The following is a 144,179-nucleotide window of genomic DNA, read 5'->3' as shown; positions in this document are numbered from 1 at the left end:
GTTTTTGTGTTCTTTGTTGAAGATTTCACTGTTTAAATGGCTGAAGTAGTGTCACTCCTAAGTACAGGAAGGGTCTCGTAGGTCTTATGGAGAAAATATGTGTGTTAGATAAGCTTTGTTCAGGCAGAGCTGTAGGCTGTCAGCCAGGAGTTCAAGGTTAGTGAACCGATTAAATAAGTGGTCTTTACACACAAACATATATAAAACAAGATCATGTACCCATCAGTTGATGAAAATATTGCAGTCAGAGGTTCATAGGAATCCAAGCCTGTATTTCCTCTAGGAGCAATGGTTAAATATTCTCTAATGCACTGTTTGTGGGGGACTTTAAAGAACTTAACTCCAGAGAATAATGAGAGCCAACTTTATATCCATTTCAATAAATTTTACATGATACACAGATGTATACAAATATATAGAAAAATCTGAAAGGTCATGCAGACATACAAATGGTGATTATCTCAGGATAATGAATAGAAGTACAGTCATTGCCATTTTATTTTTGGCAACATGTGTTTTCTAGTTTTTTTTATAACGTATTCATTGAATTATAAATATTAGAATGGATTGGGTGCTTCCTCACACAGAAAATATATTCAACATCTTCAAGTACTTGATCATTTTCTTTCTTTTTTTTTTTTTTTTTTTTTTAAGATTTATTTGAGTGAGATAACACAAGCACACAAGCAGGGGTAGAGGGAGAAGCAGACTTCCCGCTGAGCAAGGAGCCCAACGTGGGGCTTGATGCCAGGACCCTGGGACCAGGACCTGAGCCAAAGGCAGACGCTTAATGAATGAGCCACCTAGGTGCCCTGATCATTTTCAAAGTATAACAAAGCAAGAAAAAATAAGGGGATGAGAAGTTTATTTTTTTTAAGCCAAAATATGAATTTCAAGGTTAGAAGGCTGCTTTCAACCTTTCATCCATTCTGATGCTACTTGCCTTTACCCTCAATCCAGATTTTCATTGAATGAGCATATCTGGAAGTTTTTCATTAGCCACTTAAAGCTAATTAAAAATAAATGGCTCAGTCAGTTGTGCGACTGACCGACTCTCGATTTTGGCTCAGGTCTTGATCTCAGGGGTATGAGGAAGAGCTCCAAGTAGGGCTTCCTGCTCAGCAGAGCGTATGTTTGAAATTCTCTCTCATTCTCTCCATCTTGCACTTCTTCACTGCTCTCCCTCTTTAAAATAAATAAATCTTAAAAAGAAAAGGCCAATTAAAACTGAACTTGTGATTAAAAACCCAAATCTTCCTTCCATGGCGGGGATGGATAAACCAGCTGTGTTACAGCTAGATATACGGAATAGAATATTATTCAAAGATAAAAAGAAATGAGCTACCAAGCCATGACGTGACATGGAGGAAATGCAGATGCACACGGCTAAGTGAAAGAAGCCAGTCAGGGCTATATACTGCGTGATTCTAACTCTAGGACATTCTGGAAAAGACGAAACTATGGAGACCGTGAGAGATCAGTGGTTGCTAGGGGCTTGGAGGGAGGGAGGAAGGGAGAATTTTTAGAGCAGTGAAAATATTCTGTATGATACTTTAATGGCAGATCGACGTCATTACATAAAACCCACAGACTATACAACACCAAGTGAACCCAAATCTAAACTATGGATTTTAGTTAATAATGTAGCTCTAGCGGCTCATCAGTTGTAACAAATGTCGCTCACTACACAGGATGCTAATAATAGGGGACTGGGAGAGGGGAGGATGATGGGAATGCTCTGTACTTTCCACTCAGTTTTTCCATAAACATAAAAACCTGCTTTAAAAAAACAAAGTCTATTAAAAACCACACCAAACACTCATTTAGTTTATTTTGGAAAATATAAGGGAATGTGTTGGCTTGAATTGGGCAAAGAGAGAGCTATGATCTTTTTTCTTAGAGAGAGAGTGTGCGTGTGTGAGCTGAGGAAAGGGGCAGGGAGAGAGAAAATCCCAAGCAGACCCCACACCCAGCATAGAGCCCCACATGGGGCTCAATCCCAGGCACCTGAGATCATGACCTCAGCTGAAAACAAGAGTCAATGCTTAACTGACTGAACCACCCGGGTGCCCTTAGAGTTAACGATCTTTTAACACCATTAGAAGCCTTGGCTACTAAGTTTCCCCATTAAGGACAACATAAACTCTGTAATATTCTTCCTCCATCTCTATGGTCCATTTTTTCAAATTGGATAAGAAAAACAACAACTTAGGGGAGCCTGGATGGCTCAGTGGGTTAAGCCTCTGCCTTCGGCTCCGGTCATGATCTCAGATTCCTGGGATCGAGCCCCGCATTGGGTTCTCTGCTCAGCAGTGAGCCTGCTTCCCCCTCTCTCTGCCTGCCTCTCTGCCTACTTGTGATCTCTCTCTCCCTCCCTGTCAAATAAATAAATAAATAAAATTTTAAAAAAAAGATTTAAGAGAAACAACAACTTAATTGGTTGTTAATTGGATTCTACACTTAATGAGATTTAAAATATTTCGTATTTTTCCCTTTTCTTAAAATCAATATGCCTTCATTTGCCTTTAAATAGTCTTACTATCTTATTTGTTATTTCTTTTCTTTCTTTCTTTTTTTAAGGATTTTATTTATGTATTTGACAGAGAGACACAGTGAGAGAGGGTATACAAGCAGGGGGAGTGGGAGAGGGAGAAGCAGGTTTCCCACTGAACAAGGAGCCTGACGCAGGCCTCAATCCCAGGACCCCGGATCATGACCTGAGCTGAAGGCAGATGTTTAACGACTGAACCATCCAGGCGCCCCTGTGATTTTTTCCCTAAGCCAAGATCTCACTGTGGCTGCTTTGTATCCTTTTCTCCATTTTCCCCGTTTATCCATTATAGTTTACAGATATTTTAATCATGTAAATCTACACATGATGGGACTTTTTTAAAAGTATCAAATACTTTAACAGTAATGCAGAGCAAAACCAGGAAAAAACTCAGACTCTCAGGGGAAAAAACTGCCCATTTTCATTTTTTTATGTTACTCTTTATGTAATGTAATCATTGCAGAAATCCAATATTGTATCTTCCTTACAATAATTTATGTGTATTTTCATGTTTTTATATAGTTTTGACAGTTATAATTTTAGAGAAAAGATATTTCAAGTTAAAATAATGCAATTATTACTCATTTATTTACCTTTTTTTTTTTAAGATTTTATCCATTCATTTGACAGACAGAGATCACAAGTAGGCAGAGAGAGAGAGAGGAGGAAGCAGGCTCCCTGCTGAGCAGAGAGCCCGATGTGGGGCTCGATCCCAGGACCTTGAGATCACGACCCGAGCCGAAGGCAGAGGCTTTAACCCACTGAGCCACCCAGGCGCCCCTATTTACCTTTTTTTTTGAGAGAGAGCAAGCACACATGTATCGAGTAAGGGGAGTGGAGAGGGAGAATCTTAAGCAGTCTCCATACCTAGCACAGAGCCTCACGGCCTTGAGACCACAATTTAGGTTGAAATCTAGAGTTGGACACCTAACTGACTGAGCCACCCAGGTGCCCCTAACACAATTATTATTATTATACGTGGTTTGTTTTCATTTTTAATTTTATAAACACAATGTATGTAAAAGTCTTCATGTATGTAACTTTTCACTTTTTAAAAAAAGATGTTACTTTAGGGGTGCCTGGGTGGCTTGTCATTAAGGGTCTGTCTTCAGCTCAGGTCATGATCCTGGAGTTCTGAGATCAAGCCACGCATCGGGCTCCCTCCCCTGTGGGAAGCCTGCTTCTCCCTCTCCCACTCCCCCTGCTTGTATTCTCTTTCTCATTGTCTCTCTGTCAAATAAACAAAATCCTTAAAAAAAAAAAAAAAGTTACTTTAGAATAAATTTCTGGGTAAAGGATCCCTGATCTTTTAAATTTTGCTGCTATTATAGACCAGAAATTCATTTATGCCCAGAACTATGTGTTACCTTGAGGCAGATTTTGGACTTTATGTCTCTCATTAAATGAAATTATAGAATACTTCATATCAAAATAATACCTAGATATAGCAGTGACTCAAGAGTAAAAACTAAAACCAAAAAAGGAATAAAAGTAAACATAGAAAAATACAGTTCTAATCTTGAATAGGAAGATGCTATTAAGCCAAAGGCAAATAAGTTTAACAAGTGGGGCTCCTGGGTGGCTCAGTGGGTTGGGGCTCTGCCTTTGGCTCGGGTCATGATCTCAGGGTTCTGGAATCGAGCCCCGCATCGGGCTCTTTGCTCTGCAGGGAGCCTGCTTCCCCTTCTCGCTCTGCCTGCCTCTCTGCCTACTTGTGATCACTCTCTGTCAAATAAATAAATAAAATATTTAAAAGAAAAAAAAAGAAGTTTAACAAGTGACAACTAAAATTCTCTGCAGAGTCGAGGACAAAATGCAAGCTGAGAAAATATATTTGCAACACACATGACAGTCGGTTGCCCAATAAGCTTAGTGCAGTGTTCGTAAATCATTAAGGGGGAATTCTCCCATAGGAAATTGGGCAAAGTGAGGAGCACAAAGGCAAAAGAAATGCAGATAAAATTAAATCTCTTTACAACTTGCAGCCCGTTGACAGACACTTGAGACAGGCAGACCGTGAGGACCCACAAGGAGTTCACAACTACCTTAATGTCAATGCTTTCGAGAGGCAAAAAGCCACCTTAGCTTGACAGTTAATAGCCAGACCTCCTGTAGTCTTAACATAGGAAAATCCTTTTGGGAAATTCTTTTATCTCTACCCCCCCACAACTTGAAAGTATATAATCAATTGCTCCTCACAATCCCAGCGTACCATTTTCTGCCCACAGGTCCTGCTCCCATGCTTTAATAAGAATATCTTTTTGTCTCAAAAATATGTCAAGAATTGTTTCTTGACCCTTTGCTCCTGGCCCGCATCACATCAAAAAGACCAGAAAAGCAGGGGTTGTTCAATATCTTCAGACCAATCAATGTGATACACCACATTAATAAAAGAAAGGATAAGAAACATAGGATCCTCTCAATAGATGAAAAAAAAAAAAGCATTTGACAAAATATAGCACCCTTTCTTGATAAAAATCCTCAACAGGGGCACCTGGGTGGCTCAGTGGGTTAAGCCTCTGTCTTCGGCTCAGGTCATGATCTCAGGGTCCTGGGATGGAGTCCCTCATCGGGCTCTCTGCTCAGCAGGGAGCCTGCTACCTCCTCTCTCTCTGCCTACTTGTGATGTCTGTCTAAGCCATATGCGAAAGACCCACAGTTAATGTCATCCTCAATGGGGAAAAACAGAGCTTTGTCTCTACAGTCAAGAACAAGACAGGGATGTCCACTCTCACCAATGCTATTTAACATAGTACTGGAAGTCTTAGCCTCAACAAAGCAAAAAGAAAGAAAATACATTCATATCAGCAAGGAAGTCAAACTCTGTTTGCAGATCACATGATACTCTGTGTAGAAAACCCAAAAGACTCCACAAAAAAATTGCTAGAATACATGAATTCAGCAAAGCTGAAGGATATAAAAATCAATATGCAGAATCTGTCCCATTTCTATACACCAGTAATGAAGCAGCAGAAAATTAAATCAAGGAATTGATCCCATTTACAACTGTGCCCCAAACAGTAAGATACCGGGGCGCCTGGGTGGCTCAGTGGGTTGGGCCGCTGCCTTCAGCTCAGGTCATGATCTCAGGGTCCCGGGATCGAGCCCCGCATCGGGCTCTCTGCTCAGTGGGGAGCCTGCTTCCTCTCTCTCTCTGCCTGTCTCTCTGCCTACTTGTGATCTCTCTGTCAAATCAATAAATAAAATCTTTAAAAAAAAAAAAAAAAACAGTAAGATACCTAGGAATAAACCTAACCAAAGAGTTAAAAGATCTACACTCTGAAACTATAGAATTCTCATGAAATTGAAGAGGACACGGGAAATAGGAAAAAATTCATGGATTGGAAAAACAGACATTGTTAAAATGTCTATACTACCCAGAACAATCTACAATTTAATGCAATCCCTACCAAAACACCACCAGCATTTTTCACAGAACTGGAACAAACAATCCTAAAATATGTATGGAACCAATTCTACTCCCCAAATCATTATTACACTCTATGTTAACTAACTAGAATTTAAATAAATTTTGGGGAAAAAAGCAGAAAAGATATAAACATAGCCAATAAACATGAAAATGTACTCCATTTCTTTCATCACAAAAGCAATGCCCATTAAGTTAATGAGATTATTTATAGTTATCTGATTGACAGTGATAAGGTTTGGCCATACTTAGACTCCTGGGTAAATGGCAGTGTAAAATGGAACTTTTTAGAACGCCCATCTTCTTTGATGAAAATTGTAGCTTGGATTTCCCAAAAAGCAGAGCCTGAGGCAAAGGTTTACATACCCCCAGGCTTATCCCAGGAGACCAGAGAGGAGCAGAGTACACACAGCAGGAGGGAGACCCCTCTGGGGGGGGTTCACTGTACCTATTTGCTCCCTCTTACAGGGCTGGCTCCCAGGAAGCACACACAGGAAGGCTGCTGGGGACAGCCCACTGAGAGAGGAGAGAAGCATGGAACCCCATCTCTGCACTCCCTGCTCAAAGCTTCTCCCTGTGGGCTTTCTTCTCCCACACTTGTACATCACGCAGACATCTTGCGGAGTCAAAGGAGAGCGGATTAAAGAAATTATGGAAAAACTGCGACAAATATTTTTAAACTATAGAAATTATAGTTGGCATGGCCATCCTGGGACTTTCCCATGTGAGTAATACAGAATAAAACAAATAAGCAACTATGTGATATTCTAAATTCCTAATTTTCAGTGTTCAGTGGAAGTATAATTGGCATACAACGTTATATTAGTTTCAGGTGTGCAACACAGGGACTCGCTAATTCTTTACATTCCACAATGCTCATCCCACTAACTGTCGTCACCATGCGACGTTAGTATAATACCACTGACCATCTTCCTGTCTTGTACCTTTCATTTCCGTGACTTATTCATTTTATAACCCAAAATTTGTACCTCTTAATCCCCTTCAACTAGGTCACTCATCCCGTCACCCATTTTCCCTCTGGCAACGACCAGCTTATTCTCTGCATTTCAGAGGGCTTGCTTCCGCCGGGGGCTGTACCGACAGTGCTGTTACGAACCCCGGCACGCAACGAGAGCTTTTTTTAATGACTTACCAGGAGAGCCAGCCGGACCTGCCTGCATCCGGGTCTTCCCAGCCGACTCGCACACCTGAGCCCGCAGCCAAGTGGCAGACATCTCTGGCGTTTTCTTCGTGCCCTGTAGGTCCACTCTGACTTCCCGCGCGCCTGTCCTGGACAGGTCCTCAGAGCTCAGGCTCCCCAGGGTCACCACTCACTCAATCACCTGCCTTCTGCCCCAGGACCCTCTCATGGGCCACACGAGCTGGCGTGGCTTGGCAGTGCAAGTGTTAAGGTCCTGAGCCAACCCTCAAACAATAGGTCTAGCAGGTGGATAATGCCCAGTCTCCCATCTCTCTGGTAGTCAATTCTGGAAGGCGTTCAGCTTCCTGGAGATCCAGGAGACCTGATGGACGGGAATAGCACACCGTGACGTTGGAGTGTCCTCCTTCCCTGCGCCCTCACTCCTGCAGCCTGGGATCGCCTCCGGATAAGCCACTGCTCCCAAGTCTTCGCTTCAGGCTTTGCTTTCAGGGGAACTTGAATGATCGCAAGGGGTGGTCATTGCCTTCAAGGATTTGGCTTGTAATTTTCCTTTCTGCAGCCTGCCCAGGGTGCCAGCCATTGGTGGACTAAAAAGACCAGAGTCTTGTAGAAGGGGAGAGGCAGAAGGAACCCGTGAGAGGTGTCCCTGACCTGGTCATGGAGCCCCCTGGGGAGGCTACTTTATCCTCACAGAATCCTTTCTTCTATACCAGCAATTCTCAAAGTGTGGTCCCCGGAAGGCACCGCAGCAGCAACGGCCCCAGAGCAGGTTAGAAGTGCAGAGCCTCAGACCCTCCCCCCGGAAACTACTGGATCAGGAACTCTGGCAGTGGGCCAGCAAAACGTGTTTTAACAAGCCCTCCAGGTGATGCTGATGCGGAAGTTTGAAAACAGATGCTTTCCATTTACCACTGATCTGAATAAAAATAGCATTTCCTTGCATGTGGGCGGGGAGGCGGTGGTCCTCCCTCCTCTGCCCTTATTTTATGTGGACTCCCCTTCCCCCACAAATATAGGGTTATTTTCTTCCTCTAGTAGCAAAGCACTTGCTACCTAGATATAAGACTGAAGTCAAAACCTCAATGAACACAAATTTTTCCTTTTAGTTATTATTCAGTCAGAATTGACCTGCTGCTAATAAACTCGTGAGTTTTGCTTTTTCACACATTTCCTGACTCCTTGTATGATTTAGTTATTCCACGCACTTGTGAATTACGGGTTAGGGAAGTTACAAAATAACAGTGTGAAATTAATGATCGTCACCAAATTGTATCAGTTGTGGTAACAGATTCAGCAGTGAGTTTTGGAAGATTTTCCTTAAAGGTGTATTGGATTCTGTAGGGAAGGGGGAAAAAACAACAACAACAACCCTCTTCTTCTACACTCTTAGTTCAATGACTGGGCCCTGCAGATTAAACTGACAAAGCTAGATCAACAGGAGAAAAGATTTATTTTGGACGCACATGGGGAGCCTCAGAGAAAACAAGTGAAAACCCTCAAAGGTGGTGAGGCCTGGGGCCTTTATACCATTTTAACAAAGGTCAATAAATTGTGCTGACCTGACAAGATGAACAAGATGATTTTGGCTTCTCGGAGAGGTCAATGGTGCCAGGCTAAATATATGGGGAAACTAATGGAAGAGAAAGCTGTTTAGTAAGATTTGTTGCGCAGGCTCAAGTCAGTGCTGTTTCCAGCGACAAGAGTCATCTCCTCTTGCTGGTACAGAAGAGCGGGGGACACGATTGCAAAGGGAAATTATATGTCCTGTTCTTGGGCAGAAAGGGAGAGGGCCGAGAGTTCAGAAGAGGATGCTTCCATATAGTGCAAAATTCAAGCAGAGTGTTTGGATTCATTTTAGTTCAAGGAAAGTTTGGTCTCCTTGAGATTCTATCTCCCTCCCCCTCTGCCCCTCCCCCCACTCACGTGGGTGCTGTCTGTCTCTCTCAAATAAAACAATAAAAATCTTTAAAAAAAAATCTACAACCAGGGGCACCTGGGTGGCTCAGTGGGTCAAGCCTCTGCCTTCAGCTTGGGTCATGATCTCAGGGTCCTGGGATCGAGCCCCACGCTGGGCTCTCTGCTCAGCAGGGAGTCTGCTTCCCCTTCTCTCTCTGCCTGCCTCTCTGCCTACTTGTGATCTCTGTTGGTCTAATAAATAAAATCTAAAAAAAAAAAAAAATCTACAACAGGTGGCTAAGTGTGTGTGCTTGTCTGTGTGGGAGGTGAGAAAGTGGTTCAGAGGAGGAAGTGTTAATGTGTGTGGATGGGCAAGAGGCCTAGAAGGGTTCACAGAGGCAACAATGTTGCATAACAACCCACCCCCAAACTCTAGGACTTATAACAACAAATATTTATTTATTTATTTATTTTGAAGTAGCCTCCATGGCCAGCATGGGGCTTGAACTCATGACTCTGAGATGGAGAGTTACATACTCCACCGACTGAGCCAGCCAGGCGCCCCGGAATACAGTATTGTTAACCCTAGTCACCGTGGGGTACGTTACATCCCCAAACTTACTTATTTTATAACTGGAGGTTGGGACCTTCTGACTCCCTGCACCTGTTTCCCCCACCCCCTCCCCCCCACCTCTGGCAACCACCAAGCTGTTCTTTGAATCTGAGCTTGGTTTTTGTTTTTATGGTTTGTTGTTTTTTTTTTTTAGCTTGGTTTTTGTTGTTTGTTCATTTCTCAGTTCCACACATAAGTGAGATGGTAATGTATTTGCCTTTCTCTGTTTCCTGACTGACTTCTCCTTCACCGTGCTTCACCTCGGCCATCTCATGCCTGCCCTGGGCCTTTCGAACCGGCCATTTGCTGTGCCCAAAATGCTCTCCCCTTGAGTTTTTGCAGAACTGGGTCCTTGTCATTAAGAGCTCAGTTTGAATGTGCCTTCCCAGGGCAAGCCTCCTTGGTCACCCAACGACAAGCACTGCCCAGTTCCCATCTTTTGTCTTCATGCCCTTAACTAGCGACCCTCACCATCCACAATCTTTGTGCACGTTTATACGTTCATTGCTATGTCCACACATCAGAATATAGAGATGTTGTCTATGTCCCTGCTTATGGGGCAGTGCCCATCTCATAGGAGCTGCTCAGTAAATAGTTTTCTAATAACTAACAATTTGAATGGGCTCGCATTTCAATAAAACTATATTTTCTTTTTTTTTTTTAAGATGTTATTTATTTTGAGAGAGAGAGAAAAAGTGAGAGCAGGGGGAGGGGCAAAGGGAAAGAGAGAGAGAGACTCTCAGACAGACTCTGTGCTGAGCATGGAGCCCAAAGTGGGACTCAATCTCACCACCCTGAGATCATGACCTGAGTTAAACCAAGAATCTGTTGCTCAACCAACTGAGCCACCCAGGTACTCCCTTTTCTTATCTTTTTGAATTACGCTTCTAATTTGCTATTTCTTTTTTGGCTTCTTGCACAAAATTATTACGCACAGAGAATCACTTGTGCCAGACTGTGGAGAATCATGTTCCATACCCTCATCATTCATTCTTTACATACTATATATATATATATAAATTGTTTTTTCAGTTCCAAGCAAAATTCCAAGAGCATTTTTTAGGGAGCTTCGAAAACTGATTCAACATTTTATATGGAAGATACAGGAAGAGGAAGAATATTGTAGGAAGAGCTAAAAATAATTTTGAAAGAGAATAGTAACCAGAGATATATATAAAACAGTGTGTACCTGTGTAGTCTTGGCCACATCTTAAGAGGGATTGGGACTGCTTAAATAAATTATGAAAAATGAACCCAATGAAATATCATGTGGTCATTAAGAAGAAATAAATAGCTATATGCCAGTATGGAAAGATCTCGATGCCAATTGAATGAATGATACATGAAGAATGAATTTGGGGCAGACTAAGCATTTGAGACATCAGATGACATGGTTGCCCTTCCCCACCTTTTTGCTGAGAACAGAGACACAGGGTCCTAAAGGCTTGACTCAGGGTCTCTGCTCCCACTGGGGACCTATGAGACAGACCACGTCTTTATACCAAGAACAGCTGGAAGGCATTGAGTGATTTCGAGCAAATGTGAGAGTTGAACAAGATTAGGTTTGCATTTTGCAAAGATTACTCTGGCTGCCATGTGGACAATAGATTAGAGAGGATTACAGAGGGATGAGCAATGATGCAAGGAGACCAGTTGGCTCATCCGCCGGACAGATAGCGGAGGTTTACAATATGGAGGTACTGATAACGTTGGAGAGAAATGGATGGATTTGAAAAGCACACAGGGGGTAAAATGGATAGATATGGGGGATGTGGGAGGAGGAGAGTCAAGAGTGACTTCCAGGGGCTGTCAGAACTCATTCCTGCCTTCAAGGAATTGGCAGTAGTTAAACAATACTATAGTAACGGCTGAAATTAGTCTCCTTAGAGGCTTTCCTAGTGGGTGAGTGATGATATCTCCCTCATTCCCAGCCCCCTTGCATCCCCCGTGTTGTCGTCTCTGGTTCTGCAGCAGCACTTAGCTGGGGGCCCAGCACGTGCTGATCGATGCTGCTTTGTCGAGTGAGGGGGAGTGCGGGTTACCATGGCGTGCACTGAGTATTTAAAACCCTGTAGCAGGGGATTCAACATAGGAGGAGCCAAATCAATGACTCTTTTTTGAAAGGGCACAAGAAAAAGCATGAGCAGTTACTAGAATGTGACATGTGGTATTGAAACTGGTGAACTGATTAAGAGATGATTTTTTTTTTAAGCCTAAAGAGCATAGTGAGCATCAACACAAGGACTAAAGTTTACCGTCTCTGTTCTGTCATACCTACTGTGACTCTGCTGGAGACACCTTCCTTCCTGGGGCCCCAAATAACTTGAAAAGCTCCCATTTACTTTTTTGAGATGAGGCTTAACCTTCTCTGCCTCTGGAAAGCTGCTAACAATCTATCCAAACCAAGAGGATTTCAGTGATGGCGTTTACACTGGGCTGTACCTGTTTGTGTCCAGCTATCCCGCACTAAGGGAAGGGATCCTGTCACATGTGCACTTTTTTTTTTTTTTAAGATTTTATTTATTGATTTGACAGAGAGAGATCACAAGTAGACAGAGAGGCAGGCAGAGAGAGAGAGAGAGAAGCAGGCTCCCTGCCGAGCAAGAGAGCCCGATGTGGGACTCGATCCCAGGACCCCGAGATCACGACCTGAGCCGAAGGCAGCGGCTTAACCCACTGAGCCACCCAGGCGCCCCCTTTTTTTTTTTTTTTTTAAGTAGGCTCCACATCCAGCATGGAGCCTGTTGTGGGGCTTAAACTCATGACCCTGAGATCAAGACCTGAGCTAAGATCAAGAGTCAGATGCTTAACTGATAGAACCACCCAGGTGCCCCAATGCACTTTGCATCCCAGCTTCCATTAGCATACTTTTTTTTTTTTTAAAGATTTTATTTATTTGAGAGAGAGACAATGTGAGAGAGGTGGGGGAGAGAGAGAGAGAGCACGAGGGGGAAAGGGTCAGAGGGAGAAAGAGACTTCCTGCTGAACAGGGAGCCCGATGTGGGACTCGATCCCGGGACTCCAGGGTCATGACCTGAGCCAAAGGCAGACACTTAACCAACTGGGCCACTCAGGCACCCCTAGAGTGCCTCTCTTATAGTAGTAGTATTTCAGTCAAAAATCCTTTTGGGTCAAAGTGATCATGAGGATGAAAGAGAAAAAGGAAGGAGGGGAAGTAAAAAAGAAGAACAAAAATGTTCCAACAGTTATTGTTGAATAAGAGATTGAAAAATGTAATAAGTAGGGGCACCTGGGTGGCTCAGTCGTTAAGCATCTGCCTTCAGCTTGGGTCATGGTCCCAGGGTCCTGGAATCGAGACCCGCATTGGGCTCCCTGCTCAGCGGGAAGTCTGCTTCGCCCTCTCCCCCTGCTTTTGTTCCCTCTCTCACTGTGTCTCTCTCTGTTAAATAAATAAAACCTTAAAAAAAAAAGAAAAATGTAGTGAGTAAAAATGTATCAAGCTTCATGAAGCACATTTAGTTCAATTCAAGCTAGAGGCAGCATGCTTTCAGGGAAAAAACTCATGTGCCAGACCTCGAAGGCAGCAGTGCTCATGTTGACCCTCCACGTCGCTCACCCTGCTGGGTTTTGGTTTCTCACCTGTTAAGTGAGGAGGGCTGGGCCACCTCCATAAGGTCCTTTCCATTTCTGAAGAGTCAGGACCACAAGCTGGATTTGGCAGGTGTAAGTTCAAATTCTAGTCACCCATCAAACATCACAGTCAGAGGCTGTGCTCAGCGGGAGGTCAGATGATGACTCAGAGCGGTTCGTCCTTTGTGCTCACATGGTTACTTCCCTAATGTTTCCAAGTCAGAATTGTATGCCCTTTTATACAGTAAAGTCACTCTCTTCCCTACCCCTCCATTCCTGCACCTCCTACCTCTCGAAGGCAATCAATCTGCTTCACAGTTTCCGGGTTAATTCCTTACGTTTCCTTTTTCAAGATAAGCCCATCCGCATTGTTGCCTTATTTTCCTCCTTAAACAGAAGGTAGCGCACATACCCCACGTGATCTTTTGCGATTTGCTCCTTTTGATTAACAGTATCTCCGAGAAATCACAGAGTATCAGTTCACAGAGATCTTCCATATTCTTCTTCTTATTTTTTAAAGAGTTTACTCATTTATTTGAGAGAGAGAGAAACAGAGCACATGTGTGCACAATCCTGGGGTCATGACCCCAGCCGAAGGCAGACATTCAACAACTGAGCCACCCAGACGCCTCAGGATATATATTTTTTTTAATGAAAAGAGACTTTTTTTTACTTTCATGGAATGTTTGATATTGTAGACTTATACATTCCTTTGTAATGTGAAACCATCAGATGCTTCTCTGCTTGTCGAAGTCAAAAATTGAACCTAGTGTAGATTTTTTTCCTTTTTTTTTCCCCTCTGGGGAGAGTCATTTAGTGGTGATGTTGTTCTCTTAGTTACAGGGAGTGGAAAATATAAGTGAATAAAATATGTGTTCATCTCTTGATGTACTTGTTTGAATAAATAACAAAGCTGTCTGAATACCACATCTTAAGTGAGATAAGAGATTGAGATTATGCTTTATAAATGGTAAAACTCTGAACAAATAATCATCATCTCTACAGCTCAGAGACCACAAGAATACATCAAAAAGGGCATGATGGGGCACCTGGGTGCTTCAGTTGGTTAAACATCTAACTCTTGATTTTTGCTCAGGTCAAGATTTCAGGGTCGTAAATTCAAGCCCTGTGTTGGGTTGGGAGCACCTGTCTGGCTCAGTCAGTGAAGCCTGTGACTCTTGGACTTGGGGTTGTGAGTTTGAACCCCATGTTGGGTGGAGAGATTACTTAAAAATAAAATCCATAAAACAATCAATCAGTAAGTACCTGCTTAGGTATTATTTGCAGTGGGAAGGGGACATCTAAATAAATATTATGTCCTAAATCTAAACCCCAGAGTACAAGGTAAGTTCTGTGTTTCAAAAGTCCAAAGCTTAGTTCAGTGCACTAGGTTTTGTTTGTTTTCCTTTCTTCCTTCTATTCATGTATATCCCAATGCTTGGATTAGTGTCATCAAAAGATCTGGTTTATATCTCTCTATGCCTCTAATGATGTGAAGAATAATTCCCTTTCTCAAGATCACCATGTCTATTTCTATTTTCAGACTTGACCGTAATTGGATTATTGGTTTTGTTTCTGGACCTGGTAAGAGACCACAGCAACTCCTTTTTAAGTGGCCCATTTCCCCCTTAATAATCATTTCTTAATAGAGAGCTATATTAATTCAGAATTATTGTGCTTACTTTCCTCATATGATTGTATCATTTAAACATTAATTTTCCCACAGAAATTTCACAGATGATTATATTTTATTGTTCAGAATCCTGATTATGTTACCTACTCTTTTAATGAAACACTGTGTGTTTCTCTGCAGGCCCTAATCTTATTTTTTAAAATATGATTTATGTTAATTTTGTTACCATTCTAGAAACAGATACACATTACAGGGAAATTAGAAACCAAATTGGCGCAACAGGCTCTCAAGTTCATGATGCATTAAATTTGGAGCAATTTATTACGAGTGGGAAAAGTTCAAGTGGCAGCAAGGACAATATAACTGAGAGCCTGGGGAGAGAGATGATTGTATCTTTAAGATCTAGAGCCAAGAAAACTCATCTATTCCCTGCCTGAGTAGGATCGAGTTCATGGGCTTCATTTTCAATAGTGCAACCTACAGATTATTCAGAAATTGATTCTAAAATTTTTGCTTTGGAAAATAATGTGGCATATGCGTCATGGTATCTGCCACTATGGGGTTGGCAGCCATATTCGGAACAGCCTGGAGCACTCCAAAAGCTGCAGAAATGCTATCTTCTCTGACGAATTTCTGGGGAAATGATTATGAGGCGAGACAATGAGTTGCATAGTGAAGAGAAAAGGTAGAGTTCCATAGAGATGTTCTCATTCAGTCAGTGGATATCTGGGATTATTTTATTCATCTATTCATTCACTCTACAAATAACCATGAATAGTTATTAAATGTCAAGAAATGTTCTAGGCACTGGAAATACAACAAACAGAAGGACAGGGTTCCTAGTGGGAAAGATGGACCAATATTAGTGAATAAGGGAAAAAAATCCTATTTAATTTAAATAATAATATAGTAAAAAGTCATATATAATTTAAATAATGATATAGTTGTAGGATTATACAATCATATAAATACTAAGCAAGGAATTAAAAGGGCGCCTGCATGGCTCAGTCAGTTGAGCATCTACCTTCGGCTCAGGTCATGATCCCAGAGCTGTGGGATCGAGCCCCGCATCAGAATTCCTGCTAAGCTGAGAGTGTGTGTCTCCCTTTGCCCTTCACCCTGCTTGTGCTCTCTCTCTCTCTCTCAAATAAATAAAATCTTAAAAAAAAAAAAAAAAACTTAAACTAAGGTTGTGTGTGAGAGATGGATGGGATGGCCTGTTTGGACTAGCTGGCCAGGGAGTGCTCTCTGAGGCAAAGAGTTAGAATCTGGGCTATGACAGATGAGGAGGAAACAGCCATGTGAGATCCAAGGGGACACAACCCTTGGAGAGAGCTCAACGCCAATGTCCCAAGGCAAGAACAAACTTAGTAGTTGAAAGAACCCAAAGAAGGCAGTGTGGCTGGATGATGGGGTCGAAGGCGCGCTAAACATAAGATGGGGTCACCGAGTGGGAAGGGGCCAGAAGACGAGGATTCTGTGGATGTTCACTTATACCCCCATTGTTTGCACTGCCCAGTCCCTACCCTGTTACCATCCATCCCCATTTCTTCCCTAACTACAGTTTTGTTTGGGGTTGCTTTGTATCCAGAGAAAAGTCTTTCATTCCCCAGAGTCCCTTGCATCGAGGGGTGGTCATGTTACATGGTTCTCTTAATAGTGTGTATCTAGAATTCTGACGAAAAGAGCTTCCCCTCCAGAATAAAAACAGAAGTGTGTCAAAGATGGCTTTTCATTCTTCCCCATTCTTCCTGCTTGAAACATTAATGCAATGCCCATGGGTGTAGTAGCTGTTTTGAAACCGTTTGGATGAAAACCACACATAAGAATTGAGATAAGAGAAAGGCAGGAGTCTGAGAGACTGAAGATGGTGTCATGGACCTACAGCACCTCCCAGTTCTGCAGACCTCTGCACAGCTTGTTGGATGCAATGAACAGAACTTGGTGAATTTTAGGTGCTGGCATCTGGGCATTCTCTTACTTGTAACCAAACACAATCCTAAATCATATGACACAGAATAGGAAAAAACCCAATAGCCTAGGGAACTAGGAAAAGTATTGGTGAAAATAAATCCAGCAATAATGGTAACTCCAAAAGAAGGAAAACTAATCTGGCACAATGCCTATATGTCATCCTGAAGTTTGGTCTCAAATATTACAGAAGCCAAAACCAAGAGGAAATCTCTCAGTACAACTACTACTAGTACTATTGTTAATACTAGTAATGGTAATGGAGTGAAGGTATACACTAAGGCAAAGCTCACATTTCTTGTGTTTACCATGAGTCAGATTCTAAGCATTTGATATACATTTATTATTTTTTTAAGATTTTATTTATTTGACAAGGAGAGAGAGAGATCACAAGTAGGCAGAGAGGCAGGCAGAGAAAGAGGGGAAGCCGGCTCCCTGCTGAGCAGAGAGCCCAATGCGGGGCTCGATCCCAGGACCCTGAGATCATGACCTGAGCCGAAGTTTGAGGCTTAACCCACTGAGCCACCCAGGCACCCCTCTAAGTATTTGATGTACATTTAACAATTTAAGCCTCAGAAGAGCCTTGAATTACTTCACAGATGAAAATATTGAGATACAGAGAACTTAAGTGGCTTGCTTTGGGTCAAAGAGCCAGGATTTCAGTCCAGGTTGTCTGACCACAAGGCCTGCAGTAGCAACCAAATTTTAGCAAATTCTCATAATGTCCAATGTATTTTCTTTTTTTATCTTTGGCAAAGAGTCTGCTCGAATCTTTTGCCTTTCTTACAAAATTGGGTGGGATGAGCCGAAGGCTGACTGGAGTAAGAACCAGTGGCTGGTTCTCCCAGGTCACAATTTTCCAGCTTGGAAGGACTCTAAATAGCCCTTGATAGCTTGATTTATAACCTATTCAGATATACTGTTATGGGCCTCCATTTGTACTCCTTCTCTGAGTAATAAAAATGTTAGGAGGTGGGTCTTTCTATACAGAATTAAAATACATGAAAACAATAGTACAAACATTGGAATGTGGATAAGTATGATTGAAATGCAGTGAAACAACTAACACACATTGGTTTTTAAGAAGTTGAGGATGTTTGCTATAATATTTAGGGAATCCATTACAAGTATAGGAAGATAATGTATAATTAAAAAGCAAATAGGGGGAATAATAAAAGTACTCGATCACCCAAAAGTAGACAAGAAAGTCAAGAAAGAGTAATACAGTCCAGGTAGGAAAAATAGAGAGCAAATAGTAAGATGTTAGATATTGGTACACTAAATGATTAAATTAAATGTGAATGGAATAAATACTTCAATGAAAAGCCAAAGATTGTCAGTCTGGATAAAATAATTCCAGTGGTATGTTGCTTATAAGAGACATAGGTATGAGAATTAAAAAGGTTAAGTAGGAAAAGATATATCATCTAGGCATTAATAGAAAGCTGGTATATTGGGGCACCTGGGTGACTCAGTTAAGCATCTACCTTTGATTCAGGTCATGATTCCAGAGTCCTGGCATCGGGCTCCCTGATCAGTGGGGAGCCTGCTTCTCCCTCTCCCTCCGCTCCTCCCTTCTGCTTATGTTTGCTCTCTCTCTCTCTCTTGCTCTCTTTCAAATAAATAAATAAAATCTTAAAAAAAAATAAGCATCATTAGAAGGAAAGAAGATGTCTCCCTCTTAATCATAAAAGTTTTGTTCAGCCAGAAGATACATTTTTTAATTACATTCCTTGAATAACAGTCTTATAGAAGAAGCAAAAAATTAATCAAACTGAAAATAAAGGTAAAGCCCCTTTGAATCACAGTGGCAGGTGCTAATACACGCTTTCTCTCAGTAACTGACAAACAAAAATCAGTAGATCTACTGAACATTTGAATGACATGACTAACAAATTTGACATACTGATATAAATAAAAATCTATGCCCAATTATTGGGGCATATAAATATAAATTAATATATAAATTGAATAAAAATTCTTTTCAAGTAAGCACAAAACATTTACCAAAATTAACTATATGCTGCCCCCTAAGGCACATTTCATAGCACAGAAATCACACAAAATATTTTCTCTGACTACAGTGGAATTGAGCTAGAAGTCAATAATAAAAGGATAATGGAAAATATTCACATATTTAGCAACTAAGAAATATACTTCTAGTTATTTAAACACAATGTACTCTCAAATAATCTCAAAGAATTCAAAGATGATATCACATTGGAAATTGGAAATCATTTTCTTTTTCTAAATTCTTAAGATGAATGCTAAATAATTGAGTTTTGGCTTTTCTTCTTTTCTAACATATGCATTGAGGTCTATAATTTTCCCTATAAGCACATCTTTGAGCTACATCCCACAAATGTTTTGGATACCCAAATGGGGAAACAATGAATCTTGCCCTCTTTCCTTACCTTGTAAGAAAATCAGTCCAGGTGGATTGTAGATCTACATATGAAATATAAATAATAAAGATCTGACAGCATAAGTAAAGAGCTTCACAATCTTGGGATAAGTAAAGAATTCCTAAACAGAACCCTCAAAGCTTTAGCCACAAAGGAAGAGATTGACAAACTAGACTCCATTAGAATTAGGAATTTGCCAGAAGACACTACTAAGTGTGGCTCAATGGGTTAAAGCCTCTGCCTTCGGCTCAGGTCATGATCCCAGGGTCCTGGGATCGAGCCCTGCATTGGGCTCTCTGCCCAGCAGGGAGTCTGCTTCTCCCTCTCTCTCTGCCTGCCTCTCTGCCTACTTGTGATCTCTATCAAATAAATAAATAAAAGCTTTTTTTAAAAAAGACACTACTAAGAAAATTAAAAGGCAATGCAGGGAATTGGAGAAGGTATCTGAAATACATATACAAAAGAATTCATATCAGAATGAAGATTTCTGACACATCAGGAAAAAAAAAGGCAACATAGTCACAAAATCTGGTCAGTAAGCACATGAAAAAGGTCTCACCTCACAAGTAAGCAGGAATAGTGTAATAAAAATATAATAAAATATCACTACACCTACTAAAACGACTCAAAATTAAAGGGTCAACAATACAGTCTTAGAAAGCAGTGAGACTCCATATACTCTGCTGGTAGTGTTGGAACTTGGTAGCACCAATTCTGGAAAAATGTTTTACATTGTTTGCTAACGCTGAATATCTTCAGACTCTGTAATCTAGCAATTCCACCCAAGAGAAGTGTGCGCATGTGTATCAGAAGACAGGACTTCATAGCAGCAGGACTGTGTGGGTTAACTCCAGCAGACCTACAATTAGCCCGAGCTCTTTTGCTAAAGGTCCTGCATCACAGTGACCTCCAGCCAAGGCATGAAACCTACTGATTTGTAGTGTGGCTTTGTAATCACAGGTCTAAGTAGTTTGGGGATGGTTTGTACCACCTTCTCAACATGGCTTATTGATAACGATTCTCACCTATTTCCATGAGACTATCAGTTGCTGTTTATGGAGCAGGAATACGCCTAGTTGACCAACAAAACATAAAAAACGTGACTCCAATTCATGCTCCCCAATTCTAAAGGCTTCCATGCACACATTGGTTCCTGAATGGAGAAAATGAGTGTGTTCAGTATGGTCCTTACAGGGGAAGGACAATTCGGGCCTGGGTCTGGTCTCTCTGGCCCCCTTGCTATCATCTGTGATGCATATCCTTACTTTAATGCTTTGCTATAATAGATCCTTTTCCTGCAATAAACTGGAGACTTGTACATCCAGACCTTAAGTCCTGGGGGTCTTCTCTAGCAAACAAACCTTCCTTCATGGCCAGTGGCATTGCAAGGCCTTGTTTGTGATAACCCTAAACTGCAAAGGACCCAAATGTTCATGCACAGCAGGATGGATAGATAAATCGGGCCATATTCATGCAATTGAATACTGAGCAGCAATGAAAATGACTGTTAACTGCATATAGATCAGAGATGCCTCTTACAGACATAATGCTGAAAGCAGCTAGATTCAAGAGAATCTGCTGTATACATGTTCAAATGTGTGTTTACATTTGTATAAAACAGTGCAAAAATAGATAAAATGAACCCAGGATACATGCTGGTCACCTCTGGAGGGCAGGGATGGAGTCATGATTAGGAGAGGGGACTGTAGGCATGTTCTGTTTCATAACCTGGGCTGCTTCCATGGGTATGTTCAGTGTGCTGTAATTATCAAACTTGCATTTTCTGTGTGATCGAATTTTTTAAAAAGCTTATTAAAGGGGCAGCTGGGTGGCTCAGACAGTTAGTTAATCGGCCGGCTGCCTGCAGCTCGGGTCATGATCTTTGACTCCTGGGATCAAAGACCCATGTTGGGATCCCTGCTCCACGGAGAGCCTCCTTCTCCCTCTCCCTCTCCCTGCTTCTTCCCCTGCTTATGCCCTCTCTCCCTGTCGGATAAATAGATAAATAAACAAAATCTTTTAAATTAAAAATAAATAAATAAAAAGCTTATTAAAGACAAAACAAACATCAGTAAGTCCACAGTGTTATTTAAAAAGAGAGAAAGAGAGAAACACTTTTTTGGTGACCCTTGAAAGTAACTAGAACATCAACACCTTAATCTGAAAATTGTAAACTATAGAAGGAAACCTCCTTGTTTGTACAGACAAATGTTTGTATATATACAAATAATACATAATATACAAAAATTTTTGTATATTTCAGTGTTGTTCAACAACCCTACTTGATGAAGAAAAGGCTTTCTTTACAAATAATTCCTGATTAATAAATGTGAAATTAACAACAGAATTAGAAAATCATCAATGAATACAATGAGAATAATCAATCCAGGCAAAGATCTCTGTGTTAGTTAGTTATGGCTATATAACAGATCAGCCCAACATGTAGCAGCCTAAAACAAACATTATTTCACAATTTCTGGGGGTCAGGGATCCCTGCCTGGCTTAATTGGGTGCCCCTGGCTCTGGGTCTCCCACTCGGTTGCAGGTGGTCAGCTGGGCCACAGGCATCTCTGGTCTTGACAGGGGAAGGGTATGTTCCCAGGCTCACTCATGTGGCTATGGGCGGCAGGTCCCATACGTTCAGCTGGCTATTGGCCAGAGATACACCGGTGACTTGCACATGGACCTCTCCACAGGGCAGATCAGAAGATGGTAGCTGGCTTCCCTAAGAGCTAGCAAGGGAAGGCAAGAGAGGGAATCCAAGATACAACCCACATTTTTGTGACTTACTAGACAGAATCCAGTTGTTCTGTGACTTAATCTAGAAGTGACATCCCAGCATCTCTGCTACATTCTATTCATAGAAGCAAGTCAAGAGTCCTGCCTAGACTCAAGGGAAGGCAGTAGACAGGGTGTGACTACCGGGAGGTGGAGGTCACCGGGAGGTCACCGGGAGCCTCGAGGAGGATGCCGACCATCGTCCTCAGTGCTGGAAGCCATTAAATGAGATGTTGATGGGTCACCACCTAAATCCACGACTCAGTCCCATAATCACTAAAAAAGCAACAACCAGATTACTACTCACCTTCTGTTGTGATGCCATCTGAAGGACACAGCATCACCTAACAAAGTATTCTCTGAAAGATAATCAAACTTTTAGAAAACATCCAATTTGCAAGAAATATGGATAATGGAAGAAGTTAAATGACACCATGAGGATACAATCTAGTTTGTGTGAACATCTACAGGCCAGTAGACCTAGGTCCTTGGTGATTCAACTGCATGGAAAAAAACAGAAAAACCAAAAACCAAAACAAAACAAAGGAAGAATTGCTCTAGCTTAAAAGAACTTTATGAGACTGAACCATCAAATGCAGTCTTTAGACTTTGCTTGGATCCTGCTAGACAAAGGTAGGTTTTGAGACAATTAGGGGATTTTGAATGTGGAAAAATAAACGGTACTGAGGAATAGCTGTTGACTTTTCTTGCTATAATGATGACTTCATGGTTATGAAAGAAAATGTCCATATTTTTTCTGAGATGCTCACGAAAGCATATAAGGACGGTATCTTAGACAGGAAGCCTAAGAAATTGCTTTAAAATACCTCAGCAAGGGGACGCCTGGGTGGCTCAGTCAGTAAAGTAGCCGACTCTTGATTTCGGCTCAGGTCATGATCTAGCCCTGCATCAGGCTCCACACTCAGCAGGGAGTCTGCTTCAGGATTCTCTCTCCCTCTGCCCCTCTCTACCCTCCCCGCCCGCATAAATAAATAAATCTCTTTAAGAAATAAAATACTTCAGCAGGGGTGCCTGGCTGCCTCAGTTTGTAGAGGCTGAGACTCTTGATCTCAGGGCTGTAAGTCCAAGCCCCACACTGGGTGTAGAGATGACTTAAAAAAAAAAATTTTTTTTACAATACTGCAGCCAGGGCGCCTGGGTGGCTCAGTGGGTTAAAGCTTCTGCCTTCGGCTCAGGTCATGATCCCAGTGTCCTGGGATGGAGCCCCGCATCAGTCTCTCTGCTCAGCGGGGAGCCTGCTTCCTCCTCTCTCTCTCTCTGCCTGCCTCTCTGCCTACTTGTGATCTCTGTCTGTTAAATAAATAAACAAAATCTTAAAATAAATAAATGAATAAAATACTGCGGCTGATACAGCAGACCCAATAACAAAAAGAATAGATGAACTAAACGTGGGAAAATCTTAGTAAGTGTTGAAGTAAGTGATGAGTATGTGTAGGTTCATTACACAATTTTATTTATTTTTATGATGGTTTAAATATTTTCATAGTAAAAATGGGAAGAAAGAGGACTAGATGGTTTTATAGCTGAGTTCTAGCTAGATTTTAAAGAATAAATATTTTCAATATTTAAGTAGCTATAGTCTCCCACATAAGATGAACCCCCCCCATTCATTTTATGAAGGTCACACAACTTTAAAACTTAAAAAAAAAAAACCTATAAGATGCATGAAGAAAACTTTATAGCTGTGAGTACATAGCTGGGGGAATTTCTGCAGGCTTAGCACACTTGGGCACACACATGAAAAAAAAGAATACAAGGGAAAAGAAAGGAAAAAAAAGAAAAAACAATACTATGAGCACCCTAGAAACTTCCCTCATGCCCATTTCTAGACAGTTTCACCTGCTAAAGATATCCACAATGCTGAAGGCAAAATTTGATTTTTTTAAAAGATTTTATTTATTTGAGAGAGAGAATGAGACAGACAGACAGAGAGAGCATGAGTGGGGGAGGGTAAAAGGGAGAAGCAGGCTCCCTGCTGAGCAGGGAGCCCAACACTGGGCTCCATCTCAGGACCCCGAGATCATGACCTGAGCCAAAGGCAGATGCTTAACTGACTGAGCCACCTAGGCACCCCTCTTTTTAAAAATTTTTTAAAAAGATTTAATTTTTAGGTAATCTCTATATCCACTGTGGGGCCCAAACATACAACCCCAAAGTCAAGGGTTGCTTACTTCTCTGAATAAACCAGCCAGGTGCCCCAAACGCAAGCAAATTTTCTAAATAAAATATTGGGGACCCGATTCCAGAAATATATTTTAGTATCTACACAATCATACACATATATTATTGATCATTCACTTGCTCACCATTATATCTTGGACTCCCCCTGGGTTCTTGCTAGAGTACATACTTTCCTAGTGGTTTTTCCAGTAAGAGATTGTGGGTGGTAAACAAGTTGGCTTTTACATTTTAAAAAAATGTATTTATTTTAACCCTGCTCTTTGAAGAGCATCTGGCTGGCTGGTGAATTTCAGGCTGCCCGGTGTTTTCCTTCAGCATTTTGAGTGTATTGTTAACAGAATCTGTCGCTTCTGTCCACGCAATCCCTCAGCCTCTCTTTCGTAGGCTGTTTTTTCCTTTCTTCCTTACTGTGGTGCAGTTACACTATGGGGTTTCTGGATAGAAAGTTATTTTTATTTTCTTGCCAATCATTCAGTGAGGTTTTTCCATTCCAGTTTTCATTCATTTCATTTCTGGAAAATTATTGGTCCTTTCATTTTCAAACATCGCTGTTCACACCCTGGTTTCTTTTGCAACTTCCACTGAATATACTTCTAAACTTCTCATTCTACCCCCCACGATCCTTCCTTTCGAATTAATCCTCTCTCTTAATCCAGTACCCATTGAGATAATTTATTGATGACTTAATCCAGTACCCATTGAGATAATTATTTGATGGTTATTAGGATTATTTTTTACTTCCAATAATTTTATGTTTCACTTTCAAGATTACCAATTTTTTTTTCAAATCTTCTTGTTCTTGTTCTGTAAATGTTACTTCCTTCCTCAAGTCTTTCAGCAGTTAACATATTATTTTTAAGTTCTCAGATTGATCCCTACATCCTCAGGGATTCATTCTTTGATTTGTCGAATTTACCAACCTTTTTTAAAGATAATACACTTCTTCACGTGTGTAGAACATTTTAAAGAGCTGTTCTTGCTTGGTAGCTCTCCTTCAGAGGTGTCCTTAACTTTTCACATGATCTAGATCTGCCTCAGCCCTGGTCCCAATGAGCTTCACAGGTCCAAACCTGGTTGGTCTTATAGAAGCAGATCAATCTGAATCTTGTTCTCCATATTAATGGTTTAATTTTGGATTTTACATCAATATTGTATAGACTCGGTTCCTATGTCCCATCTGCTTCTTTACTTTTCACATATAAGTTCAAAAACAAAACCCATGTCCAAAGTATTTTAATAAACAACATATTTCATTTAAGAAGAAGCTGCATTTTTTGGGGGAAAATCAACCTGAGGGTAAATGACTAAAGACCTACAAACTACAGGAGGGTAAATGACACCAGGTGTCTGCTGGCTGTCCACAAATCTCTTCTCACTGTCATATTTTATGTCTATGAATGGATCTTTAGTACCGTGCTTCCACGACACGAGCCCCTTGTAGTATCTCCATTCCAGATCCCTTAAATCCATGAATTGTTTCTCTGCAAAGAATCACATTTTCAAAGAATTACACGAAGGTGTTATTTAACCTTCAGTTATTCAGAGATGCTTCTTGGACAGAATGAAATTTTGATGAACTTGAGTCTCTTCCTTTTGGTAGAAAGCTGTTTCTAGAGCTTTACAAATGAAGCAGGCACCTATGGTGTTCATCTGTCTAAAGCCCTCCTCCAAATGGGGAGTTGGGTGGGCCTGGCTAACTAGGCTGGAGCAGACACTAGCAGGTGGAGGAGTCTCATTCAGTGCCTGGATCCTAATAATGAACAAATGGAGAGATCTACAGAGCACCGAGATCAAGAGATCAAGAGAGAGGAGAAAAGGATGCTGATGAGTGTTTAAAACAAGGACAAAGATTTATCAGAAGTCCATAGGTTGTTAGTGTCATTTCTTCCAAGATGCTGGTTTAAGCCCTGGGTATAAAGGGCCGTGGCTAGCTACTCTTTCAGGACCTACCAACTTGGGACATCGCTAGTAATTATAATCCCTTCAAGAAGCCAATGAACCATGGAAAGTCAAGCCATGATACACCGCATATTCTCTTACTCAGCAGTCATTTTCCTTTCCCTTCCTTTCAGTTTCTTTAATGACTAACCAAAATGTAAACCACCCTCCCTCCCCAAAAAGAACAGCAACAAAAAAAGAGCAAGGCATGAGGTAGACACTTGAGTGTAAAACCAGAGGCCCAAGAGTCAAGGAGATGAGTTTGAGGAACAGAAGGTGAATAATGGATACAGCAAACAAGCAGGAGGGCTGGTTTAATTCTCTCTTATCATTCTCCCTGCATGGTGATACTCGAGCAGGTCTGTTATGGTCCAGATATGTTCCCTGCACCAATCAGGCTTCCAACCCTGTCCTGGAAGGGCCCGAGCTTTGGTATATGTTCTGTAAGTGCTTGAAGTAGGAGACTGGGGCCAGGGACTGTCCCCTGAGTTCCTACCTTCCCTAGTGGAACAGATACTTCAGCAAGCTGTTGGTGCTGTACACTGGTGGTCAACAGTGTCTCCCTAAGGGCAATTACTGAGTGTCAGGAGTTTGACAAGATTTTAGCAGGCTTGCCATTGGAAGATCTGGTTATAGAAGGAACAGAAGGATGTATTTGACAAGAGAAGCCCACAAAGTTGATGATTTTGATTACTACAGAGCTTTATGCTGTGATCTGTGGTACACACTACAGATAGTTGGCTCACTGCATACCCATTGCAATACTCTTCTGTCTTCCTCTACCATAGAGGATGAAAAGCTAAGATCTCTATTCACCACCCAGCAGTAAGGGGTGGCTCTTGGGCACAATTCTGACCAATGAGATGTAGGGAGAAGTCCCGGAGGAGGAGTGTTCTGAGGACGTTTGGCTTCCCTATTAAAAGAGGACACAAGTAGCCAATGTGGCCCTTCTTCTTAGCCCCCTTTTGCTGCCTGGAATGTGGCTGTAGTACCTGGAGGTGAAGGAGGCATCTGTTGAGCATGAAGACAAAAGCCATACACAAAAAGACGGTGGAGCCTGGGTCCTTGACAATATCAAAAGCATTGCTCCAACATTTGTCTGTCTACCTCCAGACTTCTAAGGACATAAGAAAAATAATCTTTATTTGGTTTCTCTGTCATTTTTGGTCAAACACATTCCTAACCTACATAGTCCTACAGTTTTTAGCCTGAGCAAGAGGAGCTGATGTGATAGAAGGACAAAATGGTAGCACTCATTCTCTTTTCCTTCCCCAGGGCTTGATGCTAGTAAGGATATGTTCTATAATAGTCTTTGGTATACCAAGACCCCTAAAGTCCTCGTGGCTGAGAATACTTTAGGTACTGGCTGACTGATAAAATGACAGTAATACCGGACAATATAGGAGAGGAAAAGATGAATTGTTGCAATACCAATTAAACCTAAGTAATTACTGGATGGTCTCCATATGGATGCCTACACCTGGCTTCACGCATATTCCTTGAATAGACAGGATGTGTACTTGAAATTCTGCCTATAGGATCTAAGGAAATGAGGTCATGAAGACAGAGAAGAAACCCCAACAGAGTCTGGAAGGCCACAAGAGAGACCTCTAGAAGTTAGGTTGCAAGGAGACAAGCCATACATTGGGGATAAAGGACAATTTGGCTCCTGTCGATGGCACTTTTTCAATAGGCTCTTTGACAGGACTAATTAATTCCTAATATTTTCCATACTTTTTCCTTTCTGGTCCCAGACTTTACCTCATGCACTTCTGTGGATTCGCTAGGCCATTCCTACAATTGCCCTGATTTCTACTCCTGCCTGGGCTCCAGAACACACAAAGTATGACTCTATCAAAGGGATCTGAAACCTGCATTAGACTCTGTCAAGACATCAGTGTGGGGAGTTACAGCAAAGACTGTTCTGGCATCTTGGACCAAATATGAGCAGAGTAATCAATCTATGCCTTTGAATTTGTTCCTCTGACTCTCCCACTACTTTTAGTATAAAAATGGTGCTGTCAAAATATTTGCTGTGCAAATGGTTTTATCTTGAGTCAAGAACCTACTTTAGGAAGGTTCAAATATTTCATATCATTGACTTAATCTATTTTTTATAGCTACCTAGAATGACAAATTATTACCTCCCTCAAATTAAGGAAAATGAAGACCTTATAAGACACCCCCTTCTCATTGAAACTCACCATCATATATTTTATATATTTTTAACTTTTTCTAAATAGTTTTTTTTTTAAAGAACATCTTCCTATTAAAGTGTCAGAAAGGAAGGGAGGAGTTTCCTCTTGTTGTTTGTAGAGATGTATCAATAATGAACGGGTATGAGTTCCTGAAAAAATATCTAAAAATACCCCCTCTCAATTGCACTAAAGCCAAGATACTTTAGAAAAATAAGCCATTATTCAGTAAACATTTGGCTAAGTTCATAATAGTTATGGGTGACTCAGAGTCCCAAGTTTAACTAGCTATTATTATAAAGGTGACTTTAAGTACCACACCCAAAATACTCCTTTGCGAGACTGGAATGTTCCAGTCTTTTTTCTCTACTTCCCATTGGCACTGTAGGCAGCAGGCACATCAGCCACGAGCCCCAGAACTGCAAGATTCCCATGGGTCACCATGTGACTATTTCAGCTCTCATAACCTAAGTAAATGTTGCAAGAAGATTTCCACGAATTTCCCCCCCACATAGCCTCCTCTGTTTAAATTACCTGGATCAACTAAGAAGTACTTAGCAATTCTGTCTGCAAAGACAAAATTTTCTGGCCTGATCCTGGAAATGCCCAGCATGCCTAATATGTTGGCACCCTGAGTCTTCTCCTTTGCGGGGACGGGGACCGGTGATGAGGATTTGGAGTGTTCGATGAGAATCTCATAGGGAAAAGTGTGTGCAGGAGGAGGAATCTCATGCCGGAAGAGCCTCTGCTGGGATCTGGTGAGTCTCTCCACCCGAGAGAGGGAAGGGGTCAACAAGCTTCGGTACAGGATTTCAGTCATAGAGTCTGGTTTCTCCTTCTCTCTTCTCACCACCTTGCACACGAAAAGAGGCTGGGGGTCTTCTTCCCTCACATCGTCGGTTCCACTAATTGACATGGCATTCAGGTTTTGGCTAAGCATTTTCTGTGCTTCGCTCAGTGAAATACCGTGAGTTTTTAGGAGATTTGATTTCTTGCTCTCCTTAGTAAAGTCCTCGACAAAAGCATACAATTCTGGCAGCTGCGGGAGGGAAAAAGGCGGGAAGTCAGGAGACAGGATGAAAATGTAATTGGTAGACTCACAAACCCTGGAACAAAAGGATACCAAGGAACCATGAAAACAGAAGCATCTGTCTTTGGAAGCTATCTCTGCCTAACGAACCCGAGCTAAGAGTGGCAATGTCAAATCTCATAGTCATTCCCAGAAAGGGGTATTATTAGACACAGCACTTAAACCATGAAATGGGCCCATTAGACTTGGATCGGAAAGTCTGTAAGATTTTTCCAATGTGAAGTATGATGAGCTGCCATGGAGAGAGAGAGAGAGAGCTGTGGAGGCTTATAGCCTTTGTTTGGAGTAAGGCTATGTTTTCTCTCTTTTTCTTTTTCTTTTCTTTTTTTTTTTTAAGGCTGCATTTCTTTTAAGGAAGAAAGAGAGCCAGATAATACAGATATCAAAGCTTCATCCCAGTGTCCGAAGGGCTCAGAATGTTCCAGAATGCAGTGCAAAGGAAGCTCTAAGAGTCCCTATTCATTGGGATAGTTTACCAAAGCAAAGAGTTAACTTGGCGGAGTGTTTGGGAATAGTTGTTGGCAGAGAAAACAATAAAGATTTCCTTAGAATACCTTCCTTATCCAAAATCCTATACTGAAGGAATAAAATCTCATTTTCTCCAGCATCGGGCCTACCAACTCCATTATTCCTAAGGAAGTTCTTAGGCCATTCAACTGGAAGGCCAGAAAGGCCAAAATGAGAACCCAAATTTGGGTCATCAGCCCAAGGCACTTTCCCTTCACTCCTAGGCCGTTCTGTGCCAGAGCAACAAATACCAAGAGGGCAGAGGGGGGGAGAACGGCTTAGCTCTCGCACGCACCTGCCCTGGAAATGCTGCATTTCACTGTGACCAAAGAGCATCAGTCAGTCCATGAAGGGGAATGTTCGTATTCCCTGGGCCCCCCAAGAACATCACCGGGTATTGCGGTAGCTCAAACCGTTACAATTTTTTTTTTTTCAAACTGTCACAATTTTTGAATATCGTTTGCCCTGTGGAATACTGCAGAATTGTAAGCACCTACCGAATATCCGGGAGACTCTGCCGCCGCCCCGCCTTCCTCCGGATTGGTGTCATTACTAAGAGACATCGTGAGAGGACTTTGTCCTCGGATTCCTGAGAAAGCAGTAGAAGAGGAGACAGTGAAAGATGAACAATCCAGCCAAGTACAAGGCAGGAGGGTGGGGCATGGGTAACGCTTTTTAAGTGCCCAGAACTTTGTAAGTGGGACACTTGTTAAAATTTTATACCATTTTAAGTTTTCTTTTGTTCTCTTCTTACCATAGGTCTATCAAATGACTACATGCCAACCAAATATTTTCTCTGAAACACCTCAAATTCGTATATGATATATATGCTCTGGCATTTAATACTAATTAAAAGAAACTGGGGTTCCTGGGTGGCTCAGTGGGTTAAGCCTCTGTCTTTGGCTCAGGTCATGATCTCAGGGTCCTGAGATCGAGCCCCAAATTGGGCTCTCTGCTCAGCTCTCTGCTCTCTCTCTCTGCCTGCCTCTCTGCCTACTTGTGATCTGTCTGTCAAATAAATAAATAAAATCTTTAAAAATAATTAAATAAATAAAATGAATGCTATTCATGGATGACAAGGAATGAAGTTCTGATATATGCTACAGCATGATAAACCTTGAAAAATTAGGCTAAGTGAAATAAGCAATTCACCAAAGACCACATATTGTATGATTGCATTGACATAAAATTTATAAAATAGGCAAATCCATAGAGACAAGAAGTACATTAACAGGAACTAGCCTAAGGCTGGGGGGCATGCAGGAATGGGGAACGACTGCTAATCAATCTGGGTTTTTCGGGGGGTGATAAAAATTCTAAATTTGATTGGGTGATGGTTACACAACTCTCTGAATATACTTGAAATTATTGAACTGTGCTCTTTGAAAGAATTTAATGGTGTGTGAATTGTTTGTTAATAAGGCTGTTAAAAATGATTTGGAGAGAAAATGATAGTTATGAAAGATAGACTAAGGAGATGCAAAATATTGAATTGGTTACTCCGTAAGAAAACCCCCCAAATCATAGAATAGAAAAATATTTAAAATTAAAATTCAGGAAGATTTTCCTGGAATTAAGGATTTGAATCTGTGTATTAAAATATCAGAATGGATGGGGCGCCTGGGTGGCTCAGTGGGTTAAGCCTCGGTCTTCGGCTCAGGTCATGATCTCAGGGTCCTGGGATTGAGCCCCGCATCCAGCTCTCTGTACAGTGGGGAGCCTGCTTCCCCCTCTCTCTCTGCCTGCCTCTGTCTACTTGTGATCTCTCTCTGTCAAATAAATAAATGAAATCTTTGAAAAAAATCAAAACAAAAAAATATATCAGAATGGCTAGCACTAAAACATATTCTAGTAAAGTAATTGAGTTTCAGGAAAAAAAGAAAAGAAGCCTTAGTTTTATCTATAGCAACAGACAAAAACACACCCAAAAAACCAAAGTTTGAGCCAAGGATTTTTCTATTTATCCAAGCTATGTTTGAAAGAATAAAAGCTTGGGGCTCCTGGGTGGCTCAGTGGGTTAAGCCTCCGCCTTCAGCTCAGGTCATGATCTCAAGGTCCTGGGATCGAGCCTCACATTGGGCTCTCTGCTCGGCGGGGAGCCTGCTTCCCCCTCTCTCTCTGCCTGCCTCTGCCTACTTGTGATCTCTGTCAAATAAATAAATAAAATCTTTAAAGAAAAAGAAAAAGAAAGAAAGAATAAAAGCTCAAGGAAAAATTTTGATCTTGCAAGAACTCAGGAAATATTGTTCCCATCAGTCCTTCTTGAGAGAACTATCAGTTGACTGATGGACTTCAAGCAGCCAAGAGAAGAATGGACTTCAGAAGTAAAGAATCTTCTAGAAGTAGGGCAAGGTTGCTTGTGAGGGAAAACTACAAATGCATATATTCTCTGAACCTAGGATTCCTACTCCTAAATTCTTACATTTGAAAAACATTTCCATAGATGCCAATGAAACATAACTGAGGTTATTCACGGCAACAACTTTGTTTGTAACAGCAACAGACTGAAAACAACTTCAGCGTCCTAAGAGAATGAGGGGTCAAACAAACCCAATGCCCACCCACAGTATAAAGGATAAGTTGTGCTTTTTCATTTTACAATGGGATACTCTTCAGCAAAAGAGTCTGTACTTTATGTTACAATGTATGTAACACTCAAATATAAGCAAACAATCTACAAGGTTAGGAGTCAGGATAGCGTTTACCTTGGGAGGGGTCCATACTGGAACATGAGAATTACACAGCTCTGGTAATATTTTGTTTACTTGATCTGAATGCTACTTGTGTGTGACTGATAGAAATCCACTGAGCTTTGCCTTTGTAATCCATGAACATTTTCACATGTGTCTCAGACATCAGGGCGCCTGGCTGGCTCAGTCAGAATACCATGTGACTCTTGATCTCAGGATCATGTGTTCAAGCCCCAGTTTGCACACAGAGATTATTTAAATAAATAAAAATTTAAAAAATATATATTAACAGAAACTTTACCTAAGATGGAGAAAAACAATTTCCAGGGAAATACTGAACAATACTGAATGATTAATGATAGTGGAAAGTGTAAAGACCTATTTAGCCAGAGAACTCCACCTTGGTTAAAAGCCATTTTGTTGTTGGTGCAGTAAAACTTAAACTGACCCTCCCCCCTCCCCCCAGAGGAACTTACTGAGAAGCAAGTCTGGGAAACCAGTAAAATATGGTCAGCTAGTTCCTAATAACAGAGCCCAGAATACAAGGACGAGTTGGGCCAGGTGGAGACATCCAACCAGTAAGAAACACACATACTTTTTCCCTAACCACCAAAGAATGTAAACCCCACCGTTTGGGCTCCAACCTTGAGCACTAATTCTGACCAGAGTAATAGGTTGGGTCAAACAGCTACTATAGGGTAAATTGTAATTCAATTGGCCACCTGCGTGTGACCTAACATGACTACAATCTCACTGGCCACTTATGTGTGGCCAGATTTTTGCTCTATAAAAGGTAGTCTGTAAGACGGGGAGGGGTCGCTCTCTTCGGAGGCGGCCCTAAACGGTCAGTCTGACTTCTAATGCTTAGCACAGAATAGAGCTTTGCATAACTTTAACTTTGTTTCAGTCTCATTCCCCTGGCCGATCGTCTAACTTCTAATACTTATCATAAAATAAAGCTTTAAATAACTTTCACTTTGTCTCAGTCTCGTTTCATTTAATAACGGACCTAACAGAAAGGATCTAGTATGCTAAATAGATGTCACAACATAGGACAAACACATATTGGAGGAGAAGTATACAACAAGTAAAATCTAGCTTAAGGATATTCTAAGACAAAACATGGAACCATGGTTGACAATCGTGTAACTGTTTCATTGAAATTTATGATTATTTTTCTACTTTTCCTTCAATTTTTAAATTACATTCTTATCTCCACATTTTTTGCAATTCTACTTTTGTTTGCGATTTGTCATAATAATTTTTAAATGCTTAGTTTATGGACAAATTACTCAAAAAAACAAGACAATTTTATAATCAAAATTCTCCATGCTCTCAGTAATTGTTGAATCACTATATTGTACACTCTACATTAACAATATGGGAATTATGATAGTGTTTCTTTTCTGTTTTAATTGGCTCTTTGGCGTAAATGCCAAGAGTGTTTGCGGAATGGAATATTAGAGAATTGATAGTGCAATTTTTGGAGGCCTTACTTAGGTAAGGCTAACTGTTTGTGTCAAAAATAGGTTCTTGTCTTGTTAAAGAAGTAATAAGACTTTAACTTACCAGTTAAACAACACTGCTATTTGAGGTTTCAAGGCTTCCTAGGGTTGAGCAACATTTTAAGATATGCTGTCTTTTTTTTACCCCCCAAGTTGGTAAGTATTGTTCTAGGAAAAAAACAAACAAACAAAAAAAACCAACAACAACAATATGGGAATTAAAAGAAAAAGCTTAATTTAAAAAAATCTTTAAAAAAATTCTCCATGCGCTGAGAGAAAATAAAATGTGGGTTCTGTGAAAAAGAAGGGATAAGACAATAGAATATATTGGGGAAAAAAAAGAACAAAGGCTTTAGGACTGCATAAAAGATGATAATTATAAAAAAAATAGTAAAGAACCAACATACATATACTTGCTCCTACTAAAGAAGAAAACAGAACAAAATATTAAAAGGTATAATTTTTTAACTTTGCTAAATGAAAGGCCCATAATAATTATCGTAACTGAAAAAGTAGTAAGAATGATAGACATGGAGCCACATAATGTCAAAGAAAGTAATAACTGCAAATAGATACAGTGTTTACAATGTGTCAGACACTGCTCTGAGTTCTTTAATGTATTAACTAACTTAATATTCATAAAAATGACTAGATGCTATTATCAGCCCCACCTTACAAACTGGGGATGGAGGTATAGGTAAGTCAAGAATACAGTTAAGACTCCAAAATGGCAAAGATAAAAACATTAAAATTATTTCATGTTGATGAGCTGTTTGGAAAAGAGGCAAGCTTATAGAACACCTGGAAGAATACAGCCTTCTTGGCAATATGGCAATATCTATTAACATTCAAAAACAATTTTTTATGACTCTATAGTTGAGTTTCTTGAAATTTTTCCTGTGAAAATTGTTGGCCAAGTTTATAAATTATGAACCAAGCTCTTCATGCAGCATTATTTATAATAACAAGAAATAAAAAGAATTAAGATAATGTGCAGAAGAAAATCAGAGGTAAGGCAGACAAATGCAGAGAAAGTGGGGCCCATCTCTCCTGAAACTATCACAATGATGTACCTCCTGCATTATAGTTATGTTTGCCCAAAATTTCCCCTTTGCTTATGATCATTTATATTTGGGTTTCTGTCCTCCCCAGCCCAATTCTGGTAAATATATTTGATGTATAAAGAGCTTTTTAAACCATTAAGAAAAAGATAAACAACTCATTAGGAAAAAAAATAATAGAAAGATAGTCAAAGGGCTTGAAGAGGAAATTCTCACAATTAAGAATGATGAATAAAGTCAGTAAACATAACAATATTCTCAATTAACAGGAAATTACATGCAAATACATATAAAATGAGATTTTAACATCATCAGGTTGGTAAATGTCAATATAATGATAATGTCCATTTACTGAGAGTAACTCTCATTCAATGTTAGTCCAAACTTTAGAGAAAAATCTGGCAATGTGCAGTGGAATATGTGGGCTCTTAGAACTAATGGTGCAACTTCTAGGGATATGTGCTAAAGAATAACCAGAAAATTGGACAAAGGATGCTTATTTTCAATGGCTCATAATATTTAAAAGCTGAAATAGGGAATTAAATCAGTAAGAGATTAACTTTTGAAAATCATTTAAACTACCATTTCGTGTAACCATTAAAAAGGAAAAGGAATTTTAAAAATATTTTTCTTGGAGGGAAAGATGGTGATGGAGCAGGAGGCCCTAGGTTTGCCTTGTCCCATGAATACAACTAGATTACTATCAAATCATCTTAAATACCCCAGAGATCGATTATAAGGCTGGCAGAGCAAACTCCACAACTAAATGTGGAGAAGGCCACACTGAAGAAGGTAGGAAGGGCAGACACACATGGCGCACTGATCATGGTGTGGACAGAGTAATGTATAAGATTGCTGAATCACTATATTGGACACCTGAAATTACTAAAAACTTTTTTTTTCTTTAAATGAAAACAAAAAGTAGTAGAACCATATGCGTACTATGATCTTGTTTCTGTCTAAAATATATATATATATATATCATAGAAACTTATATATTCATTGTAAAATCTCGAAGGGTATATCCCAACAGTGGTCGTCCCTAGGAGTTTGGGTTAGAGTGTGACTTTTACTGTTCCCATTTTAAATTTTTTCTTTTGGGGTGCCTGGGTGGCTCAGTGGGTTAAAGCCTCTGCCTTCGGCTCAGGTCATGATCCCAGAGTTCTGGGATCGAGCCCCAAATTGGGCTCTCTGCTCAGCGGGGAGCCTGCTTCCCCCTCTCTCACTCTGCCTGCCTCTCTGCCTACTTGTGATCTCTGTCTGTCAAATAAATAAATAAAATCTTAAAAAAAAAAAAAGAAAAAGGAAATTTTTCTTTCATGAGTTATTACAATAAAAAATGAAAGTGTTCACAGTTGGATGACAGGGAGTGGTGTAACAGATGACAGAGGGGTGTGTAGAAATGTACCTCTAAACACGTTCAACAGAGCGTTATATAGAAGACAGATGGGAAACAACTCGAATGTCCAACGCCGAGCTCATAACCTAACAAATCTGAGAAAAATCAAGTTGTATAGAAATATTTAATAATAGGGAAGTCATTAAACAAAAAGATTCTAAAAAGGATATTGTAATATGACCCTTTTCCATTAAAAAAATCGTATATGGTTCACATAAAAATCTTTAAAAAAATGTTTTTTAAGATTTATTTTAGGGGCATCTGGGTGGCTCAGTGAGTTAAGCCTCTGCCTTCGGCTCAGGTCATGATTTCAGGGTCCTGGGATCCAGGCCCGCATCTGGCTCTCTGCTCAGTGGGGAGCCTGCTTCCACCTCTCTCTCTGCTTGCTTCTCTGCCTGCTTGTGATCTCTCTCTCTCTGTGTCAAATAAATGAATAAAATCTTAAAAAAAAAAAAAAGATTTCTTTTAGAGAATGAGAGAGAGAGAGCACATGGCGGGGAGGGACAGAGGAAGAAGAAGAGAATTTTGAGCAAACGTCCCCAGCGGAAATCAAGAGTCAGGCGCTTATTAACTGCTTGAGCCACCCAGGAGCCCCATTCACCTAAAAATCTTAATGGTAGCTCTATCTGTGTGTAGGATTGATTTTGGGTAATTTGTATTCTTTCTTAGGATTCTTTGTGCTTCTGTGGGTTTTACAATAAGCATTTATTTTGCAATTAAAAGAACATTTGAAGATGTTGAGAAAAATAAAGAAATGGCTGGAGGCAGTTATCTGTGGAGAATGCCCATCATGGGGTGGGGGGTGAGGGGGGACTGCTCATAGGTCTGGCAGAGGGGTTAGGGTGGCTGACCAGGGGAGGGACCTCCTTGCAGTCCCTGACAGTTCAGCCCACAGCTGGAGGGACAGGGCTCTAACTCAAAAGCAAACAAAGGATCATGGTTACCTAGGGCTGCAGGTGGAGCTGGGAGTGAATGCAAAGGGGCACCAGGTTTCTTTCGAGGAGCATAGAAACGATCTGGTGGGCCCGTGCTTTCGGCTGCAGGTCGGAGTGGGGTGCTGTGGTGCCCGTGCTGGGTGAGCCCCACCCGCTCACAGCTGGCCCTCCCTGGGCACCTTGTGCCCACTCTGCACAGCCCTTCAGGAACTCCAGCCTGGGAGGATGGGTGCCTTCCTTGTATGGTCATTCTCATTCCGCTCTGGATCCACAAAAAATTCCTGAAGCCATGCATAACCCCCTGATCTCTCCCTTTGTTAGTTGCTTTTGGCGTAGAAAAGCTCTTTGAGAGTCCCATGATAAAAACAGGCAGAACAGAAGGCTACAGCCATAAAGGATCGCCAGCAAAAGGAGCAATGCATAGCTCTGATAAAAAGAAAGACAAGAGATGGTTCCAAAGGATCTCAGTGTTTTTAAAATGAACCTGATTAGGGGCGCCTGGGCGGCTCAGTCGCTTAAGTCTGCCTTCCTCTCAGGTCTGGATCCCAGGGTCCTGGGATGGAGACCCTCGGCAGGCTCCCCGCTCAGCTGGGAGTCTGCTTTTCCCTCTGCCCTTCAACCAGCTTGTTCTCTCTCTCTGTCATTCTCTCTCCCTCTCAAATAAAAAATAAATAAACAGGCAAACAAACAAACAAACAAATAAATAAAATCTTTCTAAATAAATAAGTAAATGCAAAGAGAAGTCCTAAAATCAGACTCCAGGGATGGTTGAACCACTCTGTAAATGTATTAAAAGTCGGTTGACTTGTGAGCTAAAAGGAGTAAATTTTATTGTAAGTAAATTATCCCCCAATAAAGCTGTTTTACAAAAGGAAACAAATGAAAAGACAGAGCTCCCCAAATGGGTCAATTATACCGTGATCTGCTTGGAGAGAAACTGTGTAAACAGAAGGGCAGTGGTCCGTGAGGTGCATATTAAAGGCAACCTTGGTGGTTAGAAATTTACAGCAGTATTTGGGCTCAGCCTCTGTGATGATGGAGCAGTTCAGTGCCCTAAGCTGTGTGCTAGAGGGAACAGAGGTTCCGGGGCATGCAGACTGGGGGTACTGGCTGTTGGTAATGACTGTGAACGATAGCCGAGTGTTTGGTGGACACTCCCTATGTGTGCCACACATGGTTCTAAGAGCGTAAATGAATTTTTCCATATAATCCTCTCAACAGCTGTGGGACAAAAGCACAATTATGATCTCCATTTTACAGATCTGGAAATTGAGGTATAGAGAGGAGGAGCACTTTGCCTGACATGACGGGGCTAAGTAGTAGTAAATCTGGGTTTAAACCAAGCAGCCCTACTTCAGAACTTCGGAATATTTATTTATTTATTTATTTAAAGCTTTATTTATTTATTTATTTGACAGAGAGAGATCACACACAGTAGGCAGAGAGGCAGACAGAGAGAGGAGGAAGCAGGTTCCCCGCTGAGCAGAGAGCCCGACGCAGGGCTCGATCCCAGGATCCCGGGATCATGACCTGAGCCGAGAACTTCGGAATATTTAAAAGAAATTTTTTAAAAATTATTTTTAAAATAAATTCTACTTCCCAATGTGGGGTCAAACTCATGACTCGGAGATCAAGAGTTGCATGCTCTACCCACTAAGCCAGCCAGGAGCCCCCAAGAACTCAGATTTTTTATTATGCTACTTATATTACGCTATCGTGCATACATATGATCTTGTCACACATGCAGTTTTTTTTTTTAAAGTTTATTTATTTATTTGACAGACAGAGATCACACGTAGTCAGAGAGGCAGGCAGAGACAGAGGAAGGGAAGCAGACTCCCTGCCGAGCAGAGAGCCCGACATGGGGCTCGATCCCAGGACCCTGAGATCATGACCTGAAGCTGAAGGCAGAGGCTTAACCTACTGAGCCACCCAGGCTCCCCTTTCAGTGTGTTTTTATTTGCATTTCCTTTTGCTCCTTCCCCCTTCCCCAGCTTCTTTCATTAACCCCTTCATCAGGAAACCTTATAATTAAATTTATTTTTCTCTGTATTTCTATATCATATATTGCCATATATGCACAGTCATAAATATCAAAGATTCATGTAATTGTTACAGAACTGAGATCACATTTTGCATCTTGTTCTTTCACTAATGATTTCTCATGAAAAGCCCACCAACTCATCTAGTAAGCCTCTGGACATTATGCTTGTTCCCTTACATTATTGCTACAAGAACATGTTCTCATTTCTGCTTCAACCCTAGAATTCAATGTGCAGCCTCCAGCCTGCCCCCAGCTCTGACAGGCATACCCCAGGGCCTCCTGCTAGGGAATGGAAAAGATGCCATGAGAAAATTGAGACTCCTTGCTCCAGGTCTGGCGTGGAGCTGACCTGCCTGGGGGGCATCTATTCCTTTTTCTCCAGGTGGGGGAGCCGCATTGAATTCAGGGAAGCTGGTACAGCTTTGTAGGAGGAAGACAACAGTGGCCGTGATGCTGCGGGGACAGAGTCTAAGGAATCAGGACTCCTCTCTGCCTTGTGCCATCCCTGCGGGCTGATTTTTAAATACAGTTGACCCTTGAACAACATAAGGATTAGGGGTGCCGACACACCCCAAGATGGAAAATCCGTGTGTAATTTGTGAGTCTTGAAAAATTTAACTACTAAGAGCCTACTGTTGATCAAAAGCCTTGTTGAAAATAGTCAATTAACACAGACTTTATATATGTATTATAGACAATACTTTTACAATAAAATAAGCTAGAGAAAAGAAAATCATAAGGAAGAGGAAAATACATTTACAGCACTGTATTGTATTTATCAAAAAACCCCTCATTTGCAACGACAAGGATGGAACTGGAGGGTATTATGGTAAGCGAAAAAAGTCAGTCAGAGAAAGACAAATACCATAGGATTTCGCTCACAGGTGGAATTTAAGAAACAAAACAGATGAACACAGGAGAAGGAAAGAAAAATAAAATAAGGTGAAAATGAGAGGAAGGCAAACCATAAGAGACGCTGAACTGTAGGAAACAAACAGGGTTGCTGAAGGGGAGGTGGGTGGGGGGATGGGGTAACTGGGTGAAGGGCATTAAGGAAGGCACTTGGTCTCATGAGCACTGGGTGTTACATGGGACTGAGGAATCACTAAATTCTACCCCTGAAACTACTAGTACACTCTATGTTAACTAAATTGAATTTAAATAAGAAAATTTGAAAAAAATCCGCATGTAAGGGATCCACACAATTCAAACCCATGGTGTTGATGGGTCAACTGTGTAGTGTATTACTAGAAAAGCTGAGGCTAAGGCCAACAGACCAGGGGACAACTGCCATTGAAAAGACAGTTACTCACAGTTCCCAAGAGGGAACTTGCCTGGGGGACCAGATGGAAAAGCACCGGGGCCCATCAGGAGGCAGGTCGGTGTGGGAAATGTGAGCCAGAGCCCCAGCTGGTTTCTGCAGGAAGGAACTGGTGGGATGGGACCGGGAGGTTTAGAAACCAGTCTGGATGATTTCAGCAGACTCTGGGCCATGGGGGCTGTCCCCTGGTGTCTGACACCTGGCCCTCAGAGGGTGAGAGCCTGATGGAGGAGGTGGTTGGGGTTGGGATCGGTTGGTTTGCATCTGAAAGGCACACTTACAGAGAGGTGGTTTACTGCCTCAAGGAATCAGCTCACCCTGGGAGGGCCAGTCCCTGCAGGGCCAGCAAGGCCTGGGATGGGAAAGTGTCAGAAGCCATGGTTGATACAGGGCTTCACTACAGTAGCATCTTTTGTCTTATGCAGCCTACAGGGGAGCTGTCTTGTCACGGAGACATGATTTGTTTCCCTCCTTAGTGTGAACAGAGGGACAAAATTAGGAACAACAATACCCACCTAGTAACTTGTAAGGATTATTCTATTATTTGTTTTCATTATCGGCTTCAGTAGTGAGGGTTGAGGAACTTGGATTTCCTTGAAAAACAGTTTTTTAAAAAAATTGTCTAAGTAGGCATTTAAACATTTGTCACTATCGAATACTTGGAGCCAGTCTCCAAGGATGTACTTTCCATCCCTGTCCTCAAGGACACACTACCCAGAGCCTACCCAAAGACTGCATGTGCACACCCTCTCTCTAGTTAAAAAATAAAAAAATAAAATCTTAAAAAATAAAAAATAAAAGTCTTAAAGTAAGAAATATTACTTTATCTTATTCACACAAATCTGGTTTTTTGCCCAGGGAGGCTGGTGGCGCCATCCTGCCACTAGGTGGCGCTCACTGGACGTTTGCATCCACTATTTATTCTCTTTCTCAATCTCTCTCGGTCCCTCCTTCCTTCTTGACTGAGTGTTTGGCTGTAAAACAGCATCAATCCAACAACACTTGGTGTTCATAAGGACTACTGGACTAGGCTTTAGGAATACAAAAGTAAATGTGTGCAAATAATATGGAAAATTTTCTAAAACCTTTACAAATAACTCATTGAACACGTGGTTCTCAAGCAGGCACAGTTCAGCCCCGGGGACAGATACACGGACAAGCCAAAGAAACATTTCTGCTCTTGCGGAGCTCACATGCCAGCAAGGGGAGGCACACAGAAAATCATCTAGCTAATAAATGAATTAATAAGTTTGAAAGTCAGAGGGCTCTAAAAGGAAATAAAATATGAAAGGGCCAAAGGGAGTGCTGGGGGGCCGGACGTAACTTTATTTTATTTTTTTTAAAGATTTTATTTATTTATTTGACAGAGAGAGATCACAAGTAGGCGGAGAGGCAGGCAGAGAGAGAGGAGGAAGGAGGCTCCCTGCTGAGCAGAGAGCCTGATGCGGGGCTCGATCCCAGGACCCTGAGATCATGACCCGAGCCAAAGGCAGCGGCTTAACCCACTGAGCCACCCAGGCACCCCTCGGACGTAACTTTAAATAGGGTGGTCAGGGTAGACCTCATTGGAAAGGTGACATCTGAGAAAGACTTGTAGGAGGTGTGAGCCCTGAGAATACCTGGGGGGAGAAGCTTCCAGGAGGAGACCAGCCAGGGCTAGGGCCATGTGCTTGGCTCACTGGAGGAAGAGCAGGCTTCAAGGGGAGTGGAACACAGGGAGTTGGGGGACAGAAGGCACCTGTCACCCTGGGGGCCTTGAAGGCAGACATGGACTTTCCTCAGAGGGCACTGGGGAGCCACTGCAGACTCTGTGACAGGTTCTGACTTATATTTGTAAAGGAACGCTCTGGCTGCTGTGTGGAGAACCAAATTGCTAAAATATGTTCCTGTATATGAAGCAGATATGTGAGCACAGGTGTCAATTCCTAGCAAATCACCTGGAAGGACATGTACCAATTTCAACAGAAGAGAGGTAATAAGAAGGGGACAGAAGGGGAGATTTACTCTCTACTCTTTATCAATAGTGTGCATTTTGCTTAAAGTTTTTATATGGTAAGCATATATTCCTTTCGTAATGTCAAAACAATTCTGTTAGGACGTGGCTGACTTCCTGTTTTGAGGAGAAAGAGGCACATATGGGAAAGAAAGATAACCTTATGTCTTCTTGTATCTCTATGTGCTCAGTCATGGGATAGGCCCTTCTGAGGATACTGGAAACAATATTTGAAACAGTTCTTAATTCTAAAGTATATATTTTTTAAGAGAGAGAGTGAGAAAGAGAGAGAAAGGGTGCATGAATCGGGGGAGAGGCAGAAGGGAGAGGGACAGGGAGAATCTGAAGCAGGCTCCACACCCAGCACGGAGCCTGATGTAGGACTCCATCTCATGACCCTGAGATCATGACCTGAGCCAAAACCAAGAGTTGGACGCCCGACTGACTGAGCCACCCAGGCACCCCAGGAATATTTTTTGATATAAAACTGAACACAGAGTTTTCTCTCTCCCTCTTGAACCCAATATGACAATAAAGGAGTTAGTTGTTGGAAGTATAAACCTACTACTACAACAAAACAGCAAAGAAAACACTTAAGAGGGGAGCCACGAAGTGGTCTTATAGAAGGAAGATTTGGTTTTGCAAACAGCAGCTGCCCATCACAGGCACCTCAAGGGGAAATGTGCACAGGGCACATCAGGGTGGCAGCAGAAGTTAGGTGTTTGGAGTTCCTTGAGTGCCGCACAGGTCTCCTCGTGGAGACGTGCCGTCCAGGCTCCCCAAGCCTCTTTGACCTTTCACCATACTCCAGCAGAATGACAAGGTCAGGAAAACCACCTTCAGCAAGCCTCTTTCCCTGAATTGAACACTTGAGCTCCAGGTTCACTTTCTCCAATGCACCCAGCCCTCAACTCCCTATAACATCCTTAAGTCTTCATATTAATAACCAGTCCTTACACCACACGCCTTGCTTGATAACTACTATATTGTATCAACTTCACGCTTTACGATCTCTGAAAAGCAGGATGTAGTTTGCAGTCAGTGGTGGTCTCCCAGTTAATGATGGTCCAGTGGCTGTCAAGACTATTCCTGTGCTTGCATGAAACTGGATGTGTTCAGCCTGATGAACCCTTGCTGGCATTGAATGGCTGCTGCTCATTCACCTAAATCAAATGCATTATGGTGGCACAGGCTGCATTTAGTTACTGTTTGAGGGCACCTGGGTGGCTCAGTGGGTTAAGCGTCTGCCTTTGGATCAGGTCATGAGCTCAGGGTCCTGGGATCGAGCCCCACATCAGGCTCCCTGCTCAGCAGGGGGTCTGCTTGTCCCTCTGCTCCTCCCCCTGCTCGGGCACGTGCTCTCTCTCTCTCAACTAACTAACTAAATAAATATTCTAAAAAAGAAATTACTGGGGCACCTGGGTGGCTCAGTTGGTTAGGCATCTGTCTGTCTTCGGCTCAGGTCATGGTCCCCGGGTCCTGGGATCGAGTCCCGCATCAGACTCCCTGCCTGGCGGGAAGTTTGCTTCACCCTCTGCCTGCTGCTTTGCCTAACTGTGCTCTCTGTCAAATAAATAAATAAAACCTTTTAAAAAAATTAAAAAAATAAAAATGTAATTACTGTTTGAAGTGTTTTTCTCGGTCTGCTCTGTCCAATATGGTAGCCACTAGCTATGAGTGGCCTTGGAGCCCTTGATACATGACTAGTCCAAATTGAGATATGCTGTGGTATGAAAAGAGAATCAAAATATCTCATTAAGGATTTGTATGTTCCTTTTATGGTAAAAGTATGCATTCCAGATACACTGGGTTAAATAGTTCAAAATTATTTTTGCCCATTTCTTTCACTTTTTCAAATGTGACTACTACAAAACTTAAAATAACATACGTGATTTGCATTCTACTCTTTTTGATAATGCTGTTCTATAAAATAACACTGATGTGACAATGATCACAGGCAGGCACCAAATAGAGCAGCAGGTGTATAATAAAAGTCAGTGCCTAAATAGTCTAAAAGAGCTCTTTTTCTGTAATAGAGAGTATATATACAATAGAAAATATAATAGTGAAGCATGTCAGCATTAATTTACTTAAAAGATTTCTTTTTTTTTTAAATTTCAGAGAGAGAGAAGGGTGGGTAGAGGGAGAGGAAGAGAGAGAAACTCCAGAAGACTCCTTGTTAAGCACAGAGCCCTACTCAGGGGGCCTTGATCCTAGAGATCCCGGAGATCATGACCTGAGCCAAAATCAAGAGTCCAAAGCTTCACTGACTGCACCATCCAGGGACCCCCAGAGCATGTCCACATTTAAATGGGAATGAGTGACCATGGGATTCCATGTGGCCAAAACCCAGCCTAGGAGATAGAAGGCCAGGAACAGCCCAAGGCTCTCTGGACCATCCCAGTGCCATCTCCTTCCCTCCCTGCACCCAGAGATACCCACCCTCCTGAGTTTTATGTTTAGCAATCTCTTCTTTTTTCTTTTCCTTCTTCTCTAGCCACTTTTCTCATCTATGTAGATCTCCCTAGAAGATTTCTCTTGCAACTTGCTTTCCTCTTTTTAAAACTTTAATTGCAGCAAAATACACGTAACACAAAATTTACCATCCCAGCCATTTCCAAGTGTAGAGTTCAATAGTGTTAAGTCTATATCCACTGTTGTCCGCAACTTTTTCACCTTTTGTGATGGAAAATGATCTCCGTTTTCAAAATGGAAGGATGACCGTGAGCGAGAAACCGCTGTTGCCCCGGTCAGATGCAAGCTCCAGTGGAAAACAGCCCCACACACGCCCAGGGCCTCGTCTGACCTCTGCTTCTCTGAGTTTCAAGGGTCTCTTTTGGGGGAGTCAGAGGCACCACCGCTGTGACTGCGTCCTGGGTCGCACAGAGTCCACCCCTGCCGGGGCATCGGCTGGGATTCGGGGTGGGCCAGGGCAGAGCAGAAGGTCAGAAAGGGTAAGGAGCCGCTTCATATCTGTATTTTGTAGTTTTGGTTCACAAGGGCCAACCTCCAAATCTCAGGAGCAGGTCGACCCAGAGCTTTCCTTTGGGGTGCAGTAAATGCCCACTGTTCTCTTTTCTCTCTGGCTTTTTACTTGACTGTCTTTTTCATCTAGTTTTTGAGGTGAAGAGCACTTTATCTTCCAACCCTTCTGTTTTGTGACTGTGCGCTTGGGTTTGTAAGAGCTGCTTTTGTTCTGAGTGCTCCTTTCCATGTCCTCCTTTCTTGCTTCAGGATGTAGCATCTTATCCCTCTGAAGACACTACAGTTAGTGGGTTTTTTTTTCCTTAAGATTCATTTATTTATTTTAGAGAGAGAACACGAACTGTCTTTTCCCAACACAGTCTTTCTCTTTCCTGCTTTGGCCCTAACTTCCGTGACAGGGGCAGTCCTCACGTGTCTGCTGAGCTGTGCTTGTCGCTCACAAATATGAATGGGGCACTAAAAAGCTAGCAGGAAACTCTATACACACTGATGAGGCTTTAGGCTTTGGGTGGACCATTTTTGGACAGGATCCCGGAATGTGAGCGTCTTCAGGCCTTTCTGGGGTGGTAAGCTTCCTCATCCCCTGGTCTGGAGGGTGTTAAGTATCTCACAGTGACAGGGTAAAAGCAGAGCAGGTGTAGGGCTAGGGGCCCCTGTATCAGGCACCTACTATACACACATTCGCAGAGTCCCTTGTTTTGTTTGGGTGACTGCTGGTTGTTTTCTGGTAGGATACGAACACCCTCTACTGGGCCTGGCTCTCCCAGTCTGCAGACCTTGCGTTAACCTCTCGCTAGAGAAATTCTTTGGGTTACAGGCAGAGGCCTGAAGCGGGGGACAGCTTCTGGGGGTCCACCTTCTCATACCATGCTCAATAACCATCCTCTCACCCACCGTTCCCATCGCTCTTGGTTCCGGGAAAAGCTGGTATCTTCTGCAGTGGAGCCTTTTGAGAATTCGAGGGCATAAGGGGGCCATCTGGTTCTCAGTTTCCTCCCGTTTGCCAAGCCTTTAGTAACCCCTCATCCGTTTACCTTCCAACTTCCCCAAAATGTTCCTGATGTTAGCACCTCTCCAGATCTTACCTTTGTGTGTTGTCTTTTTAACAGACATCCTTGTGTTGCAATTTTATTCTAAAGTTGAGGTTTGAACTTATGTGGTTTCTTTTCTTTTCCCTTCTTTTTGTTTTTAGATTTTATTTATTTGAGAGAGAGCGTGAGCGTGAGAGAGAACCACACATGAGTGGGGCAGAGGGAGAGGGGGCTCCATCCCAGGACTCTGGGATCATGAGCTGACTTGGCGATTTCAGTCCATCATCTTGACATACATCAATGGTCTCCCGCTATTCCCATTTCTTTACGGGGCAGGATGGACATGCGGTGACCACAACTTGTGTGCTGTGTCCACAGTATCTGTCCAATCAGCATCATATCCAAGAAGTAGCTCCTTGGGAGTGGGACCGTGTGTGGGCAGGCAGAGACCGGTCCTTCATTTCTGGAGCAATAAGCCCTCCTCCACGGCTCCCTCCACTGCTGCTGCAGTAGGACACCTGGGCATCTATTTCCGTCTATAGCCCACCCCTCCCATGGCTTTTCACTGCAGGTTCAGTGACACAGAACAAAGCACCACTGTGGCTTCCTGCCTCGTGTCTACATACAGCACGTACAACAAGAGCTGTAGACCAGCTCACGTCTGCAACCGGAAATGCTTTTGTGGTAGAGTAGATTAGTAATCGTTGTGCAGTAAGATCTCCGACGGGGCACCTGGCTGGTTCAGTCAGCAGTCAGCTCTTGAGGTTGTTTGTGAGTTCGAGCCCCATGCTGGGTATGGAGATTACCTAAATAAATAAACTGACAAAATGAAATTTTAAAAAATCTCTAAAGGGGTGCCTGGGTAGCTTAGTTGGTTAAGCATCCGATTTTTGGTTTTGGCCCAGGTCATGATATCAGGGTCTTGAGATCCAGCCTGGCGTCGGGCTCCGTGCTCAGCTGAGTCTGCTTGAGATTTTTTCTCCCTTTCCTTCGGCCCCTGCCCTCACTCTCATACACATACATTCTCTCTCTCTCTCAAATAAATTAATTAAAAAAAGTCTCTATAAAAGGGGCACCTGGGTGGCTCAGTGGGTTAAGCCTCTGCCTTCGGCTCAGGTCATGATCCCAGGGTCCTGAGATCGAGTCCCGCATCGGGCTCTCTGCTTCGCAGGGAGCCTGCTTTCCCCTCTCCCTCTCTGCCTGCCTCTCTGCCTACTTGTGATCTCTGTCTGTCAAATAAATAAATAAAAATCTTTTTAAAAAAATCTCTATAAAATAAGATCTTTAATGAAACTGTTTGACCACCAGCTCATTTTGTTTCTCATGGAACATAATGTATGTGAGTAACTTTGTGGATTGGTTTATAATGGAATGGTAACATGTACCTATCTGCTTAACTAAGTAAAGCTTTTGAATAACAGGTTGGCCATTTTTGTCTTTACTCTGTGTTCGGCATTGAATCATTTTGTCCTGGAAAGCAATTTTTTGTACTTCTTCTGAAAAAGTGCCTTATCATCACCATCTTTTACTGTTGAAGAACTCAAAAACTTTGCTGGTCCCCTCTGACCAGGTTTTGTGACTTTACTGGGGAAGACCCAGGCAAGCAGAAGCTCCAATCTAATTAAATTCAGTTTCCAGATTTTCATTGTGGCATCTCCTATTAAGTTTCTAAGTAAGCTCTACATCCACTGTGGGGCTCAAACTCATGACGAGATGTATCTTTTATTAAGTTTTAATGTTCAACGGCTTTGTGTAAAATCACACCTGCAGATTTGCTTGACCCAATAAATCCTGACATTCTAAATCAATCTGGACTCATAGTTTCCTGGGATATTTGAAAGATTTTTCTGATCTGTAGGATATAAAATACTGTTTCCATCACTATTTCATGCTTCAGTGAACACTTTTGAGCCACTAATCCCTTTTTTTAAAAAAGTGAAATGGAATAAAATATAACCCAATAGCAATAATAAAGATAGCAAATTTGAGGGGCACCTGGGTGGCTTAGTCAGTTAATCACCTGCCTTCAGCTCAGGTCATGATCTCTGGTCTTGGGATCAAGCCCTGCATTGGGCTCCCTGCTCTGTGGGGAGCCTGCTTCTCCCTCTCCCACTCCCCCTGCTTGTGTTCCCTTTCTCTCTCTAATAAATAAATACAATCTTAAAAAAAAAAAATTGCAAATTTGATGCCAGCCAATGGTGTGAAAAATACATTAACCAGGATGAATCTTGTCAAATGAATGTTACTTAAGACAATCTGATTAACACTGTCCTTACGGACAATGTTCAACATTTAAATATGGAATTGTCATGGAGCACAAAATAGGGTTTTTGTGAAGTCACTAAGATCTCACATCTCCAATTCAAGATACACATGTGACTACTACTGTGTCATTGCATTTTCCTCTGAAAACTCCAGATGTCTGTGGCCCTCTGGAGAGATTATGGGGTTCCACACTTTGGAAATGCTGGTCTAAGTGAGAAGAGGACCACTTGGGAAGCAGGTGAAAGGCCACAGGGACCCAAGGATCCATCTGGACTTTACTAACTCTCGCATGATTTTCTCACCAAAATGTCCACTGGGCTTTCCTGGTGGATTTCCCTGGATTCCTCAGCCTTGGGATCTGACTGCCCATGTGATCACTTGCACAGCATGGTGGCTGGCACGGAGCAGGTACTCAGTTATCACAGGCCTTCTGCTGGGCTTGTCAGAGGAACTGCATATAACACAACTAATTATGGAATACAGCGTGCCATTATTGACTGTAACCAAACAGAACTGGAACTCTGGCTCCATCAGATTCAGCACCTCAGAGACAGAAAATGTCTGTGGCCCTGGCCAAGAGCAGATCAGTAGAGTGGCCTTGTTTACCAACATGTGGCAGGGGAGTAAGGTGAGGACAATGGCTCGGGGAGTACACTGTGGAAGGTGGCAGGCACCATCCCGCTGCGGCCCATGTGCCAAGAGAGCCTATCAGTCTTGGGCAGATTCCAGATGCAAAGACCAGAGTGCTTTCTGATATGTGGATTTTATGGCTGTACACAGCCAACTATTAAAAGTGACCTTTACTGGGACCGTTGGCTGGCTCAGTTGGAAGAGCGTGTGACTCCTGATCTCAGGGTTGTGAGTTCAAGCCCCACGTTGGATGTTAAAGACTAAAGTCAACTTAAAAAAATGACTTTATTATTTAAATTTTGGCAGGGAAAATGAATGAAACTCTCAATCCTTCCTTTGAAATGACTGCTTTCAAAATGCAATTTTCAAAAAGCTGAGTTTCTTAGGAATGTAATCTGATTATTTTGTTAAAAAAGATATCTTCTCTATTGCATCATTGTGTTGTACATCTGAAACTAGTATAACACTTCTGAGGGGCGCCTGGTCGGCTCAGTGGGTTTCGGCTCAGGTCATGATCTCAGCGTCATGAGATCAAGCCCCACGTCAGGCTTGGCCTTCAGCACGGAGTCTGCTTGTCCCTCTCCCTGTGCTTCTCCTACCACCCCCCTTCATAAATAAATAAAATCTTAAAAAAAAAAAAAGGAGGACTTCTGAATAATTCTTTGTTTTTTTAAAGAGCAGTTTCTGGTTTACAGAAAATTGTTTGAAAAGTATTCACCTTCCCCCCCCATCATAAACACAGCTTCCCCTACTAACATCTTGTATCAGTGCGATGCATTTATGAGAACTGATGGACCAGTATTATTATTATTTTTCAAATATTTACTTATTTGAGAGAGTGAGCACAAGCAGGGGAGGTAGGAGAGAGAGAGAATCTCTAGCAGATTCCTTGCTGAGCGTGGAGCGCGATGCAAGGTCTCATCTCATAACCCTGAGATCATGACCTGAGCTGTAATCAAGTCCGATGCCTGACTGACCAAGCCAGACCAATATTATTATTAAATCCTTAGTTTACCTTGGGGTTGACTTCGTGTTCTACATTTGTGGGTGTGGACAAACGTATCCACCGTTACACCTCATGGAACAGTTTCAGTGCTCGAGAAATCCTGTGCTCCAATGTCTTATTTTTTATAAGCCACTCTGGGTCAGCCCTTCCTGAAAGAATTCCGATCCAGACTTGCTCTCGCTCAAAAGCCTCAGTGGCCCACGCTGTGCAAGTGCATTCGCCTAGTGCTCAGGGCTTCTCAGCCCAGCCAGAAGCCGTGAGTGTTCCCAAGGCTTCCCTATCGGGCAGCTCTACTTCTGAGTGTCCGTGCCTGGATATCTGCTCCGCCTGGACAGAAGCCCCGGTGCCCTTCTCCTCACAGTGGCAGCCCACCTCTCTTCCCTCACGGAGTCCTCCCCTGCTTCTCTGAGCCTCCTCGACACTGTCCCTGCATCTCCTCAACGGCATCTATTGTTTTCCGTCTTGTTTATGGTTGTACTGGCTTTATCTTCCTCAGCTGAGCACAGTGGCTGAGACAATCAAGGTCCTTTTTGCTAGCCTTGAGCGCAGGACCCAGGACGCCCACATGTAAAATGGGCCTGGTGAGTACGGTGTCAACTCCCAAGAGCTGCGTGAGTTTTCAGCGCGCTGAGTCCTGCAGAGGGCCTGGAAGGCGGCCTGGCTCCCAGGACCTGTTCTACCAAGTGCTAGTGGCTTTATCACCGCCGCTGCCGCCACCAGCTGCTACCACTATGCTCTTCCTCCTCCTCCTACCTCTCCTCCTCCTGTGGGGTCGCCTCTGGGTGGGTGGGGGGACATCGCTGTGGACAGCCCAACACAAGGGCTCCATAAATACGTGCTGATGAAGCAGGGGGGCCGCGTGGTCCCACAGAGAAAGCCAGCCTCAACGCACAAAACGCAAGCCCAAACCAAACCAGACAGATCTGCGTGGGGACAGTGGCATTCCTCAGAGCCCTCTCCAAATGAGCCAGCCCCCAGCCTCCCCAAGCCAGGGACAAAGAAAGTGGTAATGAACATCTTGTGGCGATGTCAGCAGTTTGCTGTGTCACAGACTCTCAGTACAGGGGACGTGGGGGCAGCTCGGGGGCCTCAGGAGAGGACAATTTTTAAAAACGGGAATCAGTACCTGGTGTAGGCTCCAGGGAAGATCTCTGCTTGATTCTGGTTTGCTTGGTGGAAGCAGCAGCACCTGACCTATAGGATAGAACCCCAAAGAGGAGGAGCCGGACTCCCAAAGACAGAAACCGGAAAAGAGAGTGCACTGTTCTGCTCAGCATCCTACAGGAGGAACAGACGTCCTTGGGGTTTCCCGTGGGCAATGCCAACCGTGCCCAAACATCTCCACACCTACAACCACTTCCACTTCACTTCCTTTGATACCAATGGCAGCTGCGCAGCCGCAGTGGGGCTTACTTCCCACCGCTTCTCCAGGGAACTGGCTAAGGTACTGAGCAGGCTCCTAGGCCAGTCTGGAGGCACTGCCTGGGTGATCGGCCTTAGCTTTGTCTGCCGTCCACACCACCGCCGTGTGTTTACGGGCGCCCCTAGCACCTGAGACGTAAGGTAGCATGTATGGAAGGGGAGATGGAAGACAAGACCCTAGGTGGATCGCAGGTGGAGTAGGAAGTGGTGAGATGCATTGGAACAGTGTGATTCCATCCAAGGGATTGCCATGGACCGATCCTGTCCTCTGAGCTCTGTGAATGGTCCCCAGGGAATGATACCTGCTCAGTGACACTGGTTGGACTGACAGGTCTGCTTGGGCAGGGAGAGGAGGTAACGCCTGGCAGCTTTGGATGGAAGCCAGTTTGATGAGCTCATTTATTTCCACCATGCAGTTTGGGCCCAAGGGAAGCTGGGAGAGGGAGCTCTCTACTATCTTCTGATCTCCTCCTCTTTCAAACTGTTGCCTCTACCGAGGCCGTACACTCCCAGGGCTGGGTGTGAGGACAGGCTGAGTGAGAGGAGAGCCAAGTCAGGGTTCAGAGTCAGTGGGAACATGGTGGGTGGGGAAGGAAGGCACAGACATCCAGGAAGAGGGCAAGGCTGCTAAGTGATGGCCCCAAGGGAAGAGGGGGACTGGTGAGTTCAGTCATGACCAGCTGGGTCCAGCTTCCTGCTGACCTGCTGGAAGGAGGTCAGTTTCCCAACCCTGATTTGTAGATAACCCAGCTACCACCTCATCCCTCAGCACCAGCCTCTCCAGTCTCTCTCCACGTCCCACCTCACCCCTCCTCTCCTAGCCACGCCCAAGCTGGCTGAAATTCCCGTTTTCTCTTCTCTCATTATGCCCTTAGGGGTGGCACTTACCACTTGCTTTTTAATTATGTGGCCATCTTGTTCATGAACCGGCATGTCTGGGAGCAGGGCTGGGTCTCATTCATCTGATACCCCATTGGGCTAGCCTGGATCTGGCAATCCTAATGCTTAGTGTTGGTAAATAACTATGCATTGTGACATATGTACCTCCTCAAGGTCACATAAAGAGCTCATGACATGAAGGGTCATGGAACTATCTTCCTGTAGGAGGGTAATGGGTGGAATGTGGAGGATGGACATTTTAAAAAGTAGCTGATTAAGTAGTAAGTTAACTGAAAAAGTAGTAAATTAAATAGCTGAATTGTCAAGTTTTCCCTTCTATAGATATGGACAAGATGCAGAAGAGAAATCGAGGCAGTTACTGGGAGACAGACGGCTTTCTACCTCTGCCCACAAGGTCTGGCTAGAAGTGGATTGGGGCTGCGCTGGGAAGAAAAGGAGGGAGAAAAGATCTGTTGTAGCACCAAATTATGTCCCTGGACTTTGTTCCCTGACAAAAGTGAGGGTTATGCTATATATTTAACTTCGTTTTACCTGTTTCTCCCAAGTCCTCAGAAGGAATTTTGTCTGGGTCTGTTGAGTGCAGTCTTTTGATGCTTTTTCTCCTGTCTGATGCTTTTCTTAAACTGCCCTCAATTGTTCATAAACAACCATCAGCAGACACATCGTCGGTGGCCAGTCGGACTCCACCAGCATGGGTTAAAGCGCAACAGTATTAACTATGTAGGTCATGCCTCCTGCTGAAGAAGATTAAAACTGTATCCCTTGACCAGACACACGAGGACACACGCTGTGTGACTGCGGGGCTGAGGTGCCTAGACTGGACAAGTCCAGAGACAGGAGACTGGTGGTGGGTCGGAACAAACGGTTAGTGTTTAATGGGTACGGAGTTTCAGTTTCGGAAGATGAGAAAGTTCTATAGACGGATGGTGACGGTTGTGAAGGTACTTATGGCCAATGAACTGCACCATCTGAACTGGCTTAAATGGTAAATTCTGTTCTGTGCAGTTTACCACAAAACACATTTCCTGAGGAAAGGCAAGGCCCTGTGCCGCCACCTGTGGCCGCTCAGAGAAGGGCCGTGAAAGATTTCCCCTCCCTGAGATGTCAAACTTGGTCAATCTGAGGATTCTGGTTCCAGAGTATTAGGGTCAAAACAATTTATGGGCTGTCCAGGTCGCCTGGTTGTGCTGGGTAATACAGTGGGGACTGAGCTGGGCACCCAGCCACCAAGGAAGCTAAGTGGAAATGGGGCTGGACATCCTTGAGACATTAAGTATTTCACAACACTGAAAGGTATCAGACAGTGCTTATAGTGAAAACTGGCAGATAAGCAGTCTGAGTGTCCCGTCATCTCAAGGATGGCAACACAGCCACATCTCGGGCCGATCAGAAGCCCTGAACACCGTGATGGGTAGTCGGTAAAAACAAACACAAGTGCGACTTATCACTTAATACAAGCAGGTACTCTCTGGAGATAGTTTAAAACCTTCCTACTCAAACGTGGTCTGCAAAGCACGAGCATGGGCTTTACTTGGACCTTGGCTCAACGTGCAGAACCCCTAGACCTTTGGGATCAGGTCTGCACTGTTAGCAAGATCCTCAGATTCATTTATACCTTGAAGTCCAAGGATTGCTTGAAGACGTGGACTCTATGGAGAACAATAAACACGTAAAGTTATTATTTTAGTATTTCCTACAGCCAGTGTGGGGCTCCAACTCACGACCCTGAGATCGAGCGCGGCATGCTCTTCTGACTGAGCCAGTAAGGCACCCCTAAACGTGTACTTGAGAGTAAACAGGTGGGAATTACCCGTTCATGGAAGTAAACCTATGATGCAATCCACTAGGGCTATCAAAGACCTAGGGGAATTTTATGTTGGGGCGCTATCACTGGTACAGAGCCCTTGCCGTGGGGAAGATTATGTTCTGTCATTCATGAGAACCCTAGCCTTTACCAAAGGTTTTGGTGGAGAGCAAGGGAGGCAGTCGCTATCGCATATCCCACTGTGGCTCACTCCCAACACGGCTCCGCATCACAGAGGAACAGGGTAGGTGGATCCTCCAGCCCAAGGAGGGCGTTCAGCTACTTGGTTAAGACACATCTCTCTACACGGGCTTTTCTTTCATTTCTAAGATTTTATTTAAGGGGGTGGGAGAGCATGCACAAGCAGGGGGAGCTGCAGAGGCAGAGTGAGAAGCTGGCTTCCTGCCGAGCAGGGAGCTTGACATGGGGCTCAGTCCCAGGACCCCGGGATCATGACCTGAGCTGAAGGCAGACACTTAACTGACTGAACCTCTAAGGCCCCCTGACATGGGAATTCTCTTAACGGCTAATTAGCTACAAAGAGAAAAAAATTTCTCTGTATATTTGTGGTCACGTAAAGAAATAAGGAAATCTCCCCCAGATTTTAATATGGCGCAGTAACTCCCTAATTGAATGGAAATACTCCTTTCCCTAAACTCTGGCTTTGACTAATAACCACAAGTATAAAGGACTAAAACTACAAACTCTTTAACTCTAACGTGCATGCTGTTTACGTGTAATTAGCTCATCAAATTCCCCCAAATCCTGAGACTGTTCCACAGAAGGGGCAACAAGGCTCAGAGAAATCACCTAACCCATGCCAGGTTAAAAGGCTACAAAACGACAGAGCCCATAATTAGACATGGGCTCTGTCGTTTTGTAGCTTTTTAACCTGGCATGGGTTAGGTGATTTAAATCCAGGTGTTATCTCTCCCCAGACCTATAGGTTTGCAGCCGGCATCTCATGAACTGCCGAACTGAGCCCCCACATCAGGCTGGTTACATGTGTTCACCCTTGGGGTGATGAGATCTCGTGGCCCCCGGCACGTCTGCACTGAGGCACAAACTGGACGCCTGTAAAGAGCTCTGCAGGCTCCACAGGCCTCACCGCTGACGGCATGAAAATGACCAGGCGGCTTAACATCACAGACTTTTCGCATTTCCTGGTCTCAGACATCAAAACACGACAAGAAAGGCTGTTTTTTAGAGGTATTTCCTGATGAATGAAACCTAGGAAGTACTGGAAATCTTACGGATGTCTGATCTTTTGGGGATTTTTCCAAACGCCACCCCCTTCTTCCTCTTTGCCAAAGAGAAGATCATTCTCGTGGGGCAGAGGACAGAGAGACAGCAAGTTGCAGAAGAATGCTGTAGCCTCTGCCTCCTGAAATCCTTCCTGGGATAGTTCAGCCACTGGAGTGGGCTTCTAGTTTGCTCTTCTAACTAAAAAACCATCGGCCCTGTCTCTGTGTGACGCTCCCACCACAGCAGCTGATGTCCTCCATGTCACATGGGGGCACTATGAAGTGACCTCTCAGAGGGTCCACCCAGGGTCTGAAGAGGAGCTTGGCTGAAATGGGAAAGAACAGGATGTGGCTGTTGGAGTCTTTTTGTAAAAAATAATGACAACATGACTGTTGTTAAATGAACACCGAAGAAATGATTAAGCTCCGTATTCAAAAACCTTTTGATATTGTGCGAGACTAAAACAACAAAAATCCCCAGTAAAGTGTTGCTAGTGTGATTAGTCAGGGGCCACACCACCACAGCCCTGCTGAGCTTGGTCTGGTCAATGGAGTCTTGCCAACGGCCCGTCCAAAGCCTCTCACCGGTCTCCCCCTCAGGCCCCACTCGGGCTTCTGCAGTACCTCCTCCTGTCTTCCTCGCTGGCAAGCTTTCTCCATGCTCCACAGGCAGCCAGCTAGCCAGACACTTCTGAATGCAGATGCTTTCATGGCCCCCTTGTAATGACGGAGTGGTTCCCCGCCTGTACAGAAAGTGAAAGCCCCAATGTTCTCTGTCCTGTTGCCCTTCTGCTTCATATTCTTCGGAGAACTTAGCTTCCTGCATGCTTTCAATCCTCTTTAGTTTTGTCTGTTCTCTTCCCTCTTCCCCTAATCTCTCAGGGCTTTTTAAGCTTGGCCTAAGTGTCACGACCTCGAAGACAACTTCTTAGAAAGTGCAGCCATCTTGGTGCTAGAACATGCAGCATGGCCTGACTGCTGGGAGCACAGGCTGGTGCCTGATGATGTGGGCTGTCACTCTGACCTGGCCACTGACCGTGTTACTTAGGCCCACTATTTTGTTCACATCATGCTTCAATTTCTCATCTATGAAATGACAGGAGTCAGACGTACCTCACTGGCTTACTGTGAAGGTTGCATTCAAACAGCTCCTGGCATGGAGCAAGTATGCAATACATTTTACTAAGTATTACAACACTTAGAGCGTTCTCTTCATTGGTGTCTCATTTGCCAACCCTAAGATCTCGAGGTTGGGGAGTAGCTCCAGTCATCTGTGAAACCTCAGAGCAGGCAGAGAGCAGGTGCTTATAAACATGCCTGAGGTGAACATAAAGCCTGGAAGACAGATCTGGAAACAGCATTCCAGGGAGAGATTATGACACGAGAACATAAGAAGGAATCTGTGTGAGAGGACGGAGGAAGCAAAACAGGGAGAAGACAAGGCTGCAGAAGAAAGGGAATGCTGATGGTCTGGGGCCAAGAGAAATCCCAAATGGCTCTGTCAAAGGGCTGCATGGAGAACACAGCAGCAAGATGATGATGCAACAGAATCTGGCACAGAAAATGCCTGTTGGCGACAAGACTGGTTAGAGAAAACAGCCATTATTCATTAGTCGCTGGAAGAGCTACTATTCCCAAACCCTTCTTCATTATAAAGAAAAGGCAATTCTATGATCACAATGAGGCCATGTCCTTTTTTTATTGACAATTCAATCTCTACATACGTACAGTATTGCACAGATAATAAGTGGGCTGACAATCATTAACAATATGGACTCAGGAGCGCGTACATACAGTTACTGCTCTGGGCGATGGTGTACTCTGTGCCAGCTACTTCAGTAAACACGACGGACATAAATAGGACGGCTACTTCAATACAAAGTCAGCTTTCAAAAAAAAGCGTATGTGTTTTCTCATAGAACTCTTAGTATGTCAAACCCAGGAAAACCAGTAACTAAATGGCAAAAAGAATGCCATCAAAGAAAAGTTGGTGACGAAATGTTAGGTTAAGAATTTCAGTCATTGAACTTGAGATACAGGAAGTGTACACGTATTGGGAATTTTAAGAAAAGACCCTCATGTGCTGCTTCAAACTGACAACTATACTCGAAAGGATATTTCGGGGTTGCTACAAATGTCTTCTCTGCTAGCATAAACCACTGTTTGAAAGTTCTAAAGAAACAAGATGGTAATTCACATAAGTGGGTTTTAAAATAAGATTCTTCTCACTCAAAATAAAATAAACTAAGTATGAGCTTCATCAAATTACAAAGAAATCTTATCAAAATGCCAATCAGATAAAGAAGCCAGACCACACACTGATCTTCACTGACTGCAGAGCTAATGTCCCCTACACGGGCGGGAGGAGAGAGTTGTCCCAGCTCTGCGGCTACACAGCCCACAGAGTGACGGTGGACGAACTGGGGGTTGCTTCCCCAGGTATGGAATCGAGGGGGTATGCTGGATGGCTTTTAAGACACCAGCTTGAGATTCCACCTTTGAGGGGACGTTTTGGGTGGCAAAAGAAATGGATTAAAAACAGTGTGTGAAGTATTTCTTACCTTTTGATGCCAGCACTCAGAACTGTTCTGCACTGCAGTTCAAGGAAATCTCTGTTCGATACTTTCATCTACTGGCTGGTGCTGCTAAAGGGTAAAGCAAATGAGGCATCTGACAAAGACATTTTGGACACAACTGTAGAAATGCCGTCAAGTTTGGGGAGAAAACCAGTGCAGTTCCATGTCACGCCCGCTCTCAGGATCTTCTGCCTCTGAATTTTACGAGCCATTAATCTGGTCGGGAAATGCACGTTCATGCCACTCTCAACAGCAAGCTATGGCGTGCACGCGTATTAAAAATACATTTCCTGAAATCCTTCCAGGTAGACAGCGTTCGTGAAGCTGCTTCTAATGGAAAGGATGCAAGACAATTAAGTGCAGGGTAGGATTTTTTTTCTTTAAAAATCAGGAAAATGACCCAAAGAGAGGAATGGCTTCTCGTTTCCTGCCTCTAAAAAGAATACAAGTATCGCTTCTTCTGGAATCTAACACACTGGCTTCACTTTCAAAATGCATCATTTTATTTTCCTTGTAAGGCAGTCATACATTATAAACTTTAAGCACGTGACAGTCACATGATTTCTTTGGTAAGCCCTAGGACTTCCATGAGTGTTCCTGGAGCTTACAGCCAGAGTAGTCAAATATTAAAGCTTTCTCCACAGCCACACGTTCCTTTGATGTTTGGGTTATTGAAAACAAACTCACTGGATAATTTATCTTCAACATAGTCCATTTCTGTTCCTAAAAGTGTTAGCTGTGCTTTCTTTTCGATGAACACTCTGACTCCTTGGGGAGAAGAAAACACGTGTCACATAAAGCCTGCAGGTCTATGGAACCTGCTGATTCAAAGCACAAGTGAACTTTTAAAATAGTAACCACCGACAAAAGTCTAACAGGAAGCTTCTGAATCTATCTCATTATTTCCTTTAAGAGGTTTGGTGCTCAGTTTCCTGTCTGTCCCTTTTCCACCCAATGATCTAAGTCAAACACAGTATTAGGCCTGACAGGTGCAGAGAAACATACTCCATGACAGTTCCACGCAAAACCAGAATTTGCTTTTCACTGTACTTCACCCATTTTTCCCAATTTGCAACATGAAGGAAAGGCGTATGTTCTGAGACTTCTGTAAAAACAGAGTCAATAAATGTGTAAAAGCCTGCACGGACATCTGTACACATGACACACTGGCAAGCTGAGACACATACACAGGACTGTGATACACTGGGCTGGTGTCATGAGGCCCATCAGTGCAACGTGGCCATTTTGTTCTTCTGCTCACGGGCCGGAAAACTGGCAGTAACGTAACTCCCTGGAATTATGGTGGTAGAGGCTGGTATCTTCATAAATATAACTGGTCTAAGAAAGCTTTCTTCCTTATAAGAAACTGATTACTCAAATATAAACTGTATACAGTTATTAGAAATCATCTTCAGAAATATTTAATATTTAAAATTTAAAAATTTAATATTTAAGGTATTTTATGTAGCGATCTAAAAAACAACACAAAATGTCATCATTGGTCAGTAACTTCACTTTAAAACAACTTGTTAAAAACAACAACAACAAAAATGTCATCATTGGTAACTTCACTTTAATGAGATGAATTAGCTATGTAATAGCACAGCTCTGACGCAGAGCTGCCACTGAAATACCCGTGCTAGTGCTCGCTGAAGTTCCCCTGAGGCCGTGACATTATTTTGTTTTAAATAGGTTTTATTAGGTTACTGGGTAGGGCCAGGGGGCAAGAGAGAATTAGAGCACTGGCATTTTTAATAAAAATTAAAACACAGATTCTTCAAAAGCATGAGATGACATTACTTATTTACTTATTTGGTATAGACATCAAACTGCTGCTTCCCAAAAGATGGATGGTTTGGTCTGAAGTTTAGCATTTAAAATCCTTCTGCAATGATTATCTTTTGTAATTGAAATAAAACAAATGATAAGAGCATACCTTCTGGAGCCAACTTGAGTAGGTTCAACTTTTCCCCAGGCCACTGAACTAGCGGAGTGACCCTCAGACAAGCTACTTCACTTCCCCATGTCTCAGTTTCTTAATCAGCAAAAGGTGGGACGATACGGTACCATTCTCACTCAGCTGCCGTGTATCAATCATCTGATACATGAAAGTCCATCAAACCACCCTACCTCACAGCAAGCTCTATGTATGCTTGGAACTCACCATCTTGAACAACTTCTTCATCAGAATCTCCTTTTGTCTTTGTATATTCTAGAGTATAAGAAAGGCCATTACAACCCCTGGTTCGGACACCAACTTTCAGACCTACCTGAAAAAGCAGTGTAAATATAAACTTAGTTTTAAAGTAGTACATATTAAACATTCATAAAAACTCTGGCTATTTGTGCTATGGTGAGTGCTGTGAAGTGTGTAAACCTGGCGATTCACAGACCTGTACCCCTGGGGATAAAAATATATTATATGTTTATAAAAAATAAAAAAAATTTATATTAAAATTAAAAAAAAACCCCTCTGGCTATTTGACATTATTTGTTTCTTCATAAGCTTAAAGAGATATTAGATTTCTGGCTATGAAATGTGCCATCAAGAAGTATAAGTGGAAAGGGAAACAAGCATTTAAAAAATTTAGCTATTTAACAAACAGCACTGCAATACTAGTGGGGATCCTAAAATAAAAACAATTAAATGCAAAAAACCCAAAACCAGTCACTACCACTCTACGGAAAACATTTTTTTTTCCTTTTTAGTTCCGGTCCTTGTCATAGATACATATAATCTAAACACAGGCTTTATTATAACAGGAATAAGTCTTAATTCTCTGATTTGTTTTTGCCACTTAAGACATCATCCTTCCATGTGATTAACTGTCACAATTATCATCTGCATATAACGCCTTGGCAGTCCACTATACCAATGTATGTTAACTACTTAACCCTTGCTTTTGGCAGATTAGGCTGGGAATAACATTTTTAAAGGAAGAGGGGTTTTTTTTGCTTTTGTTTTTTAAAGTAAGTTCTGCCCAATGTGAGGCCTGAATTCACAACCCCCTGATCAAGAGTTACCTGCTCTACCAACTGAGTCAGCCAGGTGCCTGAAGAATTTTAATTCTAAACATGAAAAATCCCTTTTTTAAAGGAAAAAGAAAAGTACCTGATGGCACAGATGACTACCTAATAAAACATTTTTAAAATTTTTTTAGAATTAAAAAAATTTTTTTTAAACATTTTTAAAAAGATTTTATTTGTTTATTTGACAGAGATCACAAGTAGGCAGAAAGGCAGGCAGAGAGAGAGGGGAAAGCAGGCTCCCTGCTGAGCAGAGAGCCAGATGCAGGGCTCCATCCCAGGACCTGGGACCATGACCTGAGGCGAAGGAACCTAGCCACCCAGGAGCCCATACCTAACAAATTCTCAATTCCTCAAAAATATTTGTGCTCCACCTCATTGCAAGAGATGTTCTCAGGAAGCTTCCCTATGTTTAGGTTCAGTGAGGTCCCTAGGCCGTCCCCTGGAAACCATCCTGCCTCTACACAGGGCCTTAATTCTAACACTGAACTACGCAAACATTCTCAAGTACCAGAAATCAAAAGACTGCAGCCCACACAGACGTTAAGAAGTTAAAATGGGACCAAACTGCACTTTCAAAATACCAGCCTTCATCTAATGTCTATCTTAGTGTGATTTTCTAACAATATCTACCGAACTTCTAATCTTGGATCCTATCTGCTTTTTTGAAGTATACAGTGTAAGTATCATCACAAAAAGCAGGGTTTTGCCAAGCAGACCCCACTTCTCTTCACAGCAATGGTACATCTGCTTCAGGAGCAATCACGGAGCGGGAAGACACTTGGTGAGAGTGGGAGCGAGAATGCTAAGCCGCCCGGGAGTTCTGACTGTAGTCTCTTCTGTCTTTGACAAGGAGACAGAACTGTGGTCTTATTCACTCCCAGAGTGAGGGAAGAGAACGTGCGGGCCGATTCACACATTCAGCATCGCCAATAAGAAACCATCTAGCTGGAATTCTGGAGCACATGTCCTGAGTATTAACTTGACTTAGCTTTTATCTTTATAAACCAAAAGACTCAAGCAAAGCAGGAGGTCCAACGACTAGGAATGAATACAGACACTTACAGAAGACAGGAAAATGCAGCTTTAGGTACCTGGAGTTTGGAAAAGGGACTGCTCGCGCCAGCAGTGACACCCAATGAGGCGTGTGTGCTCCATCCTCTTCATGTCATTGTCATCCCTCAAACCTACATGCAGCTACACCAGGGTTTCATCTGGCCCGTGTATATATACTCTTTCCATCAGTCTATCCAAATGGGGTTGCCACATACATTTTAGCATTTAGTAATTCTTAGGAGGAATGTGCCAGAACTTCATTACACTGTAATGTAGGTTGTACAACAGAACCTAGACACCACTCCAAAGTCTAATTACTAAGTATCAGTAGTTTAGTACTTGGACGTAATTTACAGTATTCCACGGGCAACAATGCCCTAAGGTGAAGGCGATGCACGCTCCCCTTACTCAACAGTTCTGTGTCTAGGAGGACAGCCTACAGGGGTGCACTAAACCAGGCTCACAGGTTTAGTCCTCTAGAACAATGGGCCTGACACGCTACAGACACTAAATATTTGCTGAATAATATTGGTGGCAGCACTAGATGTAAACAACCCCAAAGACCTTAATATGGGGGACTGGCTAAATAAATAGAAGCTGTTCAATAAAATATACTAATATATCCAGTCATAAAAAAGGTGGGTCTTTCTGTAATGCTCTGGAAAGAACTTCAAGCTATATTATTAGGGGCAAAAAGCAAAGTGTAACCACAGCATGTATGGAATGCTTTCTCTAAGTAGGGAAGGAGATGGACACACAAACGTTCATCTCAGGAAGGACACTTAAGAGGTGGCCCCTTAGAAGGATGAAAGACAGCCAAGAGTTTGGGTCAGAAAACGACGTCCTTTTCACTCAATACCCTGTTATATTTTATTTGAGCCTCTAAAAATCATGAGCGTATTTTACTTTTTAAATAAAAATCCCTAACCAATGAAAACATACTGTGTATCACAAGATAATTCATTGTGAAAATGCTTCAATTTTTTTTACTGAATATTCATCTGATTGGTTTTACTTACGTGTTCGGGCTTATCTTTAAGAAGCTGTTTTATCTTGTTTACTGCTGAAGGTGTCTGAAAAAAGAACAAGTTATTAAGTTTTTAGCTACAAAACCTACTTTCTTTAAAGCCTTATAGTTCCCTAGTCTTTAAGACTATTCAAGTCTATTAGCACATTTGTCTGACAAATTTATATTCCATTCTTGTCTGAGTACCTTGTGGCTTTTGTACACAAACACACGGACTCTCCTCAACTCAAAACATTCTGTTTTTATTTTTAACATACCTTCTAGCAACATCCTTTGAATCTTGTTCCCCCCAGTCAAGATCGGCTCCCTGTCATCAGTTCTCTGGTTCTACTTACATCACAAACCTACGTCTGCTGGGCAGCCTCTCTTCTGTGCTCCTGCCGCATGCTCGGCAACAAGACAACAAGACACAGAGAAGGCACTCAGTAGCCAAGAATCAATCAAGGAATCGCTGGGGAAGCAAACCTTCAGGCAGTTTTCCTTTTGATTATTATTAACTCTATTGTTTGTTTTTTTGTGTACCCCAAATCTATTTCAAGCCCATTAAAATGCAGAGAGGAAATAAGGCAGCAGCATCAACCCAGAGGGTGCCTCTCTTACCAGTCCCACCACGTGTTCGCACAGCTACTAAATGTGGCTTAAAACATCATCTCAGGATATCCGGATGAACAGAATTAAGCTAGTCAAATACAGAAACAAGCACCGGGAGGCATTTTTCAGGAGCAATGCTGTTTAATTACCTGGCCCATTTGTCTTCAAAATGAGGAAAACACCACGATGTATTAGGTGTATCGATCAGCACCACCAAGCCCCTTTCCTGGGAAGAGCAATTTTCCCACATCTACTCTATTTCTATCTTGGGTCCTGTCTGCTCTTTCACGGTGCTGTCAGGGACAAAATCCGTTCCAGGGCATTTCTGCCCTACTTCCTAGCTGTGTCCAAGCCTGTTACTTGGCTTAAATGGGGAGAACAGACCCTCCTCCTCAGGATTCTTGGGAGGATTAAATAAATGAGTTCACGAAGTACATTTAGAACAGTGCCAGGCACAAAAGAGCTCAATATAAACCTGCTACTTTACAATGATGAGAGTATATTAACAAAGAGATCATGTCCTTCCTACTTCATTAGCAACTTAGCTGGCAATGCTGTGCTGGTCCTCCAGTTTTTTTATTGGCATTTTATTGGTTTGTGGAATCCCAGAGTGGACATTATGACCCATGACTTGGAAGTAACTGTAGCCAAATCCCAAGCCTGTGCTAAGAGGGCAGACCAAGAGGATGGCCTCCAAGCGTGCTCTTCGGGCCTGTCCAGTGGGGGTGCCGGCCAGATGAAGATGTGGAAGCAGAGTCTGGACGTAATTTAGAAAAGCCATGAAACCAATTTAGAAGGCTGACACTAGTATTTTTTAAAAACACAAACCAGAAAAGAAAACAACATATTACACTAAATAAAGATGAATGTTCAGTGAAACTATGACTTCAGTTATTAATATACAGTGGGTGTGCATATATATACTTATTCTGTGTAACTGTAAAAGAAAAAAAAGGTTAAAAAAATATCACCATCAGTAGTGATTTATAAAGGCCTTTTCCCACAATTCTACCAGAACAGGAGCCAACCAGTAGGACAATAGTGAAAATAGGGAACAGTATGCTGGGGAAAGAAAGAAATTGAGAAGAATAGAATTACGTTGTTTTTTTTTTTCCTTTTGAGATCACAGCATGTCAACCTCAAATAGTTACAGGAATATTCCTGAAGAAAAATGTTTAAAAATGCTCATTTACCCTTCTAAACAAATGCCAGTAAAAACTAGCTTCTGCTAGTCTCATGGCCTTATTTCCCACATTGAGTCCTGAAGAAATTAATCTAATTACTGTCAAAGAGCAAAGGATTTCCGATAAGCTTAAAAAAAAAGCACAACTGTGGGAAAATATTTATTGCAAGTACGAAAATGCCCTGTAATGCTGGGGAGTCAAAGGTGATGAGTGTTCACTGCTACAAGACCAAAACAAAGAAGATAGGGAGTACACACTACTCTGTCAACAGCCCCATGCGTTTCTATCTCCACATGATTATTAAATTACCAAATTTGATTTTACAAAATAATGTTTTTTCTTCTTTTCCCAATTCTTAGTAGAAAACACACAATAAACGAAAACAATTCACGGAGTGGTCCACCTATCCCAAAGTGGTTGACTTCACACCCCTCTACTGTCCAGGGAAAAGTAACCTGTGTGCCTGGGAAGTGTCATCATAGGAGCCAAAATGAGTCTTTCTTAATTTTCCTCTGTCAGGCCAAAACCAAGCATACTCCACTGGCAGAGTGTTACTGATGGAAACCCAGCAGAGTACGTACTTAAGGGGAAAGATACAGATCTTGTAACTTTCTAAGTGAGGGATTTGGTTTTCAGAACAAGTCAGAAGGACTAAAAGGGAACATGTGGCACTTGAAAAAAAAATGCTAGCTATAAAAAAATACTTTCTGTAGCTCAGGACCAGGCAGAAGCTGAGGATCTTCCTGGGCTCAGTCTTTGCAGGCTCTGGCAACTCCGCAGTAAGTACACTCAATCCGGCAAACAGTCCAAAAACTTCACAACAACATGCTGCAGACCTGGTAGCCTCCCGTTTCCACGCACTCCCCCAAACGACTAAGACACCTTCACTTTTCTAAGAAACGTATATATAATTAATGACTTATTCACCTGCAGTTTGGCCAATGAATTAAAGTTTAAGATTCCTGAAACTCAGTGAAATAGAATGATCGTTTTTAATCTACTCATAGGTAGATCACAGAACAAGACAAAAGGCCCTTAAAAAAGATCTTTAGTCTGTTTTGGTATCAGAAACTTTTCATCCTTAACACTGTATTTCCTTAAGTAATTCCCCAGGCAATTTTAATATTTTGCTGCTCAAGAAAACAAAACTAAAACCAAAGCTAACTCCATGATTATGTATACGAAACATGTGCCAACAACTACAACCTATTTTAATCTCATTATAAATGTGGCATTTTAATGTTTAAAAGATGGCAGATAAATAGCAGCCAATGAACAAGTTACAGTATCTTTCAACTCATTCTTTAACAGTTCCAGGTGGCATTATGATGTTTTCCCTTTTGTCTTTTCCTAGTCATCTGTGTGTGTGTGTATATTTTGTGGCCTTTCTCATGTTTCTCATAATACACACTAATAAACATATTAACCATTTACTGAGTACCTTCCAGGTGTTCAATGGTTTATATGCATCATCTCATTCTTGCAATTCTGTGATTTAAGTATTAAAGATTAAATAACTGATAAAGGGACAGTAAGTTAAGGAATGAAGAGTTATGACTCCCAAACTTAAAAAAAAAATTATTTACAGTGACTACATAATAGGTCACCAACTGGATCTACTCTAATTTATTTAACTATCCTCTCATTGTTATACATTTAGGCAACCTGCAATTGTTTCCTGGAGAATGCCCTGTAAATTGCCTGAATACACAAATTACTGCTTGGTCATTGCTCCAAAACACTTCTGGTACTTGTCCTTCCATGAATTAACTGGGGCTCAAGTAACATTGTTTCCTCTTCCTTCTCCACCAGGTGCCACTAGAAAGTTAAGTCTTAAAGCACTCACTGCACATAATGAATTAATTTCTCTCTGTGCATGAAGAATGATGCTGGCTATGTACCATCATTCTCTTACAACTTTGGTTGCACTTTATGGACAGGTGTCCATAATCTTAAATTATGGTTGCACTAACTCTGATCTGTAGAATGATGGAAATAAAAGCCTCTGCCAGCAGGGCAGTGTTAATCTTCAGGCTTTCATCATATTTTACTTTGGTTCCTAAAAATTCAATTTCTTTTGTCAATTCCTCTGCAGGTGTCCAAAAGTACTCACTTTGAAGTGGTGGGGTGGAGACTTAAAACATTCAATCAAGAAACCATCTCTGGTTGCAGAGAAGTGTTAAGGGCAGCTAGCTGGTCACCAAAGTAAGCCTTCCGTTCCAGCAAACCATGAGTCCTCTCCCGGATTAACATCAGTTAACATGGATACCTAGGCGCTACCGGCACGGAACCATGTTTTCATTTCATCAACTCCTTTTCCTTTTCCTAGCCTTTTGATGACCTCTGCTGGCCAGGTAGGTACAGCACTTAGACAAGTTTGCACCCTGTCAAATTACTGATGTCAAGTTTATGTATCTAGGTAACACTGATCTCTTCCTACCCATTTTACTGAATCATTTCTGGTTTCATTTGCTTTTATCTGTATTCACTCATTAGCCCTTTGATCACCTTCCTGCTTCTGCACTCCACAGAACATGCCAGGATTTACAATGCTCATGCCAGGGTTTTGGGACTAGGGAGCATATGCTGATTAAAATGACTGCAAGCCTGCTATGCGGGCCGTGGGTGGAAAGCAACCAGGACTTGCTTTTTCTCTGGCACCAGCTAAGACTACAGGGAAAGGAACTTCTAAAGCTAGCTAGACAGTTAAACAGGCTAAGTTCACACAATGGCCTCTGGTAAGTTCATCAAACACTTGATCAAAGGCAATACAAATACAAAGGCCCTTGTGAACTAAGAACTGACAAGATGAAGAACGGACACAATTCTGTTAGAATAAGCCCGGTAACAGGTTGTGAAGCAGGAGCAAGTGCAGAGAGCGCAGGTCTGAGAATGTAAGCTGTTATTATCCCTGGTAATTCCAGGGGTGGCAATATTGGGCCTGGCCCACAACTATGTCCCTGGAGAGTGGGAATTGGGTAACTCAATTTATTTCTTGTCCTTAAACACAGGAGGTCTTAAATGTCAGCTGAATGACAAGGAATGGGGAGGAAGGGAATGATTCAGAGATTTTGAATAAGCAGGTAATATGTTAAAGGATGGACAAAGAAAAGGCAAAAAAGCATCTCCTCTTTCTGGCTCTACCATTATCAGTGGCAGAATTCTTTTCAGTTCTCAGTATTTTTTAACTCCGTGAAAAAATACTCAGTTAACTTGTGAAAGACACAAAGTATGACCCAGGCCCTTCAGTTCTTGTGATTTCAAGACGGTGGGAGAATTCTCAGATCTGATAATGTTATCTTCTGGACATGAAAACAGGGTTGGTGGCACAGAAACAGGAATATAGAATAATCAGGATAACCTGTACCGGCTGAAAAACACTTATCCATTATAAAAATGAATCCTCCCACCTGATCACAACTTCCTTCTATTTTGTTTCAAAGGATTTTCTGACAACAGGCTTTCTTATAGCATTAGCTTGAATGGAATCCGTGATTCAATTCTACTTCCCACTCTCTAGGTGCTGAATGCTTGCACAAAGCCTTCTCCTTAACCAAGACTGGGGTGAGAAGAATGCCGAACTGATTCATAAGCTCTCCTATGAAATCCAACTCTTTCGAAACGGCAAACACAAGTGACTGTCTAACTGATACGGAGTTTTCCTGGGGTGAAATGTTTTGTAACTAGACAGAGGTGATGGTTGCACATTAAGAATGTACTAAATGCCACCGAATGGTACATTTTTTAAAGGGGTTAATTTTTTGGTATGTGAGTTTTCCCTCAGTTTAAAAACAACAACAACAAACAAACTGCACAGAGCACCAGGGATCGCGTCTGCGTGGTAAATCCTGCGGCGACCGTACGCGGTGTGGACTTTGGTGCCCTCCCAGGGTGTTCAACCTCTCACCCAGAAAACACCCAACGCTCACTCAGGGTAGAAATTTTTATCCTTCTTTGTCCTTTGTGAGAGCGGACCACGGCCGAGGCCTGCTGGAGGGACGGAGGGTGTTTCAAAAAGCCTCCCCGACGCCAGGAAGGAAGCCTTTGTGCACTACAGCCTTGATCTCAGTGAGGGGTGGGCTTTGTTGACGCCGTAGCTCTCACGTCGCTCGCCGCGCTCGCCCCGTCGTCCCCCGGCGAGCTTCCTCCCTCCCCGCGCACCTCGAGGGCAGAAGCCCGGGTTCCCTCCCCCGGGTTCCCTCACCCAGCTTCCCGCTCCTCGAGCTCCTAATGGCCCGCGACCCGAGCACAGTCGCGCCCCCGGCTCGCAGCGGGCCTCCCCGGGGGCCCGGGGCTTCGCGCACACTCGGCGTCCCCCACTGCCCCGCAGGCAGCGGCGCACGGCCTGCTGGGAAACGTAGTTCCCGGGGCGCCCGGCTCCCACGGAGCAGCCCCGCCCGGGCTTGTTTATCTCCCCAGCCAGGGCAAGGAGGGCAGGGCGGCGACGCGGCGGCCGCACAGCGGGCCGGGCGCCGCGCCGCCGTGACCTCCTCGCGGGGGCGGAGGTGAACCAATGTCACCCGTCCGACCGCGCGCCCCGGCCACTCACCAGGGTGAGGGCGGCCCGGGTGGGCTGCAGCTTCCTCTTGCTCACAGCCCGGACAGTGGCTCGGACTAAAGAAGCCGACATCCTCGCCGTCCCGGAGCCCCGGTGCCTCGGGCCGAAGATCGGCCACTTCACCCTCTCTCCATGGACACGGCGGCCGCATTGACGCCACAGGCTCCGGCGCACGGCGCCCCAGGCCCCACCCCGCGTGGGCCCGCCCCGCCGCCGTCATTGGGCAGCCGCATGAGTGACAGGCGGAGGGTGGGGCGCGGCGCTCGGGCTGTGGGCACGTGACGCGGGGGCACAGCCAGAGGCTGGGGTGCGTGGGGGTGTAAGGTCGTCTTCCGGGGACTGCTTAGGCGCGTCGTGGGGAGTGGGGTTTGGGCACGCGGAGTGACTGCTGGCTTGACTCTGGAGGCTTGTCGCTCCCCGACCTGTCCCTGGGAAAGGTGCGGCGTCACTGCTTAGGAACGCTGAACGCCAGAGCTGGTGTTCTCCAGAGCAGAAGGGTTCCGAGGCCTAGGCACACGTACTTGTCTTCCTTTCTGGTCGAGCTGGACCCTTCTTCAGAGCATAGACTTACCGCAGAGTAGTGAAATAAACCACCCAAACACACCCCTACTCGTCCTCCCCTCGCCGCGTGCTGACTTGAAGCGTTGTTGGAGGTTGGTGCTAATACAACTTTCGCTTTCAGGGACTGACACTGACTTTGGAATCCAACGCACTCCGAGGATGTGATTGGGCAGCTCCGTCAACACTCAGCGAGAACCACTGAACAGACTTGAATGAACACCTGTTGTCTGCCAGACCTTGCCGTGGCTGCTCAGGGGCCTCTGCCTTATAATTCTGCTTGTTAACTGAAATACACCTAAGCCTGGTAAATGGAGAGTCCAGGAAAGAATGAGCGATCCTGGGAGGACAGAAGTGCAGCGGGGTTAGCGCTGGGGAGGGCAACCTCCGGATAGGTGGCTTTTCTCATAGGTGGCATTTCTTTCTTTCTTTCTTTTTTTTTAAAGATTTTATTTATTTATCCGACAGAGAGATCACAAGTAGGCAGAGAGGCAGGCAGAGAGAGAGGAGGAAGCAGGCTCCCTGCTGAGCAGAGAGCCCGATGCGGGGCTCGATCCCAGGACCCTGAGATCATGACCTGAGCCGAAGGCAGCGGCCTAACCCACTGAGCCACCCAGGCACCCCATCATAGGTGGCATTTCTTGAGGCGGTGCTAGAGGTAAAGGAAAAAGGAGGGTCGGTGGGGAGGTCCTGGGGAGGATGGACTCTGCTCAGTGTTTCAGTGTGGAAAGAACTAATCAGCGAAGTGTGTTTTAGAGCCCAGTTTCTTTCATCCGCTGCTACAGGATTGGAGAGTTCAAAATTCCCCTAAGTAATGACAGTAAGAGAATGGTAGTTTTTGCCTCCAAACCCGGCTTAACACAAAAGAGACGGTGAAATTAGATGATGGTAGTATGGTGGGTTTGTCTTGGCTTCATCGGACTAGCTGGGTGATTTGGTACAAGGTGTCTTACTTCTGATGCCCTTCCTCCTACAGACACTGTGAAGATTAAATGGAAGGCCCTTGGAGGAGTGTATGGCACGTAGCTAAGTACCAGCAACTCAATAAACTGTTGCTAGTTATTCAGAACATATCACAAAAAGAATGAATCCTAATGTAAACAATGGACTTTGGGGATAATGTTCTGTCCACTTAGGTTCATCAGTTGAAAAAAAAAATACCCCACGCTGGTGCAGGATGTGGATAATGGAGGATTTGGGCTTGTGTTGGGACAAGAGTATACAGAAACTCTGCACTTTCCATTCAGTTCTGTTGTGAACCTGAAACTGTTCTAAGAAATAGTGTTAATAAAATGTTAAAAAAAAAAGATGCCACGTATGATTCTTAATTGTTGAAATATTGTTACGTAACTGTGTAGCACTTTATAGATTTCAAGAGCACCCTTTGGCACACTTTCTCATAGCCTCAATTTTAGAATAGGTAGAGCAGGAACATTGGGATGACTAGTTTAAAAGTGATGCATAAACTCTGGCCTTTTAGTATAGCGAATTAGAAAAGAAGTACATTTAAAAAATCTAATCCTAAATTTTCTGGTTCAGGATCCCCCCATGTATGCTTAATTCTTTCATCTATTTAATACACACTACTCAGTTTTTAACTTGGTTGGCTGTTTTGTGTGTGAGTGGTAAGTCACATAATCTACTTATTGGTGGGTCAGGCATACCTAATGTTATTTGAAACTGGTGCAGGCCCCTCAGATAAACTGGCCTTAAGAGGATTTTGTGACTATTTAAGAAATATGTGGGCTCCCTTATCTCAGGGCAGCAGCTGTCCTAGGGTGTCCTGAAGTGGGTGTGGTAACTGTTGAGGGAGCTGGCAAGCTGTGACCACATTTAGATTTCCACCAATAGATTAAAAACTTAAAATAGGGAAATGTTCAACATTGCACTTCGGGCCTTAGTTTCAGGGTTTTAGACATTTAAAAGTGTTTTTCCTAGTTAAGACCTCACTTGATCCTCGCTACTCTGTGAAAGGGCAGGTGTGACTTCCATTTTATAGGCACGGAAACTGAACTGCCATGAGGTTAGGAGGATTGCCACACTCTCAACTGGAAAACTGGCAGAGCCAGAGACCCTAATTAAGCCTAGAATTCCACCCAGGGAAGCGTGCTAAATTCTTGACTGCTGTTGTCTAAACAAGCCTACTTTCAAAGAAAAAAGTACTAAGTACATCTTTACAATTTTATGGGAGTTTGTTGAATTCTGTGAACATCTGAATCTGAACTTTTTTTTTTTTTCCTAACCTGTAACACCGTGAACCCTATTTACCCAGGATTTTTTCCCACTCAGTAAAGATTTTTTTTAAGTAGAATCATTTGTGAAACACATTTGAAAATGAAAAGTAAACTGAAGTTATGTCAGAACATTTTAGTGACATCTCTAAGTGTGCACTCTGCTGATTACTGTACACACTGAGCAAGGGATTAGAGTAGACAGGGCTGTAAGAATAGATTTCATTTTCTTATGTGTTCCTGGGAGAAAGAGGAAATGAAATTGTGCTAGTGGAGCATTTGTGGAGCTTGTGGAGGGACAGGCCAGCTGCATCTGAATGATAACTAGGAGCTGGCCTCAGCATGGAGCAGATGCACTTGTCCCCGGCTGGGGCCCTGAGAAGGGGCTGTGACCAGCGCCCAAGTCAAGGTTCATCCATTCTTCAGGTCTGGCAAACACTGGTCACTGTCCCATTGATCAGTGTGAGGAACTGAAATTTACCCAGGAACTAGAATAAAATGTAGGAAGCTTTTTAACATTCTTAAAAAGATATAAGGAAACGTGGTTTCCATGAAAAGGAAAATAGTAAGAATAAACTTGAATGAGAGGAAAAGGGAAGGTGGCTGAGGTACGTTGAGGATGATTAGAAGTGAAATGATGAAATTCATGTGAGACAGAAAACAGCAAAATGACATAAAAAATCCAGCCAGTCATGTGGAGATTAAATTTGAGTTCTCCTAGGATGAAGGAAAAAGATGATGGAGAAATAATGAAAAAAGACAAAAGTATTTTTGAGGGGGAAAAAAAAATAACATACTTTTCCAAGTTGAAAAAAAAACAACCAAAAAACCAAACCGGGCTAGGGAGATGCATGGGATTTGCTTCTGTTTTAGCGAAAAGTCACAGACAAAAAACTTACAGGGAAACCTCTGCTGAGGTATCCAAGCAGAAAAATAAAATCTACAAGGGAACAAAAATTAGACTGGCCTCCGATTTCTGCTATCATGACAGAAGACAGCATTAATAGCTTTTCAAAGAAAGTGTGACAAGAATTGTGTGCCCAGTCAAGCTCATTTTCATGCTGAAGGCAAGAGAAATCAGAAGAGCAGCTTCTGCCCTGGGTACCTAATTCATGCGGTTAATTCAGGTGTTTGGGTTTGTCCAAACTGAGTGAGGAACAATCACTAAACCCTTCTACCACAACTTCCCAAATTCTGTAGGTAATTTTGATAGGATTCTTCTTTAACTGGAGTATGTCTTCAAGTAGGTGAAAAGAAGGGCTCACAGGTGCTATTTTCTGAGCCCTCTCCTAGCCGGGAACGCTCGCCCAACAAACACTCTCCCCGTCCTTCTCTGTCTTCATCCACCAAGCCTGTGCCTCTCCTGTGGGCATTCCCAGTGCTTGGCACACAGTGGGGTCAATGAACAGTAAATTGCTCGAGCACGAGATAAAGTAGAGGGAGTATAAGATAAAGAGGAGCAGATTTATACTGCCCTCACTCCATCTGGTTTCCTCATGAAATTTAGGACTCTTGCTAGAAAGTAATGTGGATAAAATTACCGGTTGAAATTCTGGTTTTATTTCAAAATGATAAATAAACCGAGGCATTGTTCTGACCACATTCTACTTCTGGAGGGCTTGTGGAGTTAGAGAAACAGTTCCAGGGGGGCTCCAGTCAGACCCAGAATGACACCAACCAAACTTGTGATTGGCAGAGATGGCCTCTTTAATCCTCAGGGATATTTAAAAGTTCTCCACCCTAATTTCCGAGTATCATAAAAAGTAAAAAGCACTTCTGTTTTGTCATTTTTCCTTTGAAAATGTTTTTAGCAGCAAATAGGACTCCTTGTATTCCTTATTTCATTTTTTTTTTTTATGAGCACAGTAATTCTATGTCAACTTACTTAAAATTAGGGAAAAAACCCCAGAGCCTCTCAGTGGCGCTGCTTGACCCACGGAAGGCTTGCATAAATAGGTGCTCATGTTCACGTTGTCATTTCTACAAATATCAATAAAATATGGTTTGTAAATTGTAAATACAGTAGTAGCAGTTCACACATATTTGATATGCTTTCACACAAGGATTCAGTAAACAATAAATATAATTTCCCTTCTTCAAAACAAAAAAGGGATTTGTAGGTGGAAAAAAAGGGTTAATTTACTCTGGGTGTATCAGCACACCACTTTCAGTGTGCTTTGAAAGAATTAAAAACCATGAAATTGTATTCACTGAATACTGGCCCACAGTTATACTTTTTTTTTTTTTTTTTAAGCTTGGCCTAAAAAAACAACAACAACAACAACAAAAAAACCCCAAACCTGGCTTAAATACATACATCATGGCTTTCTCTTAAAATCCTTACATCTATGGGGATTCGTGGTACCTGGGACTGTACTAAATTTTTTTTCCTCATTAACAATTTCATTAAATTAAAAAAAATCTGACATTTCCCTTAAATGTTAAGTTGAAGCCTGATCTATGCTGCTATGTCCTGTGAAATGAACCTAATTTCAAAGTGAATGGGAACGCCTGAGTGGCCATTTAGAGTGCTGCATTTTTTCCTTCCCTCATGATTCCTGCTGGGTCCTCTTCGCTGAGGCTTTTCCCTGAGTCATATATTTACTGGAAAGGCTACCTAGAGGGGGGGAAAAAACAAAACCCAACATAAATAAAACAAGCCTCACTTTATCACAAAAGCCACAAAATTACTTCTTATTATTACTTATTTACAGAAACTTTTCACACTGGTACTGGTCACTTATTTTGAATTGAGTAAGCAAGGCTAGATATAAAAAAGGTATGTAAGGAACATGATCTATTAAACACAAACCTAGTCAAAATTCTTTCTAAATGCAGGAAGGTTGCTAGAGTGACATCATTCTCATCACTTGTTTCCATGTTGGTGCAGAGGGCCAGGTGGACTTTTTGAAACCTCTGCTTTGCATACATCAGTGTCTTCACTTACAACCACACAGGACAGATTGCAACAAATTCTTTGGCTAAAAATAAATATCTTGCATCATTACTTTGCAGATATGAACCTATGAATGGTGACATTCTAGCAATACCTTATTGATACAAAAGAAAAAAGGAAATTTATTATATTTACAGGTAAAGGACAGAAATGTGGATTACTAATTAAAGCCATACTACAGAAGACTTAATAAGTTTTGTTCTGGAGTATAAACAAATAGATCAATGAAAAGAAAACTGATAAATTCTTAATTATGTTTCAGAAAGTAGTATTAACAAAGGTTACATTTCTAACCAATGAGGTAAAGTGGATTGTTCAACAGCTGGTACTGTGTCAAATAAGTCATTTTGGGAGGGAGAGGAGCGTTAGTTTTCCTTCTTTTCTTTCAACATACCCTTCCTCTCCACCCAATTCCAAATGAATTACAGAATTAAACATAAAAGCGCCAAAGTATAAGAAGTAATGATTATTTATATAATCTTGGGGTGGGGAAATTTCCTAAGCACACCACCTTGCCCTATGAGAAAGACTTGCTGAGCTTAGTACTAAAGCAAGTCAATAGGGAAAAGATGAACACCGACATACAGCTGGGGAAAGAAAAACTGACATACGAAAGGGGATAAAAAAAGCATATTGAGTATATATAAAAAACATTTAGTATCAATGAGTAATCAAATGCAACTTAAAACAATTTTTGATCATCAAGTTGAAGGAAGGTCAGAAGGACAGAGAGGTGGGTTGGAGTTTTGCTAAATGAATAGTCATAGAAATCTTACCATAACTGAGGTATGCAAATAACTTAAATGTTCAAAATTTGTGATATGAATGACTAAGTATATAATAGACACAACAGAATACTAGATTTGCATAGAAGAATAATTACTAATACAAAAAGTAGGTTATAAAACCACATGAATAGTATTTTCATAGAAACTAAAAATTAAAGGGGCGCCTGGGTGGCTCAGTTGGTTAAGTGTCTGACTCTTGATTTCAGCTTAGGCCTTGACCTCAGGGTTGTGAGTTCAAGCCCTGTTTTAAAAAACAGTAAAAAAAAAAAAAAAACCACTAAAAATTAAAAACAAATGAAAAATCCTATCAATCCAATGTTTGGTGCCTCATTGTCCTTATCTGAAAAAATGTGAGCTATTACACCTGCCCCCTTGGAATTATTCTAAAGATTAAATAAACTGATACAGGTAAAGCAACTGAACAGTAGCTAGTACATAGAAAAGTACTCAATAAATGTTAGCCATTATTAGTACATTGATGTGAAAAGATGGGAAGACTTTATTTCCCAAACCTAAGTAGTAGTTATGCTCTAGAATGAAGTATAAGTGGCTTTTATTTTATTCATTTTTGCTTAACTATCTACATTTACTAAAGCAAACATATTAAATATGCAAAGAGAAACTTGTGCCTCCCCCAGAAGCAAACTTTTCAAAGCAGAGCATCCAGATAGTCAACGCACAGTGAAAAATGAGTGATACCAGGAAGGAGCACAGCACTCTCCCGTGGTATTTATACTCTAGAGCCTCCAATGGTCTATAGGCAACAAATCTTTGATATTCTGAACTGCCTGAAGTATTGAGGATAGACTTATCATTCCAGGGACAAAAAGTTTAGATCACTACACCTCATATTTCACACACAATTCATAGAGGTTCAAGATCTAACCAGAAAAAAACAAAAGTTTTAAAGCTGTTAGAAGAAACTATAGATGGATATCTTTATGAACTCAGGGAAGAATTTCTTAACGATGACCCTAAAATCACTGAGTGACACGACCATGAAAACTAACCATGGAAAATCCATCACCGATTACCTCAAAATTTAGAACTTTGGAGTGGCAACAGACACAAGTTGAAAGACAAGATATGCTGGAGGAAGATATCTGGAATGTATATAATAAAGGAGTAGTATTCAGAATAAATGAAGAATACTTACAAATTAATAAGGAAATAATAATGCAACAGGAAAATAGGCAAACAATAGGTATAGGGATTTTACAGAACTCCAACTGGTAACAAGCACAAAATAGGCAAATGATATGAACAGGGAATTCATGGAAGAGTAACTCCAATTGGAATAAACATATTAACAGTATCACCAGAGTCAAGAAAATATACATTAGAATAACACCAAAGTATTTTTCACCCATCAAATTTGCAAAAATAAACACTGCTGTTGGGAGTGGCAATTATTCCAACCAATCACTTGATAACCTAAGTTGAAAATGCACATACACTATGACTCAACAGAGTTTGACTTCAAGATACACAAATGATAAAACCTCTCATACATGCTCAAGGAGCTTCAGATGAGAAAGTTCAGTACAGCACTGTTTATAAGAGCAAAAAACCGAACGCAGTCTAAATGCTCATGTGCTACGTAATGGATAGTATGTTCTGTATTCATAGATAGAATACTGGAAAGAAATACAACTAAGTCTATATATAGTGATCTATATAAATTTCAAAATCACTTCATTAAATAGATATGAAAAAGCAGGGTGTAAAACATTCTTATTATACAGTACGATGCATCATTTAAATTACAAAATTCACCAATGGTATGTATGTTAAAGGGTACATATGTAAGTTTAAAAAAAAGAACTGGAAGAACATCTGAACTCCTAATAATAGATGCCTCTGGGGTGGAGGAGCGATGAAGGATGGAATGGGTCTGGGATGGTGGTCAAAGCCTGACTTCGACCATCTTAATGATCTTTTATTGAAAAAAAGAGAGAAGAAAGTAAGGAACAAAAAATAAGGTCAGTTCTCTAGTAGATGAGTTTTATATTTGTATATTCGTATTTTTCCCAACATGTTAGGAAACCACTCTTTTCGAAGAATAGTGCTTATAGTCTGATGACTACATAGCCTGTATAAAAAAATAAATCATACCTGAAGAAATTTCATATAAAAATGTGCATGTAAAAAAGTAAACCCACTAGAAATAAAACATGAACTTTTAGGTACTCTGAGGGAAGAACATGAAATTTATAAAACTCTGGAAGCATGACTTGAAATCACCTAAAAATTGGCTAGAGGAAACGACTACAACAAGCAAGCGACAAACTATATGGCAAAACAAATCATAAATGAGACTGAAAGATTAATAAACTGGAGTGGTGGCAGGGAAGGACAGAACATGTTTGCTAAAGGACAAATGGATTTCTATGCGGAAACTAAAGCTAAAAACAGAGATGATTACCCTAGTTAAAAAATACAAAGATAGAAGCATGAAGAAATACAGTGAAAACATGTGAAAAGCAGGAGACTTCAACAGAGAATACAAGCCGATGGGCAAAAGACTACTCCCGTAAAGTGAGGGTCTGGGAAACAGGCAGTCAGAGACTCTCTGGGGTGGCCAACAATCCCCTTTTGGCATTGCTGGCATCATTGTGAGAAGGTGTGCCCTTTTAAAATCTATCATTCTACTCACTAGGAATTTATCCTGAGGCAATAACTAGGCAAATATTGCCTGATGGTGTTTGATGTAAACAGTGGTCTTCAAACTTGGGTACATGTAATCCCTGAGCCAACTGAACACGATGAGTGGGCAGGGGGCTTTTCGGGACTTGACTGGGGTGCCTCATGTCTACTGGATTCTTTCTGAGAATGCCTCTGTGGCCAAGGTTTTGGGTTGGTTTTCAGAAGGCACACCAGTCTTCCTTTCACAGTCCTCCTATTTATAGAAGAAAGGCATGTCTCCTCCTCATCCAAATCTTAATGTGGTATATGGCCTTGGGAAAAAACCCAAGGAGGCAGGAAGGAAAAGAAACGCTGGTTATCTGTGGTAAGTGTGAATGCCTCTAACAAAAATTCCAAATTTTTAGCTTTTGTGAAATTACACTGATAGGTGATGTTCATCGCAAATAATTCTTAATGATACATTACTATGTGATTTTTGGTCACTTCGTTTAAAAAGGAATAGCAATAACTGAATGACACTGTTGTAATACATTTTCCATTCCCAAAGAAAGCATATCTATTACTTTTAATACTCTATCATAAAGACTACTGGGGTTTCTTGATGTTTACCAACTATAAAAACAAAAAAGATTTGGGATAGAAATGATGAGGAACACTGTTTAATTCCTGTAGTATTGATCCAAAAACACTTGATTGTATGGAGAAAAATCCCATCTATCTCATTAAATGGCAGTCACTTTCAGTATGTAAACATAAATAGAAAAATCTTTTTCATAATTTTTAATCAAAAATTGTAACATTTGTTTTGATCAATTATATATTCTAATGCAAAAACTCAATTTAGAAGAAATTTTTACATTTTGATAAAAAAGCTTAAAAAATCAAATTTCTATAAATATTATTGCAGATAAGAAGGATAGGCTGATATTTATTGCAGATAAATTGAATTTGAGTCTTCTTTTTCTTTAAGATTTTGTTAAGTAATCTCTACACCCAAAGTGGGTCTTGAACTTACAACCTTGATATCAAGAGTTGCACACTCTACCCATTGAGCCACCCAGGTGCCCCTAAAATGCTTGAAATATATATGCTAAAAAATATACTACCTTAAGATGGAAGTAAAACAAAGGAATTCAAGGAGGAAAGTAAAATTTCTGCCTGTTAAGGAGCTGTAAATGAATGGTAGCCTATATGAAAAAGCAGTGATATATTAATTTCATTTGATACATTTAAGGCTAATTGAAGTTTTATTTTAAAATTTCAATATTTATTTTTTAAAAAACCTCAGGAATTATATGCTTTGCAATTTTGATGAAAATTTCAGATATCAACTTAAAAATATATAAGATACATGGGCTTTCTACATTTTGAGGGAAGAATATGAGAGCAAAAAAAGTTTTGGAGGACACTGATGTACCAAATATTTGAAAGCAGCTAGTCCATTAATAAGGAATAATTAAATAAATAATGGGCATGTTCATATACTGGAATATCGAGAAGGGTATCAACAAGAATGATCTCTACTCACTGATAACAAGGTGTCCCTATATTGTTTACAAAGGTACTTCTGTTATTTTATTTTACTCAAGATTTTAAATAATCTCTATACTCAACACGAGGCTTGAACTCACAACCCTGAGATCAAGAGCTGCATGTTCTACCAACTGAGCCAACCGGGCGTCCCTGTTTCTGTTATTTTAAATTTACTATCATAAAGATCACTTTTTTAAAAAATTAGGCTTTTAAATTCTGGTCGAGGTAAAAAACTGTAATAGTATATACACATCATCATGAGGGAGTAAAGATACCATCAATCTCTTCCAACATCTTCAGTTTTTAGGATTTCAAACTGTGAGATTAAAATGGAATAAATGAAGAGTCAGATGTAGTTCTTTTGGAAATATAACCTTCTTTGCAAAAAGGGGGAGTTGTAAGGAATAGAGAAATCTTAGTTTTTTTGAGATTCTCATTCTGAATAAACGGTTATTATATAAACCAGAGTAATTCACTTATGCAGGAAAACCAGCTGACTACGGTTCTAATGTCCATGATGTATGTGTCCTATTAGAAGAGGGAAGTAACAGTGAGGCAGGAAACTGTTTACACCCGTAACAAGGCAGTGATAACTTGCTGAGGGATAATATTTGCCAGATGCTGTGAAAAAAGCTTTATGTATAGAAAATTAATCCTTACAACTGTCCTGTGAGGGGTCAGCCCCAATTTATTGATAAGAAAACTAAGGTACAAAGATGTCTGGTAACTTGACAGAGGCTGAAAAGCCAGCAGGTAGTTGAGCTGTATTTCAAACTCACATATGTCTGACTTGAAAGCTCTTATTCTTGGCCCTTCTCCTGCTCAGTCTATTTATTCTTTCAAAATGAATACTTCTCTATCAGTAAAACTCACTGAACATCTAAGGCACTGCGTCAGCAGTGTGTATAAGGGGGAGGGGAGTCACAATGGAAAACAAGGAAATTCATGGAATCTTCTATTCATTACTCTCCCATTTGGCAGTTAAGGACTATATGCAGCCCAGGAGAAAGGAATGGAGCAAGAAGTATCAGGAAAGAGAACTTGGCTTTTTAGGGGCTTGGTGCTTTAACCTCAGGATCTGGTAAGATAAAAATGGGGCTACAGCCCTTCTCTAGATGAGACATCTGGAGCTCAGAGAAAGCAGGTCTCTTGCCTGAGGTCAATATGGCTACTGGAGAGAACAGGGGCCGTCCTATCAACAGGAAACCACCTGTGTGTCACATATTTAGTACTGTGGGGAAAAAAGAGCTCTGGGGAAATTTAACACTACTGACAATTGAGATGTATTTCAGATTTATAATATAGACAATGGGTGAGTTTATTGTGGATAAATCTGACAAGTCTTAACAGTTGTTGACTGAGGAGTTTAACTAAGATAGATTCTAACCACCCATAAATGTTTTCTTTTTTTTTTTTCTGGTATAAAGTAGGTATGTTTATTGTAATAATTTTTCTTCTGTAGTCAATTCAACCTTTAAGTTTTACAGTTGCTGAAAATATTTGTAAATATGTAAGTCTCTGACGCGGAAGACAATTACAGAAATCTTTATAGCCAACTGGTCATGCCATGCCCAGGTATTATGTCCAGATGTCCAACATCTGTATTCTTCTCCCACTGACAAACAAATTCAGAAAATTATAATAAATTTCTACTTTCAAGACGTGTAAGCCTTTATCAGGAGCCACGCCGACGAACACTGTGCGGGAGCATCAGTGTGTCACCACTCCTACAAACCTCTGTTCGCGGCTACACGCAGGTGCTGTTCTAAGTGTTTTACATGGATTTCTCAACATCCCTGTAAGCCAGCTATTATCATCCCTTTGTAACAGATGAGGAAACTGAGTCAAGTGGAGTGTAAGCAGGTTTTTCAAGATCACAATGCTAGAAATCATATCCTGCAATCTGATGGCAGAGGGCATCCATGTTCTTCCACACCCTACCCTCGGCAAAAGCAACATCTCGACCAAGCAAGGATCCCTATTTTCCCTGTGTAATGCTCTGGAAATATCTGTTCAAGGCTGAGGCTTATAAAAACAACACTCTTTTGGCTTGTTTACATACGGTAACTCTGTGACCCTGAAACTCTCAGAGGATCCATGGGAAGCAACCGCACACACTGCCATGGAGAGTCCGTTTCCAGCACTTGGCTTTCAGAGGCAGAGGGTGTCAGCCTCCTCCTCTCGTCTCACAACAGGGCCCCAGGCCCACTTCACTTCTATTTGATTTGGGGTGTTTTCCCACTAGAATGTTTCTTGTTTTTACATCCGTCCATGCATTCTACTGAAAACAATGGCAAAATCTTCCCAGGAAACAGCTGCTCCTGCATTTTCTCACAGAGCCTCCTTTGTCTTTACCTTTATATCCGCTGTTCCCTTTTTAGGTAAGGGCGGTACTTTTCTGAAGATTTCTGGCTCTTTCTCCTTGAACCATCTGACCTCACTCTATACCAACCCAGTGCCCATTCTTCACAAATTGGAATTGTTACGCGATCTGATGCCACTTTAAATGTTTTCTCCAATCATTTAAAAAAAAAAAAATCCCTGGAATTCACATAGCTTAAAAATCAGTGACTATTCCTGTTTAGATTACTGTATATACTTGAGATACTTCATCCCCAGACGGGCAGAAACAGAAGTAGCTACATAATTTAACAAGTCCATTTATTTTTCTCTTGTGAACGACATTCAGAGTAGAGACAACCAAACATCCCTTGCTGGGAGCTCTCAGAGCTTTCCCAGGGTGAGACCACTGCACCCTGGCTTCTCTCAGACTGTGCTGGTGAAAGCAGGGAAGCCTCTCTCTCCCTCGGGGCCTACAAGGCTGCCCAGGGGCAGGGAGTGCTATCTCCCGGTAACGATGGCAGAGATAGCTTCTCCTCTTCACATTTTTAACGAACACAGCATCTCTCCAAGCTAAAAACAAATGGTGTTTGCATATCAGCAATAACATACAATAGGTAAAAGCTGATCATAAAATATGTGGGTTGTTTTACACTACATACAAAAATGTCAGGTTCTGTCAATGGAGTTTTAAAATTTCAGAAACTTTTCTCATAAACTGTACAATCAAGTTAAAAAGACTACACATGCTCTATTTGCTTATATAATTTCCTTTCTTTAACCCTACTTTATTGAATAAGGTGAGAGAGAGAGAGAGAGAGAGAGAGAGAGACTGACTAAGCAAAGTTACTAAGGGTGTTTACAGGCCAGAACTCAGAATATTTGTTATAGAGTTTATAGTTTCATCCTTTCTTACTAAAAAAAGCTGAAAAAGTTGCTCAGTTACTTTGTTTTTCCTCTTCCCTCTTAAGTTTCCCTTCCCCTTCCCAACTCACATTCTTGAAACACCGGAGAAAAGGAGAGCCTCCGGGTTTTGCCTCCCTCTGGGCATCTGTCCACAGGCTTGTGGGCCAGGCAGGGATGGTGTGAGGTTCAGTTGCCCACAGTTCCTCTTCCAACACTGATCACCAGAAACCCCTGCAGTCAGGTTTCTGTCCTCTTCACGCCAGAGGGATGGCTCTTTCCAGAGTCACTAATGACGTGAGCACTGCCCAATGAAATGCTTACAGCGCCACCCACACTGCACCTGAATTTGCAGCGGCGAGGACCAAGAATGGTCAAGCCCTCTCTGAGGGCCCTTGTCCTCCATACCAGCTCCTACTCCAGGAGCCGGCTCTCCTGCTGCTCTACTCCCTCACTGACCATCTTCTGTCTGTCTTCTTTATTTTGAGCCTTTAAATGTTCTCTTTTCTTTCTGCATTATTTTCTAGGTGATCTCATTCCTACCCAGGCCTTCAAACGCTATCTCTGCACTGAAAATACTCAAGTCTCGGTCTTCAGCCTGGCCCTCTGCTCTGAACACCTTGCTCATCCATCCCACTTGCGACCTGGCATCTGTACCCAGACATCTAGCAGTCTCTTAAATTGACATGGCTACAACTGGACTCTCTTTCTCCGTGAAATCTGTTCTTCCTGAGTCCTTCTCAGTACAGGAAATTCCACTTCCATCTTCCAGTTGCTCAGGCCTAAACTTGTAGTGTCATCTCGGGTCCACTTTTTGTCCTATGTCACCATCTAATCCAGTGACAACCCACGTTGGTGCCAAATATCCAGAACACGACCAGTCTTCACGTTGCCTTCTGCTCCCACCCGAGAGTAAGCCGGCACCATTTCTCCTCTGAGCTCTAGCAGAAGCCTCCTCGTGGGCCGGCTGTCACCCTCACCTCCTCACAGCAGCCATAAGGAACCTTCCACAACAGAATTCAGATTAAACTTCCTTTGTCCCAAGACCTCCAACAGCTGTCCATCTCACAGACAGAAAGAAATCCAATCTGGCCAGTGCTCAAGGCGCCTCATGATCCACACCCATCTACCCTGACCTGACCTCCTACCACCGCCCTCCCTGCACCTGCTACTCAGTGACACCGAGGGACAACGGTGGTTTTCAGTTCTATTGGAACGATCTACCTCCAACTTCCCCTGCCTGGCCCCTTCCTTCATTTGATTCTTTGCATAGATGCTACTTAACAGAATGGCCACCTCCCTGTCCAGCATTCCCTTTTCCTGCTTTGTATTTCTCAGCACCTGTTGCCATAAGAAATACTTACGTATCTCTTCTGACAAGAATACAGAGTGAACGAGAGCAAGGACTTTGCTGGTTCCCTGCTGTATTGTCCGTGTTAAGGCTCTTACCCTGCACTTGGGGCTGGGAAGTGGAGGGGGGAGAGGGAAAATGGCTTAATAAGTACTTGTTGAAGGAAGGATTAAAGACATAGTGAGAGAGCGAGAGAGTGGAGTTCAGGCCAACAGTTACTTTCTTTCCTTCCCCTGGTGCACAGCACATAGTCTCACGAGGAGAGTACACTGCTGACAAGACAGTGGCAATTTCAAAGCAGAAAGAAAAAGTGTGAAAGAAGAATAAAGAATTAAAGACTATGGTTCCTGCTCAGGGACGGTATAGGAATCACCTTAGAACACTTAAAAGCTAGGCAGGTCTAAGCCTACCCACTTGGAATCGGATTTAGGAGGTAAAGGTGGGGACAGGGCAACCGTATTTTCAAGAGTTCCCTGAGTGATTCTGATGTCCAGTCCCTGTTAAAACCACTTACTCAAAGGAAGCATCTCAAAAGGCATGTGGTAAGCTATGCAGTAAATAAAAGAACACACATTTGTTTTTTTTAAAACCCACATACCTGACTGGGGACTCAAAAATATAGTTGTTTTTTGTTTCTTTTTGTCTTCATGTAAAAGCACTGCCTAAAAAATGAAATAGACTGGTTTACAAAGTCGAAAGGAAGAGCATCTGAAAACACCCTTAAAACCGTAACCATTTCCAAGGAGGGCCGAAATTAGGCATGTGGAAGGCACAACTTTGCAAGTTAATTGAAAAGCAAGACAGAGACTCGGGAATCCTCAAAGCACGCCCCGCCATCCGGAGCCATCCGGAGCTCAGCAAGCCGCACCCCACGCTGCACCAGGGCCAGAGACAGGAGCCAGGAGGGTTAGCCAGCGGAAGGAGGGCAGGGCCAGCGGCTGCCCGGCACCTCGCTGAGGGCCTGGCACAGAGCTGCTCGTACTCAGTAAGTGTTCGCTCAACAGACAGGAGACCCAGAGGCTTCCTGCTCAGGCGTGAGCCAGGTTTACCTGAGCAAATGCGCCAGTTGGTCTCAGGGGGCTAGGTGAAGAAGGGGATCCGAATACACAATCTGATTTAGACACACCTGAGAAAAAAATTAGCATTTTGTTCTCACTTTAAAATGAAAGCAGCATCCCTGTTTTCAAACTTCCACAGAACGATTTTCTGTGGACAGGACAGAAGGTCCACTCAGCATCTTGTGTGAACAATAACATATTTGAAGACATGAGAGGGGGCGGCATAATTGTCCAATAGGAAGAAGCAACTTTGAGTAGCTATGGGAGGAAATGCCCCATACCCTAGCCCCACTCCTCCTTTCCTATCTTACTTCTAGAGTACAGTGACTACCTGATTTAGTGTGTAAACACTGCATTCTGAGGAATCCAAGATTCTGGAGCTTTTCCTTCGGTTGGATAATAACTAGCCTCCCACCCCACGATACCCTTGACTCTCCTTGATTTGCTGCTGCTCCTGAAGGCTTTCAGAAACACTGCTCTGTTTGGACAGTTTCACTAGTAGACAACTTAAACCTTGCTACCAGCTAGGAGGAAGAAATCCATCAAAGCTGGGGGAATGCTGGGGCTTCCCTTTACCACTGTGCTGTAGCCAAGAGGAACGCGATGGTAACGTGCTTTGTGCTACTTAGTAAACAGACCACCAGTTTCAGAAGGGTCTACAAAAATAACTTTGGTAGAACTTCATTATATCTGATCTATACTATTTCCAGTTTCCTCATCTGTCAACTGGGATTATTGATACCACCATCTCATGGGGTTGGGGAGAAAATGAGATGAGACTGCCCACGTAAAGTACTTAAAATAGTGCCTGACTCATAGGAAGCACTCCGTGAATGTTAGCTCTGGCTATTATTTTAATTTCTCTTAAATATATATTCCTCTTATAATCATTAAAGATCTGGTCTATGTCCCATGTCAGGGTAAAAAAAAGTTGGAGTTTACATTTGTCCGAGCTCCTTAGAAGTAGGACAAGTTGTATCTTCCATAAACACCAAAGTCCTGTTTTAAAACCAATAATTAAATAATTTAAAAAATATACTTCATTCCATATAAAGCTCGATTTAAAAAAAAGTAAGAATAAGTGCTCTAAAAATTTTGTCTTAAAAAAAAGAGACACATTATATTGCTGCTATGATAGAATAAAATGGAAGAGAGGTATTAGTGTTCCAGGAACGACGAACAGTAGAGAATTTTAAGGGAATTGTCATCAGTGCTGACTCTCTTACACCACCCATACACATACACAACTGGGGACAGGAACAGGAGAGGTTACTCCTTTAATCTAAAAAATGACTTCCCCAGGTTTCTTCTCTATGCCAATCAAATTCCATCCACTCTCACAGGTTTATTCTGAGAACCAAAATGAGAGTGTATAAACGGCTTTGTAAATTCTAACTTATACACACAGAAGGTACCTTCATGCTTAACAGTCTGTTAAAGAGGTGCCCGCAGTGGACACTTCACCCATTTAATAGAAAGGATCAATGCAGATCCAAGAACTCAAAGGGACGGGATGTATGGATGACATTCAACTATGGACTGATAGCGTGTTTTTCCTCATTGTAATAATAATCACGTTCGCTGCGGGAAACTAGTAATGTCCTATTACGTACTCCGTAATTCTCTGCTGCAGTTAGAACCACCATAACAGCTGTGTCGTGGAGTTCCTTCTGGTCCCTCTCCTAGGCATGTGCATGTACATATTTAAACGAAAGCACAAGTGGCTCACTATACACAGCCTGGTGTCCTGAGATTAACTTAGCTATGCCTCCCCGGTGGCCAGTCAGTGCTTTAGTTTCCAAAGTGCATGTACTGAGAAGCGAAGCTCCAGTGGCAGCTTGTTTTCTGGTCACACAGGCTACATTTTATAGGCACTGGGGATGACCGGATTTTCCATTCATGGATAATCTTAGAAAAAGTCAAACGAATGACTTCTATAAGCCTCTCAATGAAATTGCCACATAAGAGGGTCTGAATTTAAAGGGGGTGAGTTCACTTTCTTAAAAATCTTTTTCAGTAAGTTGATTTGTTAAAGAAATAAATATAACTAAAATAATAAAGAATTCTAAACTCTAAAAAAGAGATTTCCCTTGAGATGTGAGTGCAAACATTGAGGTATGACTGGGATCCATACCTGGAGAGCCTTTAAATTGTGGGCATTCCTTTTTAATGTGCCCTTCTCGTCCACAAATAAAACAACGTTTTTCTCTTAAGTCTTTGTCATCCTGTCTCTTCCATTTTTCCACTGGAGGCCTGAGTATTTTCTCTCTGCCCAGGTCGACAGCCGCCCTCACTGGCTTGGCTTTCTGAGGTGTGCACTGCATGGGCTTATCTTCTTTTGTCGACACCTCCCTCTCTGTGTACTTGTTCTGAATTTCTTTGTCCTCTTTGCTTCTCTTCTCTTTGTTCTCAGGGTATCTTTGGTTCTGGGTATCTTCCTGATCACGCCGTCGTCTCACTCTAGAAGATGATATAACACCGGTAGGAAAAATCTAAACAGAAACCTGACAAGATATTAAGGGTGCTCCAGGTTTGGGAGATAACCGGAGGCAGAAGGTATCAGGGGGAAAAAAAAGAATGTAACACATTTCAGTCCGTCTCCTCTTTCAGGAAGCAACCTCAGGGCGATGGTATAGTTTTTCTTTTTGATTTTCACAACTACTCTAGTGCCATAAAAACAGTGTTTGCAGTTAGCAGAACTCCTTGGTCCAGTACCTGCTAAGATATGGATGTAAAGAAACTCCAGTGATCTTTGGGGTGATTTCTTGTGACTCTGAGGCCCATTCTTTTATTAGGCGCTAGAAATTTGAGATGTGGAACTTTCAGTTCACAAGGGAACAAGGGTTGTAAGGTGATTTATATTCTTAAAATGTTAAAAATGTTTCTTTCTTGCTCTACATGAGCAGTGACTATTATTTGAATAGAAAACCAAAGTACTAAATAAGAGCCTCAAATTCCAGATGGTGCCTTAAGAGCATGTCTTTAAATGAGAGTATTATGGTCCAATTAAGACCAACACACCATCCAAAACAACAGTATGTCCCAAGCAAGCAATCAACACTACCCCACCTCCTGCAAACGTCACCAGAAGTATCCTGACCCACATGAGTGGGTCAGCACAGCAATCATTAAGGGTTGAACCACATACACGTGAAGGGTCCTAAATGGCAAAAAGCTGTACATGAATCTGGTACAGCCCTGTTACTGTACACTGGAAGTGTAACTGATGTACCAAAGAGCCCATTTTACTTTCCTCGTTTCTTCTGCCATCCCTGTTGGAGAGGCTGCCGACCAAATGGCTGAGTAGCGACTGGGGGCAGTGACCAAAATGAGGAAAGGGGAGCAGGCCTGGAAGACTGGTATCTGTACACCCAAGGGACATCTGGTCATCTGTGCTTAAATGCATGTTTTAAATCAGTTCATTTTCACTGTGAAAAATCATTTATCTGAGAACTGCTGGATTTAATACAAGTTTATTTTCTGTTACAATAGAACCTCATTTAAAAACTGGTACAATAGGAAAGTAAAAATGAAACCACCCCTTTTGAACACTGACTTACTTTCTCCTCATTGGACAGTCCTTCATGAAGTGTCCAATTTTCCCACAAATTCGGCAACATCTATCGTTTGGGGCCAGCTCTCCTTCAGTTAGCACTTCTGGATCAAAAAAGTACTCCTAACAGAACGTAAGTATAGAAAAGTGTGAACTATTAAAGTGAGATCAAAACATGAAAACTAACCAGATATCAATCAGAGACCCTCTTTTAATGATTATTATACTGTTTAATTCCAAAATTGAAGACCATTAAGAGGTTTACTTCAGGATAATTTTACCTAAATTCATGTTGGTTTATTCCTTTTCATCATGCAGACCATGGTTTAACCCTAACCACAAAGGCAGCCTGTTTTTCCAGGATATTTCTACACAAGAGCATCACACATACCCATGAGTCAGCTTTGCCAGGACTTGGGGGAGGCTGAGGTCAGGTACAAAGGCTTCGCTTTCTCATAAAATGAAAAGGCTACAATCCAATAAACTGAGGAATATTACACATACAGAGAAAAAGAAAGAAGCTATATGCTATTCTTTGTTTGTTGTGGCTTCTGGAGAAAAATATCAGAAGAAAGGAAAGAGAATGTCTGGACTGAAGCCTCCTTGCCAGTGAAATTTAGGTGAGGACCAGAAGTATCAGGATCACCTGGGAGTCTGTAAGAAATGCAAGTTTTGGTCCCCACCCTGATCTCCTAAATCAGAATCTGCATTTTAACAAAATCCCCAAGGTGCTCTGTAGGAATAAGCTTCAGAAGCCTTGGTGTAGAAGACAACTATAGCATATCCAGCAAAAAGGAGATGCACAGATGGGATCCAGTGCTGAATATACACAAATGCACTTAAGGTTCATTTAAAAAGTCTTTATTAAAAAAAAAAAAAAATTAGGGCGCCTGGGTGGCTCAGTTTGTTGAGGGTCTGCCTTCGGCTCAGGTCATGATCCCAGGGTCTCGGGATCAAGTCCCACATCGGGCTCCCCACTCAGCAGGGAGTCTGCTTCTCCCTTTACCCCTTCCCCCAGCTTGTGCTCGCTCTCCCTCTCTCTCTCATTCAAATTAAAAAAAAAAAAAAAATTAATGTTGGAAAAAAATAACTTGAACAGAAAATCCTCTAGTTCCTAACTTCCTTTTCTCTCACTGAAGGGAATTTTTACAGTGCGACTGTGTTTTGTTTTTAATGAGTCCAGTTCCATACAAATCTTGAGTATTAGGTTATAGGATACCAGTAAGCTTGCTAGCACAGAGAGCTTGGTCTCTCTCTTAGGCCCATTAAGAGATGTATTATTCTGCAATCCAAGTGAAAAATCCAGACTTCCTATGAGGTAAGTGGAGGACCCCTAGCCACATGGAGGCTGGCCTTGGCAGAAGCTGGCACGGAGCCAAATGCCCACAGAACAGCGATGCCATCTACATGTGTTACCAAGGCAAAGCAACAGCACCACAATGACTAATCTTCCTACCCAAACTCCACTTCTGGCTGTTTCTCCCTTTTCTCCTAATAAAAAATGGCCTCAGAACGGATATGTTTAAAAAAACGTTTTTGGAATTGCTTTGTATTGCAATTGTTTATCTTGGCTAGATTCACCAGACTTTGAGAGTATTTATTGCTGGTGTAATATGTACAGATTAATAAAGCACCTTTTTTGGTTTTTTGGTATTTCTTTTCTTTCCTTTTTTTTTTTTTTTTTTTAAGATTTTAATTATTTATTTGTCAGAGAGAGAGAGGGGGGAGGAAAACACAAGCAGGGAGAGGAGCAGGCTACCCGCTGAGCTAGGAGCCCGATGTGGGACTCGATCCCAGGACTCTGGGATCACAACCTGAGCCAACTGAGCCACCCAGGCATCCCAGTATTTTTGGTATTTCTAACGGACACTTACCATTTTTGAGGGGCAGTCCTTCGGAAATCCTTTGACTGGAATACCAAATACTCTTCTACCATTAATGAATGCTTTCATTATAAAATTTGTCACTAAGAAGAAAGAGTAAGTGCTCAATTAGATGGAGTAAAAGGAAAAGGGATCACAATAACTTTTATAAACAAAGCAACTTACTTTTCCTTGATAATCCAGCTCCAAGATTATGATTCAAATCAAAGGGATCTAAGCAAAGAAAATGAATGAGAACAAAAAGATAATGAAATAGGAAATGCCACCGTTCATACATTAAGTGACTATGTAAGAAGAAGGAAGTGTTATATACTTTATTATTTGTAAAAGTACAGTTGTCCTTTGAAAAATGTAGGGGATAGAAGCAACAACCCCCCACATAGTCAAAAATCCACGCATATCTTTTGAGTCCCCTGAAACTTAACTACTAACAGTCTACTATTGACCAGAAGCCTTACCTATAACATAGGTGATTAATAAATATTTTGTATATGTATTATATACTGCATTTTTACAATAAAGTGTAGGTTAATGAAAATGTTAAGAAAATCACAAGAGAGGGGCTGCCTGGGTGGCTCAGTGGGTTAAGCCTTTGCCTTCAGCTCAGGTCCTGATCTCAGGGTTCTGGGATCGAGTCCCACATCGGGCTCTCTGCTGGGCAGGGAGCCTGCCTCCTCCTCTCTCTCTCTCTCTCTACTTGTGATCTCTCTCTCTGTCAAATAAATAAAATCTTTAAAAAAAAAAAAGAAAATCACAAGAGAGAGTACATTTACTGTACTGTATTTATCGAAAAAAATTCACATTTAAGTGAACCTGTGCAGTTCGACCTCTTGCTGTTCAAGGGTTAACTTTATTGAATGACTGCCTTTTAATGAGTTTCCAATATGCAATACAGCTAAGTAATATCAATTCCTAAATATAAGTCAAGCGTTTTCTCCAAAGTGTCCATCAGAAGAGAGGGTGTTGCTTTATATTTGAATCTGTATAGACTCCTTCCTATTATGAGGAGCTGTTTCATTTTGAACAACAAAATATTGTTTGGAGACATATTAGGTGTGTATGATCTAATGATGCTAGTCTGGGAAGCATAAAGAGGTCACAAATATATTTAGAACATTTTAGTGCTGAATGTTCCTGCTAACTAACAAGTGTTTTAAGGATCACGTTAGTCATCTTGAAGATCATAAAACACAGTTACAAGACAAATTAAGACACATGCACCTGTCCCAATGGCATACCAATGGCTACCTGGACCTCAGTTTTTAGTGAAATCTTCATAAAGGACTCCTCTATGATGTTAAAGGTCTGCATTACAAAGTCTTAGATAGGTATGTATATGTTGTGCTCTGGAATATTATCTATTAGATGACCCAGAAAGTGGCAGGAATGATGAAAAAAAAATGCTGATGTAAGATTTATTCAAGATCTGAATAAAACTTATTCATGAAATAAATGGAGATAAAGTACTTTCTAAATTAATATATTTTATATATAATATACATATGTAATAATTCATACTTTGAATATTATGTGTAAATATTTATTTCCAATAAATGCCTAAAAACACTGAAGAAAAGCAAAGGAAAAAAACCCTCAAAACCCTTTTTAGGGATCAAGAATCGAAGACCGCTTGTATACAGTAGATACAAAAAGAATACAGAAGTGAAAAGGGGCATCCTAAAGTTGTCTGTTATGCTTCTAATGAACAATAACTGGGACACACCATTCTGGATTCAGACTCACTAACAGGTTCCCGGAGTAGAGGAGCCTTCGCTCAATTTGATCCTACACTAATAACTGCTATTAGAACATTACTTCCTAGTAGGGTTTTGGTGTTTTTTTTTTTTTTTTTTTTTTTTTTTTTTGAAGATTTTATTTATTTATCTGACAGACGGAGATCTCAAGTAGGAGGAGAGAGAAAGGAGGAAGCAGGCTCCCCGCTGAGTGGAGAATCCAATGCGGGGCTCGATCCCAGGACCCCAGGACCCCAGGACCCAGGACCATGACCTGAGCTGAGCTGAAGGCAGAGGCTTTAACCCACTGAGCTACCCACCCAGCTGTCCCTTCCTTCCTAGTAGGTTTGATCATGCTTCCTTCTGGTGACTTTCACATGTGTGTATGTGGAATTATTTTGGTTGTTTGCTTAATGTAGCAGCGACACTGTGATATTAAGCTACAGGACAGTTATAATCACTGCTGCTGTCGCCACCCCTGAAATTCCTCCATTCTAGAATAGCTGGTTAAAAGGCTTCTTTCTCACTTAGCCTATTATTAATGGTTCATCTGAAAGTAATGTAAAAATGAGAATAAAAGATAAAGAGACTTCAAAAATTAAAAACAAAATATGAACAACTGGAGACCATAAGAATCCACTGTGATAATGGAAAGGTTTAAGACAAAGTTCTATGTTTTTGACACATGAGATCCTAAAACGTTAAAACCCTATCTAAAGCCACAGTGATCTGAATTTAACTTTATAAATGTTCACAGTATTATTATACTGCCAACAGGCAGAAGTAATGATGGAAACAGAACGTAGAGTAACACGTTATTTAGCTAATCCGTATATTTTTTTAAAAATTAAAAAGATTAAAATCAATGAAATATTTCTTAGCCATTTCTCAGTTCAGTTTTAAGCATTTAAACTTCATTTTGTCCCTAAATTTAAAGTCACACAAATAAATAATCAACTACAAACATATATGGCCCATGGATCCTTGCATTCAGTGGAAGAAAAGGCTTCAGCGTGGGCAAAAGAAATGTTAAAATTTATATATAATTACTTATACGTAAACTCCTTAATGAACAAAGAGCAAGTGAGGATCCTGAAAATTCATTCTTAGTGCCCCGTCTTCAATTCGGAAGGTGTTAAAAGTCCTACTTTTTTGAAGCTGCCTTATCTCTATTGCAAACTTATTCTCCAGAAGATGTTCAACAAAAATCAAAGATGTGTCCTGGTCAAAAGACTTCTGAATTGGTGAGAGGGCCCATAGGAGGACCTGGGTCACTTAAAAATAAATCTTTATACTGGAAAGAGTCAAGTGTGCTGATGTGGACAGTAATAGGAAGGCTGTGCTGCCCATCCCAACCAGTGGCTCCCGGCCGTTCTGGAAGAGCTCTGCAGGGATGAAAAACAACGCCCTCACAGTTCCAACTCTATATTCTAAACCATTTTAAGTTTCATTTTATTTGTACCTTCAATAACAATGTATTTTGAGGTCCACTGTTTCTTAAAAGTTGTAAGCAGACTTTTTCTCCTGATGCTAATAACATGTTCTTTAAAATCAAATTCCTCTGTGTAGAATCGAAGAAGTCCCAACCATAGTTGCCCAACAGATTCTGTATTTTTCCCATATTCTGGCCAATAGGTGGGCTAGAAATAGAAGGGAACAAGAGATATCATGCTCTATAGTAAAGTGTTAATATCTATCTTCATTTGTATCTTAGGGAATAAGTTTGGATTTACTTTAATTAACTGGAATTTAAATACATAAAAACATAATTACATTACTTTCTTTCACATTTTTAAATATCATTTATGAGTTTATTAATCTCTACCCTGTGTCTCAGAGACAGGGAGAGCTCAGGGTTTTAAATGTCAAACCCCAGAACGCATGTTTGTAGAAGCATCTGGAAATAAATTTTAAGAGCCTTGATGATGCCTGGGTTATTAGATCTTTGAACTCAAAGAAAGTCTTTTCAAACTCCAAAAACCACTTGGCAAATATTCACTTGGAATAAAGTTACATAACCATTTGGAATTGACAGGCATTAAAGGAATCCTAGATACAGTCCCTTGAAACTCACCTGGCTTAATAAAAATGTTTTCAACTTCAAAGGAAACATCTGTATATGCTAGTTTTTCACTATCATAATATAGATAAATATAACAAGTGATAATATAGTTGTTGACATGATACCACAGCATAGTATAGCTAACTTTTAGTCAAGGATGTAAAAAAATCTTTACTCTTAAAATACGTACCAGTTCATCTATTTGATCAAAAAAATAAATATTCCAGCCATCAACAAATATTTCAGGTTTCTTTTCACCTTTGTATATCTGAAATTAATTTTTAAACTATTAGTATGGATTACAAATTTAATGCATTGATACAAAAACTTGTAGGAAAATAGTTAAATATTTAACTACAGAACCACAGAATACTAGAGAAGGAAGAGGGCTCAAAGGCAACCCAGCTTTACAGGTGAGAAACACAATTTCTTTTACTAATACCTCTTGAAGGACAGGAATGACTGGTGGATTCCTCTGCTGGAGAAAATATAGCACCATAAGCGTGTATGCATATGACGATAAGCTGCCTCTAGATGCATCACCAATATCACACATCTAGAGGGAAGGAAAGCGAGGAACAAAGAAAACATCACCAATGTTTTCTGCTAAATTTGCAGCTATCCTATTATCACTAAAAGTAAGGTGCTTCTATAGGGCAGTAATATGAAAATTACATCTTCAAATGCTAAAGTATGTCACCAAAACCAAACAAGACCACCGAAAAGGATGTAAAAAACAAACAAAAGAAAAACCCCAACCAACAGCCACAAGCAAGATCAGATTATCATATATGAAATTTAAGATGATAAAATTGTAGCTTGCTATGGCAGGCTTCCCAAAGTAGTTAAAGGAAACATTTAATACAGCCATGGGTCCTTAAAAAATATAGACTTATGTTTTCACCTAGGTTTGAAGATGCAGTGAAATTTCCTGATGAATCCCAACAGGAAGGATACTCACCTTTGTAAAGACTTTCATGGTGTAGCATAAATATTTAACTCTGGGATCAATGGCTGAATAAGCAGATAAGAGCCTTGTGTTATGAAGGGCCTGTTAAAAGGAAAATTACACCATAAGGGATTAATTAGAAGAAAAAATTTTAGGCTGGAATATTCTGAAAAGGTTTACACTGTAATTCACTTCAGACTGAAGACCTTTAGACTGAAACCAATATATTTTCCCCCAAAACAGAGCTTCATTAACTTACTAATAATAAGAATTATAAATGATATCTGAGCTCACGACTTCCATTATGTTAATATGTCCTTAGTCTGAACATTCCTAGAAGTAAGGGCTATTAAGGTAATTCTGTCTAAGTAGATGTTAGGAGTCCCCCACATCACCCTGGCATTATTTAAACTGAATGCCCCTAGGATCCAGAGAAGGTCCATAAAGCTCCAAAACAAACCAGCTATGGGACCAAAGACAGACATACACTACAAAATTAAACAAACTTCAAGCCAAACTAAAAGCACCTGCCACTCTGACCTCACTTTAAATAAATATGAGCAACTCTCTGTTACATCCCTCTAGAACACTGCTAGGCACACAGCAAGCACTCCTAAATAGTGATTAAAAGAATGAGGGGTGCCTGGGTGGCTCAGTGGGTTAAAGCCTCTGCCTTTGGCTTAGATCATGATCCCAGGGTCTTGGGATTGAGCCCTGCATCGGGCTCTCTGCTCAGCGGGGAGCCTGCTTCCTCCTCTCTCTCTGCCTCCCTCTCTGGCTACTTGTGATCTGTCTGTCAAATAAATAAATAAAATCTTTAAAAAAAATGAATAAGATTAAAAAAAAGGCTTAATTTTACTTGAGATTTTGTAAATTAAGAGAGATTTGTTCCCCTTGATCTCCCTAAAGAAAAAGCTTAGAGAAAATCTTACCAGTGTGTTATACAAACTGATGTCCACTTCCAGACCACTTCTCAAATGGAAGAACTTTACAATTGGCACCTTTGCTGTTGTAATAGGCAAAATGTTTCTCAGACCTAGGTTGGGAATAAGATAGTATTGTGAAATACAGCAGCTGGGCCATAAGCTACTCTTGTTAATGTTCGAACATAAAATGATATAAATCTAACTGGTCTGTTTCACTGCAGTCGCTGGAACTACTCAATTCTGTTATTCAACGTCTGGGAAGACTTTTCTGGCAAAGTCTGTATTAGTGAAACACATCGATATCTGAAGTACAAGGATGAACAAGGCAGCCAGTGCCCTCCAGGAACTCACTGGGTCACAAGCATGTGTATAGGGCTGTCAGTCTCATAAACACCAGAACAGAAGAGACTACTAGAGAGTCTTGGCTATGTGGGCCCTCCCTATTCTTCTCACCTGACTACATCTAATATAGAGAAAAGCCTTTGGGGCAATCATCCAAATCCTCAAAACAAAAATTACTCATCACAGAGCTAGAAGTTAAGACGATAAAAAAAAGGAATCAACTTCAACAGGAGAGGAAATTGCCTGAACTAGGCTTTGAAAAAGGAGAGGGACAGGTAAAGATAGAGGCAACTGAGGGGATTTACAAGGAAATATACACAGGCACAAAGCAGACCCCTAAAAGGGAAGTTCGAGAACTTCCATGGAATTATAAAGGCTATAGAGTAGACTTTAGGGAAAAGAACAATGAGTGATAGGAGGTGGGAGAGAAACCAGGAAGAGCCTATAGAGAACATATATATTCTGCTAAGAATTATCCTTACAGGCAAGGAGACACCAATGAACTGTGTAAGTTGGGGAGAAACACTGACCTCATCTATCTGCACAACACCCTGGCAATGGAGACTGGAGACACCAACTAGAGGGGCACGGTGACCATTATGAAAAATGATCTATCTGGAACTCAACTATCTTGGTGGCATGCGGTGCGGAGAAGCAGCAAGACATGCTTTGGAGAATATACACCTGGACTAGCTAGGGAAGTGGAGATAAGGGGAGCGGACATGGAAGTAGGGGGGATAAGGGAGAAGAAGGAGGGCTGTAACAGTAAGCACCACCAGTTCCTGCAGACCCACAATCCTTCACAAGCACCACCTCCTAAGAATGTTCACCCTCATCCAACAGATGAGAGTACAAAGCCTTAGAAATATTAATTTGCTCAGGAACATGGAGCTAGTAAGTTGCAGAGCTGAAATTTGCATGTAGGTGTGACCAACTCCAAATTTCTACTGAACCTATTCTAAGATGAATTAGTCATTGCTTCACCCATTTTGGTGATTCCAAGAATGTCAGTGTCAATGATGGAGAAAGTAGATTCAGAGGAAAGGGCAGGTAGTGGAAGCTGTAGCAGCAGGAAGGCAGTAAAGAGAAAGAGGAGTTCATTCTGAGATGGAGTTGGAGTTTTTTCTCAAACAGGTAAGTGGTGGTATCCGGAGGGCAGATACATAGTGATCCAAAGTTCAGGTGGAAAGTATGTAGATGATAGAAATTACAATACAAAAAGTCTGTGTGGGAGACAGAGGAGGTCTAACTTTTCCTGATGGGGAGGTGGGGCAAGGTATCCCTGGCATATGCTAGACCCCGTACTTTAACGTACCACCTTTCTTAACCTTGAACGCTATTATTGTTATTCTACTTTGTAGATGAGGAACCAAGTACTTAAAATGAGGTTGAGTGTCTTTCTGGGAACACACAACCAGACTATATCCAATATAGAGATTATAAATATCTCCACACAAGTGGAGAGCCAAAATTTAAAACCAGAGAGTCTGACTCCAGAACCCCCACTAACTACTCTGCTATACCACAACTAAATTAGAGAGCTCTATGCTCCATCTCCTTCCCATTCTAGAATTTGACACGGTTGCCCATTACCAGCCTATCCGCTATGGTCTATTCCCAGCACATCATTCCGGTTCTTGTCATTCCAATGGTGCCTTTTTCAGTGTCCTTTCTTAATTTCTACTCACAGGAATTGTCCTTAACTTCTCTCAAAGGATCCCTAAGAATTCTGTTTTATTCTTGGTCTCTCTCTCTTTCTCTTCAAGGATTTCAATGAAAAATTTTTTCTTTTGTTCTTTAATCCTGACCAACAACTCTATATTTCTAATTGCTTGCTGGACTTTTAACTCCTGGAGATTATACCTCCATGGCAAACTATACACCTCCACGTGGTGCCCTCTTACAAACACTCGTTTCTCAAGTACCTAACATCAGTCCAAACCCTTCTTTCTTTCTTGCAGGTACCACATCCCCTTGGGAATCTCTCCTGTCCTTTTCCCTTTTAGGATCATTAGCACCTGGTTAAGGTCCTTTGGCCCTGAATTCACTTAGAGTATACCTTTTCTGAGAGACTCTACCAGCTGACGAAAAAGCTTAAGTTTTGCTTTTATCGGGTTGCTCCTCTCTTGGAAGAAACTTCACTGGTTTCCAAGCATCTGCAGACTTTACCTTAACGAGTAGTAAGAACCACCTGAAACTCTCTAGATGTCCTGATCTTCCCACTGTCCTCCCAGATATACTGCAGTAACTCTCATGCTCACACACGTGCACTCTCAGGAATGACTTCTCTTCTGGGAAAAGATCCTTCTCAAATCATATTCAGCATCACCTGAGATCAGCATAAACCCATCTCTTCCATGAATCTCTCCTATGTAACTCCTTCTCAGAACCTCTCTCTCCTCAGAACTTACTGAATACTTATAGTAGCTTCCGACTTGTTCTGAAAAATGAACACTGCCTTACATCATTACATAGTCTATGAGGTTACCTTCCCTTGTTTTAAATCTGAAAGTTGCCCAAGGAAAAGGCTTGTATAGACTTTTTATTTCTCCACCATCCCTAAGTGCTCAATATAGTGCTGAGCACATAGTAGGCACCCAATAAGATAGCTGGGGACTGTTTTAATGATATTAGGTTTCAATCATAGCCCTTTAGCTATTATTTACAATTCTTGTTCCATGTAATCTGTGTTCCATTACCATCTGTGTGTATAAGTCGTTTCAGTCTAAAAATGACCTGTTTTTAACATAGTTCATGCTTAAGATAGATACATTGCTGTATTTAGGGGAAAGGAACATGTCTGCAGTTTAATCTCACATGATACAGAAAAAAATTGTGATCAAGCAAGAAGACAATGATAAATCGAAGGTAGTAAAATGTCAACAGCTGGTGGCTCTGAATGAAGGACACACACAGTTCATTATACAATGTTTGCTGCTTTCCTCTAAAAGAAAGCATCTCATGGACAGACCATGGAGTTTTACTTTTGTGGGGGTCACAGACCATATTGTGTTCACCTTCATTCCCAGCTCCTAGCACAGAAATTTGCTGAACCACATTTAAAAAGAAAATACCCACTGTTAACAGCATCCATAGCTGTCCCTGACAGCAAAAGGATACATTAACGGCATGGCATCAGTGGTCACGATTTACAGCTATAAAAATTTAGTAGCGACCCAGTTCAGTTTTCTCAGTTTATTGGTGAGAGAAAAAGAGAGCATAAAGTTAAATGACTTGTTCAGGGTCCCATGTAATTGTCAAGCAGCACAAAGACAGTCCAGAACCCCCCAGTGCTTTCCACTACACTTCACACCACAGCCAGCAACACTTGGACTTATACAAGGTCAATACGGCGAAATGGATTTCCAAAATTTCTTGCCTGTATGGTATATGCTTTGTTCTGAAATAAAACTCAGCTAGGCAACAAAACGCACACAAATGATTACCGATTCTTTCCTACTTCATCACACAAAATTGTTGAAAGACACTGACTCTCCAAATGTACCCTACGTGCCCAACTTTACTTGTTGCATTGGCATGGATAAATTTTAAGTATGCAGAACACCGATAAAAAAGACAAAAATATTTTTAGACAAAGTTTGCTGAGGTACCTGAATGTTTTTTGAGGACTCTTGCCAGTTCTTCAATAGTTCTTACACAGTCCAACCCCTGCAACAAAAAGTGCATGTGCTGAATCACAAAGGGAAGACAGGTTCCTAACCTGGTTACAGAGAGTTTCCATTACCTTCGGAAATAATGATATTAATTTCAACTCATTCTATATACATTTTTCCCTCCTAGGCAAGCCTTGGTCAGTATTCATAGGAAAAAGCCTAAGGATACAAAAACTCCCACAGACCCTATTTACTAAAATTGTTTTTGGAGGTATAAGAGAGACTGAAATCAGATGTCCCAGAAAACTCTGAACCATTGTCCAAATGAGGACCTTCATTTGCCCCCTCCATGTAACTCTGCTACTCAGAAGTGCCCTCTGTGCCAGAATAAAGAAGACAGAGCTTCTGTGCCCTGTTTTGTTCATTCTGGGTGGACTTTCATTATATTTCAGTTAAGAGCTGATGAACAGCTGTGGAAAGTGATTAAGCTCAGATAATCCCTCCGCAGGACTGTGTATAATGCACAAATGAAAGTCATACAGCAAATCCAAATGTTCCAAATAAATCATACTTAAAAACATTGGGCTCACCTTTTACAACATAAACCCTTTTGATGGCTACACACATCCCAAATGTACTGGAAATTTTCCTTCAGAAATGCCCATAAAACTCGTTTCTAAGCTATGTAAAAATTCAATATTGATGATGTACAATGAGGTAATTCCATCTATTGGACCCAATCCTGCTTATCCCCTTTACTCACCAAACTCAGGGTGGCTAACTTTTGGCTATTCTCCCAAAACAGATACATCCTCAAAAGACAAAGACTTGAAAGTAAGCAAAGACATAAAAAGACCTTGAGTGACAGCAATGTTACTCATTTTTGGCTATACAGCGTTTGGGCTGTCGTTAAAAATAAAAAAGGGACTTCGCACTTCTCAGACTTTATATCTTTATGCAGTATTTTATATTTTATAAAGGCCTTAAATTTGTTAGGGGCTAGAAAACCTCTTCCGCTCTGTAGGCCGTATGACTCTGTTGTAACTACTCAACTCTGTCATTATCGAACGAACGCAGAGGCCATCAACACTTCACAAATGGGGGCGCCTGGGTGGCTCAGTGGGTTAAAGCCTCTGCCTTCGGCTCAGGTTGTGATTCCAGGGTCCTGGGATAGAGCCCCGCATCGGGCTCTCTGCTCAGCGGGGAGCCTGCTTCCTCCTCTCTCTCTGCGGGCTTCTCTGCCTACTTGTGATCTCTGTCTGTCAAATAAATAAATAAAATCTTAAAACAAAACCAAAACACTTCACAAATGGAGGCATGTGACTGTGCTCTGTTTCTGACAGAACAGGCAATAGGCTGGCTTTAGCCTGTGGGCTGTAGTCTGCTGACTCCTGACATACATGATCCAAGCTGAGGTGCAGGGCAAATCTCCTGAGGCACGAGGAGCAGAGGGCACGCTTTCCTTTTACAGATTACCAACCAAAAACCATGTGGTTAGGGACGTATGAAACAAGCCTGTCTTGAATCTGGGTCTCTGAACTGTATGGTTAGCGTTCTTATCATGGTACATTTGCCTGCTAAACAAGTCTCAGAAGACCACACTGCCTGCTTCCTAAAACACTTTTCAAAAAGCCTCCTGTGGGTGTGTGCATCAACGTCTGCCCACTGGCCATGCCAATGGGACACCGGAGGAGCTGGTTTGGCCTGGTAGTGTTCCCACAGGCCGCTTTCAAATCCTCTCTGTACTGTATGTTGAAAATACACACCCTGGTACCTCCTCACATTTACCTCTAAGCTTCTTAAGTATCTGACCAGAGAGACTGTGCCAAATGGCGTACTCCATGTGGTATTGCTGATAGATTTGGAAAACACCAAGCTGTACTGCCAGTCAAGATTGTCAAATCACACTGCCACGGCAAATTCAATTTTTAGGTGGTCACTGTACCTCTGCAGTTTCAAGTCCATTAATTGTCATACAGACGTCAAGGTCACTCTGTTTGAACCCAAATCCATTTTTGGAGGAGCCAAACAAGCTCAATTTAGTTCCTGTTAGGGATATATGAAAAGTAATAACTAATTACCTGAATACATTTAATCCTCTGATCAAAATGGCCCTCTCATGAATCAAAAATACCCAGTTGTTAACTATCCTATATGAATCTCATTATAATTATGTTCTTTTATTAACCAGTTCATTTCTTACAAACTTTTTCCTCTCAAAATTTTTTTTCAAAATTTACTTTAAATAAATACAATCTACATATAGTGTGAAAGATTACCAAGTGCCAAACTTTATTCTTAAATGAAAGGACAGTTCAAGGAAAATGTGGATCACATCAGTATATTTAATAATGTAATTTTACTGCTTTCTAAATATTCATTTTTTAGAGATGTGAACTTTGACTTTGAAAAGAACACAAAAAATGAAACGTCTGGGTGGCTCAGTGGGTTAAGCCTCTGCCTTCGGCTCAGGTCGTGATCTCAGGGTCCTGGGCTTGAGCCCCGCATTGGGCTCTCTGCTCAGCAGGGAGCCTGCTTCCCCCCACCCTTTCTCTGCCTGCCTCTCTGCCTACTTGCGATCTCTCTGTCAAATAAATGAATAAAATCTTTAAAAAAAAAATAAAAAGAACACAAAATGAGATTTCAATTGTGGGGTCTGTTAACAGAAATCCCATACCGCTACTGTCTTCACTGTTGGTAAAGTAGGATGGGGCAGACCAAATACCATCCTCAGCGTATCATAAAGTAACTGAAGCCCTGTCCCCACCATCACCATTCTTTCTCATTCTCCAAGTTAATGTGCTTGTAACACATGTACTCATTTTGAAGGAAGGTCATGCTACTTTTCTTTTAAATGTAAAAAGTTATTTACCTGGAAACTCCTGTCTTATGAAACTTTCTAGGTTTTGCCGAATATGCTCACGAGCTTGATCTTCTAAAATAGTTGGAGAAAAATCCTCTGTTTAAAAAAAAAAAAAAATTTAGAAACAAAGATTGTTCATGTGCTCTGGAGAAAAAAAATCATTTTATAAAACAAAATCTAACAACTTAAAAAGAAAACTAAATTCCATGTGTCTTCTTGGTAGATAGCATTAGTAATATAAAATAGAGAATGTCTTTCTTTGAAAATAGTCTGTCCCCACCATTTACACTGTTGGTGGGAACGCAAGCTGGTGCAGCCACTCTGGAAAACAGTATGGAGGGTCCTCAAAACACTGAAAATAGAGCTACCCTAGGACCCAGTAATCGCACTACTGGGTATTTACCCCAAAGATACAAATGTAGTGATCCAAACGGGGACGTGCACCTGGATGTTTATAGCAGCAATGTCCACAATAGCCAAACTATGGAAAGAACCCAGATGTCCATCAACAGATGAATGGATCAAGAAGCTGTGGTACATATATATGATGGAATACTATGCAGTCTCAAAAAATGAAATTTTGCCATGTGCAATGACGTGGATGGAACTAGAGGCTATGAAGCTAAGTGAAGTAAGTCAATCAGAGAAAGATAATTATCATATGATCTCACTCATATGTGGAATTTAAGAAACAAAACAGGATCAGAGGGGAAGGAAGGAAAAAAATCAAACAAAGACAAAATCAGGGAGGGAGACAAACCATAAGAGACTCTAAATCATAGGAAACAAACTGAGGCTTGCCGGAGGGGAAAGGTGTGGGAGGGATGGGGTAACTGGGTGATGGACATTAGGGAGGGCACATGATGTAACGAGCACTGAGTACATATGCAACTATTAATCACTGATTTCTATCTCTGAAACTAATAATACATTATATGTTAACTGACTTTTTAAAATTAAAAGGAAAAAATTAAAAAATTAATAATGTATTATACCCCAAAATAAAAAATAATTAAAAGAAATAAAGAAAGAATGAATGAATCTGTTCCCAGGAATCTGAACAGAGGTTCTGCTATGAGGTTTCAGAAAGCCAGGGTTCTATAAAGGTGGCCCTCAGGGACAGAAGTTTGTGAGCATGTGCATATATAGTTTTCTAAGGGGAATCTAGTTTCCTTTTATAGCTTATAAACTCCTAAAAGGTTTAAAAACGACTCAGTCACTGGTTAATAAGTGCCTTCCAGCACAGCTCCCTCAGGAGGTAGCACAGTGATGCATCAAGTTCATCTGAAGAGAGGCCTGCTTCTCCTTTCAGTGTTTTTCCTTTAAATCTAACCATCTGCTTCCCCAAATTGGTATTCCTCAAAGGGCTGTTAGGGGGCCATTAATAAGTGTTAATTAAAGTATTTTATGCTTAGATTTTGGAAATGCTGGGATGAAGAGTTAAATAAGTTTATCACGACAACGTTTCTCAGAGGCCATTTATTATGCTAATTTGCCCCACAACTCTCCCCCAGTGGGAGCAGCAAGCACACTCCTTCCCTACTTGACCTGTGCAGCACTCCTTGCCAAGAGATACTATTAACTGCACTTAGGAAAACAGTTCAAGGAAAACCAGCTGGGAATGCTAGTATTCCAACAGTTAGAATTAAAAGATCCTCCCTCCCATCCTGTCTTTCCTTCAACAATTGTTTACTGTGAGTCTCAACTGGCACAGGCATTACAGAGAGCTCCATGGACACAGTGGAGAATGGAACAGACCCGGTCTCGGTGATGGAGCTAACAGGTCAGTGATTCTGCGGACTCTTGAGCCAATGTCAATGCAATATTTTGACAAATGAAAAGAAATATTAATAACTTACTATAACATTGGATGCAAACTTGATCTAAGATATTTGAAAATTTGGGTGTCAGTGGTGGCAAAGGTTCTAGCTGAATTCTTTTGAAGTCTTCGGGACAGTCCTTCTTGAGATGACCTTCTCGTTTGCATAAGCTGCACACGACCATAGGAGACTGCAGGAAGGTGGCAAAGCAAAACAAGACGTAAGATACAAATCTGCCAAATAAAGGGGCCCTGAATAATTTTTTGAGAAGTCCACAGTCTACTCTCACTTGCCAAAGGAATAAAAATAATGTGCAGCCAAACGGGGACATCTTATGGGATACTCAGGAGTAAAAGGTAGTAATTTCCACTACCAAGAGCATTCCCTTTCTCCAATGCAAATTTGCACGGGTCTAAGGAGGGAAGGAGATCGAGTGGTTGTATTGGACTGCACCAACTCCTCACTACCACGAGACATGGGAAAGCTCTGTTCTACTACACGAAAATTAAAATTACATGCATTAAAACGGTTTAATGTCTCGGGGCGCCTGGGTGGCTCAGTGGGTTAAAGCTTCTGCCTTCGGTTCAGGTCATGATCCCAGGGTCCTGGGATCGAGCCCCACATCGGGCTCTCTGCTCAGCAGGGAGCCTGCTTCCTCCTCTCTGCCTACTTGTGATCTCTGTCAAATAAATAAATAAAATATTAAAAAAAAAACTGTTTAATGTCTCTTAGTTCTGTGGCACTAAGTGGCACTGAGTGGCACTGATTACCTTGCCTTTGGTGAAGGTGAGTTTACTAAATTCATAGAAGAAATCAGACTGATCCACAGTTGAGCCTTCCTCACATGTATTTTCTTCTTTAAGACAGATTTTATTAAATTCTGTTAGTAGAGCCCCAGCCGCAGGTTTTCCACCTTCTTTCGAGTCTTTACACTTAGCAGACTCCCCTAATTCATCCTCCTCCTCAGACAGGGCATCCTCGTCCCCTGATCCCGTGTATGTATTTTCTAACTCATCTTCATTAGCCAAGTCATCCTCATCTTCCCTTTGGGTAATGGACAGCCTGGGCTCTTCATCGTCATCCTCTTCCTCTTCTTCCTCCTCCTCTTCATCGGAATGAATGATTCCTGACGTATGGCCCTGTCTTGAGGGGGTGAAGTGGCTTAGAGCATCTTCGAGATCATCTGTACCTTCTATGCCTTCTTCATCAACATCAGCCTTGTCTTCCGAAGTAGTGAATCCATCACACTCTTTGGCTGCGGGATTTTGGAAGCCTTCTAAATGCAAAGTGCTCTCTGTCTCATTATTTTGCGTGCTGCCACAGATGACAAACTCTCCACGTCTGCTACTCCTTAAACCTTGATCATCGGTAGTCAAAGGATGCTTGCCCTCTCTCCCAGTTTCACTTCCTGTTTCTTGATGGTGTCCTTTAATATCCCCTTGCTCATCACAACTGGCACCTGCCTTGATACGGTCTGGGTTTTCCAGGCAGACACTGACATGCCCATTTCCCAGTTCCTCTGATGGGGGGCTTCCAAAGCTTTCAGCCGTCTCTTTAACAAGAGTCAGTGGCTGTACCGTGCAGGTGTCTGTAGTTGAAATGGCAGCACCTGGCTCTCGAGCCAAAACTGAGTTTTTCAGTTTATCCTCTTTTGCTTGTGTACCCGGGTCATGCTCGGCTACTTCTTTAGAATGTTTGGAAAGACATGTGACAGTAGTCAGAGGCTTTGGAAGGCTGGATTTTGTAATTTTGTGTGGAAGGGCAAAATACTTATACGTTGTCCTTAAACAATGAAGTATATATTCAAACACTGGTTGATTATTTAGAGTCCTTGCCACATTTCTTTTAACAGAGTAGGGATCTGTAACGAAAAAAAAAGAAAGAAAAATCCACCACTTCATACCTTTCTATCTCATGTTTTAAAAATTAGCCTGCTGTAGATAAAAATAGACAACAAACGATACTAAAGTTTAGCATGAATCTTGTATGCTTTTTTAAAAACTGGGGATGGGAAATAAGAAAGAGGTAGTTTAAGAACAAAAAGAAATGTTTCCTTAAACATCTGTTCTATGAAGAGTACCCATTCTGTTCTGAACCAATACCCCTTCCCTATTTTGTTCTGTGACTGTGGAGGTAAAAAAGGTGTCATCTGTGTGGCTCTTGTGCCTTGGGGAAGTGAGGGCTTCCCACCAGGCTCTGCTGAGTGCTCTGCCTCCCCACTCAGCCAGGCCCTGTGGTGTGTAGAGCTTACCTCCACTCTTCTGCCCTGGGAAGCCCCATCACTGAACTGGCTGGACTGAATTCAGGGGCGAGAGGGAGGCACCAGGAGGAGACACCACTTCTCTCAATCTTTTCTCCTCCCCTAGAACTCCAGCAGGTTAGGCAATTGGCCAGAAGAGCTGAGCCAGAGAAACTGCAGGGGAGGGTTTAAAAATGTGAGATCCCCATGACTGCACACAGAATTTATGCAAAATGCAAAATGCAAAAAAAACCAAAAAACAAAAAACAAAAAAACAAAAAAACCACCAAAAACCCTCTTATGCAATATAAAGCTTGAAAAAAATCAAGCAAAAATATGAGAATTCCATTTAGGAGGTTCTTTAAGTTGTCTGAAGGAGGAGAATTAAGATTTCTTGAGGGGTTTCAACCTCCTGACTCTGCAAAGCTGAGAAGAGCTAGTCCATTTAATGTAGTCTACAGGGCACATCAGCGAGTCTTTCATACAATGGTTTTAGTTAAATGAGCCTTTGCTAGAAAAAATGTTTTCATGAATCAGTTCCAAATGCTACTGTAGATATTCCAAAAATAACAAGCCCCTCTCTCTATGAAAAGGAATCCAATGAACAATTATTTTTCACAAGAAAAAGTATTTTCTCACCTTCATAAAACTAAATGAACACAACAATCCAGGAAAGGACTGAATCTAAAAAAATCCAACAATGAGAACAGTAAAGAGGAAAGGGGGATTCATACATCAGGGTGGGCGGCGGGGAAGGAGCGGTTAAGTTGTTAAGCAATTTACAAAGAAAGCAAGGACTGGGCCAGCCACTGTTTTAGCTGTTTTTTAACTAAGACATTTTACTGCAGTGCTTAAAAAACCTAGGATGAACAAACAGCTTGATCCCTTGGAATGACCACAGTAACACATGCAAGATTCTAACTATTTCACTTTTGGGATCAGGCCTATATTACACGTGGAGGCTGAAAGGAGAATGAAGTAAAAAGCACGAGGTTAGCCTGGTACCTTAAAAAGACAAGGAATTAAAAATAAATGTTCTGAGATACCTTCAATGGCAATGCGCTTTTTGGGCCAATCCTTTGATTCCCGAGATACAGATTCTTTAACACGAATACTGATCACTAAGTCAGCCAAATTGAATTCTAAAGCATAGAATCGAAGCATTTCCACCCAGAGCTGCCCAACTGGCACTGACGGCAGGTGCTTGAAATCAAATATTAATGATACCTATTAACAGCAAAGAGAAAACACACAGGTGAGTTCAGGTGTCAGCACAATCTGAAAAACTAGAGATCATTCAAGCAAATTACAAAAAACCTGAAAAACCTTAGCAAAGATAGGAATTTGACAATCCATCTAGGTAAATCACATCTAGGTTATATTCTGTTTGTGGGAAAATGGCATTTCTACCCTGTACTCCTGGGATGAGGGCATGTTAAAATCTAACCATCATCATAGGAGCAGACGGGCAATTTTAGGCAACCAGGGGGCACTCCTTATTTTGAAGCCTTAATGACAGGTGGAGAGAAACGTGCCCGGATTGCTACTCAGCACAGAACTCTCCCTGGAGCTGCCTGCCGCTGGAGGGCACCTCTACGCTCACACACTCAAAAATGGGCGGCTTCTACAGGCAGAGAGCAAAAGGCAAAACACTCCTTTCATTTGTTCTGAGACGTTACATAAGCTCACTGAATCTGCCAGGGACAACTGATTTTAAAGTCAATTTTTTTTTTTTTCTAGAGGTTTATTTATTTAAGTAATCTCTATGCCCAACATGGGGCTTGAACTCATGATCCCGAGATCAAGAGTCTCATGCTGTTACAACTGAGCCAGCCAGGTGCTCCAAAGTCAAGTAACTCTTGATATCAGAAATTGATGCCAGTTTTACATTCGCTGACTCTCAACAAACTGGAACATACAGTGACAGAATATACTGGAAGGTGCGTAGGACCTAGAATAGAAACAAAAGAGTCCAAATACTGACTCTGCCATTTCATAGATCCTAACTGCTCTTGCCTTAGCCTCTTCACTCTCAGTCAGCATGACAGCATAGTGGCTCATGGAACTGGCTTTGCAATGGGACACTTGAGGCTTGAAATCTAACTCTGCCATGTATTAGCCATGTAGGATTCTGGCCAAGCTCTATGCTGTCTAAGGCTCAGTTTCCTCATCTGAACAATGGGGATTACAGTACCCACCTCAGAGGGTTGTTGGGAGGACTGAGTGAGAGAATGTCTGTAAAGAGCTTAGCACAGTGCCTGGCACACATGTTCAAAAAATGGTCGCTATCATTATCTGCAGAGTAGGGACGGAACCACCTATAACACAGGATAGTTATGAGGATTAAGTGAGAAACAAGGGAAAGCATCTGGCAGATTTGGTTGCTCTCTGTATTCTTTCACTTATAGTCTTTTTAGTACAAGAAATCCATTTATCATTGAAACATAACGTCACAACTGTAAGATGGCTCTTTGAGGTAATCCAGTTCAACTCCCATTAAGTTACAAGAGAAAACTAAAGCCCGAAGAGTTGACGTGACTCGCCAAAGGTCCCACTGCTTGTCAGCGGCAGAACGAGAACAATGGGTCTCGATCCTAGTACAGTGCTCTCTCACCACACAACGCAATCACTCTCGACCCTGCCTAGGTCTTCATTTCTGATGCGGTAGCAGGACTAATCTCTCCAAATAACACGAAAATGTTAACATCAAGTATTTGCTTGGGCTTACAGCAACAGCTTTTCCTTCTCAGGGATACAAATCTGTTGCCCATCACACTTTATTATACTGAACTTCAAAACAAGTGGTATAGTATTTTATTAACCACTAAATCCTGACCACAAATATTCTTGTCAAGTAGGATAATGCCATTAGATAGATTTACGAAGCAGAACTGCCTGAAATCCGAAGTTATCTAGGTCCCAAACACTGTAGTTGAGGACACAAAGAAAACCCCCAGAGATTGAAAGCCTCATTAAATTTCACCTCTTTATCCATAACCCTTATTCAGCATCGCTAAGGGCTCGTAAGCATTTCACTGAGATGACTTGATAATACCACCACGTGGAACTTACGAAAACGTGGACTTATCCACACTAGTGGTACTTAAGCTGTTTCTCGTTATTGTTTTTCTTCTTTTAAAGTAGGAAATGCTTTCTTTTCCAAAAGACAAAAACAACCCTCCCCCCCAAAAATGACAAGTAACATTTACTGAGTGCTTACCACTTGCTTGGCACTGAGTTAAGCATTCTAGAAGTCAATGACTCTATCAGAGGGTACCAGTATCATCTCCATTTTTAGATGAGGAAACTTGGGCCCAGGAAGATTAAGTCACTTGCCCAAGGACACACAGCCAGGAAGTGGGACAGCTGGGATATGAATTCAAAGATTCTGGCTCCACAGCCTGTACTCTTCTCCACTACTGGAACCCCAAGAAGAAAACAGAAAAAAAGTGGTGGTGTTCTGGTGGCATCGGGTTGAGTGGCACCACCTCCCTTCTCTCTCCAGCGCTCAAGGATTCAAGAAAACACAACTGGAGAATCTATGACTCGCCACCACTTCCCCATTTTAGGCATGGACCAGAGGAGTGGCAGGACTTGTTTGAGTACAGCGAGGATTAGGATCCTGGTCTCAGAAGTCCGTTGTGGGTATTGCTGCCACTGCAAACCAGAGAGTTACAGGGAAGGTCGTGGGGTCAGGGCCCATATCTGCCCCAAATCTTCCCCAATTTGAGGCAGATTCCTATTCTTATTTCTAGTATAATGACATTGCTCAGATTTCTGTTTAAATTTCAGCAGCAATTCTTTCCTTGTGCATAAATTTCCCTGCCTACCCCTAATGGTGAGGATGAGGACACTGAAATGCATTATACCGAGTACTTCTTCACTGTGGATTCAGTGATCTGAATTTTACCTTTTCTCATTACTTGTCTATTCCAAGGACTGAACAGACTAGGAAATGAAAACATCCATGGAAGAGTTAAGATAGCTGACAGATGAGAGGAGGACTGATAACTCACAGACTCCACAATTAACAGTGAAATCAAATATAAACGGCAAAATTAAAAATGAGAGAGAACAGACCTGTCCCCTTTTAACAGGCATTTCTTTTGGGGCCCCTTCTTTTGCTATGTCTGCATCGCCAGCAGCACTCTCAGTGTATTCCCAGAACACAGCGTCGTTTTGAACATCTTTAAGGCTGAAGTTCCCTAGTTTGTTTAATGAGAATCCTTCAATCTAGGAAAAATTAGACATATCCTATTACAATGAGATAGAAAGGATTTTATATCAACCACAGTGTATTTATTTAGAAGAAATGAAAACATAACTCACTGAAAATAGAAAAGGTTATCATATCAGTTTATGAACCGAGACATCTGTTCATTTAAAAATATTCTTTCAAGTAAAAAACAAGTTTTCACTTGCAAAAGAAGTGGTGATTTTGTGAAGTATTTCTTTAGTAAACAGTCTATGAGAAGGTAACACAGCCTGGGCTCAAGGCCACAGGTTCTGGAGTTAAACTGCACAGGTCCCAACCTCGGCTCCCTGGAGGAACTGTGAGGTCTCAGGTTTCTGTAGAAACGGGCTACACTATAACTTCCTCCGTGATACTTGTGACATGAAATAATGGACAAAATCCACCGACACAGCATAGGGCACACAGTGAATGCTCAATGTAAGAAACTGTTTCTACTGATGTTCCTGAGATGTCAATTGCTAAAGAACACAGCCTGGGCTCAAAAGGTCTAAGAAATGTGGAACAAAGTTGAACAGGTTTTTTGTTTTGTTTTGTTTTGTTTTTACTGTGCCGTGGGATTGATCACAGGCTTTAAACTGGTTAAGGTACCCGAGTCATGGTACGGATGTGGTACCCTGTTTCTCAAATATATTTCTACAACAAGTGGGACTACTTTTTTGGTTTAGTACACAGAGTAATCCCAAAACATAAGCCGTCCTGTCATTTCTCCTCACAGTAGTTTCCTTCGAACTCAGGATAAAATTCAGGGCTTAGAAAGAAGGTAGGTAATCTGTCCCTTTGCCACTGCTCAGTCCCATCTTCCCCATACACGCCCGCCCGCCCCGGCTCACAGCGCTACTCCCTCTGCTTTGAAGGCTCCTCCCGTAACAATCACTGAGCCACGCTCCCAGGGGGGGCTGTGCTTTTAGGGCTCTAGCTAAGAAATTCTTGCCCACCCTCAGGCTGCAAAGATTTTTTCCTGTTTTCTTCTAGGTATTTGATTATTTCAGAGCGAGTGAGCCAGAGCATGAGTTGAGGGAGAGGCAGACGAAGGAGCGTTAGACTCTCCACCGACCAGGGATCCCAATAAGAGGCTCCGTCCCAGGAGCCTGGGATCATGACCTGAGCTGAACGCAGAGGCTTAACGGACTGAGCCATCCAGGTGCCCAGGAAATTTGATAATTTTAACTTCCACATTTAAGTCTTTGATCTATTTTGAGTTAATTTGGGGGTAATTTGGGAGGTAAAGGGTTGATGTTTATATATTTTTCCCCCTTATTATCTAGTTTTTCCATGATCAACTGCTGAACAAGACTTTCCCCCAATGAAATGCGTAGGCACTTTTGTTGAAAAACAGTTATCAATGCTTCCAATCTACAGACTTGGTATGTCTCTACATTTATGTATATTCTTATTTAACTTTCACAGTAATATTCTAGTTTTCAAGTTGAAAGTCTTATGGATCTTTTGTTAAATTTATTCTTCATTAGTGTGTTTTCAAGAAGCATTGTTAATGGAATTTTTCAAAACCTTTTTAAATGTTGCTAATATATAAAAGTACAATTTTTTTTTGTATATCATCTTTGTATTCTATGTTCAAACTAAATATACTAGTAAGCTCTAGAGGTGGATTTGTAGTTTTCTAGGATTTTCTATGTAAACCATCACATTACCCGAAATAGAGAAACTTCTACTTCTTCCTTTCAGGTTTTTGATTTTATTTTCTTTCCTTATTGTAATGACGAGAACTTCCTTTAAATATTTAGATAGAAATAGTGTGTGGGGGGTGGTGGGATGGGGAAGGACACATCCTTTTTTGTTCACAGTGCTACAGGTAAAATATCCGGAATCCAATATTAGGTAGGACATTACTGACAGGTGTTTTTCATAAATGCCCATTTTCAGGCTGAGAAAGTTCCCTTCTGTTCCCAGTTTGTAGAGAGGTTTTGTTTTTATTTTCTTTTAATCATAAATGAATGTTGAATTTTATTGGTTTTTTTTTTTTCTGCATCTCTTGAGGATCACATGGCTTTTTCTCCTTTATTATTTTTGTATATTTCTCAGTTGATTTGTTAATATTTTGCTCAGGGTTTCAGTGTCCATGCTCATGAGGGATACTGGTATATAACAGCTTTCTTTTGTGTGTCTGGTTTTTATATCAGGGTAATTCTGGCCTCTTTCTCCTATCTTTTGAAAGAGCTTATGTAGTTGATATTATTTCTTCCTTAAATGTTTGGCAGAATTCACAAGTAAAGCCATTTGGGCCTGGAGTTTTCTTCATGGGAAGGTCTTTAATTACAAATTCATTTTCTTTAGTGAATAAAGGGAGTAAATAAAAATAAAGCAAAGAGAGTAAATAAAAAAAATAAAGTCAGAGACATGCTGAGTTTACACAGGCTATTTTTTTTCTTGAACGCTCTTTTTGTGAGTCTTACAAGGACAGGTCTCCTTGATCTAAGTTTTCTAATTTTTTGGTATAAAATTGTTTATAGGGGCGCCTGGGTGGCTCAGTGGGTTGGGCCTCTGCCTTCGGCTCAGGTCATGGTTTCAGAGTCCTGGGATCGAGCCCCTCGTTGGGCTCTCCACTCAGCGGGGAGCCTGGTTCCCCTTCCCTCTCTCTGCCTGCTTCTCTGCCTACTTGTGATCTCTTGTCTGTCAAATAAATAAAATCTTTAAAAATTATTTATAATATTCTTTTATCCATTTATGTCTGTAAGATCTGGAGAGATAAACCCCCCTTCATTCCTGATACTGTGTTCTCTTCCTTTCAGATGAATCTATGGGGGGCTTATCAGTATTACTTATTGAACAGTTGGCCTTGTTTTCTCTATTGTTACTCTATTTTCTCTTTGTTGATTTTGTCCGTATCTTTATTTATTATTTCCTTTCTTCAAGAACTTATTATGGGTTGCAACACCTGGATGGCTCAGTCAGTTGAGCATCCCACTCTTGATTTCAGCTCAGGTCATACATATCTCAGGGTTGTGAGATGTGAGCCCTGCCTCAGGCTCCCCCTAGGTCCCATTTTCCTTGCTCTTTGTATATTGAGTAATTTTAGACTGCATTCTGGATACTATAATGCTATACTGTATTGTGAAAATTCTGGATTCTTTATGTTGCTCCAGAACATGTGGCTACTTTTATAGGTAATTAACTTGGCTACACCAACTGCAGACTGGTGGACAGCAATTCTGATCTCAGTTCATTTTTTTAAGGAAATGAGGCAGAAAGGCCTTTAGTGTGAAGTTTAATTTTGCTAGGAGTTAGGCTATGTTTACTGATTGCTGTAGCTGTAGATGTCAAGAGGTTCAAAGTTTCTCTGGACTTCTTGTTTTTGTCTTCCCTATTGTTTTTGGGTTTCCCAAGAGATTTCTTCTGAATTGAGGTCTTGCCATTATAATCCCATTTTATGCAGGAGCCCTAACAATGTGGTAAGGTCTGGGGGAGGGGAAGCATTCTATAGTCCTATGATCGGGTGTCAGTCTTTTAGCAGAGCCTGTGGTCCTGGACTGTGACCTTGACAAAGTGCTTTTCAATCCTCCCCACCTGAAGTAAGACAGGAAGGCTCAGGAAAGGGGCTACTGGAATTGGGTATTTTTCTTTTCCCTACGCCGGTTAGGCCCTGGTAAAAAAAGTTTCACTTGAAGGCAGGCTTTTGTTTAGGAGAATAGCGTGCTCTGGGCATACTTCAAAATGGTGACTTCTTTTCTCATCCTGCCAAAAGCACAAGGGGATTTTTCTTGGATCTCCACCCTGAGAACCTGGTGGGGGTTCTTGGAGTAGAACCTGTGAAATCACTGGGAGGTTCCCAAAGACTGGGGGCCCTGCTATTTTTCACTCTTAGACTTGTGCAGACTGAGCTTCCAGAACCCCAGTCTAAGCCCTCTTACCCTGGTATTGGCTCTGCTCCTGGGCTTCTGCTCTAACAAGTTATAATTTGCTATATTTGCCTGTCTCTCCAGTTCTAGGGGCATTGGCTTTCCTTGACCTCAAATCTCTGACAGATCTAAGAGCTGTTGATTCTCAGTTTATTCAGTTTTTTGTTTTTGTTTTTTTTTTTTTTTTTTTCCCTTTTTGTGAAGACAGAGTGATGACTTCCAAGCTCCTTACAGGACAGACTAGACTGGTTCAGGAGTTGGTCAGAGACATGCTGAGTTTACACAGAGAATTAAGGGTTCCATTTTCAGTATCTTTCCCTCCATATTTTTCCCTTCTATCTGGTGGCACTCGTTCCTCTGGCCAGAGAGAGGGCTGGTTTTGCTGCCAGAGCGCGTGCCTTCAGGATAAAGCCACAAAAGAAGGACAGAAACTCGCTATGTGTTGGCCACTTGCTCCAAAGTCTGACTCTGTCCGAAGTCTGCTTGTGCTTGTTCAGTCTCCAGAGCCTTCACGTTGTTGTCTTCTGTGTTTTGCTGAGAATTTATAGCTGTTATTTATATAAGGATCATTTGGTCAGGAGGTTGTGCCCCCCCCCCCCATCATAAGTAGAACTTGACTTTCTGTTGAGGGGAAAGAACTACATTTGTTCTCCTGCCTTGGGTTAGGAGCTTTACATTCATGATCTCATTTCAGAATTTCTCAGTGAGGACCTCAGTGAGGCTCCAAGAAAATAAATAACTTGCTGAAGGTCCTAAGGACATGTGTGACAAGATCTGGAGGAATCGTAGGGCTAGCAAACTTGAGACTACTCTTTTTTCTATTATATTACCTGCCATCTTTCATGGGTAAATAACTGCTAAAAGCTACATCTATACAGATTTAGGTAGATTCCAAAGAACAACTACTAGAAGACTAGTTGTTGGGGATAAAAGATGCTGAGAAGACAGGGTTAAACCTGCTCATCAGTCACAACTCACTATGATTAATTTTAGCCAAATCAAAGTCCAATAACGATACATGGGAGTAATAGGTCTGCGAGGACAGCCTCCGACATGGAAGAGGTCGGCGTAGGGTGGGAGGGAACGGTTCAACAATCTCTGAAGAGATAGATGAGGGCACAGAGGCACGATACCTAAAGTTCTTGACCGGGAATTTCATCTTCGTTATCTGTATATTCCCTTTGGGGCCAAGTAAAATGACAAACGTACATAGAGCTTTAAAGATTTTAAGGAATTAACAGTTTAGAAACTTCTATAAACATAACTGAAATCTTCAAAGCATTTTGTCCAGGAATAACAATGTAAAATTTCTGACACCAATAAGGAGCTGAATTTAATTTCTTTCCCGTACTTGCTTTATATTTCTATGACCCTAGCAGAAGCTTCTAGTATCGGTTAAGACTATAGCAATGATGCCTGATGAGTTTAAAATACTGAAAACTGTAGATCATTTCGGTTCAGGCAGTAGAGTGTACCTTATTTGATCACAGAATTCAATCCATTTTTGGCCACCACATACCTGTTTCTGTGATTAAATCTTAAATAAACAAATGGTATAATCAAAAGCAAATTCAATGTCACTTTAGAGGATGTCCAGTACCACTGCCTAGAATACACTAGCCACTGAACAAGGTACTCATACTACTGTGTTCTTAAGCAAATCCTGAGGAGAATCACATCACCAGAACAGACACATCCCTTTTCCTGCATCCTCACATCAGTGACAGAGGACTACTCAGAGGTGACCAGGACACCAGAAAAAGTAGATCTCACTAAGAACAAAAGTAAGTATGGGAACACATACAATGTGTTCTAACGGCCCTCTCAGGCACAGGAATCTAACTGGTTTGGTTTTATTCTAAACTCCTGTCTCTATGGATTAAAGTGAAAGAAAAAACTTAAAGACCTTCACAGGCCCTTTTGGGTCTTATGGAAATAGTTACTTATCAGCTAAGGGTTGTCTGTTCTCTCTTCTTTCCACCAGGACAGCTATCTGGCAGACACCCACTGGTCCTGTGCATTCTCTCGTTTCAGTACCACAAGCACAAAGAAAGTACCCTTCAGGCCAGTGGGACACACAGTGGTCTGTGATCCCTCCTCCATGACAGAGTTTACGAGGGGCTCATTCTGCTTTGGTCTTTGGTCTTTGTTCCTAGGACCCAGCAGATAAAGGTCCTTGCTCAATACTCACTATATAAGTACAAAGAAAAAGCTTTTCCCTATAATCATATATTTTTCGTATATATTCATAGTTAAGCTACTGCTGCAGAACAGATCCTCCTTAAATGATGAGAATTCTGTGTACTTAAGAAGAAAGGTGGTTACGGTACCATATGTGCCGAAATAAGCTTTTTACCAAGTTTGACTTTTTACATAGTAAGTATACATATAAGATTTTATCAAGATAAACACCTAGGATTTAAAAGAAAAGTTCCCAAAAGGATGAAAAGAGTATTATTTTAACTTTGAGATGGAGACTACTTCGATCCTATTTGAATAAATCAACTTTAATTTATATAGAAAAAGAGTGGTCACATTACTGAATTCTAACTCATCTTGAACAACAAAATACTATTCAAGAGGTGACGACAACATTCTGCATCTTGCAGTCTCCATACTTCTATTTTTATTCGTTTCCCAGAGAATGGGGAATGCAGAGAGCTATTTAGACGTTCTAGAACAGAAAGTAAGTTACAGCAATCGAATGCTTCGTACAGTTTGTCTGGAAGTGACTTGTAAATTTAAGTATCTAGTTATACCCAAAGGAAGTATGTACCAAAGGATAAATTTAATTTGGGTTCACAATGTCTTGTTTAAAATCCTCAGGACCCTACGTGTTTCTCAAATTAAAACACCAGCATCTTATAGTCAAATACACTAAGATTTCAGCAGTGAGAGGCATGAATATTCACACTAGCATGATAAATAAATTCATGTCCGTTCTGGTTAAGTTTAGATTTTGAAATTATGTGTAGGCAATTCTGGCCCTGTAATAAAATCAGTATCAGATATATAAGCAAAAAAAGTTTTATACCCATGATCCTAGATAAACAGGCAGAAGAGGTTCTTTCCTCTGTTGAAGAAAGAAAATGGCCATCAGGGCAAACACATAAGGTGGCAAGCCTCCTTCTTCAGGGCGATCTATACTGCAAAGCTACAAATAAGAGAAAAAAGGATAAGCATTCTTTTGTACCAGTCTATGATTTATATAATTTGGTCTAAAACCCAAAACACCACAGTGACAAAAAATAAAACTTCCTGAAACTTTTGGAGCAACCACATGTTGTGATGTTGAGGGGCAACTTCCATTTCAAATTTTTAATCTAATTTTTCTTTTTTTTTTGACACCAGCGGCAAATCCACTCGACTTGGTTAACACACTTGTTAGTGAAATCAAAATGATGGTTCAATCCTAAGTGCAAGCCAACTGGCTCTGCTCAGTTTAATGGTCCCCTCATCTGAACCTATTGCCTTAAAAATTCATGCTTTGCTCAGAAAGGTGACTGGGAAGAGAATGTAGGCAAACTCATTAGCACCAATAGGAATAACCATTTAAAAAGCACAGACTACTCAGTGACGAAGCGGGAAGCAGCTTTCAAAGGATGGCATGTTGTAATTACCAATTCACCCGGTTAAGACTGGTGTAATCCTTGGCTTATCCTGAACCACAGCAATAGGCACTATACATTGTTACTGCTATATCTTTTCTTTCTTTTTTTTTTTTTTAAGATTTTATTTATTTGTCAGAGAGAAAGAGAGAGAGAACGCATTAAAATGCTCAGGCAGGGGGAGTGGCAGGCAGAGAGAGAAGCAGGTTCCCCACTGAGCAAGGATTCCGATGCAGGCTTGATCCCAGAACCCTGGGATCATGACCTGAGCCAAAGGCAAACGCTTAACCCACTGAGCCACCTAGGTGTCCCTGTTACTGCCAAATCTTAATCAGTAAAGCTCTAGCTTTTCTCTATAAAGTACCTACACAGAATCTCAATTTTATAATCATCATGGGGCCTTCAATTTTAAGGAAATACTAAAAGCTCTAATAAATATCGAAATATCACACTTAAAACATTATAGAAATGTAAGCATGAGCAGAGAATGGCTTCAATTTTTTGGAGTTTCTGCGTACATGATTATAAATGGTATCACTCAAACCTTTCTGTGCCTAAGAATCGTGTTGAGAAACTAGTCAGAATGTAAATTCTTGGGTCATATTCTATATTTGACCCACAAATCTGATTTTTAATAAGCACTATAAGTCATTTTGATCTTTTCAGCAATGTTACAGTGAAATAGACACACTAAATTTTCCTTTCTGCAGACATTAAAATTTCTGTTCCAATGCTCAGATGCTTACTCTCTTCATGTCTATAAATATGCATCCAAACGTTTCAGATTAACCAGGCAAAAATCAAAGCAGACTGTTTATGCATACATAGAAAGTGCTCACACATTTAAAGAACTCAAACCTACCTTTGCCCAGTGCCGAAAGGCAATCACCAAAGGAATCAGCTTCGATTCAAGTTTTCCAAGGGCAGTTAAATGGTTTGTTGTCAAACAAGCATTTTCATTTCCTGCACTCACTTTACAAAGAAGACCACTGGGGGTAGGGGGAAAGAAAAAGAAAGATAAAAAGCATTACACAGGTATCAGGTATTATTTACACTGACAATAACTAATTTGCACTGATAACAAATATCTTCAAAATGAAAATTAAAAACTCACAAAATCTTTATGGGTCATTTAGGTCACTGCATTAAGAAAAAGACAGGGCAGCTATTCTCTGAGTGAACTTTATTTTTCAGAACTAAAACTCTGTATTTTCATACATTAAAACTATTTCTGGGGGGAAATAAAAATCAGGAAAATATAGTAAAATGGTTCAAATGGGAGTAGGAATTCATCTTTGTAAAAGAGTGTTTTCCCAAGAGTTGGGGGAATCTGCCTAATGAAGAATCATTACAGCCTACAAACCACCCATGTACTGTGGTGATGGTAATGCTTCCAGATGGAGGAAGAGACACATGGGGGAAGTCACGCTAATTGTTATTCAGCACTGCTAAAAATGCTGCTAAAAAGGATGACAAAGTAAGGTGGCTACAGAAAGTAGCCCATCGATAAAGTTGTTTTTTACTCAAATGAAATGGGTCAAAATACCTCCTTCCTCTGCTGTTGCCTTTCAAATAATTTTATTCTTTTTAAAATAAAACACCTTCTCCTCTTGCATCAAATGCCAACATATAGAAAGAATGCTAATAGTGAGCCTGTGAAATTAACTACATAAGGAGCTTGTTATTCTAGAAATTGGACATTAAGATATAATAAAGTACACGTGCTCCTGGCAAGTTTCTATTTAATATATAAACAGCTTAAAGAAACGGAGACCTTTGCTTTTCTCTGCACACCACCACTGGCACCCTAGCATGGAAGTCTGCATCAACATCAATAAAAGAGTCTGAGGAAAGAAGAAAAAATATTAAGTAGGTTAATTAAACCTCTGTTTAAAAGCAGAACTAGATGAAGTACAAGTTGTGACTTAATCCGTTTGGCCTTCTGAAAGAGGATTACGAAATAAAGCTCTGAGATGACTTGAAAAGGGAAACAGTATTATGTATAATAGCCAAGTAATCACTTTAATTTAAAACCCTTATTTTGTAAGACTCACATTTGATTAGAGCTGACTCATTATTGAATCAGAATATTTAAGTGTTGTTATGTGGATAAGATAATTAGAAATGTGGATAGGATATATTCAAAAACAAAACTGCTGCAAAAGCTATCTGGGCTCAAAATACACACTGACTGAAGTAAGAAGAAATGTTTCAATGTTTCATCCAACCCAAACAAGAAGGACAGGAAAGACTAATTCATGGGATGAGACAGTTTAATGAGTCATCAAGTCCTAAGCCAGACATTACTTTGGACACTGATAACCCTAACCAGGAGCAAGTATTTGGGTTGGGTCACACCTATTTATCATCTGTGAGGTATTAATTTAAATCACAGAATAGTTTTCTGTTTGGATATTAACCACAGAAATAATTAAAAGATGCATGACTTCCTATTCTCAACGTTTGACAAATAAGATATATTCAAATTATGACAAAAGAAAGAAAATTTAGAGCAAAACGTGTAAAGAATTTGGCCTTACCACTGTTCTTTAAACATTCTTGAACAAGTAAGAGAACATCTGGCTGAGACATCTAGGAAACAATTCAATGAATACATTACTAATCCATACGTAGGAAACAAATCAATGAATACAATAATCCATAAGTACTGTTGTTTCACTGAGATAATGCACAGTCATTGGAAGTTATCCAAACTCCTTTCCAAATTAGAAAGCACGCTGCTACCCCAGTAAATTAATTAATCATTATGCTACGTGTACACATCAGTCAGAGACAGAGACGAACGCCAAATGAGGGCAAGTGATCTGTGGCACAGTCAACTCCTGCATAATGAATTCCTGACATAATCAGCCTCTCCGCAAACCTCCAAGACGTGAGACTGTTCACTTCGCTGATCCCTATAAGATTACTTCAACAGATTGCTTGCTGGTCTCCACTTCAGCCTTGCCCTCTCCAGTCCTTGCTCCACGTAGGAATCACAACCACTTAACGTCATAAATCAGACCTAGTCCTCCCCCTCCTTAAAACTCTCAATAGCTTCCTACTGCCCTTCGGTCACAGTGAAACTCTTTACCAAGGCCCACAGATGCTGCATGTTGGGCCCTCCGTCCTAACATTACGGATGCTTCTTTCTCTTAGTCCTTCCACCATGGCTTCCGTTCCACCTTCCGTTCAGCTCCCTGACTAGGCTAAGCTCTGTAGGGATTTAGGGTGCTTGCACACACTGCTCTCTCTGCCTGAAACACTCACCCTTTGACTTCCTTATTCCTTTTCATTGTTTTGAGCCTAGAGTCAAAGCCATTGCTTCAAAGGGGACTTCATGATGGCTGGATCTACACATCTCCTGTTCTTTTCTGTCACAGGACCTTGTTTCCCAACATAGCTCTCATTCTAATTAATCATATATATGTAATTACTTATTTCCTCCACTAGGCAGGAGTTCCACGAGGGAGGAATCCTAACTGTTTTGTTCTCTGGGATCTAGGACAGTGCCTGGCATACAACACGGACTCAGTGAGTATTTGCTAAATGCTATGCTGGTAAATTACTTTGATTGAATTTTAATTCAAGTTTAAATTTAATTCAATTTTGACTGAAGGTTAAAAGATGAGTAAAATCTATTGGTCAGCTGACCATGTAGCTGTAGCAGTCAGGGATGGCAATGAATGAGAAGCTGTATGACAGAACATCTGAGGATGGTGCTCAGGAATCTTCTTCATTATTTTTAACTAACAAACCAGGTAAATGGGCATAAACCATCTGCAAACTGGCCTGGAGAACCAGCAGTGGATAAACAGATGATCTATTAGAGTGCCTTCCAGATTCAAAATTCTGACTCATATCTTTTTCAATCACATCTGAACCAGAAATCCGGGCTAGGTGTGAGTCTTCAAAAGCCCAATTATTTTAACAAAGTAGGTGTAGAGAAGTAGCAACTTAGGAGCGAATGGAGTTTTCAGGTCACAAATGTTGCCACATCCACACTGTTTAAAATCTGAAATTCTTCTCTGACATTGGAAAGTTGACTTTACCAAGATAATTTAATCTTCTCAAGTTAACAGAACCTAAAAAGCCCCATTAGAGTTACATAGTTAGAAAACCAGCATTTGAAGTATACATGAAAGATCTATAAAGAAGTACAGAAATCTGTACAGTATTAAAAGAAATGCGCTAAAATTGAAGGTTGGCAGAAGAGCATGGAACTGGAAGTTTTAGGGGGGAAAGCTGCCACTTATATTATCTTCAAGTATCTAAATATACTCTTATATAGCTCACATTTGAAAAAAAAGAATTTCCAGACCATTCTGTGAAAATTTCAACATTTTATTTTGTACTTACAATGGCTGGAAATTGAATGTCGATATTTACATCTGAATTTTTGAAACCCAATCTGCTACAGGATGACCCATATAATCTCAGAGAACAATCTGAAAAAAAAAAAAAAAAAGTGAGTCATATATAAGGTGAAATTTCTCAGAATTCATAACAAAACACTGCTGTTTAAGACATGGAACCATCAATTAAGACTATGCATGAATGTAAGACAGTATTCAAATCTGGTATAAATAAACAGGAACAGCTGGCTCTTTGCTTGTATTCATTTTGTTTTATGTAACCGGGGAAGGCTGTATTATCTGCAGTTTAGGTTAACAGCTACTCTTTTATGCCAATTGTAAAACATGTTTAAAAAATTCTAACTTATTTTATATTTTGTGCAGAAAATATTATTTGCCAGGATTTTTACAATCTGAAAGTCAAAAACAATGCTTAACTTTGTCTCATATTTATAAACCTGATAGTATACTCAAGAGTTAGTACAAACATTTAATCTTTTAGAAAACACACACACACAGGTATAATTTACTGTAAAGATTATGTTTCAACAGAATACTCATAAAAATCAGCATAAAGTTACTTTTCAGTATAATTATGAACAAAAAGACCCTTAATACAGTATGTTCTCTTAGGAAAAACTTTTGAAAAATAATTATAAAATCACTGATATAACTTAAAATGTTAGGCAACAAGCAATTCACTCTTAAAAGGATTTTAAGACAGGTGTGTGTGTGTGTGTGTGTGTGTGTGTGTGTGTGTGTGTTTGCTGCCTATATTTATTTATGGCATTTTTCCCCAATGTTTAACATTACTGTGCCAAAAAATCATCTCCTTTCCACCAGGGGTTTTTGTGGGGTTTTCTAGGTTTGTTAAGTCAAGTGGTTTCTTTGAGTTTTAACAGTTTTCCATGACAAAGTACATCAAATTTTATAATGGAAATCTACAGCAAAAATCATTGACATTACAAATCCCTTTCTTGGAACTTGTCTATAACACAAAGGATGAGATACAGATATAATGAAATGAACAGATCCTTGCCCTTTATTTTTATGAAGGTATACACAAGTATGAATGATAGGCCCTCTGAATGCTTTTTCAATAGAACGAACGGTTCTATGGGGGATGTGGTGATAACCTCTGAATAGTGATTCCAATCCTAACTGTGGGTTAGAATCACTTGTGGAGCTTTCTAAAAAATAGTTTTCTGTGGCTCCACAGACATAGCCTGGAAAATTTAATCAACAGTACACAAAATCTATTACAAAATAGGTTCAGAGCTCAGTTTAGATGTTGCAATTCTTTTAAAAAGTGGTTAAACAGAACCTTTTTGGGACACAGATAACCTGAGAATGACTCAAATATACTTTTATTTTAACTCAAAATGTTGCGTCAATTTGAATAGGTAGGAAGGTAAACAGGTAGATACACAAGAGTCCCACAGTGCCCCCATAATCTGGAGCATTTAACTTAAAGTACATGTGTACAAGAAAATTCATAATGAAGACAGGTTTAATGACAGTGCACATAAAAGTCTTTGTTACCTTGGGGGAAAGCCAGAAGAAACAAAAACAAACAAAAATTAAGAGCTTCAGGACATGGTAACTCAGTTTCTATTAGATGAAAATTACTATGGGTTGGAAAAATGCATGAGGCACTTTTACGTAGCTAAATAGAAAAACAAATCTAGAAAATACCTGGTAACTTGTGTTGGAACACATTTCCCATGATACGTTTAATTTCTAGTCTCTGTTCCAAGTTCTCATTGTGTAAGCCAAACTCCTGTACCACTTTGTCAATGGCAATACCAATTGCATTAATCTGGGAGGGTGTAGGCGGGGGTAACGTAGTGAGCAACTCTTCCTCTTGTTTCTCCTTTTAAGATCAATATTGAGATTAAAAATGACTCACACAGTTTTTTACCTTCTACCATTCACTGAGATAACACCCTGTAGAATATTCTGGAATATTTTTCTTAGCTCTCCCTCTCACCTTAGCTGTGTTAGTCTTCAGTTCATCAAACACATATACTTCTTTATGCACATAAAGTGATAATAGAAGGCAGGCAAAAATAAGGAAAAAGTGCAGGGAAAAAAACATTAAAAGCAGCAATGACAAATTATTTGCTTTATTATTACGGGCATAAGGGCATATACCAAGGTCTATCAATGACTTTACTCATCCTGATACTGTTCTTAATGAAATTCACAAGACTGCCCAGCAAAACGTATCTCACCAATGTATTTTGTCTAAAATAAATTCAGTAACATATATAAGTAGTGAAGTTATTAATATCATACCCTTAAAGACAGAAAATCACAAAGATGACAAGTAAAAACAGCTAACAAATAAACATTTGTTTGGGTTACATTAAACTTACCTTAATGTTTTTCTTGTGCCTCTTCTCTTTGATGTGCTTATGGGCAAATGCAATGGATTCAATTAAAACATCACAAAGTTTGCAGGTGTACTTAGCTGTAGGGTAGTTTCTTGGTCGCTATAATTTGGAGAGATTTAGAGATATATATATATATATATATATATATACAGTATCTTCCAAAACAGAGGCAAACAAAAGTTAGCCAGAAATGATTTCCCCATCACTTTAAAAACTGCTAATACATTATTGTCACTCTTAACCACTATCCTAATGGCCATTTTTTGGAAGTGATTCAATTAAATCAAAATGAGTATCACTTTTAACTCACAGTGCTTAAATGCTAATAACTGTAGTAGGATGCCTAACTCATCAAAGCATACGTTCCATTTACTAGCACAGCTTAAACCAAGACAAGGACTTTAAGTAACAAATACAAGACATTACCCTTTTTAGCCTGTCAATGAAGTCTCTTTTTAATCGCTCCTCTGCCTGCTGTAAGCCCAGGAGCTCCTTCGTTGAAAGCACAGACTCGTCAATTACCGGGCCTTCCAAGTCTCCGTCCTGCTCATTTTCCTCATTTCTAGTCCTACGTGGCTTCCGAGGTCTGGACCTCTGCTTCTTGTTTTCTTAAGTTAGGGGGAAAATATTATTGGTAATCTTGAGTAATACCACTCTGACAAAAAAGCAGACCGTACATATTTATTCATACATATTTATTAACTAAATAATGTGGTTATCTGAACGACATCTGAACACAGCAAAAGGAAAGCTCTTCCATGGATAAAATGTGTGAATACTCATTGGCCACCTCATCTAGATACACCAACCCATAGAAATCCTCTTTCGGAAACACTGGAAAAGAATTCGCTTCAACCATACAATGTGATTTTATCATTTCTTCCAAGTATACTCCTGAACATATTCAGCAATAGTAAAAATTGTCCTCTGAAGGTAAGTATACTTGTAATTCTAATACACCTAATACGTTATGATATACAATATAAATGTATCAAATAAATTCTGGTATACCTGTTATTCTACTGAAAACTATCCACATTTGCTTTCATTTGTTTTGTAAACAACCTCAACAGAGCAAAGACTGACAATATGATCTCCAAAGAACTCAGAAATTAACTATATTCTCACGTGGAATGAAAATCCATCATTTAGTTGTAAATTCAGTTTTCATGTAATTGGGCCCTCTCCCCACATGGATATAAGCAGTTCAAGCCAAAATTTTATTTACAGAGGACAACTAGTTCCCATCTTATCTTTACTTTCATTTTAGCTTCTTTGGACAGCCTGTACAATAAGCACATTTCAAAGAAAAAAAGGCTGTTAGTTGAAATAAAAGTTTTCTACAAGTATAGACTAATTCACTTAAACTCTGCTGTTAGTTCTACAATCTTTGTAACTAATAAGTCAATCTGTTGCTTTTTTAAAATTTACAACTTTTCTACCTGTGGAACTGAAGATGACTATGGGATTAGTCTATTAAAAAATTGTTTTAAATAGCTCTGATAACCTCTATCAAGCTCTGAAAATTTATCAGTATTACATACAATTAAAATAAAACTCATTTCCCCAATTAAAATTGTGATAAATGTTTTGAATAATGTTTAAATGGCTGGTCAAAAATTACTCTTTCAAAATATAAAGCTACTGAAAAGCCCTGCAATGAGGCAATTCCTATGTCAAGTTTTCAGTGGAACGCATTTCTTGTACAGCAGTTACAATAAACCAGTTGTCTGAAAAAACTTGTGAGTCAGAAATGGGAAATATAGGATCTCTAATTTGCAAAAAGCTGTTGCCAATAACTCTAAAGGAAAAGTAGCAAGCACTGTGCTCAAAGTACCATAAGATGACTATACAATGAAATTCCATAAATAGCTTCTCAAAGTGGCAATTGAAAGAAATTAAAGTATTAGGACAAACAGTTTCTTTTTTTTTTTAAAGCCATCAAAAGGGGCCAAACAAATAAAATACTACAAGGTAAGTAGTCATTTGCGGAGAAAAACCAGTCTACTTTTAATACTTGCTTTTTAACGCTCCTCTACTCCCAATTAAATTATCACCATCTTTTAAGGACTATGCTCTCCATCTGCATCAACTTCTGAGATAAGCACTTCTTTTAACTTAGAGGTGTGTCTGTTCTCATTTAATTTGTGTATCTTCCAAGCTCTACTCTAAATAATTATATCTGATTTCAGTGTTCACAAGTTTCCTACTTTGACAAACACTCATTAGAGATTTACACAAATATGTGCAATACCATTAGCAAAGTCCATATCAGAGGCACCTGGGTGGCTCAGTCAGTTAAATGTCTGCCATTGGCTCAGGTCGTGATCCCCGGGTTGTGGGATCCAGTCCCTCATCAGGCTCCCTGCTCAGTGGGGAGCCTGCTTCTCCCTCTCCTTCTGCCATTCCCTGTTTGTGCACCTGCTCTATCTCCTGTCAAATAAATAAATAAAATCTTAAAAAAAAAATACAGATGAATCCCTACTTAAAAAAAAAACAACAAAGAAAAAAGTCCATATTAGTTATACTACAGTAATTGATATGGCACCAGATCCCATTTTTAACTCCTCCTCTCGAATCACAAAGGCTTTTCATGTAACTATATTTGCTGTCATCTTCTGGGATGACAACTTCCCTTCAAAGAGCACGATTAACTCCTTTTTTCCTTTTAAAGATTTTAATTTAAGTAATCTCTACATCAAATGTGGGGCTCAAAGTCACAACCCCAATATCAAGGGTTGCATGCTCCAACTGAGCCAGCCAGGTGCCCCACTCCTTATTGTCTTTATACAGAGAAGGGATGGCTGCAGAAATTCTGTTTGATGACGATGACGACGGCAGCTGTCATTATGGAGTATTTTTTATGCGACAGATGCAATGCAAGTACTTGATGTGCACTGCCTTGTTTCATCCCCGTAGTGATCCTGTCATAGATGCTGATACTGCTCCCATCATCCAGATGGGGAAAATGCTAGCCCAAGAAAATAACTTACTCGGGGACTAATGACTAAGTGAAAGTAATGGGATTTAAAATAAAGATTAAACCATGGATGGAATTCTGACATTCAGCCTTTTATCTAACAATATAAGAACTGGAAAGAAATTACTGAAATCCCCCCTTGTATCCATTCACATCTAGAGTAGACCATAACTGACAAGACAGCATCACCTTCCGAACTGAGATTCACAGGACTGCATGGTAAAAACGGTCAAATAAAGTCTCATGGAAGGGAATCTTGAAAGACAAAACTGGATATTGCTAAAAAGTTCCCACAATTACATAGAGGAAGACTGCCGGGCTCTTGCAGGTGTCTTGTAACATGAATTCTCTGTATACAGTATTCCAAGTCTCCCGTATTTTATTTGCATATGGCCCATGATACCATTCACAAAGGACATGTGTATATGAGTAGATATTTTCCAGCTAAGATCACTAATGGCATTGTCCCAAATACATTAAATTGGCAATCTAGGATATTTGAGGGATGAAGTACAGGGTGGTAACACAGAACTGGAAAATAGAAAAGTGTTAAAAAACAAAGCAACTCTAAGATAATTTTCACTGGCTTCTCACATCATTTAATGAGACCCTTCCTTAAGAGAGAATTCTGATTCAAGGAAAATTTCAGTCCCTTTAATGAGATCCTTTTTGGGATCCTGAGTGCAGTGCAAGGTTTATACTTCAAATTGAATTTCTCTCTACAGTAAGTTATTTTATACCAAAGCTTAGTATTTCCCTTATGAATGTTCAAGGTCTAGAAGCTCAACAGTTCTTCATCTCGCAGTTGGGAAAGCACATACGTATTTTTCATTTACAGAGAACATAGGGGTTTGGGCACTGTCTTCAATTAAAAGGACAGTAAAAATGTATGTACTTCCTGTTCAAAAACCACTTAAAGGTAACTTTCTTAGCTGCTTTTCAGACTAAACAAGAATACATACACAAGAAGTTTTTAGTCTGTTAATAGTCTCTATTAATGTCTATCTCGTTGCAAACTTTTATTCTATAAATCTTTATTTTTCTAATGCTACTCGAGACCAACTTTTTCCTGTAAAAGACTATTGGTAACTGCGTTAAGATGTCCATGTCCTACCTGGACACAATAATATAGAAATACTTAAATATATGAAGACTTTAAAAAAGATAAACACCAATCAAAAGCCGAGAAATTATCAGTGTTCGGTTTCCCTCTGTCAGATTCAAGGTCTAGTGAGGCTGAGTTAACGGCCAAAGCAGCACAGCACTCAATTTCAGTTCCACTTCCTCAGCCACTACCCCAGTAAATAAATTTAACCTCGCCAGACCACAGCAGCCTGCTTTTTTGAAAAGTTGTGACTGTACCCTGATGTATCACAACAGAGCACTAGATCAGACAATTCTTTCCATTTCTTTCTAGCTTAAAGATTCATGCATCCAAGCTTTTTCTCTCCTGGGATTCCTTTATAACACCTCATTCTATTTCTACTATACAAGGCATATTCTCTTGCTTTTCCTACCTTAAGAAATCTAAAACGGCACCTCTTCTCTCATTTAAGACTATCTTAAGACTCCCTAAAGATAACAAATGACATTTTCTGTTAAGTATTCCAAATGTCCAGATCACAAATTCAAATGCCTTACCAGTAACATGCATAAATGTAACTGGCCGCTGTGAGATAACACGTAAGAAAAGAAAAGGGCTTCTGAATACCGAGGAGAGGGCCAACATTGCCTAGATTCATTTAAATTAAAAAAAAAAACAAACCAAAAAACTTTAAAATGCTGGCCAATTTGCCACCCATTCCATATGGTCACTAAAAAAAGGCTTACGGCCCGGCAACTGGGTGGCTCAGTTAGGAGTCTGCCTTTGGCTCAGGTCATGATCCCAGGACTCTGGGATGAAGTCCTGCATAGAGCTTCTTGCTCAGCGGGGAGCCTACTTCTGTCTCTCCCTCTCTGTCTTTGTGTGCTCAGGCATGCTCTCTCTTTCTCACTCTCACTCTCTCAATAAATAAAATCTTTTTTAAAAAAGGCCTACAGCCAATATATTTAAAAGCCCATTTTCCCAAGCATAATTTACATTTTCAGACTAAATACTGTTACTTTTTCCTTCAGATTTATTAGTTTCTTTCATTTCAGTAACTACTGTCCATTAGCTAATTTTCCTGTTTATAAAAATCACTGCTACATGGACAAAATCTATTCACCTTTTAGAAAAACTTATACTCACTTTGAGGCAATTATTATCAAACACAGAGGGCACTTAGAAATGGGTTTTGGTGTTACAGAAACTAAAAGGCAAAACTTTCATCTGTATTTCCTGACTTCCAAAACTTAATGTGTTCCAGCCTATTTGCCATGGTCACTTTTGAGAGGAAAAAAAAAAAAAAATCGTGGACTACCCCCCTGTGGAGATCGATACTCCATCCAAAAGACAGATAACCCTCTGTGATAGGAAATACATACAGTCTATATTGCGTACTTAAACTGAATATGATTTTTTTTAGCTTTATATTCTGTCATTTATATTATGGACGCATTCGCTATTGAAATACAAAATTACAATACATAATTTTAGAAAACACATATACACCACTCAGAAAATATGATATAGTCCCCAGGGCGATAGAGTAAAAGGCACCAATGGGAAATATGTTTACTGAAGTAAAATGGGCCTCACAGCCAAGTGAACTTTTGAAGGGATCAGTACATGCAATGTTTTTAAGTTGACCAAATAGCATGATTACAATTTTTAAAGTATTCACATTAAATAAGCAGGAACTATGAAAAATCAGAACTACATTGCTGAAAATAATAAACATCATTTGGATGAAAAAGACATTGCGACTTTGGAGTTGTAACTTGACAAGTTGGAACACATTACCAGGGCTTCCCGCTTCCATTTCTGACATGGCTTCTAGGCTTGTCAAGTCTTTGTGAAGTAGTCGTCTGACAGTTCTGCAGCCTCTTGTGTCCTGCCACCTATATCCATCCTCACTTTCTTGAAAGGAGTCTTTTCTTGGTCGGTTTGTAACAGGAATTCTAGGTCCAGGTTTATATTCCCTCCGACTGTCTGAATTACCAGCAAGTTCATCAGAGAGCCACCTCTTACTCTGATCTTTGTGGTTGTCATTTATCCAAGCAGGTTGACTGTAAATTGGGTTTTTAAATGCATAGGGATTGCTGGAAACAGCATACGGTCCTTTTCTGGGGGTACTCCCATAGTTCCCTGGTGTTATTTTTTTTTTTGGAAGGCCTTTTTCCATTTTACTGCTATGGCCTTTAGCATAATCATCCATTATCAAATAATCTTGCTGGGGGTGACCCCTTCTGAAATCCTCATCATCTATAGTCCCTCGGTCCTTAGCACGTTTCACAAAATACGGTTTTGCTGCATCTCCCATGGTCTTTGACTTCAATTTTCTTACCCCGCACCTGAAAGAAGGCATTTTGGGAATCATCAAACTGTAACAAGATATTGAAATACAACACATTTATTGCACAGATGCTCAAAAGCCTATACAAACTCTTGTTTTCCTAATTTCCATCTCATTCTAATAATCAGCGCATCACACTGAAAGTTGGGAGGCTTGAATCCTGTAATATTCTTCACGAAAATTAGTACTTACTATTTAACATGAAGATTATATATGTGACTAAGGGAAGCTCCCTACAGTCTCGAAAACTGGAGTATTAAAAAATGTTACTCATATCAAGTTGGGTGGCTTCACCAATAAAACAAAAGTTCTCCAGAAAACAAAACAAAACCCTCATTCCCAAACCTCTGTTGTTAGAAAACTCCGGAAACGGACTTAAAAAAAAAAAAAAAAGTTGGCAATTACTTTTAAGTGTTATACAAAGTAACCGAAACTTTCTGTGAACGTAGCTCATCTCCACTTTCCTGTCCCTTCTCCGTCCTTTAGGGAAGGGCATCGGCTCCCCATCGCCACCACTATCCATAATCGGGGGCTTCGATTGCTTGGCCTGGGGAGGGGCTCGCTCCCCACCAAGGCTTCCCTCGTCAAGGGGGCTAGATTTCAGATTAAGAGACAACTCCAGCTAACCTCCCCAGCCTTCATTCTCTAACCCCAAACAAGTTTGGTTTTGTCACGGACAGTTCTCCCTCTTCGACCCCGTTTGATCGCCCCACCCCGATCTGCCTCAGTTTACACCCTTCGGGGCAGGAGGCAGAGGAAGGGGAGGCGTCCTCGCACTCCTGGCCACGAAGCCACCTCGGGGACCAGGAAGCAGGAAGTGACCTGCCTCCTCGATGGGGTTCCGGGGTCCCCCCGTCCGTCCAGGGGGCCGGGGCCGAGTGCCTCCACCCAAGTCCCTGCTTCTCCGGCGCCGGCAGGGTCTGACACAAAGTGAAGATGCGGACTCGAATCCGAGGAGCTCAGTCCCCGCCGGCCTGAGGGCTCCCAGGTCCTCGCAACTGGGGCGAGGAGGCCGGCGGGGGATGGAGCCAACGTTTCTCTCCGGCCGGGCCCGCCCTCTACTCCGGAGACCAAGGAACCCACCGGAGACCCACCCGGGAGGCTGGTCTGGGAGGGACGCGGGGAGAAGGCTCCCCGGAGCACTCACCACCTCCGCCGCGGTCCCCCGCCTCTTCCTGTCCCGGCCGGGCTCCCTCTCCGTGTTTTCCTTCGGCCCCACTTCCGGCGCTCAGCGCTGTCTCATTGTGCGCTGTTCGGAGCCGGCGGTGCCCCCACCCGAGCGCTCCGCCGCTCACGCCGGAAACGCGCGCCGCGCCCGGAGGCGCCCGCCGCCCAGCCCCGCCCAGCCCCGCCCCCGCCCCGCCCCCGTCCCGCCCGCTTCCGCCGCGGCCGTAAGGCGCGCGCTCCAGGGCTCCGGACCAGGGCCAGGCAGCAGTATTCTAGCTCCGTCCCTCCTCTTCTCGCCCGGGCCGGCTTCACCCGGGCCGCAGGTCTCTCGAGGCCTTGAAAGCACCGCGGAAGCGCGGGGAGCAGGCCTCTGGTTCTCCGCGGGAGGCGCGGGGCTCGCTCGGCTCGGACGCCCGGCGGCTCGGCTTTGCCCCTGGATGCTCTCGTTTGCGTCCAGGGCGAGTGCAGCCTGACGCTGAGGCCTCGTGGCGCTCTTGCTGTTTTTCTGACAAGTCCGAGTGATAGAAGGACTCAGGGAGGTCTTAATTGCCGACGTTTAGAAATGTCAGTGTCTAATAATCCGTCGTTCACCCAGATCTCAGTGTGGTCAGGAGAGATGCTCCGCTTTTTTCTTAGGTTGTCTACGGATTGGTTTTACTTAACGAAACAAAACCTTGTATTCAAGAATGTGTGTAATCACAAAGATGATCTGGGAGTCATGGTCGAGTTTTTGAACGAAGAAGACACGCCTGGAACTCGCGAACAAATAACTCGGCGTTCCCTATCTTTTCTTCTTTTGACCTTCTTTGCTGTCCGTCATGTTCTAAATGCTTTGAAACGAATAAAATCAGAGAGCGTTGAAAAAGTGTGGCAGTTTTGGTTTCTCTCCTTTTTAAGAGCATTAAATTTAAATCCCTGAGATGCCGGGGAGCATTGGTCCTTAATAATGGACACATACAGGGTATTGCCAGGCACTGTTCAGAGGGCTTTACAAATATTAACTCTGATCCTCACAACAAATCCTCTAAAAATATCATTCTGCCCGTTTTAGAGGTGGGGAAGTAGCATTTACGGTAGAGTAAATGGCACTGCTGGAAACCAAACTTCAATGGGGCAGAGTCCATTATTAACTACTATCTATACTTAGGTGATTTAAAACACATTAATACAACTTTTGTATAATGCCTCATCTAGATGCTTTGGTTCTGAACAGACATGAGAATCAAGCCAATAATCTGTCCGACAGGCAGAGAATGGCTTTTAAAGAGGCTCCAAAAGGAGTGTGGTGATACATGAATACATTTATTATGGGACAGGAGCGTCACCACACCCAGCTGAGTAATTCTTATACAGAAGAACTGGTTGAGGAAAAGTCTGCCTCAAATATCCAGAGTTCTATAGGATCAGTGGAGGATACACCTTTTTGAGTTTAAAATATTTTTTATTTGCATTTTCTTCAATGTATTTGTTCCCCAATGTCTATTCCATTCTAAATTTGCCTTAAAGATTCACGTTGAGGGTAGATGAGGCTCTCTCAAACGAGATGCAATACTAATCAAAAGATACTGACAGATAGTACAGCTCTTTTTGTCTATATAATACTACAATGGGAATTTAAGTTGATCCTTATAATCTGGTTGTAAAAGTTTGTTTGTTTGTTTTGTTTTGTTTTGGCTGTTCCTGGAGGGAATGCTGAGTTTCTCAGAACCTTTGTGATGATTGTTTCATGGTCTAGACATATTTCTTTCTTTTTAAGATTTTATTTATTTATTCGACAGACAGATCACAAGTAGGCAGAGAGGCAGGCAGGCAGAGAGAGACAGTAGAGGAAGCAGGCTCCCTGCTGAGCATAGAGGCTGATGTAGGACTGCATCTCAGGACCCTGAGATCATGACCTGAGCTGAAGGCAGAGGCTTAATCCACTGAGCCACCCAGGCGCCCCTAGACATATTTCTTAACAACATGAAGCAGAAATTTGGCCCCTGTCTGCTTCAAGGAACATTAACCCTGCTTCATGTGTTACACTGTATCTTCTATCTTCAACCACACTTTGACATTGTGATACATCTTGACAAGTCAACCTTTCACAAACCCAGTGCCACTGTTCTTGTTCTTTGTAGGGCCATGGAGTCAGAAGCTGAGGAGTTGTATTCACAGCTTTGTCAGCACATGTTTTTTCTTCATGTATTTTATCTACTTGGTTAAGGGAATTGTGTTGGGTCCTTCAAATATGTCTGGAATCCAAGGTTATCTCACCATCTCTGCTACTTCCAACCTGCTAGTTACCACCACTGCTTCACTGTATTGCTGTGATCATCAGCTTTCATTTATGTTCTCCTTTATCTGTACATGATAGCCAGGAAAGTCATGGTAAAATCTGAGCCAGATTATGATTCCCCCCTCAAGATCCCTCAGTGACTCCCCATTCCTGTGGAAGTAAAAGCCAAAGTCCATACAATGACTACAAAGCCCTTCCCTTTACTTCTGATCTCACTCCTAATTCCTCTTACCCCTTCATTCATTCCACCCTAGCCACACTACCTTCTTGCCGTTCCTGCATCATACCAGGAAAGCTCTTGCCTCAGGACTTTGCACTGGCTGTTCCCTCTATCTAGAATGCTTTTCTTCTCTTTGGTGTCTGTATTGCTAACACCCTCTAATATCTTCTCTCAAAGATCATTTCTCAATTAGGCCTACTCTGACTGCCTATTTAAGCTGCTATTCACCACCCTCTCCTCTGCCTTCCCAACTCCCCTCACCTCATCTATTACTTTTTAAAAATTTTTAAATTTATTTTTTATTTTTAGGTAGGCTCCATGCCCAGTGTGGGGCCTGAACTCACCACCCTGAGATCAAGACCTGAGCTGAGATCAAGAGTCAGATGCCTTAAAAAAAGAAAGCAAGAAAGCAAGAAAGCAAGAGAAAGAAAGAAAGAAAAGAAAAGAAAGGAAAAGAAAAGAAAAGAAAGAAAGAAAGAAAGAAAGAAAGAAAGAAAGAAAGAAAGAAAGAAAGAAAGAGGGACACATGGGTGGCTCCAGCAGTTAAGCATCTGCCCTCCACTCGGGTCAGGATCCCAGGGTCTCCCAGGGCCTCCCAGGGCCTTGGGATCAAGTTCTGGATCAGGATCCTTGCTCAGCGGGGAGCTTGCTTGTCCCTCTACCTGCAGCTCACCCTGCTTGTGCTCTCTTCTCTCCCCAAATAAATAAATAAAATCTTAAAAAAAAAAAAAAAAAAAAGGTCCGATGCTTAACCAGGGAGTCACCCAGGGGCTTCTCTATTGTTTTTTCTTGTAACACTACATACACCTTGTCACCTGCCTTGCCATTTAGTTATTTATCATGGTTATTTGTTTCTTGTCTGTCTCCCTCTGCTAGACTGTAAGTTCGACAAAGGCAATGACCTGACTGTTCCCGACTGTTCTACCAGTCCTCTAGAGCTTAGACCATTACCTGACTCATAGCAGACTCTCCAAAACTATTTGTGGAATGAATGAAAGGTACAGGACCAGCCAGGCTCTACAACAATGCTTCTTCTTGAACATTCGATTCCCCTCTCTTCTTGAGGTTTATCAATTCTCTTACAAATGTCTCATATTACAGTGGGATTGACAATGAACTCAGAAACTTTAAAATATTCTATCCCTCCCTCACTGTCTGTCTAAAGTCTTTAATATTCTTGTATGGCTTTCTTTCTTTTCCTTTTCTTTGTTTTTTTCCCCAGATTTCTCAGAAAATTATGTTAGAATACTTCTTTAATCAGTTAGGATGCAGGCAGCTTTGAGTTTGGTGTAAAACTGAATTTAAACTATAACTGGGACACAGAAGAGTAAGAGCACCTGGCTCCAGGGTCCCAAGCAGACCAGGTTTGGCCACTGGCCACTGACCAAATCTGAAGGCAGAGAGATAAGTCGTGGTGAAACAGGAAAGGAATTTATTTCAGTGAGGCCAGCACTAGGAATAAGGCAGGCTAGTGTCTCAAAGACTGTCTCCAAAGTGCTGAAAATACTTCTAGGTTTATATAAGGAGAATGTGGGACAAAGGTGAGTGGGTACGTGCAGGTAGGCAGTAAAGGTCAGGTAGATCATTGTCTTGGGGTCAATCACACAAGTCTTGCTGGCTTAGGGCACTAGTTACTGCTTGAGAGGGTAGTTTTGGTTCCCGTCATGGGATGCTTTCTGTAGGGTCTTTTGTTTGAGTTAAGAGATAAAACAGAAAGAATTTAATTAGGAAGTACAGAGAGAGGTCAAAATGGAGGTAGGCGATGTCTTCTCTCAAAACTGGCTTACACAGGGGTGCCTGGGTGGCTCAGTGGGTTAATTCTCTGCCTTTGGCCCAGATCATGATCTCAGAGTCCTGGGATCAAGCCCTGCATCAGGAGCAGGGAAACTGCTTCCCCCTCTCTCTGCCTGCCTCTGCCTACTTGTGATCTCTATCAAATAAAGAAATAAAATCTTAAAAAAACCACAAACAAACCTGGCTTACACAATGAAGATACTTATTGGCTCACAAAACTGGGAGTTCAGAGGGGCGGCGTAAGCTTCAATGTCAGCCTTAATGAAGCAGTTGTGCCCTCCTGTGTGTTTGGACCTGTAACAATGGCATTGGCAGATCCTGACATCACATCTGTCCACCACCGTATCCAGCAGGAGAGAAGGCAGCCTCCGGAAGCCAGGACCAACCTACCAAGAAAGTTGCCAACTTAAATCAATTGCTGGTAAGGAGGATGCCATGACCCTTAGACCAAGGTTTCTCTACCAGTGGACTATTGGCATTTTGGGTTGAACAGTTCTCTGTTGTGGAAGGCTGTCCTGGGTGTGGCAGGCTGTTTTGCAATGTTCTTGACCTCTACCTAGTAGATGACTTCCCCCTTTTTGTGACAAGCCAAAATTATCCCCAGGCATTGCCAGACATCCTTGGGGTACAATATTACCTTCAGTTAAGAACCATGTTATAGAGCCTCAGGCTCCCCCTTAGAGTGAGGGGGAGGGGCCAACTTGCTTTGGGGGAGGCTGGGATAATGGATAAAATCGGGGTCCTGTTAGGAAGGAGAGAGAGCGCTGACTCCTAACCACTAGACCACCAGGGAGCATCTGATAGGAAGGAGAAAGGTGAGCATGGATGGCAGCCACCTCTATTAAACAGATTCACCTCCAGACGTTGCAACAAACTTTGGCTTTCCTGAAAATTACAGTATGAATGGGGAAATTTAAAAAATATGTTTAGAATTTTGATGTTTGGTCAGAGAAGAGCTTCCAGTCCGATATAGACCTTTTTAGAATTTCAGAGGAGACAGATACTCCTTCCGCTGCTCCATGGAAGGCAGAGGACAGAAGAGAATTACAGGGGACAACATTCAGGGGGTCTCTGGGGGGCTGTCCTTGTACGGTCTTTTCGAAGACCTTCCTCTAAGTCTGGCTTAGACTGGACATTTCTAATTTCTGTGGCTTGAGAAATTGCCAAGGGCTAACAGAATCTCCTGCTTCTGCCTGTCAAAGAGTCTTAGTTGAAATTACTCCAGGACCTTATATTTACAACCTAAGATGTGTTTTGTAAAGTAAAAGAAGTTTATTTCCAGTGCATGTTTTTAAACCTCAGGAAAATCAGGAAGCCAGTGAACTCTAATTAAAACCTAGACCTTGTTGTTCCAGAATTAGCCATATATTTATGGTCCTTCCTTCATTACATTTTTTTAAGAAATGTCGAGTACCTGATTTGTGTCTGATGAGTGAGAGAAAACAAACATAGTCCCAGATCTTGTTGTGTTCAAATATATGGTAATGGTGACAAATGTCCTGAAATGGAAAAGTTAAGGCTTGACTTTGAAAGTACTCCCCCCACCCCCGCCCCAACTTGGTCTAATCTTACTCTGGGGCTCTACTCTCCTAGGAACGATGGAGGAAAAAAGTTAAACTTGCCAGTAAATGTATCTCAGTCTTTGGATTTAAATCGTATCTTTGATGGTTTGGCCCCTTGGATATGTCCCCCATTGTTCAGATTTCCTTCTCCACTTTCTTTGGATGTCATCTGGGGAAGTGATGCTCTGTAATCATAGAACTGGAAAGAAGTGCCCTCTGGATACACAACCACAGGCTCTATAAGCAGACCTGTTGCTTCTCTGGTATCTTTACAGTCTCTCCTCTTTGCCTTGTTGCTGGACATCTAATGCTGAGTCTCAAGCTCAGGGACTCACAATTGGTTCTCTCAAGGCAGTCCGTTCCAGTGGTTTGCCTTCGCTGACCTGGACTTGCCCTGTACTTGATGGTGTCGCGTATCACTCTTAACTTCCAGCTGCAACTCCCAGGTGATTTTCTGCATGGCTACTCCACTGACACACCCCCCCCCCTTTTCCCCCAGTTCTAGCAATCTCTAGACTACTTTGCCATCTGTCTTCCTTGGCACCAAGAATCCAGAAACACCTGGATACTTTCAAAGGACACATAGAATCTCAAGGATGCCTGAAGTGCCAATTTCAGCTTCCTCTGCTTGGCTGTGCCCTGCTGTTAGTTTCATACTTCTGAAATCATCCCATGTTTCTCCTGGGTGGGGTGGTCTACTTCCCTCTGGTTCTAAGCTGGGGATGGGTCACGTGCTTGAAACTTTTCCCTCAAGTAATCTCGCCCTCTGATTGATGGAAAGTTCTGCTTCCCCTTCCTGTTGCCATGGAGACCAGCCACCTTATCTTTCCCTCCTCCCCCCACTTCCAAGTCACAGCTGTCTCTTTTTCCCATGGAAACTGAATATCCAGCTCGGGAATGTTCCTTAGATCCCACTGCATGCCTCTCCAACTGTCACAGTGGAGGAAGAACCTCTCATCTCCATACACATCAAATGCTTTACTCTAGACTTCTCTAGGCTCCCAAAGGCCTTCCACGCCCAGGGCTTTCCTGGGGTCAGACTTCCCAGTAGGCTTCTAAGCATTCACTGGATCTGGAGCCTGAGAATATTTCTGGGCTCACAGGCTATACCCCAGAGCCTGCAGGCCTCCCTCGGCTCCCCAGAGATGGGACTATCTGAGCCCATCAGAACTCATCACTAGGCCATCTTTGGCTTTCAAGACCCAGCCCCCCTGGACGTTGCTCCCTTTCTCCTCACCAATCCACTCTGCCCAGAAGTCATCCCTTCTCCTGGCTCCGGACACAGGGCAGCGATGGAGAGAAATCAGGGCTGGATTACTCAAAAGAAGACAAACCCAAACAAAACTTTCTTTCAAAAGGAGACATAGCTGGTGGTGGGTGGGTCTGTGGCAGAAGGAAGGAAAAATCTCCTGATGGAATGAGCACTGAGCTGAGTATTCGGGACATGGGTCTGACTGTCCTCTCGGAATTTTACAATTCAAAGTGTTATGGTATAAAACAGAGGCTCAGGGGCGCCTGGGTGGCTCAGTCGGTTAAGTGACCAACTCTTATCTTGCATCACATCATGATTTCTCAGGGTCGTGAGATCAAGCTCCCAGGCGGGCTGCGTGCTGGGTGTAGAGACTGCTTAGGATTCTCTCTGTCCCTCTGCCCCGCCCCGCTCACGCGTGTGTGCTCTCTCTCTCATTCTCTCAAAGAAACCAAAAAACAAACCAAAAAAACCCCCAGAGGCTCAGAGTGAAATAACGGGGGTGGGTGGGTGGGAAAGAAATGACAACATAGTTTGAGTGGCCTAGTCTAGTCAAGACCTGACCAGAGTCTTTCTGACTCCATCGTTTTTGTTATTTTTACTCTATCATGCACCAAGGTCCTGTCCTCTGATGAAGCCTTCACACCCCAGAGAAGCACTGTGCCTTTCTGAATGCTCCCATTCTGAGATCACACTCTGAAGCTGGGACTCACCAGCCTCTGGCTATCAATTAAGCTCTCTCTCTTTTTTGCTTTGATCTTGGAAAACTAACTTATCTTCCTTCCTGAGCCTCAGTTTCCCTAAACTGTAAGCCAGAGACAAGGAACATGAAGCCAAATCGCCTCTATTCCTGTCTGACCACAAATCGTTCAATTCTTTTCTGTAACTTATTTTGGGGTGTGCATTTTATAAGTTTATAAATTTTTAAAGACTTGCCTTTATTGGTTATTTTAAACCCAAGTTAAAAATTAAATTTTATGTAGTTGGGGTTTTTAAATTTTTAGATTTATCTTCTGACATACTAAATTTCCATTTAGAGTTGTGAAGTAAAATTTTCTTTTAAACATCTAAATTAAAATGATCAAATCCATTTGAAGAAAAAATACTGATAATTATGCAGAGATGTCCAAAATCATAAAGATGATCTACTCATGATTGAACTTTGGTAAGCACTAGACCTAAAGGAGAGAAAAGAATATATCCAGGATTAAAAACTGAGGCTGACTAACCTTTAGAACTAAGAAAAATAAGAGAAACTGATAAAGAAGACCAAAAAAGGAGGGGCTTCACTGAATTTAAGAAAGTGTAGTGTATAAATATTTTGTCTTAGTTACCCTGGCCTCAAGGAGGCCAAATGTACTAAAAATGCAGGAAAAGACATCCAGGGATTACTTTGGGAGGGGAGAGTCTCCTAACTGGCTTAGGTCAAGGCATTTAACTAATGGCATTGGGTGGGGTTACATCGTGACTCAAATTCCTGGAAGCAATTCTTACGAACTATCATCTGTTGCTTTGGAGCTATTCGTGCCTGGGCCAAAGAGATGGAAGTTGAGATGGGAAAATGGTAGACTAAGGGGTGGGAAAAGTGAAGTATTTAGAAATCAAAGCTGGGTGGAGCTGGGAGAAAACTTTGAAAGGCAGTGAGAGAAAACTGAGTCTAAATGAGGGTTGTACCAATAATATGTAAGGAGAAAATATGACTTGAGGAATTCTTCATTAAAGAAGAGCTGAGTTTGATTAAAGAAAAGTAGTAATAACAAATATAATACGTTCCTAACCTTGAACTGTCCTGGTCTTCCTGAAACTGGCAAGCTTTATCCCCTGGGCACAGAAGAGGTCAAAGTGCCTCTCAGGGCGGGGCTGCCAGATAAAATATAGTGTGACCCAGGCAATATTTGGGGCATACTTATACTAAAAAATTGTTGATTGTTTATCTGAAATTCAAATATAACAGGGCGTCCTGTATTTAATTATTTGATTAAATAATTTTGTTGTTGCTAAATTCATCTTCATCCCAATGTCCCCAGGGCTTTCTGCTGGGGCTTGCATTCTCTCTCTTTTTTTTTTTTTTTTAAGATTTGATTTGTTTTTTTGACCAACAGAGATCACAAGTAGGCAGAGAGGGAAGGGGGAAGCAGGCTCTCCGTTGAGCAGAGAGCCGGATGCGGGACTGGATCCTAGTACCTGAAATCATGACCTGAGCTGAAGGCAGAGGCTTAACCCACTGAGCCAACCAGGCATGGGGCTTGCATTCTTTTTTCTTTCTTTTTTTTTTTTTTAATTTATTTGACAGACAGAGATCACAGGTAGGCAGAGATGTAGGCCAAGAGAGAGGAGGGGAAGCAGGCTCCCCGCTGAGCAGAGAGCCCAATGTGGGTCTTGATCCCAGGACCCTGGGACCATGACCTGAGCTGAAGGCAGAGGCTTTAACCCACTGAGCCACCCAGGCACCCCAAGGGG

General features: G+C 41.5%; 3 protein-coding genes across 13 annotated transcripts; all 3 read right to left on the bottom strand.

The window, feature by feature from the left end:
• Positions 1–25,250: 25,250 nt before the first annotated feature.
• CUNH9orf153 (chromosome unknown C9orf153 homolog) lies at positions 25,251–52,504 on the bottom strand. Its single transcript, XM_032840501.1, is given in 6 exon segments — positions 25,251–25,710; positions 28,897–29,401; positions 30,457–30,548; positions 51,951–52,134; positions 52,136–52,177; positions 52,179–52,504. Coding segments are annotated over 6 exon segments (1,266 nt in total). The 5' UTR covers positions 52,395–52,504; the 3' UTR covers positions 25,251–25,483.
• A 5,375-nt stretch (positions 52,505–57,879) lies between these two features.
• On the bottom strand, positions 57,880–70,412 carry ISCA1 (iron-sulfur cluster assembly 1). Of its 3 annotated transcripts, none has more exons than XM_032840445.1 (5): positions 70,205–70,412; positions 63,873–63,926; positions 60,935–60,982; positions 59,998–60,125; positions 57,880–59,538 (listed from the first exon to the last, which is right to left on the bottom strand). In XM_032840445.1, the coding sequence occupies exons 1-5, from the start codon at positions 70,283–70,285 to the stop codon at positions 59,472–59,474; spliced, it is 378 nt and encodes a 125-aa protein (XP_032696336.1). In that variant the 5' UTR covers positions 70,286–70,412; the 3' UTR covers positions 57,880–59,471. The 3 variants fall into 3 exon arrangements, with proteins under 3 accessions (XP_032696336.1, XP_032696337.1, XP_032696338.1); XM_032840446.1 differs by lacking the exons at positions 63,873–63,926; positions 70,205–70,412 and adding exons at positions 61,883–61,902; positions 62,892–63,478; XM_032840447.1 differs by lacking the exon at positions 59,998–60,125 and having other exon boundaries at positions 60,935–61,040; positions 70,205–70,408.
• A 5,133-nt stretch (positions 70,413–75,545) lies between these two features.
• Positions 75,546–134,699, bottom strand: TUT7 (terminal uridylyl transferase 7). Of its 9 annotated transcripts, XR_004380634.1 has the most exons (30): positions 134,597–134,699; positions 132,897–133,447; positions 127,459–127,640; positions 127,015–127,131; positions 126,332–126,509; positions 124,641–124,729; positions 122,822–122,873; positions 122,056–122,125; positions 121,144–121,270; positions 119,708–119,827; positions 112,642–112,794; positions 109,608–109,788; positions 107,093–108,183; positions 106,362–106,512; positions 104,512–104,598; positions 103,585–103,685; positions 101,637–101,694; positions 97,690–97,793; positions 96,770–96,859; positions 96,251–96,364; positions 95,999–96,076; positions 95,209–95,386; positions 92,179–92,226; positions 92,005–92,096; positions 90,138–90,253; positions 88,712–89,037; positions 86,569–86,645; positions 86,118–86,181; positions 75,815–75,983; positions 75,546–75,619 (listed from the first exon to the last, which is right to left on the bottom strand). XR_004380634.1 is itself a non-coding variant. In XM_032840459.1 (29 exons), exons 2-29 carry the CDS (start codon positions 133,414–133,416, stop codon positions 75,552–75,554), a joined length of 4,632 nt encoding a protein of 1,543 aa, XP_032696350.1. In that variant the 5' UTR covers positions 133,417–133,447; positions 134,597–134,699; the 3' UTR covers positions 75,546–75,551. The 9 variants fall into 9 exon arrangements, 7 of the variants coding, with proteins under 7 accessions (XP_032696350.1, XP_032696352.1, XP_032696351.1 ...); XR_004380635.1 differs by lacking the exon at positions 86,569–86,645; XM_032840459.1 differs by lacking the exon at positions 75,815–75,983.
• Between the last annotated feature and the right edge of the window lie 9,480 nt (positions 134,700–144,179).

The sequence above is a fragment of the Lontra canadensis genome, unplaced genomic scaffold (genome assembly GCF_010015895.1).
Source record: "Lontra canadensis isolate GAN:19392208 unplaced genomic scaffold, GSC_riverotter_1.0 scaffold113, whole genome shotgun sequence".
Taxonomy (NCBI): Eukaryota; Metazoa; Chordata; class Mammalia; order Carnivora; family Mustelidae; genus Lontra; species Lontra canadensis.
Note: the sequence above shows the minus strand (reverse complement) of the source record. Positions and strands in the feature narration are given on the sequence as shown.

What these genes read in the sequence shown, in the direction of transcription:
- ISCA1 (XM_032840447.1), bottom strand. Translation starts at nt 70,285, where the DNA reads ATGTCGGCTTCTTTAGTCCGAGCCACTGTCCGGGCTGTGAGCAAGAGG. An exon ending in CCCGGGCCGCCCTCACCCTG is followed by an intron (nt 63,927 to 70,204) that starts GTGAGTGGCCGG and finishes TTCTTTTTTCAG; the next exon opens with ACACCTTCAGCAGTAAACAA. An exon ending in TTAAAGATAAGCCCGAACAC is followed by an intron (nt 61,041 to 63,872) that starts GTAAGTAAAACC and finishes CTGCTTTTTCAG; the next exon opens with GTAGGTCTGAAAGTTGGTGT.
- TUT7 (XM_032840459.1), bottom strand. Translation starts at nt 133,416, where the DNA reads ATGGGAGATGCAGCAAAACCGTATTTTGTGAAACGTGCTAAGGACCGA. An exon ending in AAAGCGCATTGCCATTGAAG is followed by an intron (nt 108,184 to 109,607) that starts GTATCTCAGAAC and finishes TTTTCGTTACAG; the next exon opens with ATCCCTACTCTGTTAAAAGA. An exon ending in CATAAGACAGGAGTTTCCAG is followed by an intron (nt 103,686 to 104,511) that starts GTAAATAACTTT and finishes TATCCCTAACAG; the next exon opens with GAACTAAATTGAGCTTGTTT.